Below are 121,896 nucleotides of genomic sequence, written 5' to 3' on the forward strand. Positions count from 1 at the left end.
ATTACAGAAAACCGTTTAGCACCAATTATCCAATGATCCACTCTCGTGCATCGGTTGCTTGCTATGAAATGTGTCGAACGATGATTTAATCACACACTTCGCATCCTTCGCAAGCTCTCTGTTTGCTCGAAATAAATCAACAAACACCTCTCGCACACATACACTCCGGGGCAAACAATTTTCCCTCTCCCCATTCCGTCCCTCAATATATTAACCGGAAACCAGACCAGACCACCGGCCAGGTCTGTAAGAAACGTACTCCAAACGTACCACTTTAACCCGCTAATTGGTTGGTATTACCTTCCTGCAGGGCTCCGCCTTGCCCTGTTTGGCATAGTGCGCGACCAAATTAGTGTCCCTGTCTTTCGGGCCGAGTTATGCAATCCTGCCATACGGTCAAACAACGGCGTCCAGACCCATTCCGAGTGTTTGTGCCCCTTCAGGGACGTTGTACAGAACAGAGGAACTGTTAGATTGACCAGTTTATGGGATACCGGTGGCAATTAAGCACCGTTTGCTCGTCGTTTGCTTGCCACCAATTGCAGATGCGCTTTGATGGATGATCCAGTTACTCGTTCCTATTATGTCACAGCACTGACGACGCATCGCCACAATTGAGTGGACGATGATGATGATGATGATGCTGTCACAACGATGCAATCCCGATGGGTGGAGTTATTATGTGGAATACACGCTCGCGCTCCACTGTCCAGTAATGTAAATCACAGCAAATAAACTAGCACCTCGCTCCGTCACCCAATTATCGGCAGGATTCCACTCATGGAGTCCATAGCTCGAAGCTGACCTGAATTCTTCTCGATGACCAGGGAACGGGTTGCACCGAGTATAGTGGCGTGAGTCCAGTGGAACTGGAATTGAAGGTTTCAAGATAACAGAAAACCATACGCCATACAGAAGGATGCAAGAGAAAGGTATGAAGCTTAAGGGGATTGAAATGTAGTGCAATCGTAACCCGTGACATGGCGATTTCGATTCGGTTTCGATTAATGCCATGGTGACTTGCAATGTAACAGGTTGATCTCCAAACATCTTTTATTGGTACTACATCGATCGTGTTTCGAAGGACCACAAGCCTAAAACAACACCCTTTCTCCAAATTTAATGTATAATGAAACCTAAAACGAATGCAACCCTTTATCATCGGTCACTTTCCCCACACTCGATCGCTATCGATCGTGGCTTTTCCCATGGCTCGGTTAGTACCACTTACATCAAAATCGTAACGTCGCACAATTCAATCTTGCAACCGTTCGCAAGTATGCCCCCAAAATTGCACGCGCACACACACGTAACGGACTCGCTGGAAACTCGGCAACGTTTAGAGTTGCTCGTTAGATGTCTCCACCAGAAAAAAAATCAAGTCTAAATCGCCACAAAACAAGCACCAAGAAAGAAGCCTGCCACGAGTGGACGGTTTGTTTGGTGGAAAATCCGCCAAAGGGGCTGCTACTTTTTTCGCTTCTATTCACCAAAGCAGACCAGACTTTGCACCAGCTGCTGGATGCAATGTGTGCGTCGACATCGGAGCAGCAAACTCCAGGGGACGGAGGGGGAGTGTTACTGCTTTCGAGCGGCAAAGGCGAGCGCGCGCGCGTGCGGCTTTTCGAGTGTGGAAAAATCGTTCACCTATATTTGAACAAACGCTTACATAATGGGCCAGACACTTGGGTATGCCGTCTGTTTGGGGGAGAATTTTTTTTTTTAGCAGTCACAGGTGCACAAAGGAGCGTGCTGAGAAGGTTGATTGAAGAAATGTGAAAAATTTAAATGAAATTTTGTTTGCATTTCTACGGACATATCCATGGGTGAAACTGAAATGGAAATAAGTAAAATAAATTGCCTTCAAGTTGTTTTTCTATTGGCAATTGTTAGGTTAAAATGGTATTTTGTACCCTTTTTTGCGAGCATAGCTGAGATGATCAAGAAGTTTCTACAACTATCTTAATTTACCTTCCCACTTTAATATGCCTTCTGACAAATGGTCCACTGCCGAGTTGATGCCTTTCCAATAACACCCCTCACAACTCAGCAGCATAAGTAGTGCAGCATAAGAAGATGACGAAAACGTTCCAACCTCTAAACCGTATCAACACACACGCGCGCGCGTTCGTGCTGCCGACCTAATGCAGCACCCGGCCAACACTTTACACCAGGCATATTGGGGTCAGGTGAAGGGTATGCATTATGTTGCCGTTTCGTACACCTATAAACACTTCCCCTTGAGGAGTGGACCGCTTCAAATGCACGACTGGTCCTTGCTTCCCCCGGCCGGGGTTTGCATTTGAATGTAACACATTTTCGATGGACAACACTTCCACGAGACTAATTAATTAATAAAAGTGCGACAGCCAATCCGCAATCTAGGCCATCGCATTAGAGCAGTGGTCAATAAAAATGGATGGGCCCTCCTCCCCATAGGACGACGGGGATCGGTTACATTAATCATGCCAGAATCTTGACATCAAGCTTCCGCTACGGAGTCGTGTGCTGTAGTGGAGAAGACTGAAACGGGTCACACGGTACCGGGCAGCTGCAGCATCAGCCCCATCAAATGCATCGAATGGATTGGCAACGCTCCACGTCCCAATGCACAACCGGTTCCAATGTGGTACAGGAAAACTGATAGAATCGCTCTACATTTTCTCTTTCTTCTAGCTCTAGCTCGTCTGCGGCTGAGGAGAATGCACGGATGCTGTGGAAATCTGTTTGCTTCGGTGCAGTGCTTCTAGCATAAGAAAGAGCTAACGACCAGCCGTTTCAAGGAGAAATCGGGTGAACATTTTTATGGGGCCCGAAGGCTGATCGCCGATGCCCATCGATTTTGTGTCGCAGTGCTGACCCATTTTAGAGGATGATCAAGGCACGAGGGATGAAGATGAAACTGATATCTGAAACACTTTCTAATAGAACAGAGAAAAAAAGATAATGACTGCTCGAATTATATGTTTTACCCCCTCTTTAATTAGTAAATTTATTTATATGTTTATTCTTATCGTTTTCCGATTTTTTTATTCGTATCATGTAATATTGTTACTTAGTAATAAATAATAATTGCACATGTTAAACCTTATTCTGTACATCCCACTGTACCATTAAGTAAAACGCATTTATTCGATTAACTAAAGCTGTTCCACTCAACTTTCAATTACACCAACGCCAGCGATACTCTACATTTTAGCTTTTACATCGCTCTCGCTCCAGTTACAGACAGTTTTCCATTTCGAGCTGCCGTTCTCGATCAACATTTTGATGCAAAAAGCACCTCAACCTCATCCACTGTGTGTGCAGGTCTGTATGTGTGCTGCATAGTGTTTTAACATACCGTGCCGCGTGCCCAAAAGACGCTTGGCCAAGCGAACGAAACGTTGCGCTTTTCGTTCCTACGCCCGCTCGGCTGTAGGTAGTACTACCACCCAACAAAAGACACATACACACACACAGCCAGCCGCGAAAAGCGATTGCTGCAACCAGTCATTGAAACAACCAGCCCGCAGTCGCCAATGATGGTCATCATCGCGACGGACAAGTTTTTAGCCGTCATTCTATCGATCGAGCTGCATCGATGGTAGTGGTAGCAGTAGTGGCCAACCACCTACCACCGGTAGTAGCTCTAGTATGTAGCTTTTGCTGTTCGCAACGTTCCTAGCTGGTGTTGGTAGTAGTATTTGCAGCATAAAACACAGTCGCTCGCGGACCGAGCGAGACGGGCGTCGATGTGTGTGTGGTTGGCAACGAATTCAACATATCCAGCACGAGAGTTAGGAAACGGCCGTTCGTGCTCTTGTGGAACTAGCGGCAACAGCAACAGCAACTGCTTACCTTAATGAGTGGATCAATCGTGCAACAACACACGGCTCACAACGGACTGGAGACACAAGCGAGACGGAGCATATCGCTGGCAAAGAGGGTGGAATGCAGCCGCGACATAAAATCGAATCGAACGGCGCGAACTGATCGGTCCCAAGAGACCGAACCACCGAAGAGTGCAGCCGACGCGGTACAGCGGCCAGCTCCATCCAGTGCGAGCGGGATAGAAACCGTGCCGTGTCTTTACTGGTACGGCTTCCCCTTCCATCGCTACCGAAACGCGTTTCAAGCCGGTGGCCCGCTACAGCGCTAGCTTTGGAACGCTTTGGCTTCGGCTGGTTCGCGAAACCCGAACCTCGGGCGGCGCCTTTCCATTTGCGGGCGAAAAAAAAAGAAACTCCCTCCCCCCAATCCCTGGCCGGGCGATCTTCCTTCGACTGGTGTGGGCTTCGACGCTTGCGACAGATCGAACGGCGAGTCAGTCCCTAGTGCGCATAGTTTGTGTCAGTACGGACAGTTTGCTTCCAGTCCTCCTCCACCACAGAGAGTGTGCGAGGTGCTGTGTGTATTTATTTATCGAGCGTGCGTGTGGTTTTTTACCAACCCTTTTTTTTAAGTCTGAGTGGTGAGTTAAGAGGTGAAAGAAATTAAATCAATAAACTACGTTAAATATTACAAAAATTAAGCCAAGAAAATTGCAGCGATCTTTCTAACAGCTAGTGATCGTCTAAGTGACAAGTGACATGATCATGATCAGCAAGAGTCATATGAAATGTTGTTCCATGGCCTTGAGCAACGGGCACTGTTTGGTGTGGCGTGGTGTGGAGTAAAAAAATATAAATAGTTCAACCACTCAGTGTGCCTGGAGTATCAACGACCGAAATCGAGCAAGTCCTTGGTCATATTTCCTGCTTCCGTACACATTAGATCGTAAAGTGTTTCATGCTGCTAATAAGTGTTCGAATCAATACGGAGCAAAGATGGAGAGCAAAACACACCACCTTGACTATTACCGCTAACGGTTGAGTGGAGCCAGAAGACTTGCTGAACTGAAGCATGTGAGGAAAACGTGCTGTGTGAAGAAGTTTTTTCGTGTCGATATCGGTTGACGTGCCATGCAAGATCAATTCAATTAAAGGACTGTCAATACGTTGTAGTGAAAATGTCGGGAAATATGTTAATGTAGGGTTGGTATTCAAAAAAAATCAAGCCTTTTACACTCTATTCACCTTTACGCTTAATGCCATGTTTGCGTCAAACAATCAAAAGACTTCAATGAGCGTTCAGAACAGTAAACTTTTCGTTGTTTTAATTTTATAGTTTATTTATTACAATCTTAATTTCCTTCCGTAAGGAAAGTTTAAAATGTTATACTAACAAAAATGGTTATCACTTTGCAGCGATCGTTTTTTCCTCCCAAGAGCCTGTGCAATAGTGTGTAGTGTGTTTCCTAGAGTGTCTAGAGTGAGTGCTGGTTAGCCACTGAGGATTACAAATTATCAAACAAAAAAAATGGTAAGTAATGCTCTTCAATGAAAGATGAATAATCATACATAGCCAAGCGAAACAATGCATTCTGGCAGCCAGCACTAACCACCGCTTGATCCAAGTGACGGATCGTCAGCTTAGCTAGAATCGAAACCGAACAAGCTGTTCGCCCTCCAACCTTGATGACAGCATAAAAGCAGTCCGTCGAAACTGAAAGCCAGCATCAGACACGGGCGATCGGGGTCTCTGCTTGATGCGCGTTGGGCGATGTGTTGTGTTGGGTACGGTTTCGCCTTGCCACCACGCTCTCACACACATCGCACTATGTGAAACGGCCACGACAGCAACAAACAAAAAAACTACAACCTCTGATAATCAAACACCGGTTTTGGGGACGGTTGTAAATTGTTTCTGTCTGTTTTTTTTTTTGTTCGTTTGTGTGTGTTTTTCTTGACGCTTTGCACAGATCCATTCCTTTTGGCCGTGGCTCGCGAGTGTTGCCTATGTTTTGCAGACCACCCGGTTTCACACCATTTGTCGGAGTTGTGTGCGTGTGTGTGTGTTTATGGGTAAAGCATTAATTAATGCAAGAGCTGCAAAACACAGGGAAAGGGAAACAAATGAAGCAGGTTATGGAATGGGTATCTAGGTTTGAACACTTCGTAATCGTGTGCGAGCACCATTTGTGGTGTGCCTTATAAACTATTGTACGTGAAGAAATGAAACAGTAAACAAATTGTTTTGAAATTGTCGAATAAACTTAAACATCTCAAAGTAAAAAAGACCTTTCCAGCAGAGCAAGAACGATGACGTGATGCATCGGATAATCAACCCAACTTCTGATCGGTGACTCTGCTTGCCTTGTCGTCTTCGTCTCTCTACGAACATTGAAAACTCGGACAAACTCATCACATACACATAAGTATGCAAATTTATGCTGCCACTTGGACGAGCAGGCAAATAAAACCACACCAAGAACACGCCGCAGCGTTGAGCGTGTCGGTCAACATTTGCCAATCATCCGGCACAGAGTGGCCGGCTCAGGGTTGCGACGCTTCTCCATGCTTTTCCTAGTATTGGGCCCAGTGGTGTGGTGACGCCCTTGTACTTCTCAGGCCATATCTCACGGCCCTCAAACAGCCACTCACAAACACGCGCACACACACACACACGCCGGTACCGGTACCAATTGGCTACGCGTGACAAATAACTGAACGTTTTCGTAATTATGGATTTCGTTTGTTCTGTCGCGCCGTCCACCTCCATCATGGTCCGAGACTGCGCGTATCGCGAAACTGTCTTGCGAGCTGGTTCTGCTGGGTCGGGTCGCGTTTTGCCGGGTACAATCGGGCAGCTCGGGTACAATAAAACCGTGCCACCGATACCCGTTATGCCACGACGCGCGACACGGCCCGTTGTCTGTCAACCGTCACTGGCATCGTTTCGTGAAAACTCTTGGCCTCTCTTGAAAAAACAACGGGCTCTGGTACGGGGTCCTCTGCAAGCTGCACACGGCTGCACACGGGTGTATTGGAAGGTGATTGTTGCTGTTCTCTCCGCTTCACTCTAGCCAATTAAACCCGACAGAGCAGAGCCGTTGGAGTGGTGTCTTGTGAAGGTTACCAAGTTTGTTCGCTTGTTCGTTGTTGGTTTTTTTGTCTGTTGCACTCTTGAAAAGTTGTTCTTTTTCATAAGAAAAACGAGATCACAGTACTTTACAGTTAAAAATAGCATACGTACAAAGGCAAACAAGCACAGCGACTCAAATCATTTGTTAAGTTTACCGTTTCGCTAGGTTAATGGTAGACCGACTCCACACATGGGCTACATGAATGCCACTTTCGCACAGACCACAAGCATCATCGATTGCAGATAATTGCACGTAATATTTTGCACAACTGTAAATAGCTTGCAATTGCAGTTGCAGGCTGACTAACCAGGGGGACTAACCGTGTGCGCTAATCGTTGATACCGTTTGGTTTGGACGCGTTTGTTGTCCAAACACAGCAAACAACACAACAACGCGCGTTCGGCAGGTGCAAAACGCAAAACGGAAAGCCAAACCTAAATGTCAAGGAAACTCATGACAACTTGAACGGTGGCTGAAGCTGCGCGCCTGCGTTAAGGCGCCTCAAATGAGAAGAAAATTAACTTCTCTTGTCAGAAGAGCGATCCATGAATTGATTGCTGGGTTGAAATTTCTACTTTTCATACCTTAAGTTCCATTTCAAAAGCAACAAAAGGTCGTTAGTAAAGCTTGATAAAACGTCACACATTCAATTGTTTGCTAATCTTTGTGTGGCGAATCTTTCTGCTCACTTTGGCGGAGGAATTGTGTCTAACGAAATGCCCTCAGCCGCTCCAGCCAGAGGTCACGCAAAATCAACCAAAAATCGTCGTAAAAATGCCACCCTTCACTAAACTTTTTTACCCTTAATTGAGACCCTGATGCTCTAAACCTTTCAAAGAGCGTTCACGCAAAAGGCAGTAGCAAACCAAAACAAAACCCCGAACCGGATGCAATGGAGGGCAGCATAGCAATACGGTGGCTGAAAGCAAACCGCAAACGGATTACCGTTTTGCTGCTGCTGCTGAATGCTAATGTGTTTGAACTTTTCCACGCAGATCCCAACGGCTGGGACGGTAGTATCGCTGGCCGCAGTGGAATTGTTTCCAGTGTGCCAAGATAATGCTAATGCCTCTATTTTTGAACAAGGTTTTTTTTCCTGCCCCACAAATTTTAAGGTGTGTTTTCTACCAGCTGCCATTACAAGTGATATCATTTTTCATTCAACGTTTCCCATTCACTTGCCATTTTTTATTTATTTTGTTGTTGTCCCTTTTAGCGATACTAGTGCTCTTTTGCATCTCTTTCTACCATTATACCATCTAACGATCATCGTCAGTTTTATTTATCACTTCCGCTGATTTCATTTGCGCAGTTTGCAACTCCTTTTTTTTGTATTTCCCACACCGTGAGAGATAGTTTTAATGGTGGGCAAAAGCATAAAAAAGCAGCAGCAAAAAAGTGCGCAAAACTGTGAGCCACTCAAATGGACCTGGTCTGTGACCTTGTGGGAGAGAAAAGAAATAATAATAATACAGAAGTTTTCAATCACGGCGGCAGCTGTGAAACGGGTTGTGAGATCGTGCTAAGGTTGAGTGAAAATGATTTAAATCCACGCAAATTGAGCGTGAAAGGGATAAGGCTCATTTATGCTACTCTTTTGCCATGTGTAGATTAAATTGCAATCCTCCACTAAAGGTCATATTTTCTGGTTTTTAAACGGCCTCTTAAATGAACTGAAAAGAAAAACCAAAACACCATCCTGATCCATTCAATGTAAAGACTTTTCCACGATCTAACCTTGCTAAAAACCCCTGCGGCTGGTACTCTTTAACCATGTAGTCGCTGCCTACTTCTCCAGTAACTTCGATCAATCGCCATAACGACGGTGTGTGTGTGTGCGCGCTCTGCTCCAATCCTCGCTTTGGTCGGTTCAATCGAAAGAGAAAGTAAAATCGGCCGTTCCCTTCCGAACGGCTCGAGATTTCCTCCCCGCCAGGGATTCTCATCGCCTGCGCGTTCGCTCAAGTCTCCGCCGGCCAGCGTACTAGTGAACGACGTCGACAACAAGCTGGGGCGTTTTTTTATTTATTTACGAGCTTTATTTTCTCTTCCAGTGCCACCGGTCGCAGCCTGGTCGTACGGTGTGCTGTCGGCCTGCGAGCTGTTGCCACTTTTGCTGTTTATTTTCATAACTTTTATTTACCACCCCAACGATCGTGCCCGGTTTCGCCGCCTGTACACGTTCCGCTTCCCTCGCATGCCCCATTCGTTGCTTTCGCTCCCTTTTCTTGCACAGTCTCTCACTCTCGCTTGCGATCGCTGCAGCTTGGGTTGGGTGGGTTTGGGTTTCAATTGTTGGTGGTTGCAAATTTTTCGCTCATCTATTTACAAGCTGTACGTGTGATCGTACTGCGGTGTGTGTTTGTGCAAATTGAGAGATTGCAATGCGTCGAGATGAAAAGGAGAAAACGAACCGCGAACCGCGTGTGGGCGACGGCCCCGTTTAGTGTGCTGCGGCTTTTCCGTTTTTTCAGTCTACCTTTGTTATTCTCCAGCATCAGCGTTTGTAGAAACCCTTTTCTGTTTTCAGCTTCCCTTCCCTTCCTCGAAATTCTACCCGTCAGCACACAGACAGGCGCGCGCGCGAAGCATATTTTTTAATTGCACTCCCTGCCGCATACCGTAGCTAATCATGATTGAATGTTTATTTTTCCACCCACTTGCAGCATACGCTGAGATGTTGATTTTTGCTCGCTATGTTTGCGTTGACTTTTCTCTCCGCTTTCACGTTGATCTTCCACCGCGAAACATTCAAAACCATTCAAATGCTCACCTCACTGCTGCTTGGTTCCGCTGCATCTGCTACGCTTTTTCCAATTCCGGGTGCATCGACGCAAGGACTGCAAAAAAAAAAGACGCGATGCGATGCACCGTGGCTGCTGAGTGTTTAAGAAATTTTAGAAACTCATCCCACGATCAACTCCCCCCTCTCCTGCCTACGGTTCGTAGCAATGCTTCGGAAATGGGCGGACGGAAGTGCTTAATGAATGTTGTCTCCCATGCCCGGTGCGGTCTCTGTCATGCTTTCCGATTCCGATACCGGTTTTTCTGTCTCAACCTTGGAAATACAAGATTGCGAACCGCTCGACCAGCGCCTGAATGCGTCGCGTGTACGCTGCATCTGGCCGTTTGACGGCTCAATAATGCATAGCATGACATTTGATTTTAAGGTGGACGACGATCAATTTGACTACGACTGTCTGTGGTGGACGGTTTCATTTCGAGCTTGTTCGAGATTGTTTCACAATCTAACATCAGGATTGGGTACAAGAACTTCGAATGTCGTAGAAAAGAAACGTATAATTAAAAGAACTGAGTTAATTAATTCTTTAAGTTAAGCAAACTCGTTTAAATCGTTTAAATGATTTTGTCTTCTTTCAGTGCTACATTGTTTCTAACAAGATTCAAGACTGTTGAAACTTCTTTAAATTGAAATTCATATCCATTAATATTCATTTTATCTGCTAAAACACACCCATGCCATTTAAATTGACTTATGATACACATTTAAGCAATCCATTCTTTCCTAAAACCAACTCGACTGGGATTTTATCTATCAATAGCAACACGATCGCCGTTGGGAAAGAAACATTACATAATGCTGCAATTGAACTGCAGTTTAAATTGAGTGCACTTACAGCAGGACTAAGTAAAGAAAGGAATAAACGAGTGAATGTTGCTGCCCTGGCCAACCTAACTGCCCACTAGCTTAAGTGAATTGCAAACAGTGTTTTATTTTATGGTTTATTTCACTAAGCGCAATTTAAGCGCTGTTGTTTTACACCAAAAATGCGACAGGCTGCTTAAAACGTAAAAAAAAACGCGTTTCAAGGAAGCAATCTACTCCATTTACATTACTCACAGCTAACAAGGATATCCTATTATATTGCTACAAAAGCTAACAAAAAACAATACGCCTTCTCAAGCAGAACCAACGCGATCGACGTGCGTCATAGACGATAAAAGCCTTTGACCATTTTTTTACTGTTTCCTCAAAGATCACGCCTTACCGCTTTGTTAAAGCGGATCCTGCCGCCCAGTGCTGGTCACGTACTGGAGTGGGTGCCACCAAAAGTGAAAATGAAGCCAATCTCCAAACACTTCACCCGTGCACACCCAAAGGCTCGTTTTCGAAAGCGAAACCGAACCCATAGCACACAAAAAAAAACCCTTTCGGACGTTCAAAATTTGGGTTTTGAGATCATACGGACTTTGACTACATAAATAAGATTGACCCCCCTTTGGTGGGGTATGGTTTCATCCTTCACCCTGCCCCTGTCTAACAAAAAAATTGGCACCCAAGGAACCGCGCCCGCATTAGAAGCTCACGCCGGGGCTCAAACCTCAAACCTAGGGCGCTAATTTAACAATAGACCCACAACAGGCCGGCTCACGTTCCGTTGTCCTCCGCACGTTTTGGCTTTCGCTCCAACCAACTCCCGCCATGCCCTCGGACTTCACTTCGAGGGTAATAATTCATTTGTTTATTGTACTCAACACCACGTCCGCCCCCTCCCGCCGGCCAGCTCGGACAGCAGCATGATCCATTCTCAGCATGGGTGGTTGGTTAGGACACAATAAATGGTTGACCTCGCGGCACCAAACGCCCCTACCCGCTTCAGCATATCGCACAAGCGGGCGGGCGGGGGGTGTGCCTTAGAGATTTGAAGCCAAAATCCAAGGTGTCGACGAAAGAGCAACAGTGTGAGCTCCAGTACGCTTGCGTGTTAATTGAAAGCTCCTAAAACAAGCGTTAGCAGGGTGGACGAGTGCGTAAATGTGTTGACTGTATTGGACAGCTTAGCCGGTAATAAGGCGATTTGAATACAACACTGCCATGTGAAGTTGTCAGTTCCCCCCCCCCCTCCATGTTGTCGTCGCTCAAAACAACTATCAACCGCTTCTATCTTCCAGATCAGTATCTTCCCGTTGCGTTTGATCACGCAGCAGACGAGCTCTTGTTTCTACTCGGGGAAGGAGCTTTATTTTTAATTAAATCTTCACATCTCTTTCACTCCTCTCGCACAAACTCGTCTCCTTTCGCAGATCTTATCACACCGATCATAACGAGTGGGATTTCTATGGGTGTGCCGTTGGCAAACGTTGTGTGTTATGCGTGGTGGCTCCTTACGTACCACGACAAGTCTGGCACAATTGTCGCACCCGAACCGAAAATGGGTAAAACGATTTGTCTCAGGTGCTGCTGTCGCTGTTGCTGCCGCTTGCGTGATGGCTCATCTTGGCCACGGTCCGGCATCTCGGTTCGTCGACGTGTGACGGAGGCAAAGCTGCAAAATTACATAATTTTCTATGGAACGCAAAAAAAGAAGCAAGACCTACACTTCAGCAAGCCGCTGCTTTTTGAATGAGCGAGCCAAGTGAGACTCCAAATCGGTCATGGAGTTTTGCGTAATTTCCTACCGCTGCAGTGGGTTAGGACGGTGAGACGGTCTTTCGGTCTGGTGCTTCTGCTACAGCCGGACAACAGCATACTTGACTGAGAAATTTGATTTATCGTTCAAAGCGATCATGCACAACATTGTTTATGCTGAATAAGTAAATTTGTTCAATTAAGCTTATTGTGATCCAGCAAACAGACTCTTATACAGATGTAGCAAAGCTTCACTTCGCAGCTACTGTTAGCTATTCACCAACTTCTTCATCATCTGCATCAGAAATGACAGTCTCAGTAGCTAACAGTTTTCTACATTTCACCAGTGAGAGCTGTTTTTTACTTTCTAACGCCGGCAGATCTCACGTCATCAAACTTTTCTACGCTACCGATCAAAATAAACCTCCCATTTTCCCACCCAATATCCAAATTACCAGTGCGCGAGCAGCGTAAAATTCAACCCAGTTTTCATCGCACGCCATGCGTTGCGCTTTTATTTGGTTTCGATTTCGAACCTCCGGCCCCCGATCGTCTCACGCCCCGGCATATAACTTTTACTATTTCACGCGATAGTTATGGAATGCAGCGCGTGCACAACCGAACCCCACCGCGACCAACCGCCAACACGATTTGGGCAAACTTTTCCTGCTACATTTTTGCTGTGTGCGTGTGTGCGAGATTGATGAGGAGCGATGGTGCGATCGATCATTTGATTGTTGGTGAAGATTGAGCGTGATTCCCACACACAATTCGCATACCGAAATAGAAAAGCCGAATGGAGAAATGCATTCCCTTTTTGCAGCAGGAGAAACTGTTACGCTTTGATGCAACGTACTGCGTACTTTCAGGAAAGTTTTGAATCACTGCGAGTGATAAATAGAGATCACAATTGCACAGCTTTCTAGCGTTTCCTTGATAGATGAGTGTTTTCTTGCGAATGTTTTAAAACATTCTTCTTGTTTTACTTCATCGCGGTTAAATAAAACTCCTTCATTCCCAACACATCAAGATCTGCTCAGAAATACTTCCGCTATCATGCCAAAAACAACATTGCGCAAATTTGTCCAAAACCAACGATCAGTACGTGCACGCTACCACCGCCGTATTTGCTATGCCATGCAAATTTACCTTACCAATGTTTGTAAACATAAAGCACTCGCCACAAGGCAGTCTTGATAAATAAACACCCTGAAGCAAAACCCAGTAAATCCCACACACGCGCACACACACACTAGCGTATCGTCTAAATACAAAACACAAGCCAGCCGGAATCGATGCGCACAAGCGCAAAGTGCGCTCCGAGAAAATGTCAACCGGTTCGCTGCTGCTCATCCTCTAAAAGTCGAGGTGGAAAAACAGGTTTTGGGGTAGCTTTCTGAGGCTAATACCGTGGATCAGGAAAGGGAAGACGTTCAAAAGCACACATACACACACAGGCATGCAGAAAGCGACACTCATCCAAAAACCATCATCTTTCGTCGTGCGCTGTGCTGGACCCGAAAAACGAACGACTTCAACGAGCGTAGCAACGATAAGCAAGCGACGAACCTCTGCCCCCGCACACAGTCGACCGTTTCATCAACGATGGCGCTTACGGCGTACAGTATGGATTGATGGTCTCCTTCGACCGATAAAACAGCCGCATTATGGCGTTATGTTTCCTGTTCTGGGGTTCATGTGTTGTGTTTTGCTTTGCACCCCCCCTGTTAACCTTGTCTCGCGGTGCAAAAATGACCCTGTTGACCTGTCCTTGAGTGATGATAGTTTACAGTGGAGCTTGAACGCTATCTCAGAAATGTGGTGGGTTTATTGTTGTGACAAGAAAGGAATTTTCTACATGGATGAGATTTTGACTGAAATGGAGTATACGGTTCGTTTGCTCTGTGCCGTCACGTCAAAAGTGACACTTGAAATTCCAACCAACACGGCAGGAAGCACAAACATTCATGTAGTGAATAGTAACCAACCTAGTTGCCGGCAATAATTATCGCTCATTCAAAGCCTCTTGAACGCTGAAGAAAGATAATCATGGGCTTCGTTAAACGGACTTCAGACACTTTACGGGCTTAACCTGCATCCTGGCTGCAAAGCTATGAAGCAAGCTCTCGTTCATTAGGGCACACAATCTGCCCTGCCCCAAACGGCCCTTCCTGCTATCACTCCTGTCTCCTGCTTGCCAATCTCCGCCTTTAATTGATCCCGATCTAATGTGATAATTATTTTGCAATTAAAGGGCTTACATCGTTATGTTTCTTTTTTCCATACATAAAGTCCTCTCTGCACGATTCAAAGCAAGATTGAGACATATGAAGTACGACAGGGCTTGGCAGTCGTTTGAAGGACCGTACGAGCCGTTGCCAAACGGACAAGAATGTCGGCACTAACAAGCAACCGCACGGGTTGAATGGGTCGATCGTGTCTCGAATAATACGCGGAAGGTTTGATGAAGATTGTGCTGGGTACTGGGTGAGCCCGGCGCTACGACTGGCTGGTCGAATGATGGAAGGAGATGTTGCAAAAACAGGGGTACATTGATTTCCGCATTTCGCTCCGCAGCGCGCAGAGTGAAAGAGATCTGTTTGCCATGAACAATGGTCCGCCGGTGGAGGTGATTTTGATTATTGATTTTGCGTACAGCAAGGCGATCAAATTGATAGTTAATAGGTTGCTAATAATTCACCTTGTTTGTGCGTTTGGGAAACGATATGGCTTATTATTTAAGCTTAATTCGTTTCTCGATTCGAACAATTTTATTAATGCTGTTTTTGTCTTTCTACTTTCAGGTAAGCAAGCACGAAACTTCCAAATTAAAACTAAATAAGGTAACGTCCAAGATTTTAATGGAAAAATTCCAACCGAAAACTGCACCCATCAAGCGATCAGCAAAAAAAATTGATTGTCCATTCGGAACACATCCGGAAAGCGAATCCGAATGTTGAACCGCACGAAACATGAAACCATCGCAAATCATATGGTTGTATCAATGTTTCTGCACACATCAAACGATTCACTTTCTTTCCATTTTGCTTCAAAATTACCAGAAGAGAGAGGAAGAGACCGTATTCATATTGATCGTCCAACCATAAACGATCACATTACAGACGACTTTCAGAGAATTGAAATTTTCATAAGACCACTATACAAAAGTGGAAAAGTGGAATTAAATTAGAAACAAGTTTTACTTCTGCACCCAACACAATGTAAATATTTACTAGTAAACCAAGCACTGAAAATCGATCCCAATCTAGTCGCTCCCGGTGGTGACTTTGTGGCGGGACCACCGCAAACACACAGACTTCGATTCCTGATTATCCATAATATCATTCCCACGGCATCGTCCAGGAACCGGAAGCACCGCCAATACCGGTTTGATTTATACCGTCCGATCTGAAGCTGGCGAGCGCTCCCTCGAAGCCAAGAAACCCAATCCAATCCTGGGGAAAGAAGAGTAAGAAAAAGAAACAAACAAAGCACACTCACGCACAAGCGGTAGATCTTTGTTAAAATCTGCACTGCCGCTGCCACCATTGTCGATCGTTTTGGGTGCGACGAACCCCAAGCGCGAGCACCCGGTAGGTGTGGCGATAATAGTTGCCAATACACAGCCAGACCCAGACCGTGGTCCTGTTTCATTGTGTTTTGTGCGGGCAGAAAATGGTTTCTTTTGGAATGGTTTATTTTAATGTTTTTTTTTCTTTCCTATACTTAATCAGCTTTCGACAGATCGTTGTCTGTGGGATTTCGATCTAAAGTTGGCATCCATTTGCAACGATTAACGATCTCGATGGGAATCAGGAAGACAATTTTAAATCAAAGCTCTTTTTGATGGGGTAGACCGTTTTATGGCACGAAAAATGCGATCGTATCGTAATGTTTCACGCTCGACGGCGAGGTTTATCCATCATTTTGTAAGATTTCGATCATCTTAAATGGAGCGCTCAAACTGCTCGAAACAATGACTGCTTAAGCATAGGTTGAAGATCAGTGGGTTTTAATAACCAAAACAATGCGTGAAAAAATGATTTCATTTCTTAGCAAAATGCTACAACGAGAAGCACTGTCAGAAACATCTGTATAGATAATAAATAATAATTTACAAAATTAAATTTGCAAACCACAGCTGTACAACAGCTGCTGGACAACAATGTCAACAGCACCGAAGTGAATGGAGTATAACACCGCGAACCATTCCCGTTACCCTGTTTGATCCATTGCCGAAACAGGGAGTGTCCCATGGACATTATGCCAGCTCGTTAGTAATTTTCTTCTTTAGCTCCGCGTTCGCATCATTTTGGACAAAACTTTTTTTTGGGGACTCTCAACAACGCGCATTTTTTGTGTCTCTTCACTCTTCACCTCCATTATGCTTCGCTCACTGTCACGCGACAATTTTGTTTTGCGTTACATAATGCCCCAACAAGCAGGCGTAATTGAACCGAAAGGGAAAACGCGCACACACGCGACAAAACGCGTCTCACACTCGTCGTCTCGTTGACACCGTGGACGGACCACAACGTTGGACGGTTTTTCGCGCGCTGTGCAATTATCCTCCGACACGGCAGAAGGCAACGGAAGCCGTGTTGTGTCACTTTCGATTTCCTTTTCGCGGACCGGACCCGACCGGAGACCGCACATAGAGGGTGACAATTTTTCCCGCAAACTTTAGCGACCGATCGGTGTGTCCGCCCACTGCCCGGTGGATGCAAAGAGGGTGTAATTGATTGTGCAAATGAAACGCAACGTGGCCCCGGGATCTAGCATCTTTCTTTGCACACTTGTTGCTTCTGATTCTGTTTCGACGTTTGTATGATCGACAAAACGTGCAGAGGTCATTGCTGCAGCGCTGTAGCCATTGCAAACGCGCAACGCGCAAACGGATCAACCGCGAGGACTACCGATCGCAAAATTATCGAGAAATCGATGTCATTGAAACTGGGCAGCTCGATGGAATTTGCTATGCACAGCCCACCACCGACGACTCCACGCACGCAGCACTGCTTCTCCCTTCCCCGTTTTCTTTCGAACTTTTCCGACCCGATCCAACGCGCAACGTTCAAGACGTGTGAATATTTCGCTACCCCGTTAGTCGCACACCGAAAACAAGCGAGAAAAAAACGCTCACAAACACAGTCCACACGGTCATGGAGCTACGGCAAAGTCGGGGGGTTGGCTGAAAACTGAGCCCCCAGAAGGTCGGTGTCCCCTTTGCCTGCGCCAAACGTTGGTGCGAGCGCGCCCGCTTGATTGACTTGAACCGAAACGAAAGCCGCGCGGCTCAGCGACATCGACGACGACGATGACGACTACGACGATGGAGTGCATAATTAACTTTCCCAAACATAGTCCAACGACCGGCCAACAGTTCGAAACGGGTCCGGTTTTGTGTGCGCAGGTGAATCGAGTAGCAATACGCACGCACGCCAGCGAGCCGGACAATTCACAATGACACAACGGCGCTTGGGCGAGCGGAGCCCGAACTTATTGGCCCACTGTTGGCCGCTTTTGGTGGTGGTGGTGGTGGCGTGAGTCTACACTGTCGAACGAAATTAAATCAGAATCGTGTGTACACGGTTTTCCCCGTCGGAATAGTGTAACTATCAGATCAGACAGCAATTTATTGTTGGCTGCGGACGAAAGTGTAACAACCGTGCAACAACAGGCGAGACAACTTTTGCTACTCGTAACCAGCTGGCGATGATCAAAAAGACAAAGGAAATGGAGGAAAAGAAACAAGCATTTTGCAACAACACCTTTGTGGCACCTATAGTTTATGGTTTATGATCAGGCAGAGTGGGTGATGTGTTGGGTACGAAGGAAACGGAAGTATTTTACTGCTCCGTGATGGTTTTCGTTGATGAACCACAGCTAAAGCTTTGTGCAATAAATGCTCAAGTTACATTGTGTGGATTTTTAATAACTATTTCCAAATATTGTCAAAATATAGCATCGAAGATAGTTTAGTACAAGCCTTTGGCAAGCAACAGAAAACATTCCAAAGTATCCATAGTAACCTTTTTTGAAGAACAAATGATGATCCTCGTAAACTCTGCATTGATCGCATTGTCCAAAAACCTTCAATTATCCACATCCGATAAGGTGAGAGTATTTTCACTTAACCTTCCTCACTAACGGTTCTGAAACCTTTTCCACTCCCTATTTCCACCCTCAAACGAAAACTGCTCGTCCATACTGAAAGTCATCTAGACAGGCAAAAGGTCGCAACCAATAAGTAAATGCACAATGCCCCATCATTAAAGATAAAGACGCCCGCAGAAATCGAACTCTCAACCACCACCACCCCCAGCAGAAAGTCGGTGCCAGTGCCGGGGGAACGATGCAAAAGGTCATAAGCCAAGTGGTTAGTGCAGTTTTTCAACCCTTTTAGCCGTTCTCACGATGCCACAATTGGCCAGCGGATTGCCGATGCCATACTTCCGGTTCATTGTATCTTCCCGAACCGCCCCTCATGCTCATGTGTCTGTGAAGGTTGCACTGTTACTAGCGTAAAGGAAGCAGCATCAGCAGCAGCAGCAGCATCATCATTTTCATTTCCACCCAATCGAGTGCCACCGAGCGTTCGAGTGCGAACGAGCGAGCCCTTTTTAGGGGGAGGAAACGGGCCCGTCGATCGTACCCGTTGCAAAAGGGTTACTGCATGGGAAGCGGCGGCGACGAAGTGCAAGACAACCGCAGACAACCGGTCGTCGTAATTCACTTTCGCTTTCATCTTCCATCAGCCCGGGACCCGGGTAATCGCTTACCTCATCCCCGACGTCCCGTTTGCTAGCAAAAAAAAAAAGAAAACACAAACCGGGCATCGTCATGCACGAGTGGAGCCGGCGGGTGGAAGCGGAATATGTGTCTATGTACAGCCTTCTTCGCTGCTCGATTCCTTGGATTGGTTTTGTTAACGAGCCACGACAAGTACAGTCCCAAATACGCACACGCGCCAACCGACAACGTTCGATCGCTCCATCATGCAACCCGAAGGTTCGTCACTTGCTTTTGTGAGAAGCGTTCTTCTGAAGCGTTCAAGTCTTTTGATGCTTTCGCGTTGGGATCGTTTTTTTCTCCCTGCTTTCTTTCTGGAAGCTGGCTCCTCACACTGAAACACATTTTCGACCGAGTGACTTCAACGATAACGATGTAATAAGTGACGAACCTGCCACGAACCTGCAACGCTACTTCGATGCTTGCTCCATGCGGTGCAGATCGTGTTTTGGGGTGTTGTGTCGTTGGCGTTGTCTTTTCCACTCCCAGCTGTAATTAATAGTCGCCGCTCGGACAGGAAGAAAGTGGCTCTCGCGTTGGGGCTGTGCGAGGGCGTTGGGGGAGAAGCGCTTCGTGAGCACGTAGCGCGCAACCGGTAACGTAACCAGCAAACGTGCCGTGGCCATTTTTGGGAAGCTGTGTTGCGTTCGGCCGGCATCGCTTCCGAAGCGGGAATGCGTACCGTATTATCATACGGGAAGGAGAAATCCATCAGCATTATGGCATCGGGTGGTTGCGGTTTCTTTTCCTCTCGATACACACACACACGCTCGAACGGGAACGAACGAACGATCCGTGTTCGGTTCAATCGATCATGATGATGGGGCATTAAATGAGAGCGATTTTTAACGCCAATTTTTCATTCTCGTGTTTCTTTCGGTGAGATGAAGTAATAGAGCCAGTTTTGGGGAGGAAAATAATTAAGCCCTTTAAAGAATGAAAGTGGATCATCCAGGTACGAGGACGATTCGAAACAGCCGTGTCGTTTTCTCTTTCACACCGTACTTCACCATTTCACAGTTCTGATCAATTTTCCGTTGCAAAACTACTCAAACAACCGGACGTGTCTGAACGTCACGCTAAACGCCACAAACCAACGCGCGTTGAAAGATCAATCGAATGCTAATGTGAGCACGGTGTTCGAAAATCAGTGGTCCAAGGGCGTAGTAAAAGATCGTCTGAAATCATTCGACCTTTTTTCTCCGGGCGGCGTTGGAGTTTGTGAGCAGAGCCCAGCGCCAGCGCGATTAAGGTACGCGTCTTCATCTGATGTTTACAGCGAACGACAACGAAAACCGTCTACCCCGCTCGCTCCTCTATGTCTGCTCGCGGCCGAGGAGGTCAATGAATACTTAATCATATGGCAGACCGACCGGTTTCCACGCACAAACTGGTCAAACTCGACAGACAAAACTACGCATGAAAGGCACTTGGGCGACACTTGGGCAACCACAGCGGGTTTCGCAGTCAAAACAGTTACACGCGTGGAGCGATTGCGTTACGATCTGGAGTGGAATTTGGAGTTTGTGCTTCAAAACAAACCACTTAGTCGTATGAGTCGTTGGTGAAAAAGGTTCAAAATTTGAAAAATTTGTGTCGAAAAGGTTTAATGTAACAGATAAAACGTCTGAGGCATTTTGTACCAATAAAACTTTTTTCTTTAAACAACTTACTTTAATTCAATTCGTTTGGCAAACTTTGATCAATCACGCTGCAACATGAATCATTCCAATTATTGGTCACTTTTGATAGATTCCTCTTTGACCTTGAAGTAATTAAACCAACAAACCTACACTTTGACAAGTATTACAGGTCTTAAACATCAAGCGAACATCATTCCATTTCTGTTAAAAAAGAAAATTAATAGCCACACACACAATGCCCATTGCATCAATCGCACCTGTCTGCGACAGGGTTTGTGTGTTTGGAAACCAAATTACAGTGTCAGTAAGCACGGGACAAGCACGCACAATGCACGAGACCGTCACTGAAAGCTACACAGCTGAAGGTCAAACGATTAGAAAAGCATCAAACCCACACCGTGTTGGCGCGCGTACCGTTCATAAATGCGCGGTTATTGACATTTGACGCTTGCGTGGCTTAATTGATGTTTACTAACTGTCATCATGACACGTTTGACAGATCCGCTCGTAAGTAAACAGGCACACGCGAGCCTACAGCCCGTTGCAGATGCCTTCGCCTTTTCGTTCGATCGCTGTGTACAAAGGTCTCTCGCTTAATGCAGTTTAAAAAGGTCTTCAGAAAACAAGGGAAACCCCTAAATCAATGCCTCCGCCAATAGTTGACATTCAGCCAGAAGAACAGAAGCCCACACAGGCCAACACTGTGCTGGCTAAATTTATGTTTCGCCATTACGATCACTCGTTCTAGCTGATCGGAAACACGAACGATCTAAGAACGATCGCTGCGTGTGCTGCTGCTCTTTAACTTCCTGTAAGTTTTTCAGTCCACCCTTCCCGCCCTGACAGTTTGTCGCTTTTTTTTTTTTGCTGTTGCCTACGACCGAATATCGCTACCTGATTTACCATTTCCGTTCTCGGTACTCGGTGAAATGTCACTCCCTGGCGGCGGCACTTCGGCTCCGCAGCACTGTTCGGAGTTGACGGAAGACCTTGTAATCCCAGCCCCCGAAAGGTCGCACCCCGTGGCATGAAATGGCAGCAGGTAGTGTTTCGCGGCAAGGGGCAATACGGGCATGATAAAAAGCTGCTGCTGCTGGTGCAGTTCGAGCCTATCTACGCAATCGCGCCAAACGTGTGTTGCCAAGTGCGTGCGCGGCTGGGAGAGCCCGAGACCTGTGTTCTGCTAGCCCCAAACCGGACTGCCCGTGCAGGTCCGAAGTGAATGCTTGCCTGTTGTGTCGCCCCTCGCACGGGGTGGGATCTGAATTCGCGTGGAGAACAAAAGCGTAAAAGTTGCCCTGTACGCGCAAGTGCGCAATGCAAAGCGTGGCAAATGGGGAACGAGGAAAAAAAAGGCAAACCTGCACAAAGCCACGGCAGTGTGCACCACCGCCATGCGCGCGCACACACACACCCTCCGGACGCTGTTCCATGCGCCGTTGAAGGTAAGAATGGACGTGGTGTGGCTCTCGCGCGCTCGGTCTTAGAGCATGGAACACGAATCGATCGCATGAGCGGGAACTGGATCACCTTGGCGGGCAGCCGGGTTCGAAAGCAGAATGACGTGAACCGAACCCACCCTCTCTCCATCAGGGTCTTTGTGTGCCCACCGTAGGGAGGGGTTTGGTCGAGAGAACGCCACGCACCAATCACACACAGACACGCAGAGAGAAACCAAATTGTAGCATATTGTTCTTATTCTTCGAATACAAACCCCGTTCAGAGAGAACAAAAAACCAACAACCGTTCACATTGCAATCACACCACGACTGCGTGCAATTAATTTTAAGCAGTCGCCACAGCAAACTGCCGAAAAACTGGCCCGTACTCCAGTTCTTGGAAGGTAGACGCTTGGTAGGTGTGCCCCGTAAGCGTTAGAAATGATTTGTTGTGTTTTTTGTTTCGACTGTCATTGCTTCATCAAAGCTCGCGATACTAATGCAGCTCAATCTTAGCGATCGTGAAAGCAATCCAGTGAGACCAATAAACCTGCCCGTGCTGGTCCACAGCACGCCGCAGTCAACGCTTAATGATCGGTAGAGCATACTAATGAACCTTCTCCAAGGGAGTCGCCGGTCCAAAACTTCAGATACGTCGGTGGTCAGCGATCGATTTGCGTTGTGACGATGTGCTGTCGATGTCACAGCACGGCACCGTTGCAATCATGTCAAGGATTGAAACCAACACAAATCTGCCCCGGTGATCTATTGGGGTTATGGTTATTAAAAATTTCCACCACACTGCCCACACACACACACACACAGGTGTTTGTACGGCATCGATTTAGGTTTTGTCATCATCATGAATTGGCAAGAGAGATGCAAACGATCACACCCTGTTTTAGAGTTCAATGAATGCGCGGTAGTCTTTACAGCACTGAGTGTGAGCATGGCACACACTTAAACCTTCATCATTTTGTGTATAATTTCCGTTTCCTGCCGAGCGCGTGCATTATCCGGCTTTAGGCCGGCCTCATCTTTGCTCGCTGGATTTTTGCCCTCTACCAGTGCGGTCTGATAGTAGTCGGCCGCTTCCGGTGGTGTTTTGCGGTCATTCCCGCTTCCCAGGACGAACTGCACCAGGTAGTCGATCAGGTACGATAGGTGGTGGATGAGGGCGATCGCTTTCGAGACTGGCGTTTGGTTTGATTCGGTTGGAGCACTGGACACCTGAAAAATGAATCAATTCTTCACGGTTACTATGTCTTATTGAATACACTTGAATCTCACCAAAACGAGCATAGCTATGAAAAATAAAAGAATACATATTCCTTTCATTTTCACCATTTTTTTTCCTGTGTGTGCCTTTAATCTCACACAAGATCGCCAAGATCAAGAGACATACTGAACTATTTCTTGGCTAGAAACTACCTGCTGTGCATTGCGTTCAGCTGGCGTGATTGCGCCCAGTTGAGCAAACAACACCGAGAACATTCTCGATTGCTCAAAGCGCAAGCCTTGTGCAGTTATTTGATCTGTGCCTGGGAGCAGCCCTGAGCAATGTCAAGTACAAACCAACAGTGGCAGCAGTCGCCGTAGGGTGACCGTGCGCCACGACGGCATCTTAAGGTGAGCTAGAAATTCAATCAGATGGTTGACCGTTTCAACAGGTGTGGTTGGAATGAGCCGTGCAAGATGCTAATGATGGTTCGTGTCCGGCTGTGTTGCCACTATAAGCGTACCAACATTCATCAAAATCAGTTCAAATTCCATTCGCTTTCCTGAACCCGGTTTTTTACGAACACAAAATAGCTCAAGTGTTTGTTCATCCAATTCACGCTAATCACTGCAACGCCTCATTACCCAGCAATTGCTCACTAAACGATGTAATGTGCAAAACAAAGTCATACACAATTAGTCAGCACGACAGCGTGTTTGCTATGCTCGTGCGCACTTTTTAAATACACGCATGCAATTTAGTAAACCTTTAATAGGAATTGGAATGGAGGAAATCAAAATACCAACACCAAATTTCAGGAACATTGGCTGAGCGCTGGGCGAATGGTGTCAAGCCGAGTGAGCAATCAAAAGGTTGGAGCACATTCACTTCGTGCCGATTAGTGTGTTTAGCTGTTGGAAAGCGGACGCCCACTTCCGTAGATCAACAAGGAAACTGCAGTAAAAGGAAGCAAAGGGATTGTTTTCTGCTCGGTTGAGTAATTCGAATTTGATTTCGCTGCTCCCAAACACGGGAAATTATTGTTTTAAAGTGAATAAATAGAAATACTATCAAAAATAGCTCTTAAATTGTCGTAAAATTTCGCAAATATTCTCCCTTTAAAGTGGCACCTAACAAACATTTCCACTTCAATGCTCGTTTTTAAAGTCCATCGCTCAAAACACCTGCTTTCCTGGTAAAACGAAATCATAATTCATGCTCCAGTGAACCCGAACGCACAAACACATCCTTATCGTGGGGCTCCAAACACGCCAAGCCGGCCATATTTTAATTGAATCCAACACTCCCCACCCCAATGATAACACCCACAGACATCGCGGCGAAAAGTTCCACTATCATTCGTGTACTTCCCCCCGTGAACGAGGGCTATCACCAACAACCAAACACACATACACACTGACAGTTCCGCATACATAGCGCCGGAATGTTTCCGTTCCACGCGAGGGGTTAAAAGGTCCCTTTTACGCATGACTGAACAATCCGGAGTCTCAATGGAAAATCGGAAAAAAACACACACACACACACTCTCCGGCACACTTCCAGCCCAGTCCTGGGTGCCTGATCGGTGTGGAATCGAATTTTTCGCATCACTGAGCACACGATTAAACGATTATCGGGCTTTTTGGTGCGCAATTTTACCCTTTTTGCTCCTTTCTGTGCTTGCTTGCTCTGACAATGCTTGTATATTTCATTCTCTGTCTCTTTTCTTTTACCGTGATACAACCCGATTAGTAGTTGAGGACCCAAGCAGTAACGATCTGCCGGGTTTAGGGTTATGCGACCCTGCTCGCTCCGAATCGCAACTGTTCCGCTTCATTAGACAATGCCATGAGAAAATCATCGAACCTTATGGTACGGAAGTGGTCCGTGCGCATGCGTCCTGGGAGGGGGGATATACAGTCTCTGCCCTTCGAAAACCTGTGCTGTAAACATTGACACCTCGCTGTCGGTGTTGTTCGTTTGCGTACGCTCTCTTTTTTGCCGCCACGATCTAGATCAGTGTAACGACACAGCTACAGTCAGCTACAGGGAGAGCGTAGGTAACGGCCTTCACGGGAGCGAGGGTTTGTTTCAAAAATTGGAAGATTTATAGTGCCGCGCGACAACTAAGTGTCGCTAGTTAGCACCTGTTCATAAGAAAAGAGGCTTAGTTTCGGGCAGCATTTTAAGCTCATTAAGAAGTTTTAGATTGCCTCACAGATTTCTATCTTTTTGACGACTTTTTGACTCTGGAGGGCCTGCACTTGAAAGAACCTTTTCGATGACAAAGTAAAATGATGATTAATGATGTTAGAGTTTGCTCAGGAACTTTAGAGAACATAATGAAACATGAAAAGACCAAAACAAATATTAAAAAAATATATACATTTTAAGGTAAAACATGACTTCAATTGCGAATAGTAAAGCATTATTGAATGTTTTACTTCCACCAACACTTCGATACGAATCAGCTGTTTTCTTACATGCTGTACGCATGACTGAACAGGGAGTCCTTCAACACCGATAAGAAACATCCTCCACTCGCTGCTGCGCTCTTTGCACGGGGAAATTCTACTTTTCACGCTTGACTGAACAATTTGCAGTGGAAAATTTCCAAATTACGGACACATCAAACCCTCAGGGAGTTAACCCCTATCTGTACGGTTTTCCCGTGGAAAATCCTCCATACACACACACACACACACACAAAAACGAATCTAGAAGAAACGCATCACCCGTGCTGCGTTGGTGGTGAGGAATTGTTTTCCATCTTTTACGCATGACCGAACACGGGAGACCCCGGGCGTAGGGAAAATTCAGTGAAGGGGAAAACTCATAAAACAACCTACACCCGCGTATGCGTTCCTGGCGCCGGAAAATTCTATCTTTCACGCTTGATTGCACCGAGCAAATTAGTGCGCTCGAGCGCGCCCCGTTTGCTCGTTTGATTAGGAAGAACGGCATCGAAATCTTCCAGCTCAGTCAGCTGTGGCCGATAAATTTCGCTCCATTCCACTGCACAATCGAATCACAGCCGTGCGAAAACGGCTCCACCCGGTCTGGCAGGCGGTTTGCCACCAGCGTACAGGCAAGGGCGCACTTGTCATTCGGCCGCTGCACGCATGCGCCCTCCCTCTGGAGGCCGAACAAAATGCGAGAGAATGGAGAAAGCGTCCCCCCGTTAAAGACCGGAGCACGTGATAACAGCCTTGGCGTGGAAACGGCGCTTGGAGAAATTGGACCTGCGGGCCAATTGTCTGTGCGGCGTTCGGCTGCTCGGCAAGCGGGGGAGGGTACACGTCTGAACCCGGACACAGCCAACCCGGACATGGCCGGGAGGGGTTTGGGCACGATTTGAAAGGGCATCGGCAGCGATCAGATGCAGCGAACCGTGAATAATTTGATTTTCACCGCACCAGGATGTCATACGCGGTCGCTACTGCTGGGCAGGTTGAAGTCAATAAAGTATGCTTGGGGCACCCCATTTTCTAACCCAAGCCTTCGTGAACCCTTCGTCGCGTGTCTACGTCAGCCTCGAACGACGGCCTCCTTACCGGGCATGCTCTCCCGGCCATGGTGTCTCCAGCTTTCTGCCTCAGTGAACATTGAAGTCCCAAAATCGCTCCAATTAGTGGGGCGGACTTACCAAGCATATTCGTGATTTGATATCATTTGTATGGTGGATGGGGAGCAGCGTCCCACTATCACCACTGTTGAGAATGCTCGCTGCTCGGAGTTTTCCCTACTGCTACCAGGAGCCTGACAGTGACAGGGGCAGTTTTCCAACCACGCATGACTGCACAGTGGAGTCCTAGCAACCGGCGTATATAGCAACCAGCTGACAGGACACACAAATACACTCACCTGCTCTGTTCACGCATCCTGCTGCATGGTTCTGCGCTCCCGCTACAAAGAAAATCACAATTTTACGCTTGATTGAGCAGAAGTCCCTCTGATGGAAAAGTTAATTGAGCTGTCAGTCTCGACCCACCCGGGAATGTCACGCTGGGGCTGCTCGCAGAAAAAAGGGGTTTTCCACTGATGCTAATGAGGTTTTCTCGCAGCAAAAGGAAAGCGGAAAACAAACGCCAATTTGAACTTTTCACCCATGTCAGTCGTCATGGGAGTCTCTCCCTCTCTCTCTCTTTCTTTCATCGAAATCAAAGCCACCTTCGCTAGGTGTTGTGCGCCTGGTGAAAGGAAGCGTTTGTTTTCGCCTGACTGCACACGGATGACAGTTGGGCTGACAGTATAGTGTAGGGAAATTGAACACGTGGCTGACACACACACACCGGCGCCCTCCCATCTAACTCCCTCTAATCTGTTGCCGTTGTGCGCACGCGCGCTCCATAGTTGTGGCAGGTCAGTAACTTCTTTCCAACACCTTCCAGCAATCCCTTCGGAAGCAAAAGGGCTGCGGTGTTATGGGAACCGAGGTTAACAGCTGCGTGTGAGTGTGTGTGTGTGTGGAGTAACTTTCACCTGGCGTGTTAAGTCACAACCACTCACAGCCATGGTAGGTGTGAGAAAGCACCAAAGGGCCGCTAGCATGTTTCGTTCTGCTTTGACACGTTTTTTCCAAATGCGGCGATAACGCCGTCCGCCAGCAATCTGTAAAAGGTAGTCACCGCTCGCGTAAGACCTATCCCATCTTTCCGGTAGTGCTATGGTGGTGTGAGCGCACTAATGGTTAATAAATATTAAAATATCTTGAAACAATGATTTATCATCCAAACCACCATCGCCCGCTTCGTATTACGCGGCCCTCCAGGAACGGTGTCCAACGCGGTCGTGTGTAGTCACGCAAACCATTAAGGTCCCCGGGGTTGGTTACGGGTGGTCTGCCGCAAATGGAAGACCACAGCATCCGATGCCAGTCCGGTAGCGGGCTTTCATTCCATTAGAGGCACGCTTCCTTCGGTGGCGCCTCGTACGGTGCCACCGGCCTGTCTCTGTGTGTCGCTTCTGTGGCGAAGGGATAAAACCTTCGATTAAGTGTTTTCGCTTTTGCATCACCCTTGCCGCCGTAAAGTACGAAGTAATGCTGGGAATGTAGCGTCATGTAGCGCCGGTAGGCCATGCTTTCCCGTGTGAGCTCATCGTATGATAAGCTGGCAAACAGACAAGCTCGTCGTGAGAGAATGTTCAACGAGCAAATCCGTACCTACTGTTGTGGCTGTTGCTGCACCGAGTGGAATAGTGGCTCATATGCTAATGAGCCTGCCTGAAATGTCTATTGCGTAAAGGGTTGCGGTTTGTTAAGAGTATGAGAAGAAGAGGGCCTATTAGAAGATTGTAGAAGAAAGCTTCAACGGTAGCAAATTGGGGTTTGGCGCATTGCCGTAACCTTTAGGTATAAAGCAGTAGAAGGGGTCATAGGATCTACTATAATAGATGATTTCATTCCAAGATGTTGAATGGAGTCTAATGAGTTAATTGAATGCATTTAATCGTTTTGATATATTCTACAACAACGACGACTACGAGTTCAGTAAGCTTCACATCAACTTCATTTGTTTCACAAAATATTTTGTTCTTGCCTACAATTGGAGTCGAAAATTACAAGTATCAAATTCCGTTGCAAAATAACTAGAACTACTCGTTTGCTACATCACTTCACTTACTCTTCTGTCCTTGAGTCCTATGCCACAATAATGTGGCGTAAAGTACATTTACCTATCAAACAGCAATTCCATTAAACTAACACTTGTAAACGCCTCAACTTCGATGCAGATAATTAGCTTAAACGACAGACTATCAAATGACTCAATTCCCTGTCCGTAGGTACCAATTGGCCTTTCACTAAGCAAAGCACAATCTATTGCTCCTACGACCCGTTCTATGTGTGTGTGTGTGTGTGTGTGTTTTGTGTGTGCACACGAAGATTAGATTAACAAATCAGCAAACCGATCGAGAGCTTTTGCTTTACTACTTCAGCACTCCTTCTCAGCTCACGCAGCTGAAAATTCACAACAACACCAACGAACGTGGGGAGCAACTGCTGCTGCATTGTGTGATAATATGGCACACCCGGGGGCTTGTGTGATTTGTGCTGTGAGTCGTACTGTTTGGCGATCTTGAGCTGAGCTTTGTGTCGGTGGGTTTTTTTTGCCTCCACACAGCCCCACAGCCACAACCTCTAAGCCAGCGATGGAGATGGAAGGCGCACGGAGACAGCTAACCTCAAATGGACACACGCGCTACATAATCTCCTCCCCTCAGTGGTGGGTTTTTGGGGGGGAACTTAACGTCAGTATCATGACGCAGTTGGTACGGTAAGTCTGCGAATGTAACCGCCGTATCACTTACGCAATCTGCACAGCCCAAAATGGGGTGAAATAGAGTTTTCGACCACCCCATTAAGTTTGCGTTTGGTTTTGCCAAATGCTTTTGCCAAACTCTAACCGAACTGCAGTTTTGAAATGAATGCACTAAAATGCACTCCCACCAGGTGTTCTGGTGTTGAGAGTCAAAATCAAAGAATCTGCAAAACAAAATGTTTGCACTCGAAAGCCCACATGACAAGCAGCTGCAGCTGAGAAGCTGTCCATTCAAAGCACAGACAAACGAAGCATTCTGCCATGTTTTAGCCAGCTGCCGTCATTGCACAGAAGAGTAGCACAGCTGTGGAGCTTCGCTGCTGGTCGCATCGTCCCCGAGTGCCGTTTATGACGTCGGGGTGGCCAATTGCGGTCAAGTACAAACTGATCGGCGCTGCGGCGAAGTCTCGTACTCGGAGAGAAGTATGCTGTCTGGCCAACGTAAACAAGCGCGTTTGCATGTACGTGGTGCGGTGAGAGAAAGTCCAATTTGGACGAAGTTAACGCGCGTAAAAAGGTTAACTACGAAAATGTTTTGAACCACGAAAACCGAACAATTTTTCATGCAGCAACCACGAACGAAGAAGTCGCGCTGGAGACGCGATGGCAGCACCGCTAATAGACGCTTATTACCACCTCGACATTTGATGTGCTGGTGGCATTTGATGACTTTTTCAAACATTCTCGCTCGCTGCCGCTGGTTTGACGAAAGGCCAAAAAGATTAGGCCAGGCAAAGCCAGTGCCGACTGTCGTGCCATACTTCCAAGGTTTGGCAAAGCTGACAAACGGGGTTTGGGGTTGGGTTTGAAAATGCTTCGCGCGCCACGAATATCTTTGGCGCGCACGGGAGCTTCAGCAACATCTCCTGCACCTTTTGGTGGCATCTCGTGCCGTTGCATCGCCACACATCTTATCGCACGATCGCACGATCGCAATCGTATAATCATCACCCATCCAGCCCCTCCACCCGCGGCCGCCTCTATTAATCTATTAATCAACTCGACCCAATTAGGCAAGCCGCCGAGAGGTGGCCAACGCGTGGATAGTGTATCGGCGTTGCTTCAACACCGTCAAAACGCGCCGTGCCTTTTTCAGGCATCCAGCAGCCGTCAGAATGGTAAACCGATTGTTTTGAGCTGTGCTCAATCCACTCGATCATCTGCCGAAGGTGATCTGGAAGATGTGCTCGTGGCACAAGCACTTGAGGCAAGCTGCTGTTGCAGGCTTTGCAAAACTCGTTCTCATCGAATGCAGGTCAGCTCGCTGTGAACTTGACGGTAGAGTGATTATCTAACTGGCGAAGAAAACAGCCCCATACAGATCCACCGGTGTGATTAGATAACAACTGTTTTGCTTGTGCTTTTTGCTGTGTGTGCATCAAGCCCTACCCTTACTACCTTTGGGGGACGCTTGAAATCTGGGCTTATTGACAAACAATGAGAGAGTAAATGGTTTTCAAAGCCAATTTGCTAATCAGATTAGTACTTGCCGCGGCTTAGACAGCTCACAAAACGCGTAATCTTCAATCCTAAAATTGGAACAACTTCGCAATCGATCGTTTTCTATCGCTGCCCGTGTAGGGAAGCACTAAATGTTGACATCCAAAGGTAAACATTAAACATTTAAGCAGGTGCTGAAAGGTTTCACCGTGACCCATAAGGCCTCAGTCGCTATCGATATTTAACGTTCACCCTAAATGGTAGTGCCAATTTAAATGACAGACAATTAATACTTTGCTTTCCATTTGCGCTCTTCTCCACTTGCAGTTAACGCCTCGGATACTAAGAATAGCGATAGTGCTATGCATCCTCATCGCGATCTTCTCCCAAGCGACAGACAGTGCGCAAAGTAAGTACAAGCCCCGTCGTGGTAAACGCATTAAGCTGGCATTTAACACCCAGGAAATTAAGATAAATCAAACTAATTTATTGTCCTGTTGTCGCTGCAACACTTGCAATGTGATCTTTGCACATACACGCTCTCTGGTGACTGAAACGTTTGAGTGGATCAACCGCACAACTAATCGTTCACCGTTCTGCCTTTTTTGCCCCGACAGCAAAGCGAAGAATACGGCGACCCACTAACCTAAAGTCCTCCGTAGCGAAGCCAGAAGACAATCAAATCCCCACGAAAAAGGCACAGGATCGGTCGGATCAGGCGCCCGCCTCGGCAACGAACCGATTCCGCGTGCGCACGAAAACGCGCGGCTCACTGGCGGCCGGTGCTGCCGGTACGGCGGTCGTAGCGGGCGCTGCCAGCTCTGCCCTCGTGTCCAAGAAAGCACAGGTCGACAGTGATGGCTACAAGGTAAGCATTGCCTGACATATAGCCCTTACCCACAAACCTATCTTTGACCGATACGGACACGCTTCGCTTTACAGATCGTTTGCTACTACACCAACTGGTCGCAGTACCGTACCAAGATCGGTAAGTTCGTCCCGGAGGACATCCCGGCCGACCTCTGCACACACATCATCTTCGCGTTCGGCTGGCTGAAGAAGGGCAAGCTGAGCTCGTTTGAGAGCAACGACGAGACGAAGGATGGCAAGACCGGCCTGTACGAGCGAATGATGACACTGAAGAAGGCAAACCCGAAGCTGAAGGTGCTGCTGGCCATCGGTGGCTGGTCGTTCGGAACGCAAAAGTTTAAGGAAATGTCTGCGACGCGCTACGCCCGCCAAACGTTCATCTACTCGGCCATTCCGTTCCTGCGGCAGCGTGGTTTCGACGGGCTCGACATGGATTGGGAGTACCCGAAGGGTGGCGATGACAAGAAGAACTTTGTGCTGCTGCTGAAAGAGCTGAAGGAAGCGTTCGATGCGGAGTCGCAGGAGATCCGCCAGCCGCGGCTGCTGCTCACGGCGGCCGTCCCCGTCGGTCCGGACAATGTGCGCGGTGGGTACGATGTGCCGGCGGTGGCCAGCTACCTCGACTTTATCAACCTGATGGCGTACGATTTCCACGGCAAGTGGGAACGCGAGACGGGTCACAATGCACCGCTGTACGCACCGTCCTCGGACAGCGAGTGGCGCAAGCAGCTGTCGGTGGACTATGCCGCCAATCTGTGGGTGAAGCTGGGTGCACCGAAGGAAAAGCTGGTAATTGGTATGCCAACGTACGGACGTTCGTTCACGCTGTCCAACACGGAACGGTACAAGGTGAACTCACCGGCCAGTGGAGGCGGTAAGGCGGGCGAATACACGAAGGAGTCCGGCTTCCTGGCGTACTACGAGATCTGCGAGATGCTGCTGAACGGTGCGGTGTACATTTGGGACGACGAGATGAAGGTGCCGTACCTGGTGGACGGTGATCAGTGGGTTGGATTTGACGATGAGCGCGCGATCCGCAACAAGATGAGCTGGATCAAGACGAACGGGTTCGGCGGTGCGATGGTGTGGACGGTCGATATGGATGACTTCTCGGGCACGGTTTGCGGTGGCAATGTGAAGTACCCGCTGATCGGGGCGATGCGCGAGGAGCTGCGCGGTGTTAGCCGTGGCAAGGAGGCGAAGGACGTCGATTGGTCCTCGGTGGCTGCTACAATTGTGGAGAAGGTAAGAGCAATATGATTTGAAAGGGGTATCTTTATCCTAACAAACCTGTCTTTTGGGGTTTTTATTTGCAGGAAGTTGAAAAGCCTGCACCGATCAAAATCTCCGTGTCTGAGCTGCTGGCCAAGGTGCAGAAGCCTCAGAAGAAGATCATCAAGCAGGGACTGGCAACGGTGGAAAAGAACTGTAAGTATCGGGTTGTCCCAATCTCCAAGAATTCCTTCCAACTCCACTCATTCCAACCTGACTCCCATTCTACACAGCACGACCAGCGCAAGTGTTCTGCTACTTGACCAGCTGGTCAGTGAAGCGCCCCGGTGCTGGTAAGTTTGAACCGAAGGACGTCGACGCCAGCCTCTGCACGCACATCGTGTACGCCTTTGCCACGCTGAAGGACCACAAGCTGACCGAAGCGAACGAGAACGATCCGGACATGTACGACGAGGTGATCGCACTGCGCGAGAAGAACCCGGACCTGCAGATCCTGCTCGCGATCGGCGGTTGGGCGTTCGGGTCCACCCCGTTCAAGGAGCTTACCTCGAACGTGTTCCGCATGAACCAGTTCGTGTACGAAGCGATCGAGTTCCTGCGCGAGTACCAGTTCAACGGGCTCGACGTCGACTGGGAGTATCCGCGCGGTGCCGACGACCGCAAGGCATACGTTGATCTGCTGCGCGAGCTGCGCGTCGCGTTTGAGGGTGAGGCGAAAACGTCTGGTCAACCGCGACTGCTGCTGACCGCTGCCGTGCCTGCCTCGTTCGAAGCGATCGCTGCCGGGTACGATGTGCCCGAGATCTCGAAGTATCTGGACTTTATTAACGTGATGACGTACGACTTCCACGGTCAGTGGGAGCGTCAGGTTGGGCACAATTCACCGCTCTTCCCGCTGGATTCGGCCTCCAACTATCAGAAGAAGCTGACCGTTGACTATAGTGCGCGCGAGTGGGTCAAGCAGGGTGCCCCCAAGGAGAAGCTACTGATCGGTATGCCCACGTACGGGCGATCGTTCACGCTCGTTAATCAGACGCAGTTCGATATTGGAGCGCCTGCATCGGGCGGTGGTCTGCCGGGCAAGTTTACCAATGAGGCTGGCTTCCTGAGCTATTACGAAATTTGTGCATTCCTCGGAGTGGACAACACGACGCTGGTGTGGGACTCGGAGCAGCAGGTGCCATTCGCTTACCGAAAGGATCAGTGGGTCGGTTTCGATGATGAGCGATCGCTGAAGACAAAGGTAAGCTGAAGTTTTAGTTATTAGAGAACATAGAATTTAATGCCTGTTTCATGATGTCCTTTGCAGATGGAGTGGCTCAAGGAGGAAGGTTTCGGTGGCATTATGGTGTGGTCGATCGATATGGATGACTTCTCGGGTCGCTGCGGCAGTGGCAAGTACCCGCTGCTGAACGTACTCAACAGTGAGCTGAAGGACTACAAGGTGGCGCTGGAGTACGATGGCCCGTATGAGTCGTTCGGACCGCGCGGTGCTTACACGACCAAGGATCGTAAGTCTCTCGACCAGCTGATGCTCTTCATTGGACAGATATTAATCTCAAATGTTTGCTTTTCCAGCCAACGAGGTGACCTGCGCCGAAGAGGACGGCCACATCAGCTACCATCCGGATAAGGCCGACTGTACGCACTACTTCATGTGCGAGGGAGAGCGCAAACATCACATGCCATGCCCGGCCAACTTGGTCTTCAATCCGAACGAGAATGTGTGCGATTGGCCCGAAAATGTGGAAGGCTGTCAGCATCACACGCAGGCCCCGGCAGCCTAAGTAGACGAACAAAAAAAAAAAGGTCGGCCTTGAGCGGCCCCAGTGAGCTATTCTGCCAGGCGCGCCCTTTATCGTGAGCCATTTTACAACCGTCTGTCAACTTCAAATTTTATCTACTACTGCCCAGATTCATTGCTAGCGTGTTGTTAGCGTGTAAAGCAAATGAAAACAGAATACTCTACCCTGCCACCTTAAAACGAAAATGGGTCAGCCACACTCTGCTCTCTGGAGTGGTGCGACCAAACTTATTCTGCCACATAACGAACGCATGACATGAGGAGAAAATCGACTCACGACAGCCTTGGAGCCACTGTTTGTAAATACTATTATATTTGTATGCCACACGTCCTTACTTTCACCTTCACATGGAGATTTAAAGTAATACAAATTGCAACCTGTTTCCTCTTTACTAACGCCTATGTCTTGGCACACGGACATTGAATCGCAACGGTAGAAAGGTTGATAGGCATTTCTTCTTGCTAACAGTACAATCTGAATGTGCTGGAGGAAAACATCAATTATTTATACATAAAAGTCCTTCTGTTGCTATCATTCCGCCAGCTACAGCAAACTGGACTCGACAAACCGGTATGAGATGTTGCTACGTATGCTGGACGGTGTCTTTTCTTAAACTATGCACTTGATTCTACACATTAAAAAGAAAAAGATGCTATTTATGAACGAAAAGGGAAGGAAGCTTAAATTGCTACAACACGCACCGGGTGATTGTGCGTGAGCTCGTTGTCAACCAGGCTCAATCTACCGTAAAAGGCGGCACGCTGAGAGTTTCGAACGTCGGTTACAAAAATGAGGGAAAAACAGCCACAGTTTTTTTTACACTTTTTTTAACATACAACCATTAAATTACACACGACATCAATCGAAGAACAGCAGTTGTTTGTTTGTTTGTTTTTTTCTCTTTTTTTTAAACACCAGTAATATCTGTAAATGTCGTTTTTGATAGATGTATAAAAACTGTGATAATTAAGTGTATATAAACAAAAGAAAAACAAAACAAGGAGCCAGCGAAAGCTAAGCAGCCGTGTGAAAAAAAAAGTATGTGAAAGAAGAGATGTTTAGGAAAGCAGGCATAGCAAGAGAATGAAGCGAATATGAAATGAAAACAGAAGTAGAAAACGTCTCACCAACATCAGAGAACGGAAAACAATGAATTAAAAAGAGATCAAACACACTAGCAAAACAACAAGCAAACACTAAAAGACTACTTTCCAAAATCAGACAAATAAATACAAACCAGTAAAATGAAAAACACAAAACGAAACAGCACCAGCGACAACGAGCGGGGAAAAGGAAGAACGTTACTACTTATAAGCGGAACACAAGCGGAACAAGAAAAGCAGGAACTGTTTCTAAGGCTAAACAGATAGCTCATTTTCTGTTTATGAGAAGATGAATTCAACGCAGGACAAGTAAATTAGAGGATGGAGAACAGGAAAGCGTTAAGCGGATGCGATTAACAACACGTGCGAAACAGTGACGCGAGTGAGCCTTGCCGCCGAACCTGGGAAAGACGCGTGTCCCACACCGATCGGAAACGGGTTGTGGGGACAGTACAATTTGTGGAGACTCTTAGAAAACAAAAACCTGCAAAATATTACGATGAATCAGTAAATTTATGGGGTTCTATGTGGAAAAAGCGGCCCGTTTGACAGGCGTAGTTTCCCTTTCGGAGTGCAAGCGACAAACGAGAACAGTTAATGCAAACTGCGACAATACTTTATTTTTAATGTAAAAAAATATATGTTAAATGTACTTTTTTGATGAATAAATCACTTATTAGTATAAATATAAACTTTGACGTGGTTGAATTTTACAATCCCTGACTTCGATAGTAGTGGTAGTGCGTTTTAATTCCGGCAGAGGGCACTGCGATGGCATGCGATCAATAAATACTGTTGATAATCGATCTCAGGAGTTACTGTGTTAGGCCGCGGGGCCATGGTACTTTTGGGATACCTACGTTCACAACGTTTGTCGAATCAGCACAAAATCGATTTGAGAATCTTTGAAAATCTTTTCGAAAGTTGAGGATGGAGCGATTGGCTTGCTGAAATATGAGCTATTGTGCTGTTTTATTTTTCGGTAATCCCTTTGGAAAATGTATTCAATGTTTATAATAGATTTTTTTTTAAATGCGATCAAGAGCTTATTTTCTATTTAAAGCTCCAAATAAAACTTCAGTGGCTTTATCAATTTCTGAGTGAGCAAAATTGACGACGGCCACAAGCTCGCGTCTGTGTACAAGTTTTGAGTGCTTGAGAATGTTTTCTTAGTTTAATAAAGCCCCGTGGCCCCACGACCTTAAATGTTGACTTGTTTTCTTTTTCTTTTCTTCAATATTTTTTTTTTTAAATTTGCAATAAATTCATTAAAAATCTTTAAAATAGACCAGGGATGCTACAAACTATGGCCCTTGACCACTTCGTTATGATCAAAATAAATAGTTTCCTACTATGATCAAAATTACAAAATAGTTTAAAATTCTTCAAAACTAAAATCTAGCTTTACTAAAATAAAGCTGTAGAATTTAGATGCATTATTTATCAGTTTTTTTTCTTCTCAAAATGAGTTTTATCAGGATGAGAACAGATAAATGCAACGTCAAAACGGCACTCAACAACATGATTAGCGACAAGAAATCCTCTAACGCAGTAAGTAAAAGATCTTAAATAAATGACTCAGGCGTGATAAACACACTACACGATTTTGATGTTCAAAAAAGAACATGTTATGTATCACATTGTACCAGGGTAGGATAAACCTCTTATCAAACCAGGCGGTCGCTTAAGGCCCCGAAGTTTCAAGGGACCCGACAAAAACACTCTTCCTCCATCTTGATATCTCCCAATGAATTTCTATCACCTTCTCTAAATTTTCTCCGAAAATGGAAGACATAAGTCCTACGAGAAATGAAAAGAATACAAAAAGCTAATTTCAGACATTTATATTATTTTAACTAATTATTTCCTAACCTATCATCACTTAGACTACATTTCCTTTGATTTCCCCGATCATTGATACCTTCGACTGCAGGGCGCACTGCTCCTACTGGACCCCGAATGGAACTGACTCGGTCCAGCCGCACTTCGACTATAGCCCCACGACGATCCACCGTCGAATGTTGGTCCCCATGGATGTTGCTGAAACTGCTGCTGCTGCTGCTGATGCTCAAAGCCAAATGAACTCATACTGCCAGCCTCCTTCGCGAGCAGATAGTGCGGTGGTGGCGTTGGCTGCGGATACAACGCTTCCTCCGAGTTGGGCGGGAACAAGATTGGGCCACTTTCCGGATCGGCAAACTCAAACGGTACGGTCGGTGGTGCAGGTACGGCTGGAATGAACGCTTCCGGCGGTGGTGTCGGCACCGGATACATTTCGTAGTTCTTGTCCGCCGGACCGGTCGACTCGAACAGTATTGGGCCTACCTCGGCCGTCGGTGGCTCGAACTCATCCCGCAGTGGGCGCGGTGTCGGCTGGAACGGTTTGTCCGTGTACCCGAGGGCAGTGTCGACCTCGATGATCTGCCGACTAATGATCTGATTGTACATGTGCATGTCGGACGGATAGCGGGGTGGATATTCGGGCCAGTCCTCTACCTCGTTGTCGGAGAGTGGATGCACCCCGTGGGATGACTGGTAGGCGCGATGCTCATTCGAATTGTCATCATACTTGCTATACTCAACAGGCTTCTCGGGATAGTATTCAGGTGTATCGTATTGGTCATGAGGATGGTAGTGACTGGTGGGGTAGGATGGGACGTAAGAGGAATAGAACGATCGGTAGGATGATGGCGGTGGTGGAGGTGGTGGAGGTGGGGGATGATAATAGTTAAAATCGTAGCTGTCAAACTGACAGCTTGAGTGACTCGGTTCGTCGAAGCTTCTCGATGAATCTATGCGCCTCGGTGGAGGATCGACAGAGATCATCGGTGGACGCACGGGAGGTGATGGTGGTGATGGTGGTGATGGTGGAGTGAACGAATGATGCTTTGGAGGTTCCTGGTTGGAGTTTTGTGGAGCTGGTTTCGGACCAACCGGGGCTCCGTCGTACAGGTTCGGTGGTGGAGTCAGCTGGTGTTGGGGGAATGGAGTCACTGGGGGTGATTCAGGCTCTGCTGGTGGTGTCGGCTGTGGTGGTGGTGGCGGAGGACCTTGTTGAGGAGATGGTGGCTGTGTATCCTGCGGGTGATGCATCGGTTCCGGTCTCGGTTCCGGGGAAGGTGAATCAGCAGACTTCGCTCTGGAATCGACCGGATAAGGCGGCGGTGGAGGTCCGTACGATGGTGGACGTCCGTAGTGTGATGCAGGTCTGTGATGTGACGGTTGCTGATGGTGATGAACAGGTCTTCGGAACGGGTGCTTCTTGGCCTGCTTTTGACGGTTCGTCCACACCGCCACATCCATCGGCATGTGGGCCGGATTCATCTGGGGACGGTCGGGAGCTGCGCGATATCCACCGTGGTCTTCGTATCCTTCATAATGCTCTCCTTCTTCATGTCCTCCATGACAAGAATGTTCGGGAATTTTGCCTTTCTATAAGGAGATAATACATAGATTTAATAAAAATGCTCAAAAAATAAAATAAACAGCGCATACTTACAATCACAACGTGAAATTTCATATGCTTCTCGTGCTTTTTGTGCTTCTTGTGCTTGTGCTTCTTCTCCTTGTGCTTGTGTTTGTCCTTGCAGCATACCAACTGCTTGACGCCGTGGCCGTATCCTTCGTCATATCCATATCCTTCCCCACCATGCTCGTATCCGTCGTAGCCTCCTTCATCGTGATGCATCTCCTTCTCGTAGCACGACATCGTGTGACATCCGCGAGGCTCTCGGACGTAAGCTTCCTCTGTTCCGTTGAAAACACACTGCACATCCATCTTGCTGCACAGCTGCTGCACTTTCAAAGTACATTGTTGTCCTGGACCATTCAAAAGAGAATTTATCAGTTATCGCCTTCATCAATCTTCATCACACCCTTCCTTTCAATGTTTTACCTCCCGCACTGTCCACTGCAAAGTCACAGCTGCACTGGCACTGGTTCTCGCTCACCAACCGTCCGCGGCATTGACACTCCCCGCAAAGATTTTGGCACAGATCTTCGGGACTGATCGAACCGTACTCGTTCGGCTCGAGCAGCTCACCCACAACCGGGCCAGTCTCGTCCGCCCGGACCAGTGGGAGTGCAGACCCCACCAACAAAAGGCAACCCACTAAACACCAAAGCGACCACGCGCCGTCCATAATTCGGATCACCATGGTACGGTTCTGATTAGTGAGAAAGCGCGTCGTACCGTATTTAACCAGAATCAAAGCGTTGCCGGGAGCGGGTAATCCCATTTCTGTCCATCTTGCCGTGGGTTCATCTGCGGCCTTGCGACGCACATGTTTTCGCTTGGGAGTGTGGAATGTGCCACCGCAGCATCTGTCGGGGCGCCAGGTCAACTGGTGCGTCCACTGCGTCAGCGCTTTCTTGCTGGAATGTTATGCCGCAAATCTGCTTAACGCTCGCGGGAACGGGGCGCCATTGCAAGCGTACGGTCCCTGCAGACACACGGTTGCGTCGTTAAACAATGTGGTGGACAGTATATGGCCGGTGCCGAAAAATATACAACACAAAGTAAAACAAGTCGCAACCTTGCAGCAGGGTGGATGTCCTACAATTTGTGGAACGTTATGATGGAAAAAAAAGTTTAGAAAAAAACTCTCCAAAACCACAATAACACATCAAGTAACTTTAATTAAAATAGAGCAAATTGCCTTCAGAAACTAGCTAGGAATCGTTAAGAGCAATTTACTACCAGTCTTTATTGTTTTTTCTACTTATTTGAAGCATCAACCATTGTCGGTCTGTGTCTGTCTAAGCCATAGGCTTAGCCATAAGTCATCACTATCAATGACTGACTTGTGTATCACAAGTAGGAAATTTAGGACTGCTAATTAGGAGTTCATCTAATCCATCAAATGCTGCCTATTGTGCTTCTAAAGTTAAAGGCTCTAAATTCTGATGCTGATTTTTCTTTAAATTGCTTCTTAGTTATCCACGCCGGTCTCGTAGTACAGTCGTCAACTCGTACGACTTAACAACATGCCCGTTATGGGTTCAATCCCCAAAAAGACCGCGCCGCCATACGTAGGACTGACTATCCTGCTATGGGGGGTATCAATTAGTCACTAAAAGCCAAGCCCACAAGTGGGTACAGGCAGGCCGTGACCGACATCGGTTGTTGAGCCAAAGAAGAAGAAGTTATCCACGATTTTAGATAAGTTTACATACACTCTCCTTATTTATATTCATCGTCAGAATTTTAATATTTAAATTGCGTATTGTATTTATACATTTATTGTCTGTTTTCTTTATTTGTTTATTTATTTATTCATTCATTTATTTCTTTATTTTATCATTTCATTGTTTTATGTACATATGTTATCTGTTTTTTAAGTTTTTATCAATTAATGTATAAATTTATTAATTAATTTACTTACCAACTTATATCATTTACAAGGTCAAAATAAACCTGAAAAACTAATTCCTTTGCTTTTACATTACATTATACAGATACGGACGAGGAAGTTTAAAAAATGAGAACACAAAATTACTTAAACAAAAAAGCTATGCAAAAGCTTTGCATCTAGGTTGTTCACACCAACACTAAAATATGCAGCTGTTTAAATGGAAGACGCGTTATGTAATCATTTTTGAGAGTGATATCATTGGAATCAATCTTTGTTGATCTTAATTCAGTACTATAAAATATGCCTAGCCAAGGAATACTACTAGCTGCACTCTGGAATTAAAGTGCATTGGAATTTAATGTTTTGAGAAATGGCAAACCTAACTTTTAAAGTATAAGCAGTTTTTATTTAACTATGTTTTTGACATTTATTTATAACATATTGTTCATAATTCAATCAGCAATTAGCTCTAAATAATTCTAAAAACATTATCGATACAAACAAGTAGCTTTAATAAACAACGTTCTACTACCATTATGGTTATAATTCTGAACAGAATCAGAAACTATCTTACTGAAATGATTACTGCACATGTTTATTTGTTTCACTTTCCTTTTTGGACAGTGACATGACTGGGTTACGTTTCGAATTCCACACAGCAGATGCTCCTCGGCCCATGCGCGCCCTCAGCGATGCCACTTGTCTGATATCCCGAGCAAATCTACCGCCAGTGCGCGTGAGGATTAGAATATCGTTATCAATGCCAGCCCTCAGCTCATTTTTCCTAATCGACGACAAACAGTTTTCCTCTGGAAAATAAAAAGAAAAAATGCATTAAATTAAACTTCAGTAAAGACTAACTCTCTCAACTTACTTTCTTTGTCGTCGGTTGTGCAGAAACAGATGCATTTCTCGCCTAGATAGATTCCTTTGCAGCCACAATGCTCACAGGCAGCCTCACACGGAACACCGGGTACGAACTGATTGCCGTGCAGTTGAAGTCCATCCATGCAGTGATGGGTCAATCGACTGGTATCACCAATAGATCGCGCTTCCATCAAACCAACCAGGAAGAGCAGCAAGAAACTGAGCCAACGCAGTACAACGATCGATCGATACAGTGCCATGATCGTGAACGGAATCACCACTTGTGACAGGTAAAGCTTATCCTCGTGTTATGGTCGCCTTTCTTCGTATCCTACGCGTCTTTATTAGAGCTTTACTCGTGGCGTACATTTCAATGAAAGTGTTTGCCCACTCCAACAAACATCTCCGCCAAGGCGCCCTTGTTTGTGAATCTTTCCGCTGACACTAACAACCCAATCGCGCAGATCGCGCACTACTCGGAACACCCTTGTAGCAACGTAAGCAAAACTAACGCGAGACCGTAAGCTCCATCAAGCGCCAGATGGCGCCTGGTATAATATAAATCCCCATCCAGAACATTGCGGACGAACTACTTCATGTACGGCAAGCACGGGTAGAACGCACACATAGCGAGAACCTCCTCAACCATGGTGCTGCAAAGAGTAGTGGAAGCGCTGCTGCTGCTGGGCCTTCTAGCCCTCACGCTTCCAGCGACGATCAGTAGCGCTTACGAGCTGACGCTGGAAGGCGAGCTGGAATCGGGCATCAAGGATTGGTCCTGCAAATCGTACTGCAACAACTGCAATTGTACGGCCGAGTTCATCCCGGACGAGAACCTGTGTCTGTGCTACTGTCCCAACCCGACGGAAAGTGAGTATCATGCCATAGTTTTAGTGAGGTTTTTTTTGTGTATACAATGTCAAATTCTCTGCCTTTCCGCCGACCAGAACCGACCTGTTTCCAGTTCGTGCGTGAAACGAACAACATACTCGGCATCGAGTACGATCTGCAGGTGCGGGATGCGGCCCGCAGTGTCATTGGAGTGCAGCGAAGCAAACGTGACACCCCGAGAATGCAGCGAAAGGCTAGAAGGAAGGAGCGCATGGACAGACGTAGAGAAATGCGGAAAGAGAGGAAAATGGTAAGTGTTTCTTGAATGTTTGGTTTTGGCTGCTTTAGGATTGGACTGATTTTAAATTGATCCTATTTTGTTTTTTTTTTTCAGAACCGAGGTGTGGTGGCCCCCGCTGCTTAGAAATCGTCATCCATCGTAAGACCATCAAACTGGTCATACATAAGTGTAAAAATAAATATTTTAATTACTATACCAATAAACGTTATGCTCCTGGATATATTACACATATGCCAAGAATGAATCTGGAAGTTTATTTGTAGTTGGATGATTCAATTTGGTTCTGAATCTGACCAATGACCAAAAGAGTCTAGGAAAGACTCTTGTTCGCCCACATCAAACCATACTTGCAAAGGCATGTCGTCTATATCCTATCAAATGTTCTTATTCGTAAAGGAATATATTCTTTGTTCTGTATTGTGCTCGTTTGGCATAACCTGTTAGAAACCTATGCCTTCATTAGTCTCTAACAGAGTTGGTTTATCTAGGTTTGATCCGCTCTCTTACAACATGATTGTCTTACATGCATAAGGGGAAATAATGGTCTGTCCATACTTGTGCATATGTCCATTGCTAAACCCAAGACGAGTGCATTAATCCCTGCATAAGAAAGCTACACCAACGGACCAAAGTTGTGAGATGCATGAAGCAACTTAATTTATTTCATGAAAAGGATAATTTTGCAACAAAATTACCAATATTCTGGGTGCTTTTTGTTGTTGTATCCTAGTAATTGTTAATCATAGTTGTTTAATGATTGCCTATCGTTAGACATATTTGTGTAATTATGTCTATATTTATGACACTTATCTTCAACACTAACTGAACGGACGTTCAGTTCCGCGTATTAGTAGTGATCTTGCGATCTTGTAGGAAACGACACAGGTACCAATTAACTCGTAAGATTAATGAATCTATTGTCAATTCTAATCAGGATGAAATTTCGGCAAGAAAGGTTATTCGTAGTCAAAATCATTTTTTTGTAGTGCCATATTTATAGGAAGTTGTCTGGTGCTAATAAAAGGGAAAGGTTTAAGGCATAGAATAAATTGGAATAAGACTATAAGACATGAAACACATTAGTTTTTTTATAATTCATTTATCTATTATTTTTTTTCATTTTTTCACAAAACAATAAATGCTCTGCTGAATGATCCTAGCAGATTTATTTGCATTGAAAACGATCTGTCTTTAACAATTTGTTGCAAAGGGTTGAAATCGACCGGCATATCGACCAATCAACAGAGATAAATTTGACTTGATAAAAATGGATATGAATAAGGTTTAGGAATAGTTACTAGGTCATACGTTAAATTGCAAGCTTAAAGGAAACACTCTCCGAGAAATACAGAAAAAAATGATGAAAATAATGTAAAGAAAATAAGCTTTTCTCGAAAAGAAACTTCAATAAATTTATATTTTTGAAAGAATAACGGAATTCCAGTGAACTTTCAATGTTATCTTAAGTTCTTCAAGCTAAACCCCAATCATACAGCAAAATGATCAACTGAATAAAGAATGATCTTCATTTTTGCGAGTTCTCGTACAAAAACTTTTAAGCTAGTGTGTGGTGCACACTAGGAAATGAACCAAACTTTCTCATACGCTGACCATTTCTTTTCCCCGCGAATCCCAACCACACCCACCGCAAAAAAGAAACCCTTTTCTTGCTTCATCTCCTTAACAAAACCAGCATGAGCAAAAACACACACACAAATGAAACAACCGAACCCCGTGGGAGACGGCGGGCGTCTTTTCCACGCGCCGTACCAAAGACATGCCGTTTTCTCAAACAATCGCAGGATTTCGCACCATCCAAACGTGGTCAAAATTGGGAGGTCCGTTGCGTTGTGAAAGGTCATCCAAACAAAACCTTCACCACGGAACCACGGGCACCGTGGGGCTGTGTTTTTCCTTAAAGCCGGGCCAGCACGGGGCGCTGCCACACCGAGGTAAATGTGCCTCGTTCAGCAGAACCGATCGCACTTCGCTACCGGAGGCGGAACAGACACAGTCAGCAGAAAAGGTGCACCACCAGCGTGGCAACAGAAGGATGGGTACGGACATTGGGAGAAAGTGGTCGCTGGTGGCGATGTTTTCCATCGGTAAGTGAAATGGCCAGCCCGCTCAGCAAATTCCTATCGGATGGGGAGTGCAGTTTGAAAGAACAAACACAGTGCAAACAACACAAACAGCAATAAAAAATGCGTTCTCTTCTACAGCGCTGACTCTCTCCAGTGTGCAGGCCAATGAGGTCGTAACGGTGGATGAAAGTAACTGCAACATCAAACCGACCGTGATAAGCTGCGAAAAGAATAGTAAGCATCGGTGGCCTGTGGTCTGTCCCCGCGTTACCATTCCACTGATTGTGCGGCCACACTTTTTTTACGTTTTTTTTTTCCAGAGCTAGCGTACAGTGTGGTGGTGCCCGATTCCCATGGAGGTCAGATCGTCTTCAACCACAACATCGAACGGATACCGGCGACTAAGCCTCCGCGACCGACGCGCAAACGCCGACCCGCTGCGAATCGCGCCGAACGTGTCGGCGTCTTCCGTACCTTGCTGCGGGAGAAGGCCTCTGCGCTGAAGGAAAAGATGGCCCTGCTGATCGCTAGGCGACGGGCGCAGATGAGACGGCAGCGTAACCGCGTCAACAGTAGAGCACGTGCTCGATAAGTGTAAAGTGCGTTGACGGGGGAAAGCACGCTCGCACTATTAATTTATTTTGTCTTTATTGACCGATTCCACTACCGAATTGTTTTATGTGTTGAAAATTGTTAATCATTTTGCTGACTTTTTTCCTTTTACTTGAAAACTAATTTTGCTCCAAAACTCAAGCTGGGCAAACAATCAATGTAAATAAATTGGACAAAAATATATAAAATCACACTTAAAGGGATTTGTGGTTTGGTTTATTTTGGAAATCATTATTTGAGTTACTGGGATGGTCGAGAAAGGTAAAAGCTGGATTCAGAATCAGTGCCAAGATTGAAACCGGTTCGAGATCAGTTCCATGACTAGTAGGAGTTTGAGATCAGTTCCAGGATCGATTTAAGCTTAGAAGTAAGTAAGTAAGTACAAGATCACTTTCAAGACCGATACGAATTCAAAATAAATTAACGAACTACAGGGGGGGTTTTCAAGGATTCTACCACATTTGGCCTGCATTCTTGACTCTTTCACACTGGAAGTGATTATTTTGGCGCACTGGTACTATAAAGTTGTCATTTTAGTGGGTCTTGGTTAAAGGGAAGTAGATTCTATGGAAACCTTATACGACTGGCAGATATGAAATGAAATATGGATTCCAAATGAGCCAAGAAAGAGCGTCAAAAATATCTGAACAATTGAAGGCCGCTGCAATAGAATTACAAAAATGTTTTGTATAGTCCGTTAACCGTGCCTAATAAAATAAGTTTAAAAAACGCAAAAGGGATGTTGAGCTCCTTTAAAGCAATCATTTCATCTAACAGTTATGGTCTTGTGGATCATTTCTTATGAAGATATTGCAAATTCCAGCAGTTTTAAGATATGGGTGAAGAAGACATGTTCGATCTGGATTAATTTGATTAGATTCGATTAAATTATTCTTTTTACTTAGCTATTAGAGCTTGTTGGCCACATTCCTGAACCAAGAACTTTTCTCTAACCATTTTATCAAAGTTTCTTTACCCTCTTTACCGCTAAATCAAACGCGGTTCTTACAATTTCCTCTCAATAAACGCTTTATGAATTAGTTTCGGACCAACAAAGACACTTCTTTGTGTCGCTCCCGCTTGATAGCAGACGCCCTCACCGGCACCGTATATATAAATCGTATTTATACAGCCGCATTTCATCTAAACAACATGAAGCAACGTGACAGAAAAGCAACAAACTCACTTTACGAAGAAAGTAACTCTTCTAGCCAAGCTTCTGAACAACACCAAGCCCTTCAGCGGGTGCCATAAGTGGAACCATTTACGTTTAAGAAGATATATAATATCAAATGATACACTCTCTCTCTGTATATGTGGAGCCAAGCAAGCAAACAATCAGGTAGAACATTCCTTTCCACCGGCTCTTACTAGGCCACTGGTTTACAATGCCGATACGCGGCCGCGGGTTCGTCGCTTGTTTTGTAACCTTGAGATACTACTGACGGTACCAAAAACGTTAGGTACGAACGCTAACCGGGACAAAACAAAAAACATAAACCGAGGTGAGGTACAACCTCGCAGTGGAAAGTCTAAACATGTTGGTGCGATGATAAATTTCCGCGAAAACAACGGACACAAACCAACCGTGCTGCTGGTTTGGGTACCGTGCTGCTCACTTAGTATACAGACCTGCAAGCGACCACAATGCAGCTACAGCGACGATTTTGTCTTTTACTTGTTGGGGCGGCCGGTCTAGTACTTCTGGTGACACTGCACGTGGATGGTAAGTGGTTGGAAGATTGGGCGAATTAATTCGAACACGCTACAACGTCAACGTGCTTTTGCAGTGGTTCAAACGGCATCGATTTATGCGCCGGATTTCAACGACAGCAGTGCCCACTTCCTCGATCAACAGCGATCCTGTCGCGATCTGTGCAGCTTCTGCCCAACGTGCAATGGGTTCTACTGTGGAGAGGAGTGCATCTGCGAGTGCAGTCAGGATCCGACAGAGCGTAAGCCTATTCAACCACCGCTGAAAGAGCTCTTTTTTGATCGTAGCGACCTCAATCTCTTCCCTCTTTCCACAGACGCTAAGTGTATCGACAAAATCAAGGCCAACAGTGAACAGCTTGGCCTGGAGTACGATCTGTTCATCCAGCCGCCACAGAAACGATCCACCCGTACCCGATTCGGGCGGCGGGTTAAAACCACACCGGCCGAAACGAACGACAGTGGAAAGCTGTCCGGTTTTCACAAGATTCTGTTCTCAAACTTTGCAACGGCTAAGAAGATCGCCGTGCCGGAACAGCCACAACAGGAGGCCATCGGTAGTACGGTGATGGAAGTGGCATCGAGCGATACGGCCGTCCAGGAGGATCGGATCAGCAAAGATCCGCTGGAAAAGTCCGAAGTTGTGGAGCTTTTGTTCAACTGATATGGCTAGCACAATCGAAATGAAAACCGAACTAGTGTTATGATTAATTCTTACTATTAAGGAATAAAGTTTTACGTCGAAAAGATCAATTTGATGTTCAAAATGCTTTTTTACAATTTTTCTTACAAAAAAAGCAAACAAAACAATAAAAACTTGAAAATAGAGCGGGCTTTGTGTTCTGTTACTAGTGCAACCATTCTGGGAGTGTTCTGTATTTAAAGCATTTCTTGCTCCAACTCTATATACGGAAATAAATTCTCTTATGCGGCAAGAATTAAACCAAAGCTTCAGGTATCTTCTTAAAAGGCTAGACTCCATCACCAAACAGACACGTAGACACGTCCGTTTCGGTGCGGATAAGCTGTGAACTGAAAACCGGAAGACTTACCAACGATAATTACCTGTGTCCTGATTGTTCGTGCCAGCGAATGTGAAGGCACGTTTGAGATAAATCACTTGGAAGCGGTATAAATTTAGCTTGCACAACCCTACTCCCGGCTTGTTGTTTGCTCACTGTTTGAACGACTGCGAACAAAAACGAACCATGATTATCTATAGAAAGCTGCTGATCCTTTCGCTCGTTCTGGGGGCTGTTGGGGTTACTGTTGCATGGGCACTACCGAGCAAGCGGGCGGCTGACGATGCTGGCGAGACAGTTGCCGCTGCTGGTGAGAAGGACGACTACAACCCACAATGTCTGCCGCTGGAATACTTCGACAAAAGTAAGTTGCGATGGCAATATTATTCTTTTGGGTCAACAAGGACTTAAACCAACTTTCCCTCTGTTGCAGTTCAATCGGAGAAAGAGGCACGGGCCAAACGTGACGAGAAAGCAGTCGCTGTGCCCGCTGAGGAAACGAAAGACGGAGCGGAGGACGAAATCGTTGCCCAGCCGGGGTTTTTCGTGCCAGCCCGTAGACGTCGGCCGTGCTTCGGTCGCGGACGAAACTTTACGAAGGATTGTGGCCCCGGTCCAAGGGTGCGTAACTGGCGGCGGAGACCCCTGTGGAGGCGCTTCTGATTGCAATCAGGTGATACCTTGTTTCTTTCCAGGCGTATAGGGTGAAAAACTTTGTTATGGCAAAGCCTCCAGCTTCTCCTCCAGCTTCTCCTCCACCTCCACCTCCAGTCACACCAAAACCACCCCGCAGAAAACCCTAAAACACCGCTAATGGGTTAAGCATTTTCCTCTGGCCGAAATAGATAAACTTACGGTTGAAGCTTGCGTGTTTTGTTTGTTTATTGCGTTGTTTTCCCCATACCGCCTTTCCATTGCCATTTCCTCATACGTGCCATTTATCGACGCTTTCCTTTGCCCTTCTTCTGGCCAGCGCTCGACGAGGCTGCGGCCTGCGATTGTTCCTGCGGCTTGGCCTGTCTACTTTTCAGCAACGGAATGGTCTTCCCCAGATGCAGCAGTATGCTGTCCCTCGTGGCGTACTCCGAGTTAAGCGGTGCGCCATCATCGTTACGCAGCTGGACGCGAATCCGACCGCGGCATTGTAGCTCCTGGAACGAGAAGCAAACCATCGTTAGCAAAAACACTTTCACTTCACCCCGCAAACAAAATGTGCTCTCTTACTCTGCTTCGCTCTCGTGGATACTGTTTCAACTCAACCAGCACGTTCATGTTCAGCGCCTGCAGTACGTCGCGTATTTCCTGCGGCGATGGATCGTCCACGCAGCACTGTTTCGGGATGCGGCGCCCTTCCTGGCGCGATTTCTTCCGGTTGATGTACGCCGGATAGATGCAGACCCATCGTTCGCGGTCGCTGTGCTTCTTGTCGGGCGACCAGGGTGTTAGGGGCGGCGGTCCCTGCATCCGCGAGCCGCCTGGATGACCCGGATGCGCATGCATGGTGGCCATCGCTGTTTGCTTGTAGTTTGTCTGACTAAATTGTACGGTATTTCAGAATAATACGAAGTCCAGCACGTTCTCGTCGCAGAAAAACAACATTCGAATACACTCGCACTGACACGTCGTCGTCAATGGGTGTTATTTTGGTGTCAAACGTTTCTGAAGGGAGCGCCAATGACAACAATCCTCCCTTCAGCAGCGTCACTGACAAAACACAGGGTGGTTAGTAAAATTAACATGTTGATTTTGTGCAAAAAACCTTTTCTGGTATAACAATTCATAATTTACAACTGTGAAACTCATTAAATGGATTATATGAGAATTTAGCTTAATATAAAGTCTCTCATAGAGGTAAAAAAGCTTCATCACTGAGCTGCAAGCTATATGAATTTTGTTTATCGCACAACTGTCATAGCGTGGCCTCACGTTCAGCAAAGAGAGTCACGAAGTGATTTGCAGTGCTGTGAGAAAACATGATGAAAATGGTACATTTACTGCCGCATTTTCGATTTATTTGAATGAACATATTATCCTCTTCCGTGTGTGTTGCTAATCCTCCCCCCCCCCACCACCTCTTTCATCCACCGAATCTGACAACCGAATGCGACTCTTTTACGTCCGAAATACAAACCCTTGCACACACAGTCGCTCTCTTTGCTGCGCGGACCACCATCCCAAAAAGCTGACAGTGCGTGTTTAGCAACAAAATAGAGTGCCATTCTGCTTACTCACAAGTGTGGACTCTACCGCGAAGGTGTTTACGTTCATTATCATACCGTGCCACGGTCTGCATCTCGTGTACGAACAGCAGCAGAATTATCGATCGAATCCGGCCTGAGAAAGAAGCAAAAAAAATCAACCCTAGTCAACTCATCTCCATTGCGGACAACTGCAGTGGAAGCTGCCGAAAGGATTGGTTTGCCACACGGTCTGCGACTGAGCAGCTATCGATCGGAATTTGCGCTACCATAGTGTGTGGTGGTGATCTTGAAAAACCTTCTACCCCTTGCTTGCTGGTCGTGTCCCGCACTGAGAAATCACCTTGTGGCATCCGGTGGAAGCGGTTGCAATAAAGTTTAAACAAAAAAAGTAAGGCCGCGACAAGTGTGTGTGTGTGTGCGTTTGCAATAGAGAAACCCGTGATCCTTGGACGAGTCGCGATGAATATGCATGAATTGTATGAAATTATAGAAAAGTGTCACGACAAGTCATCCCAGAAGGAACAGGATGAGGTAAGTCGGCTGTGCGTCCGCCTTTGTGTCTTTGTGTGTTCTCCGTGTGGTTCTGGAATCGTCCTGCAAGCAAGCCTTGGATATGGGAGAAAGCAATAAAATCGATTCGTTTCTTTCCAGACGCTGCTGCAACCATTTTCGTACATCCAGCAAATTCCCGGAAAGCAGGTCCGGTCGAAGCTAGCGCTAGCGATAAACCATTGGCTACACATTCCGAACGACAAGCTGGCGGCGATAAGTGAGATTGTCCAAATGCTGCACAATTCCAGCTTGCTGTAAGTGACTCATTGCATTTCCACGCCCACTTGTTTCACCCTCCGCCGCCTGCTTCGATGGTTACCCGTCGGCAAATGTGTTTACGCCAACGGAAAGTGTGCTGTGCGACGAAAAGCAGCATGAATGTTGTTTGTTTATGTTGGCCGCCTCTCCCTTTTCCCATCCCAATTAACTGCCGCGCACTTAACAAACTGCCCGTGACTAATAAATGTTTTTTTTTCTCGGCTTTTCGTGCCTGCCCCGCCCTCACTTGCACGCTCCGTGATGTGTGATTCTCGATGTTCTATTTCCAGCATCGACGATATCGAAGACAATTCTATCCTTCGCAGAGGCATCCCGGTGGCGCACAAAATCTACGGCGTGGCGAGCACGATCAATGCGGCCAACTATGTGCTATTTTTAGCGCTGGAAAAGGTCCAGCAGCTTGGGCATCCGGATGCGACGCGGGTGTACACGGAGCAGCTGTTGGAGCTGCACCGTGGCCAGGGTATGGAGATCTACTGGCGCGACAACTACGCCTGCCCGACCGAGACGGAGTACAAGCAGATGACGATACGGAAAACGGGCGGCCTGTTCATGCTGGCGATCCGGCTGATGCAGCTGTTTAGCGAAAATCGCAAAGACTTCACCAAGCTGACCGCGATCCTGGGGCTGTACTTCCAGATACGGGACGACTACTGCAACCTGAGCATGAAGGAGTACTCGGAAAACAAGAGCTACTGCGAGGATCTGACCGAGGGCAAGTTTAGCTTCCCGGTCATACACGCGATACAGACGCAAAAGTACGACAAGCAGGTTCTACGTGAGTATTTGAGGCCTGTGCCTTGTGCGTGGAAACACTGTTTCTGGACCATTGCCAAATGGGCATGCGGGCATGTTCTTTGTCTTTTTGCGAGAGCGAATAATTTGATTTTCCCCTTACCCCCACACGCAGACATTCTACGCCAACGGACGCGCGATGTCGAGGTCAAGCGGTACTGCATAACGTTGCTGGAAAAGTTGGGCAGCTTTCAGTACACACGTGACGTGCTAGAGTCACTCGACAAGGAAGCACGAAAGGAGGTAAAGAAGAGGAAGGGGCACGTTCGCGCGATACGGTGCACTCGAAATTGTTTGCTCATTCTCGGTGTTTTGAATCAGCCACCCCCGAGCGCATGGCTAATGTTATTTTAAACTATCGATTCATTCGCAGGTGGAAAGTCTTGGACCGAATCCAATTATGGAAGCGTTGCTGAACGATTTGCTCAGCTGGAAGCAAGTTTCCGACGGTATGACGGTAGATGACGACACGACGCCACCGTAATCAGCTTATTACATTTAAGGGAGAAAAAATGCTAAGGAACTCTTTTAATAATGCCGAATTTTGCGAGGAAACCCGATTTCAAGTTAAAGGCGGCTTTAGATTTTTCGTGAAAGTGAAGGTGAAATTTCGGGTTTTTCTTTTTGCTATATTCAGGTTACACACCATTTGATATTGATAGGAATATGGCTTATCATATACCAAAAAAAGGATATAAATTAAATGCATTTCCTTGTGATTCTCCGCTGATCATTATTATCATTATCACCGTGAACAAAGCAGGAAATCATAAGGGAATGCATTTAATTTATTATGCCAATATATTTTGTTGTTTAAATAGTTGGAAAATAGAATGTCCTTTCTTTTGGTGTATGAAAAGCCGTATTCTGATTGATATTTATTGATAGATAGCAATAAAACCCGAAATGTCACTTTCAATTGCACTAAAGCTGTAACTCGGGCTTTAGAATGAAGCCAATTATTAGGCGTTTAATTTTAGGCATAGCGCGCTTTCCGGCTGACCAAAATGTGAGCGACAATAAGTATAATAATAGTGAAGGTGTTACTACGGACTCATAGATTATCTTCCAATGCGGTAAAACCACGGTAGTACAGCTAGCACAGCAGGTTTCTCACTTTATACGTGGCTGTTGGCATACTTTCTTAGTAAAACTTGCGCTGCAATCGTCTCTTTACACGTTTCAACTATTCCTGTAGCGGTTCTTTGCATGGTTAAAGAAAATTCGCTGTTAAAATAACATATGACTTACAATTGACAATATGAAAATAAGATTAAAAAACGGCTAGTACATGTAAAGCTTGAGCTAGCTAGACAAATCATGTAATATGCATGCCCACTATGTTACGTAGCATGGCCGTGGGGCTCGAGAAACTGTGCCAGCTATCTGAAATTAAGAGACAACTTCGCTAAAACATGTGTTCATGTCCCCGCTAACAGTAGCTATTCTATTTCAGCACCTTGCAGTCAGTGCTGCAAAATGTCATGAGAATCATGGGATATGAGAATCACCATCGAAAACAATGAACATATCCGTGGTTGAACATCAAGTTCAAGCCGAACGCTTGAGTCAAACTCGATACTCTGTCTGACAAGCTGAGCTTAATACCGGCGCAAGCCTAATCACGATTTTTTTTTCTGGCTGTGAACAGTGCTGCCAAATGCCACTTTTTCACCAACACTCATAACTAAAACGAAGCTCAAATCAGCTCACGCACACAACTGAGATGATCTCTGAGGTGAGACTCAAACAGTTGGTGCATCAATCATATGTTTGGTGACATTTTGTTTAGCACCCAACTCTTGGCCACTCACATGGTCATGACATTTTCTGTAGGTGATAGTCACAACAATTTTGGAATATACTTGGCGTATGGTCCCAAGCAACAAAATGAGCATGCTTTCTCACTCTGTCTGGTTTGATAGTCTGTCGGGCCACTATTGTGCTGATCACCGACAGAAAATGTCGCAACCAAGTGACTAACTAGGAGTTGGATGCAGAACATGTCACCAAGCATGTGATGGTCGCAACAACTGTTTGAGTTCCACCTCTGAGTAGCACAGTAGAACTCGTAACATGATTTTCTTTCCGGCGAAATTTTGGTATAGTCATAAGTGACATTTTGCAGCACTGATCACAGACATAAAAATCGTGACAAAATGCCTAACCAAGCGTTGGCTGCTAAAATGTCACAAATAATGTATTGGTCACACCAACTGTTTGAGTATCACCTCTGATCATCACAATTGAGTACGTGATGCTGACATGTCAGAATTTTCAGTCACAATTTTTATGACATTGACAGTAACATTTAGCAGCACTGGCTGCAGTATCTTGAGAGAATGTATTGCTAGTATTTTTAAGCTTTCCCTATCAATCTTTGCAAACACAATTGGTATATTAATGTAACAGGAAATACTTTTAATGGAAATGGCATTTACGTGTGTGAGAGGGTGAGAGAAACGAATTGCCAAAAGCTTCGCAACGGCCACAACGGCAGTGTTGTGGTACAATCCTACGAAACGTTCTCCAAGCATTGTATGCAATCAGTGTAATGCTATTATTTGCTTCTATTTAGTGTAAGCGCAGTGGCCATAGTGAAAGAATCGTATTTATTTAACATCTTTTAACTTTCGTTTTCAGTTTGTTATATATTTTGTACATATAGGATTATATTTCGCTCAAATGTTGTCCCGTCCAGGGGTGGCAAATGCGCAAAATGGAGATTATAAAGGTTAAGCAAGCCGTAGCCATTGGTTTCGGATCGGTAATTTCGTTTGCCACAAGTTATTAGGTGTAGCAGCGTTAAGATAGAATTTCACAAACATTGCTTTGATTCGGTTATGGTTTGTATTATATATTTAGTTCCTGCATGGGTCACGTTGTGTGGTTTTTTATTAGCACAATTAGCGTAGCAGGAAGGTACGGAAATGGAAAGCGTGGAAATACATCGGACTAGTTAGTCATATAAGGGATAATGGTGAACTGTAGAAAGATGAAGGGAAAGGCTTTTGAAAAACTTTGTGAGAATATTCTGCCATTGAAAACCAACCGTTTAATCCGTTAAAACCGTAATCACCTTCTGCAGTGTGTGATACTGCTGAGTAATTGACCATTCACTCCTATTATTGTTAATGCATTTTTATTGCTGCATCAGATCACTAAACATTATCTAATTAGAGGCCAACGAATCTTCCTTAGTATGGTAGGCATGGTAGGGGTAGTGGAGCAAAAGATCCGTCTGTTCTTTACTGTGCACCGTGTTAATTAGTTCGAACAAGTATAGATGAAGTAAAAAATGCACATACCAAGCCAACGAACATTGCTAAAACTCATTGCGAATCCTTCTGCCCTCTGTACTACCGGCTTTGCAAAAGAAATGGATAACACAGTGCTTTGCATGGCTTGAATTTTAAACTGTACCTCCCTTTACACGTATGAAAACTAGACGCAAGCGAAACTAGTCGCGTAACGTATTCAAAACAACGAAGATGTGATTGACAATAAGCTCCCCAGCGTCATCGTCGTGGGGTGAATGCAACGATAGGAATCAAATCTTTACTAACCACTATCATCCTCCAGTGTATTGCCATATCAAACCACAACACTCGTAACGTATAACACCGTACAAAATGGTGAGAAATTTATCATCCGTTTTTCGTACCCAATGCTACATGAGTTCCTAGCTCTACAACCAACTTACCGTTCGGCCTCTCTATCGTACAATTAAAATACAACATTAAATAATGCACTCATTCTTCCCTAACCGGGTGTCAGTTACGCTGTTTTTTGGTATTTTCATTCACATATGCCGTTGTTTCATTGCTTTTTTCGTTATCTTTTCTGTTGTCTATCTTTTGTTTGTTCTTGTTCTTACTTCTTTCTTTTGCCGTACTGCTTTGTCTGTTTTACCTTATCGTGTTTCTTATTTTATATATTATCGTGTATCATTTTCTACATTACTTCTCTCCTCATCCTTTATCGCTTGGGCTATAATTTTGAGTTACCGTTTCTTTTCCAACAATATTGCTTCTTTTAATAATCTTTTGAATTATTTTACTATTTTGTATAGCGTTTTGTTTACACTCGCATTCTACATACAGACTATCACGTTCTTTTCAAACCTGTCCCGAAGCGTTCCTTCTTGTTCGATCTGCCTTTTGACTAGCGTTCTCTTAATTTTGTGTTCCATTCTGTACCTTTTTCCCCGTTTCTGTAATAAATGAACCGGTTTTACAGTATTAAGATTCTCTTTTATAGAGTATTTTACCAGCAATTGGCCAGGAAATTTAAAGCATTAGGCAGAACATAGTAAGGTCACTTTTTAAAACCAACTTTAAGGAGAAAGGCGTAAAATATGGTGTACTTTTTCTAGTTCTAGTTCCGAGTGTTGGTCCGTAACATAATGTAGAACTGTTTCGATCGAGACTATTCAGACGTTTTGGCTAACCAGAGGCAATGAGAAAAAGTATAGAACGAAACGAATAAATGCAAAACATATCGCTTACTTCCCACTTCCAACTGTGTCCGATTTGTGGGATTTAATTAACCTCTTCTTCTTCGCCTCTCTTTTTCTAATCAACATCAAGAAACAGGAAAGAAACACGTCGTGCGTTCCGAAATCAGTTACTCGGTAATCATGTTCTGAAAGTCGTTCAGCGAACCGTACGTCTCCGGGTCTTCCTGCCGGTGAACGATCTGGGGCGGTCGCGGTAGTGCTAGCGGCACGGGCAACAGCTCCGGCATCACCGAATGATGCGTTATCAGTGCCCTCAGGGATGTAAACTCTTTCGTAAAACCCTGTAAAAAGAGAGAGCGAAAAACGCCATAAGTGACAAGAAGCGATAACACCGGAACCGGAGTAAGTCAGTCACAGTCTGATCGTACCTTAATTTTATAACCCCGTATCGTTCTTAGTATTAGATAGTGAGCCACTTTCGGGGCCGGCGGCGGTACACGTAGCGACAGCGCGAAGCAGCCCGGTTTGGTTGTGCTTTGGCGCACCAGGAATGCGCCCGGGTTTTGGCGCGAAAGCACCTCGAGCGAAATTTCGCGCGGTATGCCCGCCTGGAACCAGGGCGCCCCTTTCAGCTCGTGCTGTTCCTTCAGGCTGAGACTATCGTTGCGCAGCGGAACGGCCGGTGGGTAGAGCAGGGTGGTCGCCGTATGATTGTAGCGGGGGCCACCGGCATCGAACAGTATGCTGGTTCCCGCTGCACCCAGCGACGTTCCCGGCGTGAGCGGACTTCGCATTGTGCTGCTGCCAGCGGCCATCGTCGGAGTGGTGGTGTTGGTGGCCGATGTTGCCGAACCGGACAGTTTGTTGCTGTTGCTGCTGCAGGTAGTGAACACTGTCGTCGAGAGCGTTGTCTCGGCCGTGTCGGCACAGATGCCCTCGTTCACGTACCCGTCCGAGATCGTCTGGGAGGAGCTGGACGAGCTCGACGGCGAGGACGAACTGTGCACGAGCGGTCGGCTATCTTCGGCCGTCCTGAGGATACCCATCGTTAGTCGTTTCACCTGCAAATGAGAAGCGCATGGTTTAGTGAACCGTTTTTTTTTTTCGCGGACGCTAACCCTGCACACAGTACCAGCGGGGGCTTTTCGGTCAGCTTGCGGCAGGTGTTCAATTCCGTCGGTGAGTTTTCCTCCTCGGAGCTGTTGGCGGTGCGCGGCACATCCAGCAGGTTGTTGGTGGTGCGGTGGAAGAACACGGTCGTCCCTACGCTACCGCCCGTACCGCCCGGGCCGCTGCAGATGGTCGCTTTGGCCGTGCGGCTGGTTGGTGTGTGGCTGGTGGACAGAGGTGTCGCCGTGCCCATGCCCCCCATCAGCCGGGGCAGGTTGTTTGGTGTCGTTTCGATCTGGTTGCTATTGATGGCGGTGCAGTTCATATTTAGCGGGATGTCGTGCGGTTATGTCGAGCTCACATCACAAGCCGCCGTTCTGTGCTGGGTGTTTTCCGATGATGCAAGGTGCTTCACGAGCTGAAAAGAAAAGAAAAGAATAAACTATTATACTTTTTAGTTATTTTCCAGAATCAACTGGTCCCTAAGGAAGACATCTCTACTTTAGGTTTTGCTGCCTTCTGTGTAAGATAACGTTAGGGAAAAGATCTGTTTTGATCTCACACTCATTTTGACACAATGCAATATTATTAACATATTTTAACATTCTCTGTGACTCTTTGATATAGCTTAACCCTATCGAAAGATTAAACCGAAAAGAGACAAATTTTGGAACAGTTGAAGTTCTATTAGTTGATGATCCGGTCACTGATCCGGTAAAAACTTAAGACTAGAGATGTAACTCTTATTCAGAATCACAAATCTAAATGAATCTTCAACGAGAATCAATCAATCTTAATCTCAAATATCAATATTCAAGAATCTCCCACGATTCATGGATCTCTAATGATTCATCAATATGGAAAAAAAGAACCTTACAAGATTCATGAATGTCTAAAGTAACATAAAAGTCTAACGACATACTTGAAGATGTTCATTACATTGCATAGCGGTATGTATCGATTTTATCTCTTCATTTATTTGCTTGTTTCAATATGGTTTTATGCACTGATTGTAAATTCAAGCTCTTTTTCGTGTCTAGTTGAAACGAATCCTGAGATACGCATTAGATAATCATGGAGCTTTGAGATTTGTAAGAATCATCAAAGATTCATAAGTCATTCAGGGATTCAGAAATTTATCAATGGTAAGAATTAAACAAATTAGAGACTTATGAAATCTTCCGAGCTTCATAAACCTTTGGATATTCGATTTGTGATTAATTTGCTTGAGACGAATTAATTAACTCATCACTGAAACTGTACAAGTATGACTCATTACGAAATATTCTTGACGCACTTACGACTATTTCGACTTAAGACACTACTTAAGACTATTTCGGTCCATGTGGGCCAACCATATCATTTGCTAGACAACGAATGACCATATATAACATAAAATCGTGAAAGAGATTGGGAATATCGGATTGGTAAACGACACCATCAACCAGAGAGCAGAAAGACCAAGAACGAAAAGTCTACTAAGTAAGCAGTACATCACCATAAGTAATCCAGCTCCCGTTAAATTAGCTAATGAACTGCATTAACTCGAAAGTCATACTGAAATGAGCGTATCCCTCTATTGCAAAGTATTGCAAGCCCGTTGCCTTTACCCCCGCTCCAATTAATTAATTTAACTCAATTGGCTACCATTTCCCCTTCAGTAGCACCTATCGAAATGGCGTGTCACTACTCGTTTGCTGAAATGTGAAACCTTTCCCACCACCCATCACCACCTAATGGCCTTCAGTGTCAGGAGTCGCATTAGTGGTTACAACGTTTCCGACGTTTTCCCAACGCCAAAATAGAGGGGAAGCCCCCTTGCTCCTAGTTCCGTTTATGGTATTAGAGCATGTTCCAGACGGTGGTCATTCCGGGTACTGCTCCAATCAATCATCAATCATAATTATCGGCAGAAAAACCTGCAAGGCAAATACACACCATTCTCTGCTGTTTAGGAAACCGGTTGGAATATCCGGCTGTGCCATTTTGTGACATGGCCATGGTTAACATGTAAGCGTGGAAACGGATTCGTATTCGTACCCTGCCAAATGTGCAAATAGTTCATTAGAGGAGGAGCCGCTGACTGAATCACTTACCGAGTGAGCTAATAGAAATGACTTCAAACGACGAATCTCCTGCACCCTGCACGCTGCGGAAGGCCCACAGAAGGGCACTTACGTTAATTGGATTAATGCTTTCGCCCAACGGGAGCGCGCGAGGGAAAAGTTTTTTTTCGCGCAGAACTTCTCAAGCGGAAGCTTTCCGGTTGTTTGATTACATGTTTCAAGGATGCATTTAAGACATTGAGTAAATGCTCGTTGGAAATTCGTTATGGGGTTTTACATTGATTCAATGGTTATCAGGCTTGTAAAGCATGATTGTGCAAGCTTAATTGCATTTCATTCAACTGCAATTGCACACCCATAAATTTTCCCTATTTCAAGTTCACCGATCAAGGCACGGGGTGAAGTAAAATTGCAATCAAAAATCAATCAGCTCTCCACTACAAAGCGGAATCAGAATCGAATCCACGATAATGGTGTAAAGGGCCGTTTACCGTTTAACGTTCAAGCCTTTAGCTCCTTCTCCAGAAGCTAAATTTCGTGAATTTCCATATACACCATTGGAATGCATCAAGCAAAGAACGAACGTCTGTGTCAGACAACACGGTCGGGGCGCGCACAGCTTCAGACGGAGCCTGGTGGTGGTGGTGGACCCCCGACCAACCGGCCCAGACGCTAATGGTATTAATTTATTCGATCCCGAGGTGGCGAATACTGTCTAGATTTCATTACTTAGCGAAAGTGTTCGCATCGCGCTTGCGGTCGTACCGTCCATGACCATTACTGCACTGGCACGTGGACCGATCAACCGACGAGATGGATCACCGTGCGCTTACGGGATGTTTAAGATTTCCCTCTAATTAAAGCCATGCCGTGCTGTGCGAACGCTCAGTTGTAACCATTTTAGCAACAACTTTGGTCATGCGATTTGCTCCGAAAGCTTGGCAAAGCTTAAATTCTAATTTGCTGATTATTTGCCTAATTGATGATACATCCCTTTGGCCGTTGGGGTGTCTTTCTACCAGCTTTCTACCGCCAAATATTCTTGTCGCACTGGAATGTAACAAACAAATCCAGCCACTGGACACAAATTGAATCATGCACCTAATTGCGGTATTACCAAAACTTGTTAGCCCTCCACCAACAGCGAGGGCTGCTTAGTATACAGTGCAAAAGGGGACAAGCCTGCACAACCTTCTCCATATTTTAGTGCTGGAAAAAGGTGGGGGGGGATATGAAAAATCCTCCGCAAAAACTCTCTCTCGTAGACTCCCGTAGCTTTTGTAGCTTTCCAACAAGCAAAGAGCTCCTTGACCTTCCCAATGGTTGGAGCGAAACTAATTTAAAGTTTCTTCAGTTTTTGGAGTGTACATCCACGCTCCGCTTCTGGCTGGATGCTCCTTTGCCTCTTCTTCTCCTGCACAGTGAACTGGTACCATCGGTGCACTTGTTGTTGGGTTCTTCAGTATCCCCTTTAAACCCGACCTGTGAGTGAGTGAGCAGAATGCGGCAACAAAATTGCAAATTGCTGCAAAAGTTGCATTATGCTGAATGCACCGATGATTCAATTGGTAATTTCAAGTAACTCAGGGGCAGCGTTTTGAGCTGAGGGAAAGTACAGAACGGCTCTTTAGGAGATATCAAATTAATTTGATAATAAATTTCTTCTCCGCCAGCTTGCGTCCTCATCGCCTTACCTGGAGAGCGCTTTGTCAACGCAGTGCTCTCAAGGGCCGGAAGATGATTCTGCAGTACCCACTCAATCACGGGGCAGCTGTCCTGTTTCACTGCTAGCAAGCAAAGAAGAAGAATGTCTTCCTTTGCTCTGGGAAACATATTTGACACGTCCTGTGTTCTTTTACAAGAATGCTTGGGCAGCGGCTGCACCCGGCCGCACCCGGCAGAACCCAAACCACGGTAACCGATTACGTGCTCGTGTTCTGGCCTGCTTCGCTGCTGGCAAGATGCTACTAGCCGTTCAACATTTGTTCAACCATTTGTTTGTCTGTGACCTACTGGTCACTGCATACTTTTAGTAACATCCCATCGGAACCTAGTAAAATTCGGAAGGAAGACGGGTGGTTACAGGCTGACGTTCCTCGGTGCTGTTCTGTTTCATTCTTCCTATCTTATTCATCCTTTTTTTATTTTTTGGAGAGGCCAAGCTGATGTTCAACAGTACAACATGCTTTTCTCCGGAAACTCACCGGAACGGTTTGCAAGGATACCGTCCGCAGGAGTACGTACATCGAGCCGGGTTGAATAAGTTTTGCATAATAAATGCATGCCAAGTTGTATGTGTGTGTGTGTGTGGATGTGTTTCAGGGAAGCAAATTGAGGAAGGTTGCAGCCTTGCGAAACGGAATTTAATAAATATCTCTATTCGAAATTAAAATGTAATTGGAGTTCGATTATAAGTGACCTGGCGAGAACGATATGTTACTGTCGTAGATGACTCCATGGAAAGGTACGTCTTGAGCGAAACAAATGCTTAATACTTAAGCTTATTTAAACGCTTTTTAAAGTTGCAATTTTATTTAAATTGTTTCAAAACATGATTAAAAACTGCCAAATGCTTAAAGTGGTTAATATTGATCGGAATTTTACGCCTAAAAGTATGCAAATTTATGATTGAAAAAGATTTAAAGCATAATTTTGCATAACTGTAGGCGTTTAGCTGAGAGCAACGATGCGAGATGTACCGGTTTAATACGATGCTCTGAACAAACTTTCCACAGTTTCAATTTAAAATGTTCACTCATGTCAAAATCAAACTGTAAACATCGCGGCGTAATGAAATCGTTTAAATTGTATATTTGCTTTTTTCCTCTACGGTAAATTATATATTTCAATCACGAACTAAATTATTCCGCTGTAATTAATGTGGTTTACCATGAGCACAGATTAAACCGAGTGCATTCAAATGTACGTGATGCTCACTGTCGCGCACATTGTAACGCATGCCACGCCGGCACATTTCAGTGAACGAATTTACATCTAGAAACAACGGCCACGGCAGCAATCCTTTCCCTTCTCGCTGGTTAGACCCTCCAACGTACGCAGATGGCAAATACAATCGCATACGATGATATGTATATTTTTACACAAATATTACTCACAGACGAATTTGATTCCGAACTTATCCTCCCGATGCGGTGCCCCGTTTTTTGGAAAGGTAAACATGGAAACGCAACCGGTTAAACCTCCCGCCAGCCAGCCAGCCGCGTGCTCAGCGAAATTGATTGCAATCCGGTACGTGATTTATCTGCCGATAGGCCCGGGCCCCCACCCCACCAACGCATTGTTGTCGTTGCCTTATGGTTTGTTGCAAATATATCTTCTCTCGTCCTTTTTTTTCGCCAGTCTTCCCATCCCAATCCGTGCCCTTCAACCAGAACGCATCAATGAAAACATCAACCCTCAGAACGGCGTCCCCCATTACTCATGCTTTCCCTCATCACTTGAGCCAGCAGGCAGTGCGAGGTCTAAAGGGGGTGCATGGATAAGAAGATGGGTTCGGTGGGTGGGTCAATCGGTTGGAAAAACCAATTCACCAGAAACACATTCCACCGTGGCCCGGAATATCCATTCCACCCGTTAGCCATTATTGATTCAATTCAAATATTTTTATGCGTGCTTTCCCTTTGCGATTCCGTTGCATGCGCACACACACACACACAAACACCACGAATCATTTGGTATGTGCTGCTTGCTTCCTTCCTTCCACCTGACAACGATCACATAAGACTGCGTGCGTGCGTGCGTGCGTACACCGGTCGTGGTTTGTAATCGTTTACCGTGCGTTTGAACACGCGCAGGATCGAGGGTCGGTTCGACAGATAGCAACACGTGATAGAATCTGGACAGCAGGCACGTTCGTCCTGTTTGCTTAACGCCGGGTTCAAGCATCATCCGTTTGCCGCTGCCACCGCCTTCTCGTAGCTCGTTTGTTTTCTCACCTTCCTGTGTTCTGTTCCGATTCGTGCGGAAGATTGATTTGGGGGAGCTGGCGATGATGATGATAGTTAAAGGGGTTTCGTTTTCCAATTTCTACATCCGATTAATGGTGAAACGTGTTAGATAGAAGTTCACAAATGCTTTATTTCCAGTAATGGTAAAGGAATGTATTATATTTTGCTACACATGGATATAATCTATATCCCATTGATTCTAGTTTTCTACTTTGCGATGATCACTTCTACTTTAAGCCACTGCCATCTGTCCACAGTCTGTGTACTATCATGTGTCACCTGTGAGTTCGCACTCTAAGCCTCGCCTAGACTCTGTGGCAAGAACCAGCTGATGTTTGCACACCCCGTACCCATCAGCGAAACCTGTAGCGCACGTATTGGAATTAAAAGGACTTTCCAGCACAGCAATCCAACAACCTCTACCGGTCCTATCGAAACGCCCACCCACCGGGCAATGATTTATACCCAAATAAACACGTACCCAAACAGACGCGTAACGTGCGTGTATATTTGCCCTGTACCCGTTAGCCCCTCATTTCCCTGCCCTCCTACAGCTGCTAAGTACGCCAGTTGGTAGTGTATTTCGGTATTTTTTTGATCCTTCCTTGCCCATGTGCCATCCCCAACATCAGTGAGCCTAGCCGGTGGGAATCAATCTGTTAGCGTAACCCGCTAACCATCACCAACAAATACCGATACGGATATTCTCCACACACGCACAGTTCATTACCAAATCTGAAGGGGTGTGGGCAGCTTCGTGTTTAGAATTCAATGCCCTTTCCGGATCGATCTGCTCGGTCCGTCGGAGTTGGTTCGAGCCAACCAGAAGGTGACCAACCAACCTTCCAACGCACACGGATAGGCGTGTGAGAATGTGCTGTGCCGGTGTCGTTTCTGTATGCTGCTTTTCCCCCGAAAGCTCTACCGCTTCTTACTGGGGTACGAGCACCATTGTTTAGGTTTTTGGTGCGTCTTATTGCGCGTTAGTACACATTCCGGGGGTAGTTCCGGTTTGCTCAAGCCGTATGTGCGCGCGAGCACCGAGACTATAACGGCTAAAGTTTGCTTTTCTAGTGTTCGTTTTATCGTTTGTTTAGCTGGGAAACGGATTGTGTGCGTTGAACGCAAAGATTATTTTACACGTTTTTGTACCATGTTTTGTAGTTTTTTTGGGAAGTGTTTGCCTGGTGCAGTGAAATTATTAACTATTGTTACGCGCTTTTGGTGCTTTTTTTATGTTTGTTTATTATTCCCCACATACTGCTGCACGGGTATGGGCTAGGGCCGTGAGTCCATAAACGGGGAGAAATGGGAATAATTTTATCTGTCTCCTCTATTGTTTGGTTCATAACTCACATAAATGTACACTTGTTTATGTCTTTTTGTTTTTAACTAGTTTGAATTAGTAGTTTGCATCAAAACAATCCGTTTCTTTTCAATGATTAATTAATTTGAATAAACAAAAGCTATAGAGGTATAAATTTACCGAAAGTTTGTGAAGGAATTATATCATAAGTGATAACATAAGTAAAAACAAAAATAAGACAACATGAAAATATTTAGCTAAAATGTATTAAAATGATATGGAAGAAATAAGTGAACGAAGTAGGTAAAAATATACATCCAAAGGAATAAACAAGAGATATAAGTAAAACAAATTAACCACATATAAGCTAAAACAGAAACTATAAAGAAGACATAAATAATAGACAAGATATAAAAATCTAAAGATCCAAAAGAAAAAAATATAAGCGAAAATAAGACACCATGAAAACAAATAAAACAAAACATGAAACGAAAGAAAAGAAATAAATAACACTAAATACAACATAGGATTCAAAAACCATTAGGAACATTCGCCTCATTGTAATTAAAATTCATAAAATTAATTGAAAAAAATACGCCACGAAACGACAGCTTTCCCAAAACATTCTACAAATGTCCAGCATTAACCATCGTCCAGCTTAAAATCCAATCACCATTCAAACCCAAACGCTACCCACTTGTGCTGACAGTTTAATTTTACACATTCCACGCGAGACGGCACCGACCTATTTCCACACCCGCACCACAAACCACACCGCAAATATCCCGTTTGCCCCCGTGCATTCACAAACACAATCTCGAGCTAGGGCGCTAGTGGCAGATCCTGCAAGTGCAAGTGCAATAAATGACCTGTCGGTGTGAGCCGGTGAATGACGATGCCCGAAATCACTCAACGGGCTGGGTGGTGGGTGAGTTTTGCGTTTCTAATGCATTGCTGCTAGTGTAAAAGGGTTTGAAATCGAAACATCGAAACATCGAAAACTACAGCATAACTAACACCCGCTCACGTGATGCCCTCCAGGGCTCTAGGGAGTGGTTTGTGTGTTGTGGTCTAGGAGCTGGAGGCGAACGTTTCAAAAGCAGCTGCTAACATCAACCAACCCCAAACAATAACATGGCCTTTGGTGTGGGGAGACGTTGTTTTTTTTCTCAAAGCCGAAGAAAAACCAAAAATAACACAGAAATACACGAACACCAATCGAACTGGAAACAGATGCCCAAACATGGAGTGTGTGTGTGTGTGTGTGTGTATGCTCCTGCCCTGGCTGCATTTATGAGAAATTGTTGAATGCAAGTGTTGCCACGCTCTCTGTGCAGAGTTAGAGTACCACCCGCCGCACTGATGACGGTCCTGGTTGCGGTTCATATTGATCCCCTGGTCGGAGGGGGGGAGCTAAACCATTCTATTCAAAACAGCCACCCAAATTGCCACCACAAAAAAGCCACGGATTCGGCATCGGGATGAAAATCAAACTACCTCCCGAAGCAGGGTGCCGGGTTGAAGTCGACCAAAAAACAATTCCAAACAAAACCATTGCCCCAAAATTGACTTTCTGTTCGGTGCTTTCGCTACTAGTCGTTATCACACCATACACCAATGCTCGATACTGTTTGCATTGCAGCAAACTGCAACTGCAGCAATGAATCTGCTGAAAAGCGGTGCACAAAATGAAGTTGCCAATGGAGAGCAAACAAGGTGAAACAAAAAACAACCTTCAGCTTTTAAATGCAGTTTGATTTTTTTTTTGGGCCAAAAGCTCGATTGAGATTGGTAAAGTTTTCCGAACACAAAAAAAGTTCCCCTCAAGGGCTCATGAATCGATTGCTCGGTTTGGGTAAGAGTGTTGAGGGAGTGCTCATGCTTAGAATTGCTTCCGGTATGAATCGACCCAACCACTATCTGTTGCTTTTGTGCTTCATTTTGATGGCAGCCAGTGAGAGCAGAGCCCCATTATGGTTTGTGGTGTGTCCAATTGTGTGTCTAATTCTTGAGACTTATAAAGGTTTCGGACAACCTTTCCAACATATGAAACATATGAAATGAGTGGAAAATCATGTGCAAAATATTACCTTTCAAAGCAGCAATCTGCAAACGATCGAAACAAATGCTGTGGTGACATGATATGTGGCCGGTGTGTTGTTCGGTTGTTGGGGCTCACCTTGTTTCCCTTTTCGCCCAATGCTCGCGCCATGCCATCCGCATTAGGTTGCATTCAAGCGTTCAAGCGAACCTACCATCCACTCCTGCCAATGGGGGAAGGTGTATGTGTGTGTGCAGATTACACTCCAAGCGCTGGCACCTTAAGGCGAGACTAATGCGCTCAGCAGAATAAGGTATTTTGCATGCCTCAAATGCCAGCCAACACGCGCGACAGGCGTCGAGCTAAGCGCTTTAAAGGCTCAACACACAGCTGGATTCCAGGGAAACAAACCACCACAAACAGGCGCGAGATGGCGCGTGTGCCCTCAGAAAGGGCAGAGCCGGTTATAAGGTGTGCAGCCAAATAGAACTAGCGTGTTAAAGCCAGTTAGTGTAAGGGGTCACTAGAATATGGACACCATGCTGGCATGCCATCTTTGACGGGTTGCGGTCACCATCGTGTGGTGGTGGTAGTTAAGGGTTTATTTCTGCAAAATAGAGCCAAATTGTGATGTTTAAAATAAGTTTACATAGCAATATTCATTCATATTCTATCAAAGATTCAATTTAATTACATGGTACTTGTGACCCTAATAGAATGAAACTAGAATAAATTGATGTATGCATTGCGATTTTATTAGAGTGATTATGATAAGGCAGATCAAGATCGGAAAGCGGTTTTAGTGCCATATAAAATGATGATATGCTGATCCGAATGGCGGAAAATTGGAAAAAAGCTCACTCAAGATTCAAAACAGCAGACTTTTTGAAGCTACTCATTGCCCGTTTAATCGGCTGGCGCCATCTATCAAGGAGTGGTTGTATAAACTACTAACATACAAACTCGTAGGACAGTTTTGTATGCCTTTGCAATTTTTTTCCATTTTTATCCCTTTCTACGGCTCAAGATTGTCTCTTTCGTGCAATCAAAGAATAGATTTATGTTTTTGCTCAATTATATTCTCGATTTTCTAAACAACCGATTCGACCTTTGCCACAAATAGCCGCCGTACCTGTGCTCGAGCCACACCCACAGCAGCTCCGCCACAAAACCAACCGTGCTCAGCACCCAACCGACCACGATCAACACCCAGACGCAGACGAGATCCTCGAAATGGAACACGACCTCCTCCAGGCGACTGCCAAGCGATCGCATCTCCCGCACAAGCTTGCGGTTCATGTACTCCAGCCGGTACATCCAGATGCCGCTCTGAAAGTATCGCTCGTAGTACTCCGCTAACGTATCATAGAACGGCGAGTGTGTCGCTAGCTGCAGTGTTCGCAGCTGCTCCGAGACCATATCGCGCAGAACGTACTGCTGAAAGCCGTGTATGTTGCGCCCAATGGTCGTTTGCAGGTAGGCCAGGTAGCAGTACGTCATCGTGCAGTATTCGTTGAACAGCAGTGGGCCGCGCTCGCGGTACAGTGCATCCGCGCGACGTCTGCTTACCAGCTTGCCGGGCAGCGATTCTGCCAGCAGTGAGACCCGTACGCCCGGGATAGCAACTTTAAAATCCGACTCGATCAGCTCGCGCACCGATTCTGGCCGATCGAAGTACTTCGAGTCGGACATTAGCGAGACGATCTTGGCGTTGTACGCCTCGGACAGAAAGAAGATCAGGACGGCCGCGGAAAAGGACACGATGCGTGTTGGGAATGGTTGCCGGTGAGAGGCGCCGGCAGTGAAGAAGATCTGCTCCAGCAGGTTCCGCTCGAACAGGGCGGGAAACAGGTGGCCCAGCAACCGGCAGCCGACGATCAAGGCGCCCAGCACGACCCAAATCCCGAACGAGAACGGTTTCAGCAGATGGCGTAGGAAGTCCCGCTCGGTGTGGAAGGGACACAGTACACAGTAGCCACCGCGCTCCTTCAGCGACACGTCGTGCATGTAGTGCGCTCTGAAGCTGGTGTAGGCAAAGGTCAGATCGAACTCGGTCCGCCCGGGCAGCGGTGGGGTGCGTTCGCTCCGTACCATGCGCACCGTACCGTTGAGCTTGCGCACGATCAGATTGTGCAGCAATTCCATCAGCAGACCGGCGGTATGGTTACCCGTAACTTCGAAGATGTACGGGAACTCGTACAGCCCAAAGGCGAGCAGCTCGTACCCGTGGATGTTGGCCAGCTTGTTGGGATAGTAGCGGGCGGTGCTGGAGCGGTTGTGATCGCGCCCATCGAACAGGTGCCACTCGTTCGTAAATGGATTCACTGTGTACAGCTCCTGGGCGATGGGTCTGGCGGAGTTTGGCTCGGGAGGCTCGAGCGGTATTGCGACATAGTTAAGTACTCCGTGGCGGTGGAAAAAGCTTGTAAGCTCGGTTCGGTTACAGGCCGTATCTACAATGACGATGAATTTGGCCGATTTTCTGTAGCATTCGTGGGTATCCAAACGGTGTGTGGCGAGTGTGGTCGGGAACTGAAAGTTACAGTCAAATGTCACGTACATCAAAAGCCCAATCAATCGTTGCGAAATAGACATGATCAATCAAATAATAATGAACTGATTGTACCTTAGCCCCATGCCCAGTCGCATCCATCAGCACTAGCGTTGCATCTCTTACACCGTACATTAACACTGGCCGAGTTTGCCGTGCAATTGTGATGGGATAGTTCGATCCTAATCCTTGCAATATTGATCCTATCGTGTGATCCAAGGTCGTCTGTTCTCGGTAAGCACGAAGCTGCACAAAACATACCTCAAGCCCTTCTGAACGAATGGTGTGTTCTTGTTGAGCGATATTTAAAACGACGCTTACAATATCAACGCACTGAAAAGGATCTAGTAAGACCAACAGAAACCACAGCAGATGTATGATCATGGTTGACAATCTTTTTTTACAATATCTAACCCATGTTGTCAGTTACACAAAGCCATACAATAGGGTTTCCTTATTGCTAGGCGAAGCTATTGCATTTGTTTTCTTTCACCAATCAGTATGAATATTTAACAACGTTTCATTTCCTAAAAGCACCATTAAATCTACACCTACCATTTCACCTGCCAGTGTGAAAAGCTCTTCAATAGTGTCCTTTTCGTCAGTCACAAAATGAAACTCATCCACATCAAACCAGTTGCAGTTTATTTACAAACCCTACTTCTCCTCAATGTCCTTTTCGGTGTTACACAATCGTCCCTGCTAGAGATGGTGCATGCAGTAGCAGCGTACGACAACTCTACCGACACGACCGGCACAAGCATTTGCATTTTTACCACCACCAACTCTTCGCTCGATAAGATCTCACCTCTGTTGCTTCCTTCTCTACTTCAACTGTATCCAACGACCTTTGTGACGATGAAGTCGTACGTTGATATGGAGATCCGAAAGCTGGCCACGATGGTGCTACTCGACTTAACGGCTTATCACTACGAGGTATGCTGGGTATTAGGGTGAAATCTTTCAAAAAATTAGTGACTGATTTTTTCGTACACCAGTTTCCTTTCAAATTTATTCAGCAACGATTGAATCATCATCCCTGCTACAAGAAATCGGCCAAATTTGTAATTCTGATGGGTGGCACCAGCTTCGATCAAAAGGAAACGGCATTGAAGTATTTGCAGAAGTATGCAATTCTTAACTTTGTGCTTGTTTCCGTCACAAATTCGTCCGAGTCCGTCTCAGTGTATACTTGGAATCAGTACACTGGGCAGGAGAACTACTTCCGTTCAACCGATCGTCCGGTGCATCGCTTTTTCCCAGACAAACTGCGCGATCTGAATGGTTATCGATTTACGATGTACGGTGTCACCAACTATCCATACTTGTTGTACGGTTCCGAAGGGGAAGCATACGGTCTGGTACCAAACTTTGTGAACATTGTAATCCGGAAGCGTTGCAATGGTACGGCCTACCATAGCGATAATACCAAACTGCGCAACGTAATGGATGCGAATTTTAACCTCCAGGACGAACGGTTCAGCTTCCAAAACACTTTCTTCTTTTGGGAGGAAACGGGAATTTATCTTGTCTGTCCCGTGCGTTCCGCGCGTGACTTTCTCCGGCATCTTCTGAAACCGTTTTCGCTTGGAATATGGCTCATTTTGGGTGGATTGTTCGCGCTGTGCCGAGTGGCAGAGATACTGTTCCCGAACATCTACCGGTACGATCTGATCGCCATAACGTTCTTCGGCGGTGGTGGCGTTGAGTACCGGCAACCTTTTGCCTTCCGTATCGTCACGCTGACCCTTGCTGTGCTGATGTTCTTCCTTTCCGAGGCATATAATACAAAAATTATCTCACTGATGTCATTCGCAAAGTTTACTGAGCAGCCGCAAACACTTGATGCGATACAGCAGTCGGATTTGCGTATCATGTCCAGCCGCGGAGGGGTTGAATTTTTTAGCACGCTTAAGAACAACTTCTTGTCTTTTCCGGCTACAATGCGCGTTCAAAAACGATATGGTCAACGGGTGTACGAGCATTACTGCGCCATGATGTACAAGGGCAACGCTTGGGTCGCGGTAGCATCGGAGCTGCTGGACTTGAAAGAATCGCTTTACATGATACCAGAGCCATTGATGATCGATAAGATGCTCATCCAGCTCATGCAACACTCACCGTTCTTTGATCTGTTCGAGCGAATGTTTGGCCTGGTTAATGAGTGTGGTGTGTGGGCCTACATGTTAAACCAGTCAAATGTAATGCTTTATCGCAGCATGCTGCTTGACACGCTCGAAACAATGCTGCAGGAGGTGATTTTCTTTTTCGATGATTTATCCTGCGTCTGGATATTGATCATGGTTGGGTGGTTATTCAGTACGGTTTGTTTTGTGAGTGAAATTGCACTCGAAAAATGGAGGGAACGGAGAAGGCGACGTGTGGTCAAAAAGTTTCAAATTGTACGAAAGTATCGTTTAGTGAGGGCATGGTTTAATGTGAAGTGAACATATGGGAGAACATGAATAATTCCCTTCATTGAAGTCAACAAATTCATTATTCATTTCGATCGAGAAAGCGTGCATCAGGGTAACTTGATTATTCGGAAAGTTCAGATCAGATTCAAAAAATTAGTAATGCACCATCACGTAATGCTGGAGCAAAACATTCGGTCTACTATTAGATTTCAACAGTATTTCACACGCATTCATGAAGATATCACCAACAGATCTTACTGTTTAACAGGAAAATGTTACAGAAGATAGTTCTATTCGCAGTCTATTGTTGCTTTCAATTTTCCTTGTGTGCCTTACAACTACCGTTCTCACACGAATGCAATGTATCACCCACGATCGACGCGATCGTACAGATACAGCGCCATCGTTACATACCCAACTTCGATGCAGAAGTTTGCATCATAACGACGGCCGTTTCTACGTTAGGCCATACACACCCGAACGTTGTGCCTTTGCTATCTTCTAAAAATCCAGTTACTTTTGCAACGCACAATCACATGATACCCATGCTACTTCGGAAGTATGCGAACTTGGTGCTGCTAGATGCTACTGGCTGGGAACAGGTGATCATTTAAGCTCGTTTGATTGTTCTGGTACGAGTTATATATGCGTTTATACTTAGTTTCCAGTAAAGCTGCTAATGAAACAGTTCAACGAGAACCCTTGCCACTTCATCGATGCTCGTTTTATTGTGCTTGTCACACGATCGTGCTTTGTGAATGATCGTCCAACAATAGTCAAGTTTTTCGTTCAGTACGGCGTCGTAAACTACGCAATAGTTCCGATGCCATCAAACAACACCGAACCAGTGCATAACATCAACTTGTACACAGAGAACCAATTCTCCAGAGCAAAGATCTACGTCCCCATGAACGATCTCGACCATCTGCAACGACTATACGCGAACAAACTTCTTAACCTTCATCGTTATCATATTCGCATAGGAGTGTTCAGTGATTTTCCGTACATTATTCTGCCGAGACATGGTGCATATCAAGCAGGCGGTTTAATCAGTCACTTTTTTAACGATGCTGGGCGCAAAAAGCTAAACCTGTCGTACGTCTTTCAGATAATTGACGATGAGGAAGTGGAGGCATCATTCAATGCGGCCTCATTTCGGGAGCACTTTCAGCACGAGATAGATTTGCGTGAAATGGGAGGCATGTGTATGCTCTGTCCCGTCGACACGGGGCGTGATTTTCTTACCCATCTGCTGAAGCCTTTCTCGTACGGTATCTGGATTGTGTTGGGAGCAGTGTATCTGGTCTGCCAGTTTCTGCAGCATCGGTACCCAGCCATCTTTTGCTACGACCTCACATTGCTAACATTCTTCGGAGGTGGTGGTGTTGAGTACCGGCAAGCGTTTGCGTTTCGTATCTCCCTTCTTATCCTGGCCATGTTACTATTCTTTCTCTCCGAAGCGTACAACACAAAAATCATCTCACTGATGTCATTGTCAAAGTTCTACGAACGACCAGAAACGATGTTTGAGTTCCGGGCAACGGATTTTCGCATCGTACTCGAAACACCTAGACCCTTACTGTTGGGAGATCTTTACCCAAAGGTGCTCAGCCCTCGAGAAACTGCTCGCCTGCGCCGGAAGCTCGGTATTCGATTGTATCGTCACTATTGTACGATCATAGCATGCGGCGATGCCTGGTTGATCGCATTGTCCGAGTTTGAGGCAGATTCCTTTCCGATGTACGTGTTGCGCGAGAAAGCGATCGAAACTACGCAATCGATACAGTTTGCCATCAACTCACCGATCGCCGGAACGATGAAGCGCTACTTTGGCCTGTACTGCGACACGGGCCTGTGGCAGCGGCAAAAGGATCGGCACAATCTCATTCTGGAAGGACTTTCCCTAATGAAGGAAACGTTTTCGGAGGTAATCTTCTACTACGAGGATCTGCAGTGCGTTTGGATTTTGGTGGTGGTTGGATGGTTGATCAGTATGATCGTGTTTGTGGGAGAGGTTGTTTGGTGTCGAATGTATAAAGCAAAACAAAAACCATGTCGTGTGGTGGTGCTTTGCGGGGATGCATTGCCACACAAAGTTTCATAGATTATTTCCAGTAACAGTAGTTTCTGTAAGCTGTCCCAGAATGTTATTCCATGCATTGTTTTATTTTAATTGCGTTGTCAATTATCTTCCTACGTTCTCCAACGAATGCTATCTTTTGCCCACTTTTCATAGATATTTCTGATCTGATCTGATATTTATAGCTTTAAACCGAAGTAGTTAAAAAAAATTACTGCATTTGATAATTATTGAAGCAAATTGTAGTATTTTGACATTTGATGTATCAACTTTAGAAAACTGCGTATGTCCGCATATGTCGAATGAGAGAGAATCTATGATACATCATCGATGGTCGCTTTTTCGTTCTTGTGACGCGATCATGTCTCTGTAAAGGTTTATTAAACAGGATGTACTTTATGAATGATCGTGGTATCGTAGCAATCACGCAACTGTTCTAATGCCGTTGAGGATTCCTGCGGTGGTTAAAATCAGTCCTTTTACACAAATCAGTTTTTCAAGGAGCAGATCTTCTCGTTAAATATGAAGATTTCGAAAATCAGCATCGACTTTACCCAAGCAAGCCCCCCAACCTGCTCGTCTACCACATCCGCGTCAGTCTGTATCGAAACGATTTTCCTTCCGTTATCATGTTTAAGTCTAGTAAAACATTTTTTCGACGATTCCGACGAGATTGTTAAACTCTTATTCACGGTTTTCCGTAAGCTTTTTTCTTTATGTATTTACGTTTCGTAAAATGGGTGAATCCTTATCTTTCTGCTACAATGCTTTCCGAACACTTTCCGAAAATATATTCTGATGCAAATATTTTTTCGTTTGAGGTAATAGCGAGCGTAAAAATCCATTCACAAACAAAGCTTATTCCTCTAATAAATATAACGATCAATTGAAAACAATATTTTCAAATAATAAGCTAGAAATATAGGTGTAGTCAACATTTACGTTTAGGGGGGGATCATGGGATCTACCTCAAGTACTGATTTAAATAATTAATGTCAATCATTATGGAAGCACTCTAAATCATGTATATTTTATCATGGTTAATCTGTATGAAGTGTAATATTCAGAACAGTAAACTGATCAAATGAATATGAACTCTCTCAAACATTTCTCATTCGACTTTTCGACTAACTCATTTCATTATGGCTCCTAAAATGGAATGGATCTGTAGGTTACTCTCATGGCAAATTGTTTACTGCCTCTGTTTCCCGACACACGTCATATGTTTGTTGCGAACAGTTTCTAGCGAAAGCAATCTTGCACTAACCATCGATGCGATCGTTCAACTACCGCGTCATCGCTATCTGCCCGATTTCTCTGCCGAAGTGTGTATTGTTACCACCAACGGTTCTACATTATCTCAAACCCATCCAGAGCTTATCAGGTTGCTCAACTCTCAACATCCCGTGAAGTTTGCGACGGAGCAACCGATCAAAACGGCAATCAAGCCAAGATACGCGAACGTAGTACTGCTGGATGTTACTGGATGGGAACAGGTGATTGATTTGACACAACATATTTTACATCGTAAATGTAACTAACCCAGAATTCAGTTTCCAGTGAAGCTGTTTATCACCCAGTTCAATGAGAATCCTTGCCACTTCATTGATGCTCGCTTTATCGTTCTCGTAACGCGATCATGCTTCTTCAAGTATCGATCAACAGTAGTAGAGTTTTTGGATGATCAAGGTATAGTGAACTACGCAATAGTACCGATGCCATCAGGGAGCACAGAATCAGCGTACAACCTCAGTGCATACACACAAAACCGATACTCCAAGGAGCAAATCTTCGTCAAACTGGGCGACCGGGACAAAGTGCACCGACTGTACCCAAACAAGCTCACCAACCTACACGGCTTTCTCATTTGTATCGGTGTAGATCGCCACACCTATCCGTACATGATGATATGGAAAAAGCCTGATATGTTTTTGGGCGTTCTGCATATAATGTTTCGGGAAGTAGGAGTTAAGATACTCAATTTAAACTACTCCTTTTTTGATCAGCATACGGAGATTGTAGATGCCGATGCCTACTTTCAAATGTCAGTTGACCGGAAACATTTTCAACATGAGTTCTACTTTCGCGAAATGGGTGGAATGTGCGTGACATGTCCGGTGAGACTCAATCGTTACTTCTTTCCCCATCTTCTTAAACCATTCTCCATCAATGCTTGCATCTTTCTCGGTGTTGTGTTTGTGGTTTGTTTTGTACTTCGATTATTTTTCCCGTTTATGTTCCAACACGATCTAATGCTACAAATATTCTTCGGGACTGGTGGCACAGCATATCATGGTCAACCATTTGCAGCTCGCCTCATCCTGGCTTCCCTTTCCATGCTAGCGTTATTCTTTTCCAGACGCTATTTAAGCAGAATTATCGCCCTCATGTCGCTGGGGCGGTTCTACAAGCGCCCAAATACGATGGCAGAGTTTAAACAGTCCGGCTACGAGTTTCTGGTGCATCCAAAACAGCTGGAAGAGTTTCCATTGGATGATTTTCGCTTCATGATGTTGAGCGATGTGCAAGTAGAACGCAACCGAAGAGTCTATGGTATGTACATGCACCTGTACTACTGCTCGATGCAAGAATGCAGCGATGCATTGCTGCTAGCATCGCCGATCTACCAAGGCTTGGCACATCCGTTCTACGTACTCAAGGACAAAATCATACCCTTGCCCTACCGATTACAGTTTGCGAAAAACTCCCCACTTCTGGCAACATTCCGTCGTTATTTTGGGTTGTTTTACGAGACGGGGCTGTGGGATTTCGACATCAATCGGCACGCTGGTACACTTTTGCTCCAACCAGAAGCAAGCCACTCTATTTCAGGTGTAGTGTTTCGTTGGGATGATTTGATGAGCGTATGGGTGCTGATAGTGGTTGGTTGGTCGGTCGGTATACTGATTTTTGTGCTAGAGCTGCTAACTAAGAAAAAGGTGTAATAGCTTCACATAACAAATGCAGATTAACGTATTTTTTTAGTTTTAAATTGGCATCTGATTCTGGATCTATCATTCACTAACATTTTATTCAATACGAAATAAATTAATAGCTGACAGTTTTTCATCTTTCATAAAAATGTACTAATTTAAAAAACTTAAAGGCTTTCAGTAATTGTTAATACAGGCAAAAAGTGTTGTTTAACATTTAAAAGTCATGATCTGAATCCTCATTGCGATAAAATCAGCCCAGAGACTTCTTGCACAGATTATCTCACTATTACTCCTGACGTGAGCGAGATCATTCGGTTAGACGGATAGAACCATGTTTACACATTTACTGGAAATTGTTTACGGACTGTGCATTGCAATTTCTATCAAAGGATTCAATTTTCCAATTTCTAAGGCATACAATCTTGCACCAACGATTGATGCGATCGTTCAACTACCGCGTCATCGCTATCTGCCCAATTTCTCTGCCGAAGTGTGCATTGTTACCACCAACGTTTCTACATTATCTCAAACTCATCCAGAGCTTATCAGGTTGCTCAACTCTCAACATCCCGTGCAGTTTGCGACGGAACAACCGATCAAAACGGCAATCAAGCCAAGATACGCGAACGTAGTACTACTAAACGTCACTGGATGGGAACATGTAGGCATACACTTTCACAGCTACATCCCACTGTAGTCCATGACAAGTATTTTTCTTGCAGTTTCCAACGGACCTACTAAGGAAACAATTTGACGTTAACCCGTGTCATTTCATCAATGCTCGCTTCATTGTTCTTGTGACGCGATCGTGCTTCTTCGACGATCCTTCAGTGGTAGTAAATTTTTTTGATGATCAAGGCATAGTTAACTACGCCATACTGCCAACTCCAGCGAGTGCCTCAGATCTGGACAATAATATCTACCTCTTCACACAAAACAGATACTCCAAGGAGGAGATCGCAGTTAGACTCGACGATCTTGGCCATCTGTATCAACTGTACCCAGATAAGCTCGCTAACTTGTATAACCACTTCATTCATTTCGCCACTGACGGCAACAACTTTCCATACATATTTCAATGGTTTACAAAGGGTAACTTTTTGGCATCATTCGCTGGCTATTTTTGGACATTTGTTACATCTTAAATTTTAGAATTTTGACGCACTTGATCGAACCATCGGACGATTTTGACGCAGACGTATATTTCCAAATGTCCGTTCAGCGGGACCATTTCCAGCATGAGTTCTACTTTCATCAGATGGGTGGCATGTGCGTGTCCTGTCCTTTAAAAACTGATCGATACTTCCTTCCGCATATTTTCAAACCATTCTCATTTGGTGCATGTGTCTGTCTTGCGCTAGTATTTGTAGTCTGTGTTGTCCTTAAACGGTTCTTTCCCAACATGTTCCGGTACGAGTTGATTCTGCAGGCACTCTTCAGGGGCGGTGGAGCCGAACATTATCAACCATTTCCAGCTCGAATCATTCACACATCACTGTCATTCCTAATGCTGTTGCTTTGTAGAAGGTACGTCAGCAAAATGATATCTCTAATGTCGCTGCAAATGTTTTACCAGCTGCCCAGCACAATTTCTGAGTTTAAGGCGTCCGGCTACAAGTTTTTGGTGTACGAAGATCAACAACATAATTTACCTTTGGATGACTTTCGCTTCATGATGCTCGGTGAAGATGAGATTGAAGACGGTAGAGCACAATACGGTGCACATGTTTACGAATAATACTGTTCGATGCAACAGTGTAGTACAGCTGCGTTGTTCTCGTCGCCTTTCTTTGCTGGTGATTTGCTATATAGGTATTTTTATAATACAGGAACCAATTATACCTTCTCCGTATCGACTGCAATTTGCCAAAAACTCGCCGTCAGCAGGCACAGTCAGTCGCTATATCAGCTTGTACTATGAAACGGGACTGTAGCAATACCAATTGAAACTTCACGATTTTCTATTAATAAGAAAGCCACAGAGAGCGGACGCATTGGTTGAAGTGGTGTTCTACTTTGACGATTTCAAGATTGTTTGGTTGATGGTGGTGTATGGGTGGCTGATAAGTGTTGTTGTTTTAATAATGGAGATGCTCAGCAAGAAAATGAAATAATCCACGGTTGATCGTCGATCCATTCATATTCATTGAATTGATTACTTGACCCAGTTGAAAAAATATTTTAACTAAGATAGACAACACAATAACCATAAAATAAACTAAAACTACAGATTGCAAAATTCCTTCCATCAAGTAATATTTATTGCCAAACCCCCTATCTATAAATATATCAAGTATTCAGCACCCTCTTTCCAATCGCTCACTATATCTAAATCAGTAGACATGATAATTTCATTCATCCGAATCAGTCTTTTTGTACAAAATCAATTGTACAAGGAGCAATTCTTCGTCAAGTTTGAGAATCTCGACAATCTGTAGCGACATTACCCAAACAACTATTACTATGGTTATTACAATTCAGTTGTTTTTTTCGTTTCAACACCAGTCACAGAATTGAGATCGTCGTTAAGAATAAATTTTATTTTCAATCAAACAGGTCGCCTGGTACAGTAACTCGTTTAATAGTGTTTCGTTCAGTTGTTTTTTTTTCAACCAATCAGTATGAATATTTAACAACGTTTCATTTCTTAAAAGCACCATTAAATCTACACCTACCATTTCACCTGCCAGTGTGAAAAGCTCTTCACTAATGTCCTTTTCGTCAGTCACAAAATGAAACTCATCCACATCAAACTAGTTGCAGTTTATTTACAAACCCTACTTCTCCTCAATGTCCTTTTCGGTGTTACACAATCGTCCCTGCTAGAGATGGTGCATGCAGTGGCAGCGTACGACAACTCTACCGACACGACCGGCACAAGCATTTGCATTTTTACCACCACCAACTCTTCGCTCGATAAGATCTCACCTCTGTTGCTTCCTTCTCTACTTCAACTGTATCCAACGACCTTTGTGACGATGAAGTCGTACGTTGATATGGAGATCCGAAAGCTGGCCACGATGGTGCTACTCGACTTAACGGCTTATCACTACGAGGTATGCCGGTACTTACAATGAGATCTTTCCAAAAATTAGTTACTGATTTTTTCGTACACCAGTTTCCTTTCAAATTTATTCAGCAACGATTGAATCATCATCCCTGCTACAAGAAATCGGCCAAATTTGTAATTCTGATGGGTGACGCCAGCTTCGATCGGAAGGAACTTGCTCTGGAATATTTGCAATCCTATGCAATTCTTAACTTTGTGCTTGTTTCCGTCACAAATTCATCCGAGTCCGTCTCGGTGTATACTTGGAATCAATACACTGGGCAGGAGCATTTCTTCCGTTCAACCGATCGTCCGGTACACCGCTTTTTCCCCGACAAACTGCGCGATCTGAATGGTTATCGATTTATGATGTACGGCATCACCAACTATCCGTATATTATGTTTGGTCCGAACGGGACTGCACAAGGCCTGGTACCAAACTTTTTGAACATTTTAATCCGGAAGCGTTGCAATGGTACGACCTTCTACACGGATAGTGTCAAAATGCACTACGCAATGGATGCGAATTTTAACATGCAGCACGAACGATTGAGTTTTAAAAACACATTCTTCTTTTGGGAGGAAACGGGAATTTATCTCGTCTGTCCCGTGCGTTCCGTGCGTGACTTTCTCCGGCATCTGCTGAAACCGTTTTCGCTTGGAATATGGCTCATTCTGGGTGGATTGTTCGCGCTGTGCCGAGTGGTAGAGATACTGTTCCCGAACATCTACCGGTACGATCTGATCGCCATAACGTTCTTCGGCGGTGGTGGCGTTGAGTACCGGCAACCGTTCGCCTTCCGCATCGTCACGCTGACCCTTGCGGTGCTGGTGTTCTTTCTGTCTGAGGCGTACAATACGAAAATTATCTCACTGATGTCATTCGAAAAGTTCACTGAGCAGCCGCAAACACTTGATGCGATACAGCAGTCGGATCTTCGCATCATGTTCAGCCGCGGGGCGGTTGATATTTTCAGCTCACTTAAGAACAACTTCTTGTCCCCTTCGGCTACAATGCGCGCTCAAAAACGCTATGGGCACCGGGTGTACGAGCATTACTGTGCGATGATGTACAAGGGCAACGCTTGGATAGCAGTAGCGCCCCAGATGATGGACTTGATGGGATCATTATACATGGTACCGGAGCCGTTGATGATCAATAAGCTGCTAATCCAGCTCATGCAACACTCACCGTTCTTTGACCTGTTCGAGCGAATGTTTGGGCTGGTTAATGAATGTGGACTATGGGCTTACATGTTAAAAAAGGCTAATGTGTTGTTTTTTCCTAACACGCTTATCACTTGGGAAACAATGTTACAGGAGGTGATTTTCTTTTTCGATGATTTATACTGCGTCTGGATATTGATCATGGTTGGGTGGTTATTCAGTACGGTTTGTTTTGTAGGTGAAATTGCTCTGGAAACATGGAGGGAACGGAGAAGGCGACGTGTGGTTAAAAAGTTTCAAATTGTACGAAAGTATCGTTTAGTGAGGGCATGGTTTAATGTGAAGTGAACATATGGGAAAACATGAATAATTCCCTTCATTGAAGTCAACAAATTCATTAGTCATTTCGATCGAGAAAGCGTGCATCAGGGTAACTTGATTATTCAGAAAGTTCAGATCAGATTCAAAAAATAAGTAATGCACCATCACGTAATGCTGGAGCAAAACATTCGGTCTACTATTAGATTTCAACAGTATTTCACACGCATTCATGAAGATATCACCAACATATCTTACTGTGTAATAGGAAAATGTTGCAGAAGATAGTTCTATTCGCAGTCTATTGTTGTTTTCAGTTTTCCTTGTGTGCCTTACAACTACCGTTTTCGCACGAATGCAATCTATCACCCACGATCGACGCGATCGTACAGATACAGCGCCATCGTTACATACCCAACTTCGATGCAGAAGTTTGCATCATAACGACGACCGTTTCTACATTAGGCCATACCCACCCGAACGTTGTGCCTTTGCTATCTTCTAAAAATCCAGTTACTTTTGCAACGCACAATCACATGATACCCATGCTACTTCGGAAGTATGCGAACTTGGTGCTGCTAGATGCTACTGGCTGGGAACAGGTGATCATTTAAGCTCGTTTGATTGTTCTTGGACGAGTTATATGTGTGTTTATACTTAGTTTCCAGTAAAGCTGCTAACGAAACAGTTCAACGAGAACCCTTGCCACTTCATCGATGCTCGTTTTATTGTGCTTGTCACACGATCGTGCTTTGTGAATGATCGTCCCACAATAGTCAAGTTTTTCGTTCAGTACGGCATCGTAAACTACGCAATTGTTCCGATGCCATCAAACAACACCGAACCAGTGCATAACATCAGCCTGTACACAGAGAACCAATTCTCCAGAGCAAAGATCTACGTTCCCATGAACGATCTCGACCATCTGCAACGACTGTACCCCAACAAGCTTCTTAACCTTCATCGTTATCATATTCGCATAACAGTTTTCAGTGATTTCCCGTACATTATTCTGCCGAGCCATGGATTACGTGAAACGGGCGGTTTAATCAGTCACTTTTTTAAGGATGTTGGGCCTAATAAGCTCAACCTGTCGTATGTCTTTCAGGAAAAACGTGATGGTAAAGCGGAGGCCACATTTAATTCCCCAACCATGCGAGAGCATTTTCAGCACGAGATAGATTTGCGTGAAATGGGAGGCATATGTATGCTCTGTCCCGTTGACACGGGGCGAGATTTTCTTACCCATCTGCTGAAGCCTTTCTCGTACGGTATCTGGATTGTGTTGGGAGCAGTGTATCTGGTCTGCCAGTTTCTGCAGCATCGCTACCCAGCCATATTTTGCTACGATCTCACTTTGCTAACATTCTTCGGAGGTGGTGGCGTTGAGTACCGGCAAGCGTTTGCGTTTCGTATCGCCCTTCTTATCCTGGCCATGTTACTATTCTTTCTCTCCGAAGCGTACAACACAAAAATCATCTCACTGATGTCATTGTCAAAATACTATAAACGGCCAGAAACAATGGCTGAGTTCCGGGCAACGGATTTTCGCATAGTGCTTGAAGCACCTGATCGAACAATCTTGGGAGATCTTTACCCAAAGGTGCTCAGCCCTCGAGAAACTGCTCGCCTGCGCCGGAAGCTCGGTATTCGATTGTATCGTCACTATTGTACGATCATAGCATGCGGCGATGCCTGGTTGATTGCTATGGCACAGTTTCAGGAAGAGCCCTTTCCGATGTACGTGTTGCGCGAGAAAGCGATCGAAGCTACGCAATCGATACAGTTTGCCATCAACTCACCGATCGCCGGAACGATGAAGCGCTACTTTGGTCTGTACTGCGACACGGGCCTGTGGCAGCGGCAAATGGACCGCTACAATCGCATCATTGTAGGACTCTCCTTAATATGGGAAACGTTTTCGGAGGTAATCTTCTACTACGAGGACCTACAGTGCGTATGGATTTTGGTGGTGGTTGGATGGTTGATCAGTATGATCGTGTTTGTGGGAGAGGTTGTTTGGTGTCGAATGCATAAATCAAAACAAAAACCATGTCGTGTGGTGGTGCTTTGCGGGGATGCATTGCGACATAAATGTTCATAGATCGTTCCCAGTTGATTCTTCAAACTAAATTAATTACGATTCAGCAATGATTGTTTTGTTTCAAGCACAGCTTGAAGATATTTGGCTGGCATTTGGTAATACTTTGACGAATTTTTACGATAACATAACTTTAAAATGATCAACTTTCTGACATCCGGTCATATATCATACCGTATAGTATATGATATCGATAAGGTCAAAGTACATAATAATCAACAACTAACAATCAAATAGATCCAACCTGTCCCAGAATGTTGTTCTTTACATTGTTTCATATAAATCTGCTTGTCGAACAACTTATTTGATCTGGAATGAGTAAAATCTTTCACCCAATATATACACTATTGTTTAACTTGAACGACCCCGATATCTGCCTAATTGTGATCTCATTCGATAATTTTATGTGTTTGTCATTGTTTCTTGCAGTATAATGGTTACTGGGTAAAACTTAGAAATGGTAAAAAAGGTTAAAATAACTATGTTTTCAAATTATAAACTTATAAATAAACAACAGCTCTTAACTGAATTCGTCAAGAATATGAAAAATCTGATGGTAATATGTTAATTCATTGCAGTGTTGTGAAGTATCCATTTACATTTACATCTTGAGATCTAGATCAAATACTGATTTAAATTTTTAATCTCAATCATGATGAAAGCTCTGTACAGCACACATAATTTATCGTGTTTATTCCCTATAAAGTCTAATATTCAGTACATTAAACTATTGAAACGAAGATGTTCTATCTAAAACATGTTCTACTAGGCAACAGACTCGATTTAGTATTTTCATTGTGGCCCCTAAAATGGAATGGATCTGTAGGTTATTCTCATGGCAAATTGTTTACTGCCTCTGTTTCCCGACACGTGTCATATGTTTGTTGGAAACAGTTTCTATCGAAAACAATCTTGCACCAACGATTGAGGCGATCGTTCGACTAACGCGTCATCGCTATCTGCCCAATTTCTCTGCCGAAGTGTGCATTGTTACCACCAACATTTCTACATTATCTCAAAGCCACTCAGAGCTTGTAGGATTGCTCAACTCTCAACATCCCGTGCAATTTGCAGCGGAACAACCGATCAAAACGGCAACCAAGCTGAAATATGCGAACGTGGTACTACTGGATGTTACAGGATGGGAACAGGTAGGCATACACTTTCACAATTACATCTCACTGTAGTCCCTGACAAGTATTATTCTTGCAGTTTCCAACGGACCTACTAAGGAAGCAGTTTAACGATAACCCCTGTCATTTCATCAATGCTCGCTTCATTGTTCTTGTGACGCGATCGTGGTTCTTCGACGATCGTTCTTCAGCAGTCAAATTTTTTGATGATCAAGGCATAGTTAACTACGCCATACTGCCAACTCCAGCAAAAGCCTCAGATCTCGACGAAGATATATTCCTCTTCACACAAAACCGATACTCCAAGGAGGAGATCGCAGTTAGACTGGACGATCTTGGTCATCTGTATCAACTGTACCCAGATAAGCTCGCCAACATGCACGCCTTCTACATTCGCTTTGCCTCTGATCGCAACAACTATCCGTACATAATTGAATTGCTTGAAAAAGGTCGATTTGATGGCATCATACTATGGCTTTTGTTTCACATCTTTTACAACATCTTAAATTTAAGGATCACGATGCACTTGGTCGAGCCATCGGACGATTTTGACGCAGACGTATATTTCCAAATGTCCGTTCAGCGGGACCATTTCCAGCATGAGTTTTACTTTCATCAGATGGGTGGCATGTGCGTGTCCTGTCCTTTAAAAACTGATCGATACTTCCTTCCGCATATTTTCAAACCATTCTCATTTGGTGCATGTGTCTGTCTTGCGCTAGTATTTGTAGCCTGTATTGTCCTTAAACGGTTCTTTCCCAACATGTTTCGGTACGAGTTGATTCTGCAGGCACTCTTCAGGGGCGGTGGAGCCGAACATGATCAACCATTTCCAGCTCGAATCATTCACACATCACTGTCATTCCTAATGCTGTTGCTTTGTAGAAGGTACGTCAGCAAAATGATATCTCTAATGTCGCTGCAAATGTTTTACCAGCTGCCCAGCACAATTTCTGAGTTTAAGGCGTCCGGCTACAAGTTTTTGGTGTACGAAGATCAACAACATAATTTACCTTTGGATGACTTTCGCTTCATGATGCTCGGTGAAGATGAGGTTCAAGACGGTAGAGCACAGTACGGTGCACTCGTTCACAAACATTATTGCATGATGCAACAGTGTAGCGATGCTGCGTTTCTGCTATCGCCCTACTTTCATGAAAATTTGAAGCAGTTCTATACAATACAGGAACCAATTATACCTTCTCCGTATCGACTGCAGTTTGCCAAAAACTCGCCGTTAGCAGGAACGATCAGTCGCTATATCAGCTTGTACTATGAAACGGGACTGTGGCAATATCTACTGACACGTCATTATGCGACGCAATTAAGGAAAGCACAGTCAGCGGATGCACTGGCAGAAGTGGTGTTTTACTTTGACGATTTCAAGATTGTTTGGTTGATGGTGGTGTATGGGTGGCTGATAAGTGTTGCTGTTTTAATAATGGAGATGCTCAGCAAGAAAATGAAGTAATTCACACAAAAAAATCATTTTTTGACCCAGTTGAAAACATTACAAAACTAGGATAATCAACACACGAATTATAAAATAAACTAAAACTATAGATTGCATACAATTCTTGGTCAATTCTTGGCCAAACTTTTATCGCAAAGTGTGCTAAGTATTTCGATTCCTCATTTAAACCATTGAACCAGTTACAATAGATGATGATGAGTCCCACCTCTTACCCCGATATAGTATTGAGAGGAACGATTGTATCTTATCGATAATTGTGTTGTTGTAAATTAGTAATTATGCAAATAATCTAATCATAAGGCAAGTAAGTATTTCAAGAACGTGGTGGCTACAAAACTTCTTTCTTCTCCTCTTTATGAAGCAGTCATGGTCGGTCTCAATACATGGTACCTGCTTTCGTTTCTCTTGTATAGCCGGTTCAACCTACAACCAACTAATGGCGATAGAGAACCACTTTCAAAACTATCTCACAGCGTACTTTTTCCTTATTCCGTTACTGTACAATTTATGACGATTCACGTTTCGGGTTGCATTGGACCAGACCACTACCCCCAGGAAAGTTATCAAATTATATATACTATTTTTCGCGCGCGTGTCTCAATGCTATATCGACTCATTCTTTTCCAGTAGATCAGTAGACACGATTATTGCATCCATTTTGTAGACTCGAATTCGTCGTAAATTATCCACCACCAGCATTCTCCAATCGATTTGTGGGATCAGGTCACTGTATGCCAAAAAATTTCCGAACCATTACATCAAACCAACCGCAAAATGGTACAACACTCATCCGAATGCGTTCGGTTTAGTTTACATCAATCAATCAATCAATCGTCCAGTACACGGCTAGTTGGCGGAGGGCCAGCTTCTTAAACGACCAGTTCTTTATGTGCGTGCTTAAGCGTTTAAACGTACCCGTCCTCCACCACGACTTTCTGCACGACAAACAATTTGCGGATGATAAACAGTGCAAAATGACCATACGACGGTGTATGGTGACGCGATGGACAACGAATGGAAGCAATATTAATACACGATTTCACTCGTACGTGGTTATTAATCACGCACTGACGCAGTCCGGTGGGCCCTTGTTCCCGTTTTTTTTTCTTTTCGGCAGAGTGGGTAACGGCGTAAGATAAGAACGCGCAACCGTTTGTCGCTTCGGCAGTGTTTTTACCACATCTACCCGACACACTCCCACGAGTGACGAGAGACATCTTTCTTATGTGGCAAACATCAAACATCATAAATCACAATTTGTCTCGCATTTCGGAAGCGAACGGAGAGAGCTGTTTCCCGTCCGGGGTGGTGCGGTGAAGAACGGTGCCCGGTTTGAAAGACAACAGCCTGGACGGAACCATTCGCATGGGAGAATGAAAGTACCACCTATGCAAACTGTACTTCTTGCACCCAGCGCGACGACACCAGCGGTAGAAAGGACGTGTTTTTGGGTGGAATTTTCCCATCAATCTTTGGCCACCGTGGTCACCGAGGGTCGTATCGTTAGTGGCCGTAGTCGAGGTAGGGATAGAGGAAGATAGCATGATAGCGCAATTGTCTTGGAAGCTATTAGACGGTTTTATTAGATCATGGTAATTGGATAACTGGGTCAAAGTGTTTGCCGAGCAGTAGTGGCAGGCACATGCAGCAAATTTCCAGCCATCCAAGCAGGTGCGTGCTTGACTCGGTGGTCGGTAGGACGAGGGCACGGATAGGCACTAATTGCTGGAACATGTCCTTAAAAGTTTCTCATGTGTTGCAAGACAATCTTATGCTCTTCGTCGAGTGAAGGAAAGTGCAAGGCAGAGTAAAATTTAATTTTAAATTGATTAATTACAAGGGAAGGAATGCATCATACGCTTTAGTGAAAACTGTGTTTTTTTTTGTAATTTTTAATACACTTTTCCAACCCTTATTTATCCTACAAATACAAAAGAAAACGCCTTTCTAACTGCAGGAATGGTTTAATCCTAATAAGGAATAAAAATTCACAATCCTTTCTTTACACAATATCTTTTCTTTCCTCGATAAAGGAAAAGCAAGCATAAATGATTCACCATCACGTACAATAAGTTATGGTGCCATTATGCTGAAAAAAAAAGAAACGACAACCATACAGCTTTATTGTCGTGCGGCAGTAACAACAGCTCACAACAAATGACAATACCAAACCCCGGACAGCGACATGTTTGCAAACACGCTTCCTTTTGCGCCGAGAAAGCTTTTGGAAAGTTCATGAATAAATGTAACCGAACGGATTGGCATCCCCGGCTACTGTGACGACGCATTACAATTAACCTACAACAAATCTTCCATCACCACGCAATCAGGTTAAGAATTCCGTTCCGAAAGGATGCCCAATCACACAGACACACCTACACAACCTGTACAACCGCAAACGGGTGTCGCAGAGGAAGTGAGAACCGAAAAGAAACTCAGCCACATCCTTCAAGGAAACCAGAAGGTGTCGACAACAATGAGTAAGATAAAACTCTTTCTTCACGTCCGCGAGCGCGCAGGAAGATTAATTCACTTTTAACGAGCATCATTTCGTTTTTCGTCTCGTTGTGCGGGTTTCTTTCGTCCTTTTGGGGGTTCGGGGCGCACCAAACGTAAGCACCGGTCACCGGCTGATGGGATATTAATTATTACACGGACACACACACACACACACACACACACACACACACACACACACACACACACACACACACACACACACACACACACACACACACACACACACACACACACACCTTATTCGCATGACAACGATCATCGGTCGGGGACGGTTAGCCGACGGTGAGAATGGTGTGAATAAAGCTCATTGTCGAAACACTTCATCCGGTTTTCGCAAATGGTTGTTCTGGGCCGACCACGCCGACCGCTCTTCACTCCATTTACAGTGTGTTTGTGTGTGGCTGTGTATGTTTGGGTTTTGTCTTTCAAGATCTGTGCGAAGCAGTGTATTCAGCACTGGCCGCGAATGTTTACCCAACGATGCAACCCAATTACCCACGAAACCGATCTTAGCGTAACACACGGCAAAATGGCACCCTGTCAGCACACCGTGACAGACCAGGCAGCCGGTTCTAACGGGACACGGTCTTAATCCGATCGCGAGAACTGGGTCGGGACAAGCGCCCTTCACGCGGGCGTCGCGAAAGGTCCATCATAGAGATGCGCACAGCTGTCTCGGTTGTCCAATTCCAACAACCATACCACAGTCCAATTATCGGTTCATGTTTTAGAGCCTGCGCGAGGCATATCTTACTCACGACTTATTCACTTTTCGCCCTTGGTATGGTGCGGTGTGAGCCATCATACATCATCCTACAGTTGCTAGGCGAAAGCATGAACGAAAGCTCCATTCAAATCTGGCCCAGTACCCACGCTGTTGTATGAAGCGCCGTCGAAGACAACTCAAACAAGAGTGTCCCAATCAATGTTTCCTCTGTTTTCCAATTTACCTCTCCACACAATTTGCTTGTGTTCTTGGGTGGAAAAAGGGACTTCTGGGAAGTGAAACCTCCTGTGTTACGATTAGCTCTGACCCTTTCAAACGGGCCTGATGCTTTGTGAAAAAACAGGGTTTTGCTCCAGGGATGAAGTGACGCACGATACGTGAATAATGATCCTGTTTGACTAGGACGCCGACCGGCACTCAAGATAATAGTGCTGAGATGTTTACATGTGCAGGAAAAGGACACTGTCATGGTGTTGTTTTGTGGAATGCTTGGATAGTAAGAACACCGGAACACTGAGTTAATGATTTCATCAGCTATTGAAAAGGTTAGGGAGCAAATTGGTGCAATCCATCCTACTTAAGTATTTTAGAAGCTTCGGTTATGATGCTATGAAATGATTAACAATGGCTTGATGATAAATACACCTTAAAATCCTTTTGTTCATCTGCTCTCTTTCTGATGATAATGAACTTCGATCTTTTTTACAATTACTCTTAACATCGTTCAAGAAGCTAAAGCAGCCGTAAAGCAGTGAACGATTACTACGCACAACTTTAGCTCGACCCCGACAAACACCGACACTGTTCAACGCTCGGTAAAAGTTTTATTTTATTCCCCATCCACCTTACACAAAAGCCAATCGAGAAACTCGTAACAGGATGGGATAGAAAAGAAAACCACTCACACACAGCGACTGAAATCAAGTAGCAAACCAGGACGGTAAAAGTAATTTTCTCTCTAAACAGTTTTAAACGATTTTTCACACCTTCCGCCCCCCGCCGTCATTTCCCCACCGCTGGTTAATCTAATGTTTTCCCCTTCACCAGCAAAATGCACCTGAATGACTTAAGGGAAGAGTTTTGCTTCAGCTGATCTGAACGAACGTTTTTGCAATTGTCCAGCCTTTGTCGTTGCAAGGAGCCAGTGCCACCGCACCTTTCTGCCGCTAGCGAAGAAACGAAGCATTCCATCATCGAGCCACGAGGGTCCGATTTTCTTATGCCCCACGAGCTCCTAATGCTCCTCTTCCTCGTGGCTGCTCATTAACGATAATTCCCTTCCCTTGCAGTGTGGTGGAGCTGCGATGGGATGTGTGTGTGCTGCTGGTGGCCGACTCATGACGGGCTGACACCGGCACCCGACAGGGAGAAAGTAATTAAAAGCAACATGCGACGACCAGCGCGGCCGCATAAGATGCGCGCCTCGGCCGGTGGGGGAAAATGTTAAAGGTAAATTAAATCTAGCCATTGGCCCCTAATTGGACAGGAATCGTTTGCCCAATTACCGGTCGAGTGGTTGTGCATTGAGCGGGGCGTGGTGGGTGGTTGTGTGGTAGAGGCCCACCCTGATAGAATCATTTATCTTTCGACAGGTTTGCAATCCCTGCAACATCAAACGTTTGTCCCGTCTCAAGTGTTCAATTAGAGTGTCTTTTATGGGAGACGTTTTAAAATTGCATAATGAATGAGTATGAATCACGAAGTGTTTGTTTGGCTTTGTTTAAACGCATTAATTAAATTAAACTATTTGGTAAACGCCATCAATTTAGCGTTCAATATATGATGATGAACTAATTTGAGCATGTATCATCATCATCATCCCAAGACAACAAAAAATTGAACAGCGCAAAGCAATTCGCTACAGTTCCATCGGCAAACGATCAATTTTCGGTTGTGCTCATGCCGCGTTTGTAATACGCACTCTTGAAGAGCAAAAAAAAAATGAATGCGACTAAGCAATGATCCTATCCTAAGCAAGCGTTCCAACGGACTGGATTGTAGTTAAGCCTCATCATCGGCTTCTCTACGCTTGCTACGATTAACAGCTTCATCTTTTGAGCGTTTAAAATTATGATGCTTACCCTGAAGCAGGGGCCGGCAACAGCGTTTTGTTTCATGAGAATATTTTAACCAACTTATATCGGATTGAATAATATGATTTATAACAAAGCAATGGTTAATATGACTGGGCTACACAGTAGATTTTTAAAGATGTACAATTAATTCCAGACTTCATACACCAGTTTTTTCTTGCTAAAGGGTGGACCAGAAAGTATGATCACGATTTCTAAAGGACGTTACCAGCAAACGTATAGCATAGTAAACACAACGGATGCACTAGCTATTAACGTTGAATGTAAATCATCAAGCACACGAAGAGATGATTTACATTCAAAGTTAATAGCTAGTGCATCGAAACTATTTTTTATTTTTAACTATTAATATGCGAGGCATTTCCGTCGAAAAGTACAACCATATTTTGCACAAATTGTGCTAGACTCCTAACATTTCTCTAAGCCACTTAGCGAAGATGGAAGATGTCAGTATTGGAACCGTACGAGCCACCATCAAACATCAATTTCTCTTATATAAAAAAAAAAAACTATTTTTCTTATATGTGTTAGGAAATGAATAGGACTTCAGATTTCTCACCACTGCCGTTCAAGCTTAAAGCTCATTACGCTAACGCTTTGTTCCAGTCAATTGCAACAATTCGGAGGAATTGGAAAGCAATGAAGATTAAAGCATCAGTCAAGCTCGGCAAGCGCTAATGATAGACAGCAAATAGACGTTCGGTTTAGGGTACGAATTAAATCATTACAAGGGCATTGCTTTTGGAAGCAAACCCAGTTTATCCCGGTGCGAAAATCAAACTCTGCATTCCAACACACGCAACGCAGTGGATGTGCAAATTCAGCCAAGGCTAACCCGCACCCGAAGGGCATGTGAAATTGTGCCGTTGTCCTCAAAATCACTACTCTACCCGGGTGCGTGCCAGCCGGGCTTGGACGCACTTGACGCACTTCTTTGCATGGGTAAGCAGCAACTTCAGACAGACCAGCGACCAGTAAACTATCGCCCACAAATGCCACACTTGCGCAAGTGCTCTAATCCCGCCGCTTCACAAAAGAGTTGAGGAAAAGGTGTCCTCAAGGTGCACCGCACCGACAAAACCATCGTCACCCGATATGCTCGAGCGGCACCAGCACCCCCGGTGGAGTAACAATAAGCAACAGCAGCAGCAGTGCACAATAGCGTACCGAGCGATCATGATGATGATGACAGTTTTCCGGTGTCTTCCCATTTTGCAAAACGGAGCCCAAGCGAGAAGCCCGACTCTTCCCCCGGACGGAAAATGAGGCAAGTATTCGTACCCCGAGGAAAGACGAGCGTACGTCTCGAGTGTTCGGTTTCAGTTGCGCACGAGACAGCGACCAAAAGCAGACAACTCCAACAACCTTGCCCACGGTGGCTCGCTTTATCGGTGGCCAAAGAGTGTGATTCCTTTATCGGTAAAAAAACGAGTAATTCTGGCCAGCAAACGTTACCCAAAACCAACGTCCTTTCCGTCTAACAGTGTCTCTCGTGTAGTGTGTGTTGTTTTAGTTGTGCAGGTTTTTTTGTTGTGTGTGGTACGTAATGAGACACCGAGCGTGGGGTACATTGTTGGCCGGGTTGACCGGCTTGCTGCTCGTACTGGCCATGCCCGATCGGATTGCAGCCGACCTGATGGGTGACATTCAGCAGGGGTTGAAAACGACCGGCAAACTGTTCGGCATCAACACGATTGCCGACGTGGCCGACCTGGTGGCGAAGGGGTTTGCCACACGCCGCGGCACGCAGGAACCGCAGCGGCCGGCGGCCCAAGCCACCGACAGCGTCGGTGTCGTTGATGGACTGCTCGGCCAGACGCCCTCCATGATGACCATCATGATGAAGCTGCTCGGGCTGGATGGTAGCCAGCTCGGTGCAATGCTGGTCAACGGTATCGTGTTCCTGGCACACATCGTAAGGCACACAGACACCACTCCCTCTGTAAGCGACTGTTGTAATACCTTTTCTCCTGCATTTTCGCCCGTCTGTAGATTGGGACAAATTTGGGTGCCTTCCGGTCACCGTCCCTCGGTGACACCGCATCGGCAAACGCTCAAAACAGTTCCCCATTATTCCCCTCCTTTCCAACGGCCTCACCGCTGACGGGCGAATCGGAACCATCGCAAAGCAACGAGAGCCAACAGTCTGGCACGAACAGCAACCCGCTCGACTGGCTGTTGCGCAATCCGTCCAAGCGGTTCCGTGTGCTGCTGGACCAGGTCAAGAATACCGATCTGGCGGAACGGTTGGATCGCGAGATGGACCAGCTCGACCGGTACGCCCCAGAGGACACCGACTGCATCCGGTTGTTGATGTGCAAGGTGAAACCCTTCATCTGGAAGATGCAGAACGTCGTGCGGGACACCGTACTGTCAAAGGGTCCGGGTCCATCGGGCGGTGACAGCGAACAGACATCAGACAACCATGCGGCACCAAACGGGGAAGAGATACTGAAAGGCATACACGCCAATCTACCGTCTGAGGCAGAATTCCAGCGGCAGAGCAAACTTTGCGAGCAACAGTTTCGCCACTGCCGACGTCTGCTCGGGTAGGGGAAGCTGGTTGCGGGGAAGGACGCGTGCTGCGATGTGTCGTGTGTTACATGAACGTTCAAACAATCCGTTATGGTGTGGTGAGTTGTTGGGTCTGGTTGCAGCAACCGTGCACAATGGAAGTAATAATCACTAAAAGGTTCATTGTGGTGAGGTGTACGAAAAATGGGAGGTTTACAGTACAGTGAGCAGCGGGTAATTGTCGACAAGCATAATTTGAGCGGTTATTTCTATGATGATAGTATGTGCAATCTAACGAATATTTGTGTAAAAATATGATAAAAGTTGTAAATGATGAGTAATGAAAAACAAAGTACAATGTGGCTGGTGGATTTTAACTTAAATAAATATGATAAAAGAGGATTTTTTGCTCCGAACGTAGCTACAAAATAAATAATTAAGCATGGCTCTAACATATAAAGAATCATCATTACACTAAAAAATTTCAGTTTAAATGTTCATCATTTTAACAATCCAATAGCAATATCCAATAACTCCAGGGTGCTAGCAAATGTGTTTTTAAGGACAATACAATTCCCAGCAGTCTCTCGAATCCCAGTGAAACCGATTTTAAGCCCTTGCCGTTCTGCTCTGCTACCTGAAACGGATAACAAATTCATACAATCCTAGAGCCTATACTAAGCTCCTATCAGTCCATAAGATTTTCCTGATACTCAACCGATCTTGGAATTGATCTTGGATGCTTACTGGTCCTGACTTGAATGCTTACTGGCATACTTGGAACTGATACTGAACCCGTACAGATCTTGGCACATATCTCATGCTACACTATGGTATACACACCCAACCCATATTGTTCCTGGAACTGATATTGAACCCATACTGATCCGGAAATTAATATTATATCCATCCATCCTGGAACTGTAACTAAATTTATTCCAATTCAAGAACTGTACCCGTAAATGTCTCATTCAAAGAACGAAACGTGAACCTATCCTACTGCAAAAACCGATGCAATACGTAAGCTGAACCAGCAACTGATTCCGTTACTGTTTGATGAACTATATTGAGAAGAAGCTATCTCAAACAATTCTAGGTAGAAATTAGCCTGATTTAAATAGCCAGGAAGTATTTTCAATTGGAAATAAATGTTAAAATGCCATTGAATTCCATTATGTTACTTTTTTTTCTCCTGTATTTTAGATTTTTATACAATTTGTTCGCTTATGCACATATTTTTAAAAAAAATTATTTAAATCAATCTACAAATTCGATTTCAACCAAATTCTCTCAAACAAAACGAACAAAACTGTCTATCATATGTGCCATCAAATTAAGTGACCCAAAAATGCAGCAAATTTAAGATTACGTGCAACAAATCCCATCTCTATCTTTGGATCAATTTAATTTAAGCTTGTATATGCACGCATTCCTCACAAATTCTGCTTTGCTGTCTAATTACTGGCAAAGCACATCGCAAACGATTATTGATTTCGCGTTAATCCCTATTTCCGCATCCTGTGTGTACGGACTAGATCGAACGGGGATTATAGCACGCATAGAGAGAAAAAAAAACACGCCGCTAAATACGCCATGGCTCGCTAATTACCATTAATCATCTACCGATAACAACGGGCCAGCCGATCCAACGAACCGATGCAATCTATCAGCATTACACGAATTAATGCGTGTCAATTGCATTGCGAAGTCCAAGCGCCCGCTTTCGACCTGCCCACTCCAGCACGTCGCATGGTCCATTGTGCACTTTCATTAATATTCTCTACATTTCAACCCCTTGCATCGTACAGCATTCGTGTGTATTGTTTGCCTGTTGCTTACCTTTATACCTGCTAATTTGTAATGTCGGCATATCGGCCGAAGACGTTCCATCTTTGAGAGTTGGGCAGGGGTTTTTTTAAATAATATTTCCCATCGTTTCTACATTCGATATGCAATCTCACGTCGATTACATGCATATCAAGGATCGCCACATTAGAGGTGAATTAATCATCTTCACATGAGAGCCTCACTACTGCCCTCCGGAGCGGTGGTGCATCTTGTCAGCCTTAAGCTGCCCAAGGAACAGCGCACCAAAGCATCCTGTGCACGCGTGGAAAGAATGTAGCGAAGCGGAAATCTTGAAACGGGACATTCATTTGCAAGCATAAATCATTGCCACATTTTCTTTACCGTGGTCATTCTTGTTTGTATTTTTTTATTTTATTTTAAGTATTTATTTGAGACTTGTGTCTTTAGGACCATTCAGCTCTTCAGGGTTGATGCTTTGAATATTTTTTTAGGGCAAAATGGAAATTGCTGCGACGAACTTTAATAATTATTCTGTTCAAAAGCATCATTTCTTAAAAAAATCACCTTTTGAAATACTATCGTAATTTAATAACACTTAAACTCAAACGTTACAGCAATCTGACTAAACCAAAAAACCAAAAGCTAATCCTCGAAACTAATCAAACTGAAACATTTTACAAACTTTTTTGGAATTTTACTCCCAGAATTATATAAAAAGACCTCTCATCATTAAGACAAACAATTGTAAAAACATAGCTAAAATCATTCATTTAAAATTTTGAGTAGTTTAAACCAATGTACCTTCCCTAAACTACCACCCCAAACAGAAATGCATTTCACATTCCTGCACATTCCACATTCCTCCGTCGTACAATGACGATTAAAGCGTACCATAAATGCCGAAAGGACATCTCCTTCCCCTTCTCATTAGCACCGCAACATCAGAGCATGTGTGATCCATGACCCGCCGCGCTTGCAAACACCGTGCCTCATTCCCTCGGCATGACCACCCCTTTAACCCCTTTAGCTGGGTACTGCAATAACCGTACGAAATCGTAGCGGTTGCTCCAGAGTTCGCTCGAGTCGCCCGAGTTCGACACACTGCGACTAAAGGAAGGGAAAGGAAACCTTACCACCTGGGACTGCAAAAATCGCACAAGAGCATTAGCAGAAGATGACGACCGACCGTCGGTTTACCATCCCTTTTCATCCGCGTGCCGACGCTATGCCGTACACGCTGGAGGGGTTTTTTTGGGGAGGGAAAACAAATTACATGTTTCTGCAGCCGTTTGTTTTAAAATGCATTCACAGCCACATACACACACACTACCGCTACGTGTAGTGTAAAACCAAAGCTAAAAGCAACTGTAAACACACACGCACAGACAGACTCCCACCGAGGCACACGCTGTCCCTGCTAACGGATGCGCAGCGGCAGTACGCGGCCCAGCACGGAGCCCGACTCTGCTCACTTTCGCATGCATTTCAAATTAATCTTCCCGCGGGGGCTGCCCTTATTCTGAGGTTGCATCTTTTCCTGTTCGTTTTTTGGGCACTTTTTTTCTACTTTTACACTGCTCACACATCCTCATCCTTCTTGTTGTGGAAAACATTAAAACATATGTTTTTTTTTCCTGCTCTTTTCGGCAGCCTTAGTTTCGTGGCCCTTTTCGCGCCCACTTTCGTACGCCAGCGAAGGGACCCACGATGCATGTGTTTTTAATTCATTTTCTCCCCCGTTCTTTTTTTTTTTCGTTGCTCGCCATCCATACCAGAAGCATAAACGGACGGCGGTGCCATAAAACAATCGCGCGATGCAGCTTTTTGGCAAACGGTGCTGCAAAGACAAAAAGGCTTTCATTCATAATGTTTGGTTCGCTCTTTTGCTTCGTTTCTGTTTTCGCTGCCCTTGCCGTTTAACGGTATCGGGGGCCAGGCTTACACTCCATAGGGGGGATTAACCCCCTGCCGATGTGTGTCAAATCGCTTTTCGCTCCCTCCAGAGACGATTTCTGGCTCTTTTTTTTTTTTGTTGCTTTATAACTATGCTGCAGCGTCATCGACTGCGCTTGAACAATAACCAAAGCGAACGAGAAAACTCAATCCACCGGCTAAACCGTTGGCAAATCCTGATTCTACATTTTTTCTTCTTGCAAGTGATTGTAGTGTTGTTCGGGAGGGTTGCTTTGTACGCTGGCTGGATTATTTATGTGCATACATTACATCTGCTCACTCGTCCCACATTTGGGCGCAATGGGCCGAGCGCATCCATCGCACCAAAGGGAAGGTTGTGTCATTTTCCAACGCGCCGTGCTGGCCCATCGCTGGCTGATGGAGCGTCTTTTTCTTTGATTTCACTCACACAACTCTTCGCTGCACTTTCGCACGATTAACAGTTCAGAGAAAAGACGGAGAGTCGATCAAAGCAAAGCAAAGCAAAAGGGCAAGCAAACGCGGGCTTGCCTTCCGGGTTAGTTGTGTGACGCGAGCGCTCTGCGTGTTATCCTTTTTAGCTGTTGCGGTGGGTTTGTGGGGAGCATGCATTGCGGGGACGATAATTATGATGATGATGCGTTTCTGCCGGCCACTTTTACCATGTCCTTTTCGAGCGATCCCGTTATGATTTTAGGGTTTCTTCGGATCGTTGTGAAAGTTTTTCACGATCATTATTCCCCGCGGTTGTGGTTGTTTTTAGAGCTTTTGTTTGCTTTTGTTTTGTGGGTCAACGAAAATTAAATGCGTACCTTCGTGTGATGCACATTTTTGACGGGAGTTTGCTCTTTGCAATTTATATCCTACTCTACACCCTTTTTGTGTCGCTTGGTGCGGAAGCTATCAGTTGTAGAATTTAAGACAACGCGAGGATTGTAGCAACAGCAGCAGCAGCAGCAGCACAAAAAAATGGTGTAATTTTGAAAGATGTTTACCCATTAGTGTAAATTGCAAAACCTTATTACCCCTTTCTGGCGTGAATCGTTTCTTCGATTCGAGGCGTGAAATGGCAATTCATGGCTCGCATTATTCTTCATTTGAACATATGATTGAAACATTACCCTTTTGATGTAATAAGTAATAAATATACTGGTATTAAAAAATCGCACAAAAATCCCTTTCACTGTATTAAGGCACACAATTATAAACGTTTATATGCCCGTTCCTTGATCAGCATACATTATGTTACACACGCACACACCTCATAAACCCTGCAGCTGCGAGGCAACACTGTTGTCACACACAACAAAACTGCAAACAAATGTACAAGCAAAACCAAAAAGCATAAATCGAGCTGCCTTACCTTAACATAACATTGCCGCTGAGTTGCCCTTGCTGCTGCAAAACGGGGAGTGCTGCAGCGCTGCACTGTCGCGCGGCACTGTATGCTGCCCTTATGCACCGTCGTATCACCTACAAAAGATGAAAGGAAAAACAAGGGAGCGTGGTTAGGAATGGGCAATGTCTAAAAAAGGAGGTAATTAAAACCGTACCGCACAGCGTACGGTGGACGAAACGAGCGGCAGCAGGTGCAGTCTGTATACACAATTCCTTTGGTGCTTTGATTTTTCCGAAAGGAAAAACCCTGAAGAATGGTAAGTCGGGAAGGAATTGTAGCACGACTGCTTCGAAAGGGGAGAGTCTAGAGATTTGGTACGATGTTGATACAATGATGCAATTGCACTGTAGATCAGATGCCTTGCTGTGCACTTCGAGCAAGGGAAAACGTGAACAGCATGAGTACGATTCGAAAAGGAAAGTTTAACCACATAGATGATGTTGCAATATCAACATCATCATCATCATCATTGTACCTAGATTGATGAATCACATGCTTCAGCCATATTTTGTGACAAAATTAAATAACTTTATTCTCTCGAGAAGTTTGACACATTCCACCTAAAGCGCTGCTCCGAAATGAAACGCTTTTCCGGGTAAAAACTCATTTTCTCCGTACTATAACTTTAAACAAAAAGGCAATAATTTTCCCTCGAATCGCCAAGGAAGCAAAAAAGCTGAAAATAATCCCTGAACAAATTCAATTAAATGGCTCGCGGCGCTTCCACCGCGGGCACCGGGCAAAATCTATACAGCCCGCGTCAGCGCTCAATGTCAGATTTCGATGTCATGTGGCCGTCCTCTCCCCTCCCGCGTTACACCGCCCTGTTTGTCAATAGCAAAACCATAGGGCACGAGCCAATGCCGAGCAGATGAAAAGTACGAAATAAAAACATTGCGTGTTGCTGCTCCACCCAAACGATGATGATGATGAGCATGCTTTCACTATGCTTCACCAAACGGGAACACAGGCGCGCGCGGGCGACACTGCCAGACAGATGTAATAAATGCACGGAATGGAACCGTAGAGGGCCGCCGTCCCTGAGAGAAGCGTAGGATGGGAGGGGGAAAAAGTAAGTAAATCAAGTGTCAATCACGAAGCCGGGGCCCGCTTTGGCATCGTTATTGCGGCGTTTCGCCTTTTGGCGCTTTGCCGTGTTGTCACGATTTGGACAACCCCACGGCATTGGGGGTAAAAAAGTTTTCCGCGTAATATCATTTACTTTATTTATTTTGTTCGTTTCTTTTCTGTGTTTTTTTCTTCTATATTCCAAAGTGACTAAGCTGAAAAGTTGTCCATCCCACGTGAACAAATGTCCGCTCAATTTTTGGTGGAAATATATATCGCTTTGTTTTTTTGTAGGATGGGTGTGTGTGATTTTACCAGAAACTTGAGCTTATTTCTGCAAATGTCATCGAAAGCTGCTTGACTGATAGCGGATTCTCCGTATCGATTCGATTGCTGATTGGATTGGCTTTCCTAGGAGATCAGGGTAAATGGGCAAAGTTTAGTACCGTTGGGCTGTGCAAACGATCGACAGGATAAATGAGTTTGAAGCGGTTAATAATCGAGATGGAAAGTTATAGATGGAATTTGAAAACTCCTTTGAATATTCCAGTTTCCTGTGTTGCATTTAAATCCGAAAGCTTCATTTCACAGAAGAAAAAACCAGGCAGGCAGGCACAGCGTCCCACCAAATAGTGTTACAACGCTACAACCCTTCATATCAAGATCTACTCCACGCGTACAATATCGCCCATAAATCCGGCCCAGATATCTCCCATTCAAAATCGCTGTGCATGGAAATTAATGCCTTCTATTAAGTGCAATCAAAGCCAAACCATCGAAATCGCCCCCAGCATCCCTACTGTCCAGGACCAGTTTGTACCGTACGGTGTCCATAATTCAGTCACTCGGACCAACCGTATCACTCGGTCCGGGATAGCTAAACTGTGGTAGCATTTCTTCAAAACGCACCCCGATCGGAAGCTCATTTGATTATCTATAATAAGCTGCTGCGGTACCCCGCCTCTCGCCCCGATTGGGTTGGAATTAATATCGGACTGTGCAGTGCAGTGTCCATGCTTCTAATTCATCAGCTGACTGTGACACACATTCAACTGTACGGCCGGGAGGATACAGTGCGGTCGTAGGGAGAAGCCGAACGCGGTGCATGTGTGGCGCACTCGTGCACTCATTAATCTCCCACCAGGGTGACAAACTGAACGGGTTTGACCTCCCCACAAAAGCCCGCCTAAAGTTAACCCGCCGGCAAGTACGCGCTGGAAGGATGCACTCACCAGCTGCAACGGGGCACTGCAAGTTAGCGGACCGATTCGGTTGTCATTAGCATCGCAGCGAGCAGTCGGTGTAAAGTCGGATGCACCCAACACAGGACAGTCGATGGGACGGATAAAACCCAGCAGTGGAGGGCTTGAGTGCAGTTCCGCATTGCCGATTCGCTGGACATTCGCTGGATAGTGCGAGCCACTTGACTGCTGCGCGCCCGTACACTGTGCGATCGGGTGGCTACGTGAAAGTGATATATGATGCTGTACTGGGAGTACGTATTTTCGGCTGCCCCATTTCTGGAGTTCGCTTGTTGTGGCGAGATTTATTACCGCACAACTACACGAACAACACTGTTCATGGGGGGAAGTGGCAGCACTACTGCAATAGGATTGCAATGGTGGGAATTGGCGGCGAAGAAAGGAGCAAGGATCTTGCGCCGACCGATGTTACAGTACACATGCTGGTTCGGTGCAGTACAGGGTGCATCGATGGTGAAATTGGTGATTTATAGTAATGTATGTATGTAATTCCAGTCCAAAAGACCAAACAACATGGAAATTAATTAATCATATTTGTGCTGTGTTATTAGCATGTGAATAATCGAATAAGCGTTTGTGTGTTTTTTGTAAACGAAAAAAGTATAATAATAATGAACCTGCAATATCTTCCAAACAATACCACAACTCTTCACTAAACACCCTATACCAACACGAGCTTAGCATCCAATCACATCTACCCACCGAAAGTACAAGCACAAGTATCCTTTCGGCAAAATGTTTGGTCACATGTTCGCAACGCAACAACGCTTTGCACCAGCAGCGGCCGGCCAAATTCCACCAAAATCCCATCTCCCATGGCAAATGCAGTCGGCAGCTTCGTTTGATGTACGGTGACGGTCCTGTCTCGGGACAGCGTGATACACTCGACGAAGAAATTCATTTCACGATGTTTCCGGACCGCAATCACGTACCTCGTTGCACACAGCAAACAAACAAAAAAAAAGAAATCGCTTCCAGGAAAGCATTTACAGGGACGCTTACCTGTAGCCGTCAACCTGCCGATAGGAGATGATAAATTGAAATCCCTGTCCACGTTGGTGGAATATAATGCGAAATATGCAGCTCAATTTTCAGAACTACTTCGTTTGGGTTCGCAGGAGTTATCTTTTTTAAGGAAAGGGAACGGGATAAAGCAAGCATTTAATTGAACGAAGCTTTTGATGATGCTAATTAAATGGTTCTGGATTAATCGTGTACAGTCACCAGCGTACACCAGCGGTTGAACATGCATTACAATTGATCGCAATTCCGTATGATCGATAGCCAGATCACGTACGAACTCAAGGGGGACATTCCGAATATCGTTCTGTGGGCAATTGCATGAGCGATGCAATTACTTGGCTGTGTTGTACCTATTTTCTACACTCTTATGAGTAAATTATGATCAACCAGAAGCATACATTCATTTCATTTGTGAAGGACATATGCCATACCATTATATAACTGTTCTATAGAGATAAGCCTCAAAACATTGAACAATTAATACCAAACGAAAGGTTATATTACTCTCCAACTATTTACACTTCTATGTACAATAATACAGAGAACATTTTTAAATTACTGCGTCGTTAAAGGTTGACGTAAAAAATAACCAAAAACGCATTGTTGATGTAGTTTTCAAACGAAACGAAGCAATGCAATTTCGATTGTTGATTGAAATTTGACTTCACCACACCAAAATCGATGGAATTACACTACACTCTTCTTGATCTTTTTATCCTCAAATACACCCATAACGCATAACAACGCAGTCACTCGAAGCAAAATTAGCACCTGGGACAAGTTTGTTGCATAAGTACTTTCAGCAGTTATTAGGGCTGTCACGCATAAGAGCTTACTCAACTGCTCCACTCCTTTTTTGGCTCATCTTTCTTTTCAAACACAGCTATGAAAAGAAAATAACCGACTCGTTATGGATGTTGGTTTTCTCACAGATCACAGTTCTGTCACTCATGTCTTTCGCTTATTAAACCATCAACATCAAAGATGATCCTCTCATTCGCCTTTCATTCAACCTTTGCATTCCTTTGCCGAAACCTTGACACACATCGTGAGGGGACTGTACAGTACCCAAATGCCCACCATAGCAACTTTCTCTGCCCATATTGTTCGAGGTATGTATGCAAATATAAACTAACTCCGCATCTAGTTTTTGCCACCGCTGCTGCACTGCTTAGCATATCCTTGCACCGCTAATGAACAGGCTGCACTCCAGGCTGCAAGTGTTTTTGCGCATCCTCTTAATGTGTTTTGCTTTTGTGTTTGTGAACGGTTGGCAGTGTAGCGGAACACAAGATGTGTTCACACGCTAACTTTAACCCGGGCCGGCACCTTCTATTCATGTATTCGCCACTGCTAGTGCAGCTTTGGAAAAAAGGTCAAGTACGTTTCTTCTACCATTCCTAACGAATCCAGAGAAAACTAGGCAAAAGTGAAAGCCTCACACACAGGACGGGCCCGAGTGCTTGAGGAAACATAACAAGATTGGCAAAAGAGGCTGGTGCTACATCTTCCAATCCTTCCGCACTCTGCTGCACATTCCGGCGATTTATTTGTCCGCCGTGTGTTTTGATGTGTTACGTTAATGTATTCATTAGGATCTTCCAGGCGAGATGCGGTCGAGGCAAAAAAATAACAAAACCCAAGGGAAGCAAACGATGGTGAATATGCTAATTATTCGTTAGAAGCGCACTACACTCAACTCATCCGAACTAGTGTTTTTTTCACCCGTTTCGCTCTTAAACTGGGCGCGAATGTAGGTTAACTTCAACTTCACATTAAACCATCTCCTCCCAACAGGCACAGCGGCGCGCATTTATGTGTGTGTGTGCGTGTGTGAGCAAAAGCTAACACCCTTGTCTGCCGAATTCACAATTCGCCGCCCGTCGGATAGGAAACATTTTATTCAATCATGTCACTTGGCTCTTCGGGCTCACGCTCGTCAGAACCGCAGTTGCGCGCCGTAAAGTCGCAGCGCTCTAATTACTTATCCAAACTATGGCACGCGGAAGTCGTAATTAATGCTAGAAAAGGCTTCCGAGACGATGCGTCTAAATTAAATTTTTCCAACGTTTCCTTTTTTATTCATCATGTTCAGTGCTGTTTTGAGCGAACCGGATGTTATCTTAAGCATTTAGAAGACAAATTTATGGCACCGTTTTGCTCGGCGTGTTTGTTTGTTTTTTTTTTTTTTGAGACGCAGTGAATGTAAGGAATTGGTATGTAATTTAATTAAAAATTACAATACAATAGAATGAACCAAAGGCAATCACCCTTCATTTAGGGGTTTAATTGTATTCTCTTGAAAGTAGAAGATTGGGTAATTTTAAATGTTATGAAACTTTACACAGTAAACAACAAGTTTGTTACGTTCCCATGTTCTATCAATATTCTATTACAATTCGTCGAATGACACACTTATCAAAAGGAGCCTATCGTCATCCAACCAATGTGCAAGCGATACACATCGCGCTTAAATGATTTGTCGAACCGCACAACCGCACAAAAACATCTTGTATTTCGCTCCATCGAAAAAAGACAAGTGGGCACCTCTCACACCACAACAAAAGTGTGTACGTGAGTGTGTGTGTGTGTGTGTGTGTTTTCTTGAGAAACATCTCATCTCACTTAACACCGTCAATTTTGGTGTTCGGGCACCCCACGTCCCTGGGTTGTGAGACGACGGATGAGTCTCCTTTTCTTTCCCATTCTACTTGCGCCCACTAAACGATGTTTGAAAGATCGTAGATGTGTGTGTTTTTTTTTCGTCTCACTCTCCCAGTCCCATCCCATCCCATTGCGACACTTTCGTAAGCACCGTTTAAGTGTACCTTCGATGACAAACGCTTCCAAGCCGCAAGCACATTTCCACCAGCAGAGGGTTTGAGGAAAGCGAAGCGAAAGCGGGAAACGAAAACTTTGACATTATTGTACGCCAAAGTTTGCTTTCTCACGTGACCTGGCATAAATTTCACCCCGAACCAGACACGTTTAGCTGCCCGTCCATCCTGGCAACCGGTGGCACTTCCGAAGCGATGAAACGATTTCAAGTATCGGAACCCGAATCGCTTGACGCCGATACTCACTCGCAAACGGGGCACGATAATCGGGCACCTGGACCGGATGTGAATATTTTGCTTTTCACCTCTTACAGGCTTCCCAAAAAATACGCACACACACATACGTGTAAGATTTTCTCGAATACACACTTTCTAACGATTTGAAGCCATTCGAGGGACGCCTTCGATGATGGGTGACACATTTCAAGTGGTTCTCGGTGTGCAGCAGTAAATGGGAAACCGAAATTGGTATATGCTTTACCAGCCCGCAACCGGAACGTGTGCGGAAGCATTGTTGTTTGACGGATTTGAAGAGCAAGCAAGCCGGAATTTGGTTACACAAATTTTGACCACAGTTTTGCATTTTGGTTTTTATTCTTGCTTTGTGTGTTTGTGCTGAAAACAGCGACAAGTGCTTTCCATGTAACGATGAAGTCACTTCCAAAATTAATTTAATATTCAAAACTCAACAGTAAAACGCTGTCGCCCGCACAAATCTGCGTTTCGGTACCTTAATTTTCCGACTAATTTGCAAATTGTTCCTTGGGAAAAGAGAGAGAGAGAGAGAGAGAGAGAGAGAGAGAGAGAAAAAACGCTCTTTATTTATACAAACCATTCAACCACATACACAGCTTAAACGGCATAATGGAGCTTTCGGCCCGTGTGCTTTGCGTAAGGGGAGTGAGTGCTGAGCCATCATCAAATTCACACAACTCTAAAGTGTATTTACCCTCATTCATATTCATGCCCATGATAAGCGGTCGGGTGCACCACCCAGTCACACATGAGCCCCCATTATGTCGTACTCACTTTACCTCAAAAAAGCGGAACATTTATCCATCGCTTGTCGCCAGTCCCTTGCCGGTGGTAAATTTAAGCTTTCATCCTTTGCAAGGTTAACTATTTTGGGGCCAGTGATGATTTTTGATTTTTTTTATTGTGGTTGTACAATATGTCTCTCTTTTTTCCTTTTCTTACATATTTTTACAGCTCCCCCAACAAAAAAAAAATCCCAAAACAGATGCACATGAACAAGAGCGTATAAAAATAAACCAAGTTCCTTCAACGCGCCCGAAAGTATGCACAAGTAAACACACTTTATCATCACTGCCATTCATAAATGTGCTCGCCTTACTTTGCGCAGGAAACCATGGAGCCTTGTGTTCTCGTACCCGGGTCGGTTGCTATGCTCTTTCACGTTAATCTATCTCCCGAGCAACTGGTTGCTCGGAATCCAATCAGTCACGGTAGGTTCATGAGAGCCAAAAAGCCACCAAACTGGGGTGAGGGAAGGAAGGGTGCAAAACGATTCCCATTTTTTTCTCCAGCCCCCGCTTGTAAGGATCGTGATTGTGTGTTTTTGGGGTAAAATTTGGCATCCACTCCATCACAGAGCTGATTTGTTTTCCATTCCTCGCTAGCACTCGTTCTATTATTCGCAGGTCGCGTGATACTTAACCGTCGGGAAATAAGCTTTCTGAAGCATTTCAAGGAGTACACTCATTCAGCGGGATGACTTTTGTGAGCATTTTGTTATGCTTCAATCGCAAAACGTTTCAATCATTCAATGCTCATTACATATTCTTTAGCACAGATATCGCACATGTATTTGTTATGTTCATGTATTGCCACGTCCCACACAAAAGAAGATGTTAACTTATTTCATCTTTATTTAAGATAGAACACAAAACATCTCGAAAAACCTATAAATACTGTATAAACCTTCAAACGTACAGCTTTCACCACACGGTTGGTCGATTAATGTTGCAAAAGAGATGAACGATGAATCATCCCGCTGCTTTATTGCCTGACCATCCTCATTCGCCGCAAATGCCAGATGAATGATGTCAATGATGATGTCAGATTGGCTTGCAGACAAAAATGCAAACGAAAATCATCGATCAAATCACAGTGGAATTTTACCTGATCGTAAAAAAATACAGTTAAATATTTCTAAGATGTAATCTTTGTCAAAATGAATAGTTTCTTTGAGATGAGTATTTGGACGGTTCCGTCATATTCCATACATTTTATATCTCTTCAATATGAATAATTTACAAGTATTTTACTGCAAACTACTGGTATTTTTTTTTTCAAACATCTAAATTTCCACAAAGTTTTTTAAAGGTCTTTAAACACATTGTTTATTCACCTACACAAAATGTGCCAGAAAAACACAAATATTCTTTTGTTTCAACTCCATCTCACATTACACAAATTTTGCAACCATCCATTGTCAGACGCTACATTTAATGGAAAATGAAAACCACACCATTCGTAACCGTTATTTTGCTGTGAAAAGTAGGAAGCAAACAGCAGTAAAAAGGCTTTCATGCCCGTGCTCTCATTATTGTCTTAAACAAACAGCAGTGAGAGCTTTCTGATTGTAGTTTTCATTCCATTGTCGTTCTACACATTACATCGCAGCCGCAGGGACAGGGACATGGGCGGTACACGATGGCGATGGAAATAAGCCTGCAGCCAATTACGACCTGATTGGAAATTTTCATCAACCACGGAGAATGCGAAATGAAAACAAAACCATACATACCCGCCGGTATGCCACATTCATTCCACCAGGCTATGGAAAACGTTAAGATGGTAGAGAGTGGGACCAGAAAAGAGCAGACAACAGCGTCCGTAGGGGATTGCAGAAAACAAAACCATTCTCCAAGTACCAGTTACATTTGGCCGGTTGGTTCTATTTTACTTGCCGCGAGTGAAAGTTGATCACTGCAGATGGGAGAGAGAGAAAAAACAAAGACTTTATACAAGTATTTCAGCTCATCTCTTTCCCGATTCTGCGACCAGGCTAGCTAATTAAACCTGTGCACTCCCCACGTGTCCTGTACCCCTCCCCTCCCTCCTTCCGAATGAAGCTTTCAACCAGAATGTCCTGTGGTACTACTACCGGCAAACATCGACCGAGGACATTTCGGGTCACCACCACAGGACTGCCCTGTGGTTTACCTGTGGCACCGAACTGCACCCCAAATTGCATCCGTTTTACAGCATCCTGGCCTGGGGAAGACAAACAAGCAGGAAGTTTGGTTCAGTGTGTGTATGTGTGTTGAGGATTCGATGCTTCGAGCTGTTTTCGATCGCGGTGATACTTCCAAACTAACACTACCAGCATCAGTTGGTCCTCTTCCAAATGATGATTAAATCGCAAAAAAACACACACACAACGCTGCCACTACGCGATGAAATCCTCTCGTACCGGTTTGCACTACCAAGTAAATATTTTGTATTTCAACAGTTTATACATCATTTCGTACGACACACAGTAATTACTTGGAACACAAAACCCCATTTCGGATTAAGATACTAGAATACTATGAATAGTGATAGTTTGTGTAAGAGAGAAAAAGATAGAGAGAGAAAGATAGAGAGAGAGAGTATACTATGCCAATAAGAGAAAGATTTTGGCACGGATTACAACTACACAGAATGCTGGCCCACCGTTAGGATTATAACGAACAAGGAAGATGTTCTTCAGTTAACAGCTCTTTCCGTGATTGTACCAGCTTCAAATAAATCGTAGTAAGTGCTACAGTGAGATAAGTTCTGTCTTCGAACTTGTATCTTCAATTTACTAAGAACAAACCATCCTATAAAGAAGGCGTTGTACACCGAGCCATTAGCAATGTTGCAGTACCATTGACAATCGAACGGAAAGCACACAAACTGATAGCATTGTACAGATGAAACTGGTTTGAAATTTACTTGCCAAGACACAATACAGTCCAAGCGCCATCGCTTTCGGCACACTCGACTCGACAAAGACTCCAAAGTCGCTTTCGGCCAAAGACAAACACAGCTTGCCGCTTGCGAAACGCCTCAAGCTTGAAGCAGCCCGAAACCAAAGCGATGAATTGGAAAAGTTTATCGTTCCATTCCCGTTTATTTGCCGATGCTTTATGAGCTTTTCGAAATTAATCTCTTCCCAAAAGACACTCCCCAGACACAAGGGAAGTAAGTGATTTTATTGTCCCGTGGGGTTGTCTCCCGATCCTCGTTTCCTATCGGCGAATGAAACAATCGCGTCATCAACAGCGATTGTTGTGCGCTATCGATAAAGCTGTTTGACAACCGCACTGCACTGTACTGTGTTTCATCGCTCGCATTCGCTTCATTTTGTGGAAAAATCCTCCTTTACCGAAGGTATTGAGTGGTTTGTGTGGAGTAACTTTTTTAATTCATTCGCTTCAATTCAATCGCTTTCATTCGCGATCAATTGTTTATCGCAGCGTTTACCCCGCGCTTTCCCTCGAAAAGAAAGATAAAAATCGATTAAACCAGTTGATAAAATTGAGCTTACAGCAAACCCTCTTGACTCATTTACGAAAGGCCGGTAATTTCACACGGCACACCATCATCTGCAACGTACATTGATGGAGTACACAACTGCCGCTAAAACTGATCGTAAGATCGTGATGTTGTACGTGCTGCATGTACTAGTTAATAGCTTCTCTTTCAAAGTTATCGTACCGAAACTAGGATAACCTTTTATGTCGTACATGAGGCCGGTGTGCTGTTCGACGGTTTGATGACTCACGTTTTAGCTACATGTTAATAGCCATTAATCGTTACATACAACGCGTTTTGGCGATCTTGGGAGATGAATTATGGCGCGTAGTAAGATGCTTCATTCGGAGTTTAGGCCAATCGTTTCACTAAAGGCTGTAAGTGTTTTACAATCGCGTGTTTCAAGTCGATCGATGTGTTGTACAAGCTTAAAACAGATTAAACATATTTGTATATGCTGCTTAAACTTATTGTAAGAAAACAACAAAAACTAATAAATTTTGCAACAAAACATTTTGCAAATTTTGCAACAAATTATTGTGATGATACATGAGACCAAATGCATGTAACAGCTGACGAGTTATTTAAATTCCAATATCTTTTCCTCCAACAAAACCGATAGCATTCTACGAAACAACGATCAAACAGACTAAACTGAACCTTTCTGTACTCACACAAACACACACATACTCACACATTCCGGTCGATTGCAAGGATCGAATTCCAGGTGGCTTTGCGGTGCGGTTTTTCTGGCTTGTGTTTCATTACCGATTCTCCCTTTTTTACCCCCTCAGGCAGGGTTTGGGTTTACCTTGTACGTATCAGCCAAACAACAGCATCAACAACAACAGGCAGGTTCGGACGAGCTTTCGAAGGTTAATTACACGCGTCGATTAAAGCAAGCAGCGCATTAAAAGTGATGCGTTTAAGAGGAGATTCCCTAGGACGGCAAGGGACGGCCAACCGTCGGTGGTCTTGTAAAGGACTGTGTATCAAAGTGTGCGCTACGATCATGTTCCAGCAGGTAGTATTTAAACAGGTAGTATTAGTGAGGATTCGTTGCTTGCACCAAATCGTAGGATAAGGAATTGGAATTATTGAATTGAGTCAATTTTGAACTTTTACTAGTCGAAACAAAATCATCTTTTTTAAAGGTTCATTTACAGGAAAAAAAACGAAATGATGATATTTTGATAACTTCACGTGTAACTGAAGCATTTAGGGAATAATGATACTGTAAAAATAAAGCCATCAAAAAACATAACGAACATTTGTTACCATCGCACCTAATTTCCTGATGGCGGCCTTATCAGGCGCTTTCTCTGCACCTAAAAGATCAAACTTCGCAACTGCCTTAAAAAAACGACGTGCTCGCACACATCGACCCTAACTGTGAATGATCTCATGTCATCCGGCGAATCAAAAGTCTTATCTCGCCAACACCCTATACTTTGCGCACATTAATAAGATCATCGTCCACCCGAGCGATGATTAATCACTCAAACTTCACCCCGCCAGCAGGGACGGAGAAAAGAAAATACGCGCTCACACACCGAACACCGAAAATGCCAAAAATGCCTCTGTAGGCACCGACCAACGGAGGAGAAAAATTGCAGCTCATTTACCGGGACACGGTCACCGTGGTAACGAAGCAGAAGACTGGCGAAAAAAAACTGCGAGCACCATTCCAGAACCATCACCACCACCATCTACCAAAGCTTTGTAAATCGTAGTGGAAACGGTTTGAAATAAAAAAAAAAGAAACGAAGTAAACTCTTCGAAAAGATCTTCAAAAACGTCCAACGCTCCGGGCAGCAGCAGCAGCAGCAGCGAAAAAAAAGGTGAAACAACTCGCAACTTAGCAGAACGAACTGACTTGCAGCTCTGCGTTGGGTGTAGGCTTTTTTGTTGTTGTGTTCCTGCTCCATCAACTATTGGCTGTTGCAAAAGCTTCTGTGTAGCTGCAGACGCACCTGCCCTTTACACCCTGGTTTGTGAAGAAAAATTCTGCCCGCTGCTCCGAGAAAAAACTCTGCCTAACACTGTGTAAGAAACGAAGCAGACACACACACACACGTACGGATATTGAGAGCCCATTCCTTCCCAGTCCAGACGGGGGCAATTTCTTTTTCCCATGCCTCGGGAAGCGCTCCCTCGAACCTCCTCCGCAATGGCGCGCGGTACGATGATGATGCTCCGGTTTTTCCTCTCCAAGATAGCAGGCGATTACTTCGGGCGCTTCGATTATAGGAGCCGCCTCTTTGCCGATATTTCGACACGCTTCCGTCAGCACGGTTAGCTGCTCAGCCAGGCCCAGCCGCCCAGTGTGCCCGTGGCGTTGGTTGGTTGTAAAATTGATTTTCCATCCTCTCAAATCTCATCAAGTCTGGCTTTGGTGTGTATGTGGCTGAGCCGCTACACGCCCTGCACGGTGGCGGTACACTCGAGGTTTGCACTTTATTAAGGAGAACTCTTCAACACGCTTTACGACGTCTGCCAGCCCATGGCGAAAAGAAGTATCTTTATCCGCGCTGTGTATGGGTTGTGTTGCAGTTGTGGAAAGCTGAAAGCATGGTGCGAGGTAGAATTGAGACTTTAACCGACACTCTTCAGTAAGACTGTGACAAGAAAGTACATTTTGATTCCGAAATAGCTTCAAATTTTATGAAATAAACGATTTTGTTGTTGAAAAATGGTGTGGGCAGAAACCTAAGAAGCAACTACGTCAAGATTCTTTTTCACGATCATGTCATGCCCCATCCGATCAACGTAATCAAAGATCGATCTCGCTACACTATACAAACACACTCAACGGTCTCAGTACTCTTGCAACAGAAAACAGAAGCTTCCCTTACTCATATTCTACACCTTCCAACTCAATGCCAACAGTGCCGGTCGAGATTGAATCGAGAAGATTTTTCCTTTCAATTCAGCCTTAAACCACGATGACCTAGGCAGCGGGGCCTCTTAAGCTGACGCGAATGATGAAGAAAAATGAAGCAAATCTCTTAATAGCCCCGTCCGGCATTGGAAGTCAACATTAAAAGAAAGGCACCGCCCGAAACGAGCCGCGAACGGATGGCAACACGCAGCTGCGGCTGGCCGCCGATTTGAATCGATCGATCCATCGATCGGTTTCGAACAGCGGCAAGGAAAAGCAGAGTGGAATCGCATCGAATCGCTGCTGCTGCTGCCGCTGCTGCTGCACGTTGTTCTCGCTGTTGAAGTATTAGCGATTTATGGTCAGCTTACGAGGCCGGAATGAGCTTTGCTCATGACGTCGGGTGCTGGGCACGACAAGCAGGAGATTCTGTACTACTTCTCCTAGGTGACTTGTGAAGATGTGCGCACAAAAAAGTGCAGAAAAACAATCTCGACAGTAAATAAAAGAAGATCCTGGGTTGGAAGCCGTTCTCCGAGAAGTAGTAGGATATTAGGGATTGATAAGTTAGTAGAAGTTGGTTGAGCTGGTAGGCTTTAGAAATTTGAGAAGCGATTTAAAATAGATATTTTTGAATGAAACAGAGTAAATTTCAATCATTTTTTGTAAATTTCAATAAATGTCGTTTTTTCCAAATTCTTAGCTATGAAAAAGGTATTTACTTTGTGGGTTTTTATTGTACTTTAAGAGGGACGAACGATAAAACACACAGAAAGGACAAATCAAAGATATTAACTTCAATACTTTACGATAGATTAAAAATGTGTACACGAAAATCTCTACAAAATACTGTATTTAACCACCCACAAAACCTTTCAACTAACACATCCAAACAGGTCAATGACTAACATGGAGCAGAAGAATTAAAACCCCCAAGTAAATGCATTTAGCGAGCCCATTTTTCATCATCAGTTTCGATTTGGCCAATTGCCAGCGTGCACCGAAGCGATCTGAACCCGATCGGGACTAAAAGCTTCACCCATCCCCCCTGATGGGCGTCACATTGATGCACCGTGTGGTTTATGCACCACAGCAAAGGGTAGGAATCAGTGGCGGTTAACATGTTCTCCGGTGGCAGCAGTATCTAAGCTTTCGCGTTGAGAGCATCGAGAATCGTGAATGTCATATTTGTAGTGCAAAAGGAAGCAAACGTTGAGGGAAGAGGGAGTATTATACCGTCTCAAGACGATCGCCTAACAGTGCACGACGATGTTGTGTAATTAGCAGAATTCGCGGGGTTGCCCCCGCGGTGGTGCAAACTAACGTGAAAGAAATAAATCCAAATAAAAGCTTGCTGTGTCTGTTTGGGGAAGCATTTGCTTCTCTGCATCCCACTGCATACGCTTTCATGTTGTTTGCTGCTGTTGCTGAGGATGATGATGATGCGTGCAGTGCAATGGCTTGAGGATTTTGGGGAGGTCCCTAACCAGTAAAGAAAGAAACGAAAAATCCCATCCCCGCTTTCAAAGAGCGCGCAAGCAATTGGCTGTGAATTCAATTTTCTAAACAGTAATTACCGGTACTTACCGCATGGCAGTGCCTCTTAAATGGTTGCACCGGTTGGAAGGAGGGATAGCGTGACATAATCGTGTAGTTTTGCAAATGCACGAACCGATCGTGATTTTGGGTGGCAATATTTTGCAGAACATAATTACATCGTGCCAGCGCGGAGGCAAGTCGTTGTTACAGTTTTTGCATCGTGTTGGGAAATACAATATCGTCGTTTTTCGTTTCCACACCGCAGTCTGGAGTTGCGCAGTTGGGCAAAGGTTTACGTAAAGGAAGTACAAATGCTTGCTATAAAAATGCCAATAATCAAATATGGTAAGCACTTGGAGCAGTGGAGCTTGCAACTATTTTATTTCGGCCTATATTCGGTAATGCTTATTTGGGTAGGGCGGGAGAGAAAAGTAGGCAATATTGTTGAGCACAATTGTTTTGTATTCTTATGCAATCATGACAAAATGCGAGCAAAAGCTAATTTAAATAGAGATTTTGGTGTTTGATGTTTTTTTTTAAATGATCACCAACACCATCATTGTCTAATTTATAGTTCATTTATTTTATTTGTAATCCATGGTAATTGAAGACATATACAACTAACAAAGGATTGAATCATATTTTAAAGCAGTTCAAGCCGTTATTGGAAAATTGCAAGCAAACTGTTGAAATTTGAGTGCACAAATCGACGAAACCAATTGAAGAGCGAATTGATTTAGAATTATATGCTTGACATGGTTTTCTAAATCAACTTGATAAAGCAGTAAAATTAACTAAAATGTATCAGGCTGCTTGCACCAGCTTCCTTGCTCCATTAAATTACAAAAATTCACTGATAACTTGCACAATTCCACTATTCGGTTGACTGATTCCATTATACGATTGAAAAACTATACATAATGCTTGTAATATTCCGCCAAATCCATTACATTATTCAAAACTCTGTATTTATTTTTTTTTTCATTACGTTGCATTACTTTTTCTTAAATTATAATATACCAAGTTACACCACACAAAATTGGATAATAAATTGCTTAATCACAAATATGCCGCACAAACACAAATATACCACACAACAGATCATAGACTTTTAGAACTTATAATACATTATAATACAACACATAAGATTCACAGGATACATCTCTTAATGAAAGATCCTGCTGTCTGTTACAATAAAGAGTAATGAGAATATTTCAAAACACAAAACACCAATATTACCAGTTTAACAATACGACAATGTACAGTCAGAGATAAATAGAATGTAATTTATACTTACTTTGCAGTTCAATATCGCTCGATTCCTCTGCTTATATGATAAGCATAGTTATATAATTTTCTTGTTTTCTCGATTTTCTCGGTAACTCTCTCACTGGCAGGTAATTTCAATTGATTATTTCTTTGCAATTCCAGGGGCACATTTCCTTACACCTTTGCGTCACTTCCACTTTTTCTTAGAGGAACCTTGCCAACACTGAAGTAAAATTTATAACAACAAGCCACAACTCACACACACACAGCCACAGACGCACACTCCATAAACCTACCACAACATCGCACACAAACAACACTTATCATCCGGCAGGCCAACGACCGGCCAAACGCTACGGCGCGAACGAATCCCACACACTGCCGCAACACACTTTTTGCCAGCTCTGGCACTGGTTCACCTTTGGCGATCGAAAACACTAGGATTGCGCGCACCACAACACGAACACTAAGCCGTTGCACTAGAGGGTGCACAAAACCTGGATCCCCGATCTGGAACCTGCTGCTAGCGTGAGGCCATTGGGGCGGTGCACACACACAAAAAAATGGAAAGAAAACACACAAGAACATTACTTTCAAGGCGCTGACATCAGCGTGCTTGCAGCGTGCAAGGGCCGAGGATCGAGCGCACACATACAAACACACACACACCGCACTGGGATCGAACTGATCCGTCCGATCGTTGTCTGTCGCATTTGAAGAATGGAGAAATAATTTAATAGAGAAGGCAAGAGAAACGGAACATGAGCGCGGCGAGTGAGCGAGTGAACACGGCAAACGATTCTGGGGGGAATTTTCGTTCAAACCGATTGGCGCAACCTTCGGCAATGCAAGGGCAACTCACAACGAATGCCGTTGGGCGAATATTTGTCGCACGCAGATGCACGCAAACGGATCGGTCCGGACACAGTACCAGCAGTACCTCCCGCAACCGAATAGGAGTAAGAAGGGATGACAAAGTTCCGCGCGAACGCGTGCGAGGAAAGGAAAGGCCGGAGGTGGTTATTTATGTACTTCGATCGCTTCCGATACCGGTTCCTTAACTGCTCCGGACTGTTCGGGCTGGCTCGATTCGGGTGGGAATGGCTGTTGGTTTGTTTTTTTATTTTAATTCCTTGTCATTTATTTTTCTATTTATTCATTATTCCCACCCGAAGAAACAGTAATGGACGGACTTATGGCACAAGGCAAAGGTATTGAATAAATCAGAAAATTAAACCAAAAATTGTTATTCAATGAAAAGCTTGGGAAAGCTTGCAATGAGAGAAATAGCTTGTAATTAACATTATTTTTTATGATCTTTTTTAGTGTTTTGCCATCTTTATTTACCTTTAAGGGTCTTTCCCAAGCAAAAAACTTTAGTTCGGAAACTACATTAAAGAAGGGAAGTGATTGCTCATCTTCAGACTGCATGGGGCGATTCACATGTAGCGCTAGTCACTGTGGGTGTGAGACCAAATCTCAACAAGATCGAGTCCCTGCTGTGTGCACAAGTCTATCCCTCTAGCGGTGTGTTTTTCAACAGGCTATTTTTACTTTTCTGGCCAAAATTGTTCCACTTTATTATTGAAAATCGAGGCAAAATACTTTTTTATTATTTTTGTCTGTGTGAAGTAGACTGATCTGTTAAGCTTTCTTCTTCATTTCATAAAAAAATAAAGCATTAATCTATTCCAATCGACTTCCATTTTAGCTTATTCCCTCACATTATTAATTGATTTAAAATTGATAAAACAAATATGATCACAATCTTCGCAGGCCTTTTGCGTCCCAACGGATTTTGGTAATCTTTCGCCCCGTCCCACTGCCCGTAACGAACGCATCGGTTGCCAATTTCTTACGGCTAACATATTTATTTCCTCCCCCTCCTCCCCATCCGATTTGCATGCGAAAGCGATTATGCGTGCGTGGGCACGGGCTATAACGGTTCACATTTCCAATCCTCACGGGATGATTTTTATTCTCGTGAGATTTGCGACACCTTCCAGCACCCGCTCTTACCGGACCGGCTTCCCTGTTCCTTTGCCACGCTCCAGTGAGATATTGAAATCGATATACTTGTACGCACAAAAAGGAAGAAAAAAAACTAACACACACACACACACACACACACACACTCAGTCAGAGAAACGAGCTTGAAGACGACGAAAAACATAAAATCTGTCACAAACAGGTTTCGGTGATATAGCGGCAAGGGAATGCCGAATGGCAATTGGGGAATGCTTTAGCCGTATAGCTGATTTGCCTGCCAGGCGGCCATTTTTGCGAAGGCAACATTAAAAAGCACACACATTCCCACACACACACACACCACGGCCATCCGTAGCTTTTCTGCGTTCTGCCAAGAGAGACAGGGAGACATTCCCTACCGCGGGCATTAATTAGGTATCGAAGCAGATTTATTTGCCAGTTTAACTGCTTCAACCGGGCCAACAATTACACCGTGGTGCATGTTTAATTACGCCGTATATCATCGCGGGCTGGGAGGCAACGGTTTATAGACCCGTTTTGTCATAATCATCCCATTAAAACCGACCATTTCGGACCAGCAGATTTGAGAGCTTTCAATGAAACGCTAACAGCCCAAAACCTGCCGCAAACACAAATGCAGCGGAGGAACGAGCAATCGGTGCTCGGAAATGGCGGTTATTGCTCGTAAAAATATGAAAACTGCATTGCTATTGAAAATTATGTCGGAAACGATGCACTCCACCGGAAAATATTGACCGCATTAAGTAATTTATTCCAGTAACAAGACAACATTACATTTACTGCAAAATGGCTATTCCAGCATTAATATAATTCTAGCTTCACTTGTTTGGTTTTATGGAAGCTCCTATCAGGTCTCCCTCTCACTCTGCTCAAGAGTTCACTCAACCTAGGCAACCGCTGCCAGTGCCTTTAGTTAGTGCCGCCGTAAGGATCCTATTGCCCTGACCTTCGTCTAACCCCGTGCAAGGATTTGGAGCATTGTGACATGACACCAAGACCGATGGCCAAGAAACGTCATTCTGTGTCTTCCACTGCTAGACGGGAAGTCTGCAACGATTCACGACACATGAGCTGGATGTTCCAAACAAGCAAACAAGCATGGCCCGCTCCCTTAACTAATTGCATTAATCGTACCAACAAACGAGCAACTGGAAAGAAATATTGCTACTACAGTGCAAGCAAACCTAAACTAGAACATCACCGCAAGCGATAAAGCATTGCCAATCAGCAATCAATCGTACATGGTGCTATGATTCGTGGCAAGATCGGTTTCACGATCGTTAGATCTAACATTACTCACGCACGTTTTATCGCAATCACTCTTTGTGCGTTTGAATCAAGACAAGCGCTCGCTCGCCGCTCCTTGCGCTCTCGCTCTCTCTCATCTAATAAACTCAACTCAGTGAGCAATCAACAACACCTGATCATTGGGATGAAAGATCGCGCACATGGCGTTACATTGACGGGCCCTCTAATCATTTCTGTGCAATCTTTTTTTGTTAATTAATACTCAACAGCAAGTCACTTGCAATCTTTCCCTTTGATTTCGTATGATCACTTCACTTTTATCTGCTTTAATTATTTCACCTGATGGTAGTGTAGATTCTTTTCCTTCTCACACAAACACAAACACACCAACAATTAAGCGCACAATTATCACACAACAGCTCAGGGGTTACACGAACGTGCAGCGTTAAGAATGTAACATCACATTGGTACCATCAACAATTTCCACCACGGTAACCGTGGACGACGAAAGCGGACGCGCGCGCGCATACACAACAAACCGGTCGATCCGCTCAAGAGACACGCGCTACCAGCCAACGTTACCGTTCCGCGCGAGAGCTTTCCGTCAAATAATGCCGCATTTAAACGCGTCCAGATGCCGGGTCCGGTTGCCCCCGCGGGGCAGGTCTGCAGACCGGTCCGCTTCAATCGGAGACCGTGCATCGCTCGGTGCATCGCTCGAGCGTCAAGCGAAATGGGCGCGAAGAGTGCCGCGCATGGCGAACGCTTTGAAAACGAAAAACATAAAATGTGTGAAATGTAACTTTTGAGAGCTTAAAATAGATAAATAATTTTATTTAAATATAAAGCATTCCATGCAAAAGACCTGAATAGTTATTGTAGACATTAATTTCATTCGTGATAAGATTGCAATTTAATTTAACTGCTTTTTCGGGTCTGCAATTAGTAATTAAACTTCAAAATAATCAACAAAACCGTTCCAGTAGTTATTATAAAAGATTTTTAAAAAAGAAAGTCAAAATTTATAGTTCATGAAATTATACTCATTATGAAAGCAAATTAAAACAGCTTAAAATCCACAGCAGTAATCCTCTCATGAGCTTTGCCATAGAACTCGACCAGAGTGCCCAGTGTGCAACCGTCCTGATCGAGTACACCCTTTACAACTACATCAAGCGACCATGGCCCATAGGGGACCGTGCAGCAAAAGGCCTCGTCCACCGTTCGGCCCTGCTGTGTTGTGCAGTATTTAGGGCCCGTTTTCATGTTTCCTTTCTCTCTCATTCTGTTTTAAATTTTCATCATCATCCGTTGCTCTTTAACCCGTTCCCGGGGCACACAGCCCGTGTGCTGAGTGCTACCCCGCTTACGGTCATGTTGCTCGGGCCCCGTGGTGCCTGTGGTGCTCTTTCCCATTTTCTCAAGCTTCTCTCTTTTTTTCTCTCTCTCCTCGCACACACACACTGTTCTGGAGCGATTTCCGCTCATTCACCCCCAGCCAAAAAGGAAGCCCCATTTCACCTGAACTCGTTTCACCTTGACGAGTCATTTTCTTCCACTCTCCCCTTCCCACTCCCATCCCTGGTTCACCCGGCCACCGGTGCTCTGTGTGGTGTGGAGGCCTCAACTCCCCCTCCGGCGGGTATGGTGGAGATCCGTTTTCTCGTCTCTTCCGTTCTTCCAGCATTCGTTTTCCTTTCCGTTCCGTTTCGGAAAAAATGGGGGAATTCTTGTGTCATTCTTGCCCCTTTGCTGCCTGCTGGTTGGTTGGAGCGGGTTGATTTCATCCCCATCTTTGCATAGTTTTGCATCGGTGGCCTTTTTTTCCTTGCTTCATCGAAACTAACCTACGTCTCGAAATTGAAACAGTACGTGGGTATGTGTGCAGACCCTTCACTTTACACAGCGACTCCCTATTTTCCCTTGCTTGGTGAGTTTGTCCCTAAATACTGTTAAATAGTTTCAAAACATGCTGTAATTGTCACCATCGAGCAAGACAGGAGAGGAAAATCTTCTTACACCTTTGCCCAATCATTGACATGTCATTATATTTTTTTGTAATGTTAAAGAAATCTTGAATGGTATATTGTTTTTATTATTTAATTTACATTATTATGATACATTGTCGGACCTCCGCAGGTCTACACGAACAGCTGAACTAATACATATTCTTACTGCCAGAATTTAAACGCTGACGAAACCGATCTTTGAACATTGACGTAGAAATATTAAAATCAACTTATTTCAAATGTACTCAACACTAGACTGGT

The 121,896-nt window shown here is 44.8% G+C and overlaps 10 protein-coding genes and 1 long non-coding RNA gene across 15 annotated transcripts; 7 read left to right on the forward strand and 4 right to left on the reverse strand.

The window, feature by feature from the left end:
• Positions 1-4,286: 4,286 nt before the first annotated feature.
• On the forward strand, positions 4,287-36,873 carry LOC120894257 (probable chitinase 10). Of its 3 annotated transcripts, none has more exons than XM_040296740.1 (9): positions 4,287-4,465; positions 5,229-5,343; positions 31,498-31,579; positions 31,788-32,038; positions 32,113-33,285; positions 33,357-33,468; positions 33,546-34,516; positions 34,583-34,784; positions 34,852-36,873. In XM_040296740.1, exons 2-9 carry the CDS (start codon positions 5,341-5,343, stop codon positions 35,058-35,060), a joined length of 3,003 nt encoding a protein of 1,000 aa, XP_040152674.1. In that variant the 5' UTR covers positions 4,287-4,465; positions 5,229-5,340; the 3' UTR covers positions 35,061-36,873. The 3 variants fall into 3 exon arrangements, with proteins under 3 accessions (XP_040152674.1, XP_040152673.1, XP_040152675.1); XM_040296739.1 differs by having other exon boundaries at positions 4,287-4,453; XM_040296741.1 differs by having other exon boundaries at positions 4,293-4,410.
• Positions 23,086-23,614, reverse strand: LOC120894258. The gene is made up of 2 exons (XM_040296742.1): positions 23,482-23,614; positions 23,086-23,421 (listed from the first exon to the last, which is right to left on the reverse strand). Exons 1-2 carry the CDS (start codon positions 23,536-23,538, stop codon positions 23,152-23,154), a joined length of 327 nt encoding a protein of 108 aa, XP_040152676.1. The 5' UTR covers positions 23,539-23,614; the 3' UTR covers positions 23,086-23,151.
• A 1,137-nt stretch (positions 36,874-38,010) lies between the features above and the next one.
• On the reverse strand, positions 38,011-40,557 carry LOC120897791 (extensin-like). The gene is made up of 3 exons (XM_040302883.1): positions 40,077-40,557; positions 39,681-40,000; positions 38,011-39,613 (listed from the first exon to the last, which is right to left on the reverse strand). Exons 1-3 carry the CDS (start codon positions 40,417-40,419, stop codon positions 38,093-38,095), a joined length of 2,184 nt encoding a protein of 727 aa, XP_040158817.1. The 5' UTR covers positions 40,420-40,557; the 3' UTR covers positions 38,011-38,092.
• A 2,407-nt stretch (positions 40,558-42,964) lies between these two features.
• LOC120896028 lies at positions 42,965-43,790 on the forward strand. The gene is made up of 3 exons (XM_040299826.1): positions 42,965-43,272; positions 43,350-43,543; positions 43,628-43,790. Exons 1-3 carry the CDS (start codon positions 43,050-43,052, stop codon positions 43,655-43,657), a joined length of 447 nt encoding a protein of 148 aa, XP_040155760.1. The 5' UTR covers positions 42,965-43,049; the 3' UTR covers positions 43,658-43,790.
• Positions 43,791-45,553: 1,763 nt separating this feature from the next.
• Positions 45,554-46,210, forward strand: LOC120894524. The gene is made up of 3 exons (XM_040297169.1): positions 45,554-45,639; positions 45,757-45,852; positions 45,939-46,210. Exons 1-3 carry the CDS (start codon positions 45,588-45,590, stop codon positions 46,208-46,210), a joined length of 420 nt encoding a protein of 139 aa, XP_040153103.1. The 5' UTR covers positions 45,554-45,587.
• Positions 46,211-47,448: 1,238 nt separating this feature from the next.
• On the forward strand, positions 47,449-48,696 carry LOC120896026. The gene is made up of 3 exons (XM_040299824.1): positions 47,449-47,956; positions 48,021-48,185; positions 48,261-48,696. Exons 1-3 carry the CDS (start codon positions 47,878-47,880, stop codon positions 48,605-48,607), a joined length of 591 nt encoding a protein of 196 aa, XP_040155758.1. The 5' UTR covers positions 47,449-47,877; the 3' UTR covers positions 48,608-48,696.
• Positions 48,697-49,493: 797 nt separating this feature from the next.
• On the forward strand, positions 49,494-49,832 carry LOC120896029. The gene is made up of 2 exons (XR_005738394.1): positions 49,494-49,586; positions 49,661-49,832. It is a non-coding gene; the product is annotated as an uncharacterized LOC120896029 (long non-coding RNA).
• LOC120896027 (signal recognition particle 19 kDa protein) lies at positions 49,823-50,609 on the reverse strand. The gene is made up of 2 exons (XM_040299825.1): positions 50,190-50,609; positions 49,823-50,116 (listed from the first exon to the last, which is right to left on the reverse strand). The coding sequence occupies exons 1-2, from the start codon at positions 50,472-50,474 to the stop codon at positions 49,904-49,906; spliced, it is 498 nt and encodes a 165-aa protein (XP_040155759.1). The 5' UTR covers positions 50,475-50,609; the 3' UTR covers positions 49,823-49,903.
• A 560-nt stretch (positions 50,610-51,169) lies between these two features.
• Positions 51,170-54,090, forward strand: LOC120908754 (geranylgeranyl pyrophosphate synthase). The gene is made up of 5 exons (XM_040320087.1): positions 51,170-51,697; positions 51,818-51,972; positions 52,267-52,775; positions 52,908-53,035; positions 53,166-54,090. The coding sequence occupies exons 1-5, from the start codon at positions 51,626-51,628 to the stop codon at positions 53,274-53,276; spliced, it is 975 nt and encodes a 324-aa protein (XP_040176021.1). The 5' UTR covers positions 51,170-51,625; the 3' UTR covers positions 53,277-54,090.
• Positions 54,091-55,628: 1,538 nt separating this feature from the next.
• LOC120908753 (tensin-4-like) lies at positions 55,629-120,221 on the reverse strand. 3 transcript variants are annotated; one of them, XM_040320084.1, is made up of 6 exons: positions 119,966-120,221; positions 116,397-116,888; positions 99,927-100,036; positions 58,384-58,779; positions 57,680-58,312; positions 55,629-57,592 (listed from the first exon to the last, which is right to left on the reverse strand). In XM_040320084.1, exons 4-6 carry the CDS (start codon positions 58,684-58,686, stop codon positions 57,419-57,421), a joined length of 1,110 nt encoding a protein of 369 aa, XP_040176018.1. In that variant the 5' UTR covers positions 58,687-58,779; positions 99,927-100,036; positions 116,397-116,888; positions 119,966-120,221; the 3' UTR covers positions 55,629-57,418. The 3 variants fall into 3 exon arrangements, with proteins under 3 accessions (XP_040176018.1, XP_040176017.1, XP_040176019.1); XM_040320083.1 differs by having other exon boundaries at positions 116,397-116,891; XM_040320085.1 differs by lacking the exons at positions 99,927-100,036; positions 116,397-116,888; positions 119,966-120,221 and adding an exon at positions 67,792-68,283.
• On the forward strand, positions 93,553-95,449 carry LOC120908755. The gene is made up of 2 exons (XM_040320088.1): positions 93,553-94,223; positions 94,301-95,449. Exons 1-2 carry the CDS (start codon positions 93,855-93,857, stop codon positions 94,859-94,861), a joined length of 930 nt encoding a protein of 309 aa, XP_040176022.1. The 5' UTR covers positions 93,553-93,854; the 3' UTR covers positions 94,862-95,449.
• Positions 120,222-121,896: the final 1,675 nt, after the last annotated feature.

Source organism: Anopheles arabiensis, chromosome 2, assembly GCF_016920715.1.
Source record: "Anopheles arabiensis isolate DONGOLA chromosome 2, AaraD3, whole genome shotgun sequence".
Taxonomy (NCBI): domain Eukaryota; kingdom Metazoa; phylum Arthropoda; class Insecta; order Diptera; family Culicidae; genus Anopheles; species Anopheles arabiensis.

Bases quoted from the DNA above. Each gene is read 5' to 3' on its own strand.
- LOC120894257 (XM_040296740.1), top strand. The intron at 32,039-32,112 runs GTAAGCATTGCC...TTCGCTTTACAG, and splicing joins TCGACAGTGATGGCTACAAG to ATCGTTTGCTACTACACCAA. The intron at 34,517-34,582 runs GTAAGCTGAAGT...TGTCCTTTGCAG, and splicing joins AGCGATCGCTGAAGACAAAG to ATGGAGTGGCTCAAGGAGGA.
- LOC120894258 (XM_040296742.1), bottom strand. From the start codon at position 23,538: ATGGTGAAAATGAAAGGAATATGTATTCTTTTATTTTTCATAGCTATG. The intron at 23,422-23,481 runs GTGAGATTCAAG...TTCATTTTTCAG, and splicing joins TCATAGCTATGCTCGTTTTG to GTGTCCAGTGCTCCAACCGA.
- LOC120897791 (XM_040302883.1), bottom strand. From the start codon at position 40,419: ATGGGATTACCCGCTCCCGGCAACGCTTTGATTCTGGTTAAATACGGT. The intron at 40,001-40,076 runs GTAAAACATTGA...TGAATGGTCCAG, and splicing joins TGCAGTGGACAGTGCGGGAG to GACAACAATGTACTTTGAAA. The intron at 39,614-39,680 runs GTAAGTATGCGC...ATCTCCTTATAG, and splicing joins TGAAATTTCACGTTGTGATT to AAAGGCAAAATTCCCGAACA.
- LOC120896028 (XM_040299826.1), top strand. From the start codon at position 43,050: ATGGTGCTGCAAAGAGTAGTGGAAGCGCTGCTGCTGCTGGGCCTTCTA. The intron at 43,273-43,349 runs GTGAGTATCATG...TCCGCCGACCAG, and splicing joins CTGTCCCAACCCGACGGAAA to AACCGACCTGTTTCCAGTTC. The intron at 43,544-43,627 runs GTAAGTGTTTCT...TTTTTTTTTCAG, and splicing joins TGCGGAAAGAGAGGAAAATG to AACCGAGGTGTGGTGGCCCC.
- LOC120894524 (XM_040297169.1), top strand. From the start codon at position 45,588: ATGGGTACGGACATTGGGAGAAAGTGGTCGCTGGTGGCGATGTTTTCC. The intron at 45,640-45,756 runs GTAAGTGAAATG...TCTCTTCTACAG, and splicing joins GGTGGCGATGTTTTCCATCG to CGCTGACTCTCTCCAGTGTG. The intron at 45,853-45,938 runs GTAAGCATCGGT...TTTTTTTTCCAG, and splicing joins GATAAGCTGCGAAAAGAATA to AGCTAGCGTACAGTGTGGTG.
- LOC120896026 (XM_040299824.1), top strand. From the start codon at position 47,878: ATGCAGCTACAGCGACGATTTTGTCTTTTACTTGTTGGGGCGGCCGGT. The intron at 47,957-48,020 runs GTAAGTGGTTGG...GTGCTTTTGCAG, and splicing joins GGTGACACTGCACGTGGATG to TGGTTCAAACGGCATCGATT. The intron at 48,186-48,260 runs GTAAGCCTATTC...CTCTTTCCACAG, and splicing joins CAGTCAGGATCCGACAGAGC to ACGCTAAGTGTATCGACAAA.
- LOC120896027 (XM_040299825.1), bottom strand. From the start codon at position 50,474: ATGGCCACCATGCATGCGCATCCGGGTCATCCAGGCGGCTCGCGGATG. The intron at 50,117-50,189 runs GTAAGAGAGCAC...TTCTCGTTCCAG, and splicing joins ATCCACGAGAGCGAAGCAGA to GAGCTACAATGCCGCGGTCG.
- LOC120908754 (XM_040320087.1), top strand. From the start codon at position 51,626: ATGAATATGCATGAATTGTATGAAATTATAGAAAAGTGTCACGACAAG. The intron at 51,698-51,817 runs GTAAGTCGGCTG...GTTTCTTTCCAG, and splicing joins CCCAGAAGGAACAGGATGAG to ACGCTGCTGCAACCATTTTC. The intron at 51,973-52,266 runs GTAAGTGACTCA...TTCTATTTCCAG, and splicing joins CTGCACAATTCCAGCTTGCT to CATCGACGATATCGAAGACA.
- LOC120908753 (XM_040320084.1), bottom strand. From the start codon at position 58,686: ATGAACTGCACCGCCATCAATAGCAACCAGATCGAAACGACACCAAAC. The intron at 58,313-58,383 runs GTACTGTGTGCA...TCTCATTTGCAG, and splicing joins TGACCGAAAAGCCCCCGCTG to GTGAAACGACTAACGATGGG. The intron at 57,593-57,679 runs GTACGATCAGAC...CTCTTTTTACAG, and splicing joins TACGGGGTTATAAAATTAAG to GGTTTTACGAAAGAGTTTAC.
- LOC120908755 (XM_040320088.1), top strand. From the start codon at position 93,855: ATGAGACACCGAGCGTGGGGTACATTGTTGGCCGGGTTGACCGGCTTG. The intron at 94,224-94,300 runs GTAAGGCACACA...GCCCGTCTGTAG, and splicing joins TCGTGTTCCTGGCACACATC to ATTGGGACAAATTTGGGTGC.